Below are 144,179 nucleotides of genomic sequence, written 5' to 3'. Positions count from 1 at the left end.
TGTCTCGGGGCATTTTCTGTTCCCTGGGCTTGTTTATTACTGTACAATTATTTACTATCCTTTATTTCTATGAAATCATTTACTACCCTTGAAAATTGTCAGCCCTCCTCACCTCTCCCCTATGAAAAAAAGTATTTAAGCTTTAACCATTTGGTCCTTTCTTTGAATTACATTCATATTTTATATGACCAAGCCTGTTAATCTTTATCTGTCGTCAGTTAATTTTAGAACTATCAGTGTGAACCTTCAAATGTAGATTATAAATTTTTATACTGTTCCTTTACTTTTAAAATTTGTATATTAAAGGTACAGAGAAAAATAAGTTTTAGTAAATGTGTATTGAGCATGAATTTGACTTCCTTAAAGTAATACTTTCATTAGTTCACAAAGAACTTTATGGACAACTCTGATATTGTGATTTATAATAAGACATATACTTTGTCTCTTCATTTTCCTCTCCTTTTTCTGCCACACAGCTCCTAAATACCTTTGTATTTTCCAGTTTTGTAGTCTCCTCTTCTCTCCTCTCCTCTCCTCTCCTCTCCTCTCCTCTCCTCTCCTCTCCTCTCCTCTCCTCTCCTCTCCTCTCCTCTCCTCTCCTCTTCTCTCTTCTCTCTCTCTTTCTCTCTCTCTCTCTCTCTCTCTCTCTCTCTTTCTCTCTCTCTCTCTCTCTCTCTCTCTCTCTCTCTCTCTCTCTCTCTCTGTGTGTGTGTGTGTGTGTGTGTGTGTGTGTGTAGTGACTGAGGCTCCTGGGTATTCTAAGAAGAGAGGCTGATTGCAGGATAACCAACCATGTGATTAGAGGGCTGGAAGTTTTAACTCTATCTCCAACCCAATTTTCAGGGAAAGGTGAGAGAATGAAGCCTGATCACCAATACCAATTATTTAATCAATCATGCATATGTAGTAAAAACTCCATTAAAAAAATAAAAGAAAGTATTCGGTAAGTGTCTGTGTTGGAAGGTGGTTGGAGAAGGACAAGAGGGTATCCAAATCAAAGCTCCTTGTCCCTTCCCCATATCTTGCTCATAAATATATTCCATCTGGCTATTTATTTGTATTCTTTTATAATAAATAGATTTAAAAGTATTTTCCTGAGTTGCATGAGCAATTCTCACATATAATTGAACATTAAAGATGGGACTATGTGACTTCCAGTTGGTAAAAAACATAAGTAATTGACCTGGGACTTGCAGTTGACATCTGAAGTGAGAGGTTGCTTTGCAAGACTAAACCCTTGACCCTGTGTGGTTTAAGGAAACTCAAATTAGTGACTGATTTGAATTGAATCATATAGCAACTAGCTGGTATCTGAGAATTGGTCAGTATGAGAGAGAAGAGAAATAACAACCCACACACCTGGCCTCAGAAGTGCTCTCTATTAGGTGTCAAAATAGGAAGGCCATTTGATTTCTTCCTATCTTTTAACAGAAACTTCATGGTTTTACCAGTAGGTAATCATATTGTACACATGTAGTCATAGTTTTGAGTCTTCCTTCCTATTATTTATAGCTAATTCCTTTTCCCATCCTCTCACATTGCTTTCAACATCAAGTATACTTAGTAGTAGAGGGAGTAGCAGAAAAATTGACCCATTCCTATACTGAGCAAGTGTCATTTTCCAATAAATACTTATTAACTTTCTACTATGTGCCAGAAATTATTCATTAAATAAGCTCTTTCCCCCACTGGCTTTTTTTCTAATAGTATTAGTGTCACAAAATGTGTAAGATTCAAAATAAAGACACAAATTCCATGAAATATTAGAAAGTGAAAGTACTATAGCTGAAAATACAGCACAGAAAAATAAAACCAGGGAAATTGGGAGTGCCAGATAATAGGGAGGTGGTGGGGATGGTCCTCGTTGCAGAAGTGCTATCTGAACAGAGTCCAAGGGCAGTAGGAGAGCTGAACATGTGGGCACCTAGGGAAAAACTTCCAGGTGAAGGAAATGTCCAAGCAATGGCTGGAGGGTGCAATAAGCTGATAGTGTATCCACAGCAGAATGAAGAAGGGGAGAGGAGGAGGAGATGAGGTTAGAGAAGTCATGAGGTCAGATCACACAAAGCTAGGGAGAAACAGCCTTTGACTGTAGCTTGATGTGTAATGGAGAGCCATTACAGTGTTTGAAAATAAAGGTGACATGTTGTGATTTACATTTTAGAAAGATCAACCAGGCATGGTGGCACATACCTGTAATCCCAATACCTGAGAGGCTGAGATAAGAGAACTGCAGCTTTGAGGCCAGCCCCAGCAACTTAAGAAGGCCCTCAGTAACCTAGTGAGATCTGATTTCAAAATAAAAAATAAAATACAGCTGGGGGTATATCTCAGAGGTGGAATGCCTCTGGGTTTAACTCCCAATACCACAATAAATAAATAAATAAATAAATAAGCCATTCTGAATTTTATTTGAAACTTAGATGATAGGGACCAAAGATTTTGCAAAAGAAGGAAGACTGACTGGAGATGACTTCGGTAAAGCATGCATGAGAGGAAATGAGTACAGGTTAGAGTGGTGGTATTGGAAGCACTGAGAAAGGGTCAGGCATGGATACATCTTGAAGGTTAGAGTGAGCAAGATGTTCTAGTAGATTAGCAGTGAGAAGTGAACAGGGGCCTTCAAAGCTGACTCTCTTATGCCTTTCTCTTCTTACAACTGAACTAATGAGTGTCCATAAACTGAGATGTTACAAACCAGGAAGTGGATGACTGCGAATAGACAAACAGTCCTTTTGACAGTTAGACACATGGGTCTAGAGAATAGTGAGAGATACAGAATCAAGAGCTATCATCATAGCTAGTGTTCATAACTGTGAATATAGATCTTCAGTATGGGATGGCAACTTTAAGAATGTGTAAGTAGAAAAGAGAACTGGTTCTAGGAGTGAGTTATGGAGACTATTAATGACCAAAAGAGACCAAGAAGAAGTGACAGGGAGAATGGAAAAAATCAGCAGAGTATGCTAACCTGGAAGGCAAGTATAGAAAGTATATCAGTGAACAGGAGGATAAACTGCACCAGATACTTTTAATTTGAAATGTCCTGAAAATTTAAAATCACTCTTTCAAAAGAAACTTTTATTATTTTCTTTACAGAAACTTCTCATGGTATAGAACTTGCCAGCAGACAGATGAAGACACCTGTCCCTAACTGCATGTAGAGTCGTAAGCAGTGATTTTCTTACTTGGCAGTACTCCTGTGGGTTGACATTTCCAACACCACCTAGAGGACCAGGAAATTCAGTCAGGCTGGCAGCGCCGGAGGAGGGCCTGATCAAATCCCTCTTGGCAACTTCTTAGGCAGGAAATAAAGAAAATGGAAGGCCCTGGGCAGAAGTCCCAAGATACTATAGAGAAATTGTTGGAAGTAACTGCTGATCTTCAAATATATGAAGTTTTCAAGCTCTGATTTATTTGAATCTGAAAGTTATTTGGAAAAAAAAAACTTTGAAAATAAGAATAATGTCATTTCTTTGCTACTGTAACTATCCATACAGAGTGAAGATGAGACTTGAAGAAATTAGTCTCCATCCTTCAAAACTCTCTTTTCTAGAAACATAATCTTGTATTATGTAAGTACTGTAAGTGGAAGTTTTTGAGCCTAAATAATCAGATTCTAAAATGGATTCTAGTTTTTCTCATTTTCATGAGTAGGTTGCTTTCCTTGCTTTTTTTCTTTCTTGTTTTCTTTGTTTTCTTCTTTCTTTATTCTCATAACTTATTTTCTATAAGTAATTATTGGACACTTAGAATATATCTTATGCAGTTCCTTATGACACATCAATAACTTTTGCAGACATGGTTTCTTATAGCACATAGCTCAATGATTCCTGGAGTGTTACTCTCATCTGAGCATTTCAAGGTTTCTCATAAGGAAAAAGAGAAACGCTAGGGAAGGTAGACAATATTTCCCATTAGAGGTACAATCCAGAATTTTCTTTTATTATTTTAGTTCTTCTATTTGTTATTTTTGGAGATATACTAGGGATTAAACCCAGGGACATTCTACTTCCAATCTATATCACCAGCCCTTTTTTATTTTTTTTTAAACAGGGGCTCAGTAGGTTGCTCAGAGTCTCCCTTTATTGCTGAAGCTGTCTTCAAACTGGAATCTTCGTGTTTTGGCCTCCCACTTACTGGGATTATAGGCATGCACTCCCATGCCAATTTACCCTTTGTGGTTGTTGTTGTTGTAACACACCATCTCCTCCTCTTGGGATACTCTTGCTTTTCTCTTCCTATTCAGAGTTTGACTCTGAAGCATGTGCCAGAATTCAACAGAAAGAGAAAATCAAGAGTATCCCAAGAGGAGGAGATGGTGTGTTCCAGTTATCTGCCTCGATAGGGTTGTCTGGGGCCAATGTAACCAGTGCAGCATCTACCCGTAATCTACTGTCAGATGATGGAAGCCAGTGAGCTTTACTACTGAGCTAATCCCCTAGACCTCTGTAATTTCGTTTTATTTTTAAGACAGGGCCTAACTAAATTGTGGAGGATATTCTTGAACTTACCATCCTATAGCCTCAGCCCCCTGAGTAGCTAGGATTATAGATGTGTACCACTTCCAGCCCATTTCTGTTCTTAAAACAATACCTACATAGGCTTTTTCAATCATTTCCATGCAATGAGGAAATTTATTTGTTATTCTAGGCAGTAATATACACAGTGTAAAATCTGAGAAATATGAGAAAGTGGCAAAATCATATAATTGGGAAATACTAAAAATTGCCACCACAAGAAAAAGAATGCGACGTATACTGATAATCCAAATGATCTAAGAATGTATGATACAAGATTCCTGCCCTAAGCATGTCAGGGCCAAGCAGCCTGTAATAGAGGAAAGACAGGGATTGGGGAAAGAAAAGAGGCATTTAACTAATCTTGACTTGTGAATTCTCATAATGAAAAGAGAACAGCTGAGCTTGACTCTGAAGCATGTGCCAGGATTCAACAGGAAGAGAAAAGCAAGAGTATCCCAAGAGGAGGAGATGGTGTGTTCCAGTTATCTGCCTTGATGGGGCTGTCTGGGCCCAATGTAACCAGTGCTGCATCTACCTTTAATCTACTGTCAGATGATTTAAAGGAAAAGCTTTGTTATAAATCTTGGTCAAAGTAATCAGTATTATCCATCTTAATTTAAAAGTGAATTCTGTAAGTTTTTGAATCATAACCAGCACATTCCTGAAGGTTGAGATCCCACTTCATAGACCTAACAAAAACATAAAAGCCAAGATTCTTCTTAGAACCATTCATCTACAAAGTATGTAGCCATAAACATAACTTCCTTTTATATTTTAAAGAGTTATCTCCAAAGTAAGGCAAACAGTGAGGTAGGATCTGTAAGATAATCTATTGCAAGAACATCACAACTCGTAAAAATGGGATTAACTAAAGCCTGGTCTGATGAGAAAATAATAATCATAATTTTTCTTAGTATATCAATTATGGTTTTAAGAGTTTTACTGCATACACATTATCAGTTAAGTCTTAATATAAATCAATGATGTAAGAATGGCTGGTATTGTTACCACAATTTTAATGTTATGAAACCAAGAGTGAAAATACATTAAGAAATCACTCAACATCGGGTATGAAGAGTTTCAGAGATGAGAATCAAATCCAAGACATAACAAGGACATGAATTCACTGTTGTAAAAAATTAAATTTCCCATGTGCACATTTTTTTAGTAGAAAGAAAAAACTCAAAATAATACATAAGAGATTAAATGCTAATTAAATATATTCTCCACTAGCTCTGTACTAATCTTTCCATCAAAAAAGTCATCTAAACCTCCTTTTGTTCTTATGGACACAGATGGAAAAGTAAGTTAAGTAAAAATGATGTGCAGATGGTCCCTGCCTTATGACAGTCTGACTTGTAATTTTTTTTTTATTTAAGTGGTGTGAAGTAATACACTTTCAGTAGAAACCACACTTCAATTTTAACCTTTAGCCTCTTCCTAGGTTAGTGATATGCAGAAGGATGCTCTTTTGTGATCCTGGGCCTTGACAGTGAGCAGCAGCTGGCAGTCAACCACAGCAACCACAGGACCATTAAATAACCAATACTCTCCAGTATACTGTGTTGCTAAGCTATGAGGTTTAGAAGGTTGTCATATATATTAAATGCATTTTGAGCTCACAATGTATTTGTTGGGAAGTAACCCCATGGTAAATTGAGGAGGATCTCAGTTCATAAGAATTCTAGAAAGATTAGAACTCTCCAATTTTTCTTGAATCTGTATAAAAATGGAGTGCTAGAATACACTGATATGAGAGCTATTTCAAGGGAAATAGTCTAACAATCCATCAAATTTAGTCATGTTTTAAAATTTGTGTTGCTACAAAAGTCTATTGACAGAAATGTAGTGATAATTCATCAAACACTGTTTATACAGATTTATTGAGGATAGCTATTTTGGTCAATTAGTTAAAAGTCAGAATTTTATATATTTCAATAAAATATTGCTTTTTAATACATCAGTAAATAAACAATGTACAATCTAATTGCAAATTCTGCTGGATATACTGAACAAATGTTTTCAATGTGCACTGCATACATACAATGTCTAAAGGTTTATTAAATAAGTCTTCTACATTCTGATTTATTCTTTTTTATTTATTTATGTTTTTAGTGGTGGTAATGGGGTTCCTGGAAGCCCTTCTATCTCCGGCCTACACTCCCAGACCTATTTTATATTTTTTTAAATTTGGAAATAGGGTTTCTTAAGCCAGAGAGGCTGGCTCCAAACCAGCACGATCCTCCTGTCTCCGCCTCCCAAGCTCGGGGATTACAAGCATGCGCCACCACGCCTGGCGTTACATTTTTATTTAAAATAATAATAATAATAATAATAATAATAATAATAATAATAATAATAAATTTGCAGCCAGGCATAGTGGCACACGCTTGTAATCCCCACACTTGGAAGGTGGAGGCAGGAGGATCTTGCAGGTTCGAAGCCAGCTGCGCTGGCTTAAGAGACCCTGTTTCCAAATAAAAATATAAAAATAGGTGTGGGAGTGTAGCCTGGAGGTAGAAGGGTTTCCAGGAACCCCAGTGCCACCAAATTAATTAATTAATTAATTAAAATAACCATTTGCTTAAGAAATTCTTCTTTAGGTATGTACTCAATATAAAGACTGATTTGAATCAAAATTTTACGTTATCTGAATGAGTAAAGGTGTCATATACTGAAGTCAATATATAGCACAGTGCAACTGAAGTATGCATGATTACTTTCCAATAGTTATGGTTACTATTCATTGAGTAACTATATGTTTCACTGTGTGTGTGTATGTGTATGTATGCATACGTATATGCCAACTTCAAAGCTATTCTGAAAATTAGGTTTTATCATCTAATTTTATAGATGTGGATGCTAAGAATCAAAGAGATTAATGACTTGTCCGAAATCTTAGACTTTTAAGGGAAGAAAATGAGACTAGTTCTAGTTCTATGTGATTTTACAACCTAGGTTTTTACACTATGTCATGTTTATCTCCATGTATGTGGCTGTCTCTAAAGAGTTTTACCCTCACAAGAACATTTGTTTTAATAGCAGTATTCCATTCCTTGATTCAGATGCTAATTACAAAATTGTTTCCCTTATACCTATTATTTTGTATGGTTTGGCATTTGTGATAATATGATATATAATTTTATAACAAAATGGTAAAATAAATATTGCTTCTTCCAAAGCAAGGTCTTTGCTAGTAATTTCTAGCAAAATTGGTCAGGTTGGACAATAATTTACTCCTAAATAAATAGAAATGGGGCCTCAAGCCTACAGTGAATCATTGGTTACTGAAAGAAGACAGAATACTGTTGGAACTTCTCAATTCTGTGAATTTTGGAGATGTAGATCTGGGACACATGAAGTGGGGAGTGAAAGAGAAAGACATGGATTGATTGTTAGTGGTATGCATTTAAGTTAAACATCACTAATTTACTCCTCAAAATAACCATTAGTATTATCTATTATGATACCCACTTTGCAGATATGAATAAATTTAATATATTCTCATGATTAAGAGGCTAAACTCTGATTTACATATAGAATTGCGTACATCAAGCCATTGTGCAAGAATTCAGGAGTTAAGTGCAATCAAATAAATTGACCTACATTAGCCCCAAGGCAACCACATTAATTCTTCGAGAGAGAGTTTTCCTATCAGGGTTGTGAAATTCCTACTCTAGGAGTGATAATGTGGTGCTGGTGCTGAAATAATAAAAATGGAGCCTGGTATGATTGCTTAGGCCTGTAATCCCAGTAATTGGGAGGCTGAGACAGAATCACAGGTTCAAGACTAGCCTCAGCAACTCTCAGAAACCTGAGATCCTCTTTCAAAACAAACAAAAAAAAATTTCTAATGGCTAAGGGTATAGCTCAGAGGTAGAATGTGTCTGGGTTTAATCCCCACAACAACAACATAAACAACAACAAAATAGCAATGACAGAAAAGATGGTTATAAAATGATGCCGTGTATGTGGGCTACAGCTAGTATACAGTGCTTTTTTATTATTTTATTATTTTTTATTGCTGCTTTGCAGTCATGTATCTTAATGAAGTACAAGATGGTAGAGGCATGCATGCACACATCACTCATTTAGCCCTTCTAATCACCCCATTCCCTCCCTTCATCTTCCTTTTCATGTTTGTCTTAGTGATTGACTTTGATATGTTTGTGAATGTACATCATATACTTTAGTGAATTCACTTCTTCCTTCCTCACATCATCCCCAGTTAGGCCTTCTTATTTGTCATTTATGGTGTTTCTTTCTTCATTTAGAGTTCCTCCTATGACCCTTTTTCTCCCTAGCTTCCACATATTAGGGAGATCATCTGATTTCTTACTTTTAGCAAACTGTTCTAATGATCAGCTCAGTGTCTAAATCTCTATGTCTCTGGTCACATCAGTTAGTTTCTGTATTACTTAAAAACAATAGAGTGCTGGGCATGGTTGGACATGCCTATAATCTTAGCCCTTAGGAAGCTGAAACAGAAGGATTTACAGGTTTGAGGCAAACTTCAACAACCTATCAGGATCTGATCTCAAAAGAAAAAATTAAAATTAAAAAGTACTGGAGATATAGCTCAGAGGTATAACAGCCCTGGATTCAATCTCTAGTATTGGGGGGAAAAAGAATAGCTGAGGACTGCATGTGAACACACTTTGGACAACATAAAGACCTTTGCAGACACTAGACATTCTTATTTTAGGATTAAAATGGCCAGCTTACAATTGGACCAGCCATGTGAACAGTACCACTGCTTTGCTAATTGTTTTTTGACTGTCATTTCACTTGTGACTGTTGCTCAGTTACATAGAAAGTTAAAAGGAAATCTTCTAGAGATCTCTGAAACATATCAAAGTCAATCACTAAGCCAAGCAAGGGAAGGAGGAATGGGGAGGGAACGGGGTGGGAATTGGGTAGGGGTTAAATTGGTGATGTGTACATGTATGTACGCGCAAGTTTTTTACTCTAATATGATGTACGAATATAAGGCACCAATAAAAAAAAAGAACAGCAAAGAACAGGAAAAAAAAGAAAGTTAAAAGGAAAATAAAGTTTGATATATCTAAATTAACTTTGGAGCAATACTGCTAAAATGTACACACAAGCTAAAACAAAGAGTGCAAATAAAACGTTTGGAAGCTAAATTTCAGATTGTGCCTCTAGCCTCCAAGCACCTTTTGCAGTATGCCAATTTGATTTAGTTCAGGTAAATCAGTCTTCATTTGGGGAGAGAATGCCTGGATATGAGCTGAATGCAGTTGATCCTAGGATCTATACTTCTCTGACCTATTCTTGTTTCTTGTTTGTAAATATGGCTTTCTTTACCAGAATAGCATCATTTTTCATAATTTCTTTATATTCCAGCATGTTTTAGACAGTGAGTAAATAGACATCCAAGAAGACCAATTGGAGGGGAAAGAAATATGAGGTGACCATCTCGAGTATTTCTCTTGTCATTTGAAAACTCCAGCCTCCTGATTTTCAGTTTATCTACATTGCACCTGACACATTTATGTGTGGTGTATTTCTATTTTCATTTGATTCAAGGAAGTTTTCACTTTCCCTTTTGTTGTCTTCAACAGCCCATTGTTCCTTCAGTAGCATGTTGTTGGGTCTCCATAAAACTGTATAATTTCTGAAGTTTCTTCTGTTGTGTGTTTAAAGGAAAGCAGCTTCTATTGTTTGCCATTTCTTTTGACTCACCACCTACAGAGAATAACCTTGCAAAGTGACTAAGATGTCACTAAATAAACTTTAGAAAGTTTATTTGTTTAAAACGCCAACAACTGGACAGTAGGCTGTGAGCCATCAACACAGAGACCTGCAGAACAAATTTGCTTTTTGAGTCAGAAACCAGTGTCCAAATATACAGGGCCTTGGAAGCATCTAGAATATTGACACAGTCATCTGACTGTAGAGCCTCCTCTTTTCTCTCTTTATTAATTTAGTTACCCACTGGCAACTCTGTGAGCTCCAGCAGGGGTCAAGAGCCCCTAGAGCAACTGGTCCTAAAATTATAGAGACTCAAGATGAAAAGTTGTGCATTGGTGAGTTGAGCTGGTGCATCCCGAGGGGATTGGGAGTGCTGGGAACACACTGTTCACCGTGATGTACTTCCTGTTCTTCCTTGCAACCTGGGTTCATACACCTCCTGGGAGGATGGCTGAATCACTTTCTTGGAAAGAGGCATCATTTTGATAGACTTTTCTGCCAGGAAGCTTTATTTTAAACCGACATTTTATTTTCTTCACTTTCCGGTTAAATCTCCTTAGGTTATTGTTGTTGTTATTGTTATCATTACCATTATTATTATACCCAAAGAAAGAGGTTGACATTCTTTATGGGTGTTCCTTCTAGATAGATGTGAGTTCATATTTGATAACGTGTTGGCCCTTTCTATGCTCCAAAGTACTCACACACATTTTCTATCTGTAAGGATTTTCCTTTAGTGTGGGACATGAGTGGTGTTCTCTTGACAATAAATTTTATTAGTCTTGTTAATGAAATCCATGTTTTTCTTGAACTTGTTATTATAGAGGCTTTATGTGAATAGATATAGTATTCCTATTTTCTTAATTAAATGTCCTTGAAACAATAGACCCCATAACTTGCCCCCTTCTAGTTCATTCAATGTTCTCTTCTATCTCCTGGACATCTCTATTTGTCTTGTGCTTCATATTTCCTCTTCACTTAGAATTTTCTTTAAAAAAGAAGTAAGTTTAGAATAAAGAAGCAACCTATAGAGGGCTCCCACTATGCATCGATTTAGGGGAATTGGGGAAGAAATCACTTGTTCCCATATCATTTAATCCTCATGATAATTCAAGATACTTATTATTACCACTTGTCCCTCCATTTTAGAGCTGAGGAAACTGAGCCATATGTATAAGGTCATTCAGGCGCAGAGGCTAGATTGCATCTCAAAATCTTTTTGTTACTCTTAGGTTTTTGGCCGCTTTATTCTCCTTCTATGATTCATGCTTAATAATAAAAGTAACCCAAAAGTTTTCAGAAGATATCACACCTGGATGTAATATGTATATATTAAGGATAGACTATGACTTATATTCTTTGCTAGAATGATTCTGAATATCCACTTTTACTAGCTCAAAAGGAGATATGGAATAAACAGTGTGACATAACTCAACAAGCACTGGTCAGTGAACTAGAATCTCTGGTTCTATACCTCAAGTGTGTGACCAGAGAAAATACTTGCATCTCCCTCAATCTAGATAAGGGAGTTTGGTTAGGCTACTAATAACCACAGACCATTTCCCGAGTCCCTATGGCCCTTGACCTGTTTTCATAAGAAAGAAAGTACATCTCAAAAATTTTCTTTAAGTTAGTAGATGTGCCAAGTAAAAGAATAACAGAAATATTCTTAACACTGTACACAAATCGAGAGTATCTCCTTTTTAAAATTTTTCAGGTCCTTTGAAAACATGGCTCCTGGTCATGCTTCTTGAGGAAAGACTCCCAATCATCATGTTACTCTGGGATTGGTAACCAAGGAGGAAATGGAAGAGAAGGGTCTTGTTATTCCTCTTTTGTGTAGGGTAATAATAGCTTTTGAGATAAGAACACAGTTTTTTGTTGTTGTTGTTGTTTGTTTGTTTTTGCTACCTTTTTCAATTTTATCATTTTGGTCTTCAATCATTCTGTGGTTTTTTTTTTTTTTGTCATAAAAGGCTTTGGGGAGAGCTTTGTGGTTTTTGTAAAATCATGGAATTAGTTTTCATTTAAACTCAGTCCAAATATAATTTCTCATGATAGAGATGTTCCTCTGCCAACATATCTATTTATTGTCATCATGAGAAAAAAGGTAGATTAGACAAATTTGATCAAGTACTTATGATCCCAGGTAAACATTAAAGAAGGGCAAACTTTGCTTTCTAAATTGAGGATTTGAGTATTCTATCACATGAATTGGAAAAAATCAACCTGTGCTGACTTAAAGAGTGAGGGTCAGTGGGAACTGGTAAGTGAGTATAGGTCCCACTTTTAATCTAGTTTTATTGTTGTTGTTATCCTACATTATGAGGAAAAACTCGGAGGTGTTTTATTCATAAAAGTATCCAAAAATACAAATGTCTATGCATGTCTATCTCCATATATAGACTTGTATTTATTAGTCAAACAGTAAAAGAAAATTTATTCCAGTTATAAAGTGCTCAAGCCAAATTGGTCACAAAGCAGAGGGATTACTTTGTTTTTTTGAATCATCCCTGGATGACCTGTGTACAAATTACAAAACCCTAAAGAGTTAAAAGTGTTTGTTTCACAGGAAATTGGAAGAAATTTATGTGCGCAAGTGAAGCTGAAAGGTCGAATGTGTGACTCACATCTATTGACAGATGGAATGAGCATAACATAAGCAGACAGTGACTAGAAAACAAGCCGGTTGTGTGAAAGTATTTTTAGAGACTAATTTCTACCCAGCTGTGTCATCTATGAATGGAAGAAGTTTGAGAAAGTTACCTAGGGGTGCCTGAGCTCAGTCAGTGAAAGTTAATGATACTGACTTGGCTTCAATATTCACTTCAAACTTTGATGTGCAAATGGAGCTAGTATTCAAACTAATTTCCAGAGAAGTTGGATTGTTCCTTTATCAAAATTTCTTTGGTAAGATATCTCATGATACCCACATTTTCAACAATATAAATAATCATGGCTCATATTTATAAACTGCTTTACAATTTCAATATTTCCATAAGCCTCTGAAATTGGCAGGGTAAATATCATTGTCGTAGAGAATAAACCTGAAGTTGAAAGTCCCTAAGTCTCTGACAAAATTCACAATGCTACTAAATAGTGAGTGTAGTATAAAAATCAAAGTATACTGGCAACTAGAACAAAGCCTAGCAGGCCAAGTGCATGATTCCTTTAGTCAAATGTCCTGTGGTGAATTCCAGCTTAGCTACTTCATAAATACTTGATTGTGGACACTTCATTTAGCATTTTTATGACTCAATTTTCTGTCCTTATCTTTAAGTTGTGAATTAAAAACAGATATTTCTCGTGTGATTCCTTAAGAAGCCTCTCCTAAGTGTCATAAACTCTGCTAGTTCAAGGGATAAAAATCTGCTCTCATGAAGTTTGTGTTCTTCTTGAGGATGAGTAGATAGATAATAAATATGTACAAATATGGATATCTGGCAATGAGAGATTCTATGGAGAAAAATAAAGAAGGAAAGTGTTTTATTTATGGAAAGTGTTTGCCTAAGAAGCTGATACAATTTTAAATTAACTTTAGAAATTGATACATGCCAGACTAATAATAGCAAAGCACATGGACATTAATATTTACCTCTTTAGAAGACCTAGTCAGTTCGAGTAATTCACTTTTAGGCACAAATGATTAGTAAATGATGAAAACATATGGCTAAAATGCTCCAATTTCTGTGAATTCTAGTAGTCATGCTGTAGATACTAAGAAGATTCCAGGAAATCCAAATCTAGAATAACTTATGTCCGAAAATATCTGCCATGTTACCACCATGTGAAACTTGAAACTAAAACACACCACAGAGATGGTTCCTTTGACATATTTTGAGTCTCCAGCTCAAATCTTACCTTATCTACCTTTGGTCTTTTGGGTTATGTAAATCAATGGACTCTTTTGTTGAATACTTTGATTTGAGCTGTGTCTTCTGTCATTTTTCAACCAAAAGATTGCTAACAAGTTTAAACACCGTAAGGTGTGGGCAGGATTTACTGACAGATAGAAGATGCATTTAGATTTTGTCAGGAGGTAGCGAATATTGCTTGGGAAGAGATGGATTCATTTCCTCTAATAGGTGGCTCTACGGCATGTGAATCTTCTTCAGTTTTTTTTTTTTTCCCCCAAGATCTCCCTTGTTGTGTCAGTAGATATTTTAACTTGAAAATGACTCTAAAGTGAGGAAATATTTGAGCCATGTATAAACTAAAATTATTAGGTCTTGTTTAGAGGAAAAACCAAGGCTTATAAAATCAAAGAGATGTTTTTCCCAATCACAATTGCTTTCAGAAAAATAAACTGTCTAGGTCTTTTTTTCTCCAGTTACTATTCTTTCTAGTTTATGATGAATTCTGCCTCCATTTCCTCCATGCCCAGCTTCCTGTCATGGCAGGTATGATCTCTATTTCCTTGATTAATCTTTCCATAGAATCAGGAACTATGAAGAGATCACAGGATGACCAGTCATTGACATCACTACTACTATCTGCATGTTATCGTTTATGATATGGTTTATCAGCTGACTCTCCTGATAGTATACATCTTCATATAATGTCTTTATATAATAAGTAACAACCAATTAGACTTGTGTTGCTCTATTTATGCTACATTTCTGCAAGAGAAAAAAAACTTAAAAGTCTTATAATTTTCCTTCTTTGTCACTGATTTTGGTTTTGTAAATTCAAGCTGTTTTTAAACAGTTAAGATATTTAACTCTATCACAGATTGTGGGGCCAAAAACCATCAATCAGCTTCATCATTCCATCTATTTTTTGAATATGAAATGAAATGTTTGCTACAGAAGCCATATGAATTTCATTCTCCTGGTAACAGTTGCCTATCTTTGCATATGTTTCCAAAATCCTTTGAGATTTAGTTTCCTCATCTTTTGGACAGAAGTGATCATGTGTTCCACATCAACCACCTATGGTTGATGTTGAAGCCTAGAAAAGAGAGAGAGATGGTATAGAAGACAGTACTTCTACTGCTATCTAAACTCAGTGACTCACTATGAGTAATCACTGCAGAACTGTTAATTTCTTATTACTGTTTTGAGATGATGACTGGTAAGTGGGTCTTTGTGAACCTCTAAATAACATAGCGGGTACTTTAGTAAAATCTCTGAGCTTATGGTTTATTTTTATGAAGAAAGCACTTTAGCAATGGCCTTTTTAAAGATTTTTTAATCTGTGTTCCTCATAGCTCTCACAAGTCGAGATAGAAAGTGAGGGGATGTCCAACAAAACAGAGCTCCAGGTTTTACCTCCTCCCTTGCACCCAGTGAGCTCCCTGTTGATCCCCTTTTTCATTCTGTATTTCCTTTAAGATACAGAATTAAAAGACTATTTTCTAACGCACCTGCCCCACACATACACATTTCTAGAAGGAGTTTGATGATAAAGCTGAGGCCCAAAAGAGATCCAGGGTTGCCTAGCCCAGATTCCAGTTGCAAACTCAGAATTAAAATCTAGATTCTGACTTTTTTTTTTTTTTTGGCAGTCCTGGCAATAAATGCAGAGACTCATATATTACAGAGAAGTGTTCCAATGCTGAGCTACACAACCAGCCCTGGGTTCTTACTACTTTAACTTTACCATCTCATGATTCACCCTCATCCTGTGACTGGGAGGACCTTTCACTAGCTGGGCCATGGTGGTGCCCACCTGTAATTCGAGTGCCTGGGAGGGTGAGACAGGAAGACTGAAGGTCCAAAACCAGCTTTGGAAATTTAGCAAGATTCTCAGATACCCAGGAAGACTTTGTTTTAAAACAAAACAAAACAAAACAAAACAAAAACGGATTGGAGTGTCTTGGCTGAGTATCTAGTATCATAGATATAGATACAAATTGGTGTCATTTTTAATTTAATTTAATTTAATTTTGGGGGGACACAGTACATGAATTTAACTATATGATTGATTCACAAGGGACTACAACCCCAAAAGTTTGGCCTCAAGTCATTCTCCTTTCACCATGATTATTGCCCTAAAATATTGGTATGTAATTATTATACAGGTCAAGGCATGAATCTAGAAGTTTCTATTTAGGAAACATTTTTAAAGGCCAAATGCAATTTCTTTCTTTCTTTCTTTCTTTCTTTCTTTCTTTCTTTCTTTCTTTCTTTCTTCCTTTCTTTCTTTCTTTCTTTTACACAAAAGCAATTTTTTTCTTAACTTTCTCCATTCCTTGCTAGTAAGCTACACAATTAATTTATTGTCCAAATAAGGATAGTTGTGAGAACAAGAAGATACACATTTAATAATACTCTAGAAACATTGGGATTTGAGCTCTTCTAGTCAAGCTGGAAGTATAATCACCCTGTACATTAATCATCCTATGGATGCATGTGAGATACATGATAGAAAGGTATTATCAATTCAATGTCTTTAAATCACATGTATTTAAGAATTCGCCCCAAGCTTTTCTTTCTCCCCAGAAAAATATAGCAATAATAGAAATACAGTTTCAGAATCAAAGCACAAGAAGACTGTGTTCATCTGTATTTACACACACACACACACACACACACACACACACACACACACACACACACTCTCTCTCTCTCTCTGACTTTATTCCTAAAAGTTTCTCCTCCTTGTTTTAGATACAAACTCTAAAGACAGTTCATTAGTTCTCAAAAACAAGACTACTTTGTCGCTAAATAAACTTTTATTAAAGAATACTCTTGATAGTAATTATGGAATAATGGGAGGTTAATCACAGGTTCAAAGCCAGCCTCAGTAAATTAGCAAAACCCTGCTCCCAAGTATAAACGGAAACAGAGCTGTCAGTATAGCTGGAAGGTACAATGCCACCGGGTTCAATTGCCAATTACCAAGAAAGAAAGAAGAAAGAAAGAAAGAAAGAAAGAAAGAAAGAAAGAAAGAAAGAAAGAAAGAAAGAATAAGTTTAAACAAAGACTAAGAAACAGCTGATTATTCTCTCATACTTTCACTTTCCAAGGGTTAATGACAAAACAAAACAAGGCCAAAACATTGAGTGATAATAATAAATGATAGCTGATCTTAGTGAAGAAAATAAGCCCCTGAGATATTTCAATGTTTGCAAAGTTTTTTTTTTTTGGCATGTGTGTGTGTGTGTGTGTGTGTGTGTGTGTGTGCGCGCGTATGTAACTGGGGATTGGACCCAGTAGCATTCTATCTCTGAACTATACCCCCAGCCCTATATTATCTTTTGAAACAGGGTCTCATTAGGTTGCTGAGGGTCTCACCAGGTTGCTGAGGCTAGTCATAAACCTGCAATCATCCTGTCTTCACTTCCCAAGTACTAAAATTACAAGCCTGTGCCACCATGCCTTGATTCAATGTTTGCAGTTTTATAAGGGTGACATACAACCAATATTGGGCTAATATTTTTGCTAAACTTCTTGTCTATAGGATCATTGACTATTTTGCTGATACTGATGATTTCAATTAGACTACTCTATAATTTTAACAATGAAACAGCAACTTCTTAGTCTATCAGGATATACATGCTGTGTCACTCTTGGTGACTGCTTTGATATAAAATAGATGGAACAGTGATATTTATTTTATGTTTATGGCCCAATTTGAGCTATAGAGCATCCCCTACCAGGACTGGGGATATAATTCAGTCTAGCATTCACAGGGCCCAGTTTCCATTGCCAGTACAATTAAAATAAATCCCTTTTCAAGTTTTGTTGAATTTTCTCATTTGAATTACCCAGTTATCTTTTGGAGGATCTTCTAGATTTTTTTTTAATAAAAGAACCACAGGGACACTATGATATGCATAATGTGAAGGGAAAGAGCTTGTATGTAGCCAACATTACTGCTGGAAATGACACATGTTCATACTCTCGTGTCCCATCCGGGAAGAACAATCCGTTAATTCAGAACCAAGAAAGTGTGCTTACATGCACTTTGAAGGATAATCATTGTTAATTTAATAATAGCTTGGCTTTAATTGTATGAGGGTTTAGACTGCTTTTTATTCATAGCTTTATGGTTACCTAACATAATAAATATTTATCAAACAAATGAGAAAAATGCTGTCTGAAGCAACCCACAAATCACTTTGCTTCCCCAACACTGGCTTTTTCTGCAAGAAAGTATAATGAAAAGGAAATGCAATTGTGATGATAAAAATTAAAATTCCTAATCATTTTAGTACAAGTGATTCTAAGAAAGCAGAATATCTTTTTAAAAAGTGAGTAGTGTTCTTTATCTGTCCATGTACAAATAAGGACTTTAATTTTCATCTATTATTAGATTTACTTTACTTTTGTGTCACTTTTCTTAGACTTATCCTTCTTTGTATAGAATAATTTATCTACATCTACATGCCCTCAAGAAAATTGCTATAACTTAATCCTGTGGCCAGTATTTAAACACAAGATTGTTAATTTTACTTTTAAAAACATTATGCCCTTGATAGTGATTCTGTATATTGATTTATAAGTATAAACACCCATTTTTAGGTTATACATAAATCAGATTATCTTGTTTTATTCTTCCAGTATCTTTATAATTCCTAGTGTTTTCAAGTCTTAATTCCAATTATGTGAATACACTGTGCCTTTTCTTTATGTTAAAGAATATTTTTGAACATGATAGGAAATATGAAAACACAAGATGTTACACTACTGAAATACTCTATTTAAAGCATCTTTGTGGATTTGAAATACTGTACTAACTGTACAGTTCTCACGTTAAATATGCTGTTTATAGTGTCTGCACAAAGCTATTTTAATGATCAGGATTTTTTTCCCTCTCTACTGTAAGCGTTTAAGTTGCCTAGTACCCAGGGTCAAATGATATTTGAAAAGGGATGATGTCTCTGAAACCAAGATGTTTAGTGGCTATTTTAATGCATAATCTGGACCACAGAAAGGCAAAATGTCAACTTCAATACAGGTATGTTATACCAGCTTCAGCTGCTGATCCCTTTGGCTAGAGAGGGGAAGGGAGGGGAGGGGAGGCTAGGGGAGAGATAAATGAAAGCTTAAGTAGAACTCAGTCAACTAAATAATTGTTGTTCATTAAATAATTATTTTACATAGCTGGTATCTGATAGATTTGATTTGTGGCACATGGCTTAAATAAAATTTTAATCATTGCTTGTTGAATTCATACTGATCTCGTGCATGTTTATAGCTTGTACAGCTTGGTTCAATGGAATAAGTGACCTCAAATATTTTTCAGAATAGGGGTAGTAAGAAATAAAATTTAAAATTAGACAGTATGTAAATTATATATAGAACAGAGGAAGTTAATAACAAGTTTATGCTTCTAATGGCCAAGAAGGAGGAAAGGTAAAGGGGGCAGAGGGAAGAAGGCACTTTGAATGGGAGGCAGAAGCTTCCATCACAAAAAGGAAGTTTAATTGCTCCACAAATTAGTAGAAGATGAGGTAGCAGACACTGGTGGCATACACAGCACCCCAGACAAGAGAATAGGTGTGGATGTCGGGTCAGTAGAGGGGTTTCTATGAAAGTCATCTCAGCACCAGCTTAGAGAATCAGTTTTGTTTTGTTTTTCCTGGTCTGATTGAGGTATTGAATTTGCTATGAGGAAAAAATAGCCATGACATCTTTTGCAACTTGTGATTGATAGCAGTTTTCTGGAAGTATGATAAAGAGATAAATTAGTAAATATATAAATATCCTTAAACTTAGATAATAAAAATGCAATTTCTTATTAGTAGTAAAGATTCTTCAGAATATAAACATAAAAAATAACCCAGCTCATAAATTTAGCAACTTTTGCTCCTCTGAGTGCTAGACATACTTATTCAATTTGAGCTGTAACAAAGTACTTGTACATATTTATTTAGGTTTTATTTAAATAAGAGTGTAATAAATTCTATTTATATCCAACTTAATTATCTCAAGGAAACCTGCTTCTAGAATGTTATTGTCTGGGAATCTACCATAGTCACCAAGAAATCAGAATTCCAAAATCATATCAAATCTACAAAACTGTCAGGCGTGGTGGCGTACACTTGTAATACCAGTATGTGGGAGACTAAGACAGTAGTGCCACAGGTTTGCAGCCAACCTCAACAAGGTAGTGAGGCCCTCCACAACTTAGTGAGACCCTGTTTCAGGATTAAAAAAAAAAAGAAGGCTGGGAGTATAGCTCAAAGGCATAATGTCCCTGTATTCCATCCTTAGTACCACAAAAATAAATCTACAAAACTAAGATAATTTTGTGATTGATGTGTGCATCATATATCATTCAGTATGAATACGCTTTTCAAATTCTAGTTTAGAGAAACACTTAAAGACAGGAACTGTGTTTTATTCATGATTATATGCTTATTAGAATACTTTATATGAGTGAATAATACAAAATTATTTCACTTTAATAAAAAGTAAATTATTTTTTAATTTTCAAAATGTTAAATGCAAGGACCAATTTCATAATAATCAAAACTAATATTATTAGACATGAATCTTTATAGCCCTTCATTTCTTTACTGTGCAACATTTGACTTACTGAGGCTCCTTCATGCATCTAGAATGGGATTCCAGGTCAATCCCAAGTGCTCATGTGAAGCTCTACCATGCAGGTATTGTTTTTCTGGCCAATAAAATAATTTGATCAATGTCACCAACTTTTGCCTTTGACATCTATGCACTTATTTAAATGTTTTATTCATGATTTCCCCTTTTTGTGTTACTGGGGATTGAATCTAGGGGCATTTTACCTCTGAGCTACATCCCCAGCCAGATTTTTCATTCTTTATTTTGAAACAGAGTCTCACTAATTTCAGGAGGTCTCACTAAGTAGTAGCCAAGGCTGCCTGTGAACCACAATCCTCCTGTCTCAGCCTCCTAAATACTGGGATTACAAGTGTATACCACCACTCCCGGCTCATGTTTTGCCCTTAAATTAAAAAAATAATAAAGTTTGAGGTAAGCCAATAAGAGGGTAGGTTAAGTTAACTTAATGAAACAAAGACAAAGAAAATTTATTAGGTTTGCTGAAAAAGACTGATTTTTTTCCTCAATCAAAATCCTTGAGTTTATGCTGATGGATAGCATTTCATTTTGGAAATAAAAGAATGAAAGCACATGTATAAAAATTATTTCTAGAAACTGAAGCAAAGTAGAGATTCTATATTTTAACTCTGTGTACATAAAAATTCTCTAATAATGTTGTGACTCTATTGCCTATATGACCTTAAATACATGAGAATTTCAGAACTGACAGCTTCTCAATGTACATGTCTTAGCCTGATCCATATAGTAAAACATTCTGGACTTGGAAGTCAAAGAAAAATTTAGTTGCAAATTCTGACTCTTCTAATATATCATCGTGGCTATCTTTTTTTATTTTTTTATTTTTTTGCAGGTCTGGGAATGAAACCCAGTGGCATTCGATCTCTGAGCTACACCCCCTGCCCTATTTTTTATTCTTTATTTTGAAACAGGGTCTCACTAAGTTGCAGAGGGCCTCACTAAGTAGCTGCCGAGATCCTCTGGTCTAAGCCTCCTGAATGCTGGGATTATAAACATGTGCTATCATGCCCAGCTTCACCTTGGCCATCTTAAAGAATGTCTCAGTAACAAGTTTTCAAGTAGTTGTCTGGATTCAAATAATATTTCCAAGTAGCTTCTGTGTTTCTTTAATTGTGAATCAAAATCAGCATTCTCTTTCTACTTTGGCCTTACTTGTTTCCCCATGAAAGTAAAATATCTTCCTCCTTTCTACCTGTCTAAATATTACTCCTTTTAATGGGCTTCAGGATCACTCGTTTCCATTTTAAAACACATTTCAGATTGTACACACATATATACACATATTCTATATGTTTGCGTATGTTTACAAATTATACATGACTAAAATTTTCCGATCCTTTTGGTTCATAAGCATGATAACTGGGTCTTCATGCCTTTGTGTGAAAAGTGCCTCCTTCCTGAACCTTGTTACACTGTTGGCACTTTACCCGTCCGATGTGAAAAAGAAAGAAAAAAATTTTCTCCTTGACACTCCTATAATGTCTAATGTCTCTATACTCACAAAATCAGGATGAATTTTTATTTTATTGCTGAGTTATCTCTGAAGGTTACATGTTTGCATAATTTATCTTATCAAAAAATATGATTGACTTCCTGAGGACAGTGTCTATATTTTAGCAAAAGGACTTGTCTTACACACATTGGTGTACTGGTCTCATTATTAGAATCAGAGTCTGAAGAAAGTGCTTCGTGAACCTGAAGACTTGCTGCAGGAGGCCCAGGAAAGGCGTTCAATGTGCACAGATTGGATTTTCACCCCATGTGGTACTTGAGTGACAAAGCTGGTGGATAATCCCATATCTTCATTATTGGGGACCTCTTCCTGCTAACTGTCCTGTTGGGTAGGTCTATTCTCTCCAACTTAGATATCTACCAACCTAAAGCTCTGGGGAAAGAAATGGAGGGTTGAGGCTGATATGGCTCATTTGCGAATAATTACAGTTAAAATGTAAATTTCAATAATCCTGACTTGTCTAGATTATTTGTCCACACTGTGTTCATAGGAGGCACATCTCAGGGTCCCATCTTCCTGTCCCATCCATCTGGGGGAGCTGGACAAGGAGGCAGGGACGTGAGTTTACATCTCATTCTGAAATGACTCAGCCCCAACCTCAGCCTTGGCTTCTGCAGCAATGCTCGAGTGACTCATTTTTCTGGCACAGTCTTTGTTAACTCCTGGGATCAGAAGAAGTGTCCTGTTTACATAGCCTCACATATGGCTGCTCGCTCAATTTTTTGTTTTAAAGGGGCTGCCTGCTTCCATCCTGCAACTGTTCGGTGGTTTCACTGACAAGAAAAATTATTTGAGTATGCTCCCTTCCCACTGAAACACTCATTCCTCTTCTCTCTGACCAACTGACCTTTCCCTCCCCCTTCCTCCTAATCCTGCAGTATGAATACATTATATATATATATATATATATATATATATATATATATATATATATATAGTTTTTCCAAAGCCAATGTTGGAGGTCTGGATTGTTTATCAGCTTGTTATTAATAGGTAATCCTTTCTAAGATATAGGATTGGATTTTAACACAAATTCTAATTCTTGCAATCTGAACAGTCATTTTTTAAGAAATGATTCTTGGGCTTCAATTTGAATATTAAACAACTTTGGACATCTCTGAGAATGAGTATCGGGCTGGCAGCATGGGGGTCTCGAAGGGCAGCACCATCAAACAATCTAGTCAGAGAAAATAATTAGGATCCCTCCCCTCTCCTCCCCCCACAGCCTGCTCTTCCTGCAGCGTTCTGAGCTTGCAGCTCCTTGCCTCCACACACCCTAATGGAAGGAAAATGACAAGCTGGAGACTGTTTTGAGGCACACCCACCTATAGCCAACTACCTCTGTTCAAACCAGCACCAGACTCATCCCACAGGTCTTCAGGGACTCTCTCCCTACTGCAGTGGCATTATTTAAGCCCTCTGTTGCAGTGTTTCCAAGGTAAAGAATAGCTTTCTCCCTGACGCTTTGGACAAGCTGTCCTGATTCAGCAGGAGAAATCTGAAAATCGTGATGTTTGTGTACTTCCTAATCCATTATTCAAATCCATATACACTCCTAGCATTTAGAGAGGAGCCTCCACCCTTTACGCTCTGAAGAGAATCACTCATTCAAGCGACCAATGTGAAAATCAATCCCTTGACTCTTTTTAAAATACATCATTGATTCCCCTTTCTGGCTCCCTTCACCTGCTGATGGTTGCCAACTGCAATGGGTTAAAAGATAAGACTTAGGCAGCATGATGTGTTTCTGGGATATCCTGACATTCTAAATTCTCCCCTCCTCCACCACTCCTTCCCCACCTCCACCACAACCAATAGCCCTTTAATTAAAATGCAAACTGTTATGCTCTATCTGAGAAAGAGAGTGCAAGTGTTAATGACAGCCTGGTTTCAGCATTAAAATCTGAGGAATAAAGCTGCAAATGTGTGATCACACAGCAACTCTAAACAACCCCTTCATTGTACAAGGAAAAATAGATTATTTATAAAAAAACAGGCTTCTGCTTCATTAGTCTTCCTTTGAATATAGCTCAGGAATAATAGTTAATGGTCAAGCACCATGTCATTCTAAGAGTATTCACAGGCAGGTAACATCACACATTTGTGCACATGCGTGCACACACACACACACACACACACACACACACACAAGCACTGGCAGGCATATGTGCACATAGCTTTGGCAATTGCTAGGACAGAACTGGTGTTCTTTTAAAGAGTTAAAAGTAAAAAAATAATCCAAGGAAGAAAACTAGTCATGAAAAATATCTCCTGGAAATGAATGTGAAACAAGGGTGGGTCAAACTAGAGCAATTCATCTCTCTCTGTCTCTCTCCACCCCAGATCTTGCAATGGAGGGGACATTATAGAGTGGGCACAGGACTGAGACTGCAGGATCTCAAGTTCAAGGCCAGTGTCAACAATTTACCCTTAGAAACTTAATGAGACTCTGTTTCAAAATAAAACTATAATTGAACAGGGGGTGTGGCTTAGATGTAGAATGCTCCTGGGTTCCATCACCAGTATAATTCACACACAAACAGGAACCCAGCACTTTCTCTTGAACCCGGTCATCTTCACAGAGTTCAAGTCCTTTTCTCCTGGCCATTCATTTTTCTAGAAAATGTTTTCAAAATAAAAAATAGAGAGTCACATGACATTACCTTTTTGGGTCTTTCTTGCCTCCTACCTGATTAATTTATTTATATTTCATTAGGGTGACCAGGTCTTTCTGGAGAAGGACTGCCTTCTTGGCTAGTAATATTACCTTTATATCATTTACAGCTGCCATCTCCTGTTAAAATAATTAGATGCTATGCTTTTATTTCACTGACAAGCATTGCTGTAAGTTGACAGGGGAGAATAGATGTTTTCCCTAACTCAGGGCAACTCCCCAAGGGAGGAGCCTGTATGTAACTTGCGTTTCTAAAGTCCAAAGGATTCAGTGGTGTGCTCTTTATTTCATACACAAGGTTTTGTTTAAATGAAACAATCATATTTTCATGAGAGGAAAATAAAGACCTTGACCAGAAAGGAAGGCCGTAATTACACTCATGCCAGAAGAGGACTCCTTTTTCAAAAACCCAATGAAACCTGAAAGGGAAAAAGAAAGGAGGTCTCTCAGAATTAAAGTGGGCACGGTGAGGATATGTAAAGTGAGGGTACCTGGCTGTTCAGAGATTCAGCAGGCAGTCTTGGCTTCATACTGCTCTGTGTTCAATGGCCAGGCTTCTGTTGTCGTTATCAGCTGACTATCAATGTCAGCTCAAGGGGCCATACTTATGTACCTATGTGAATACACTGTTAGTTCTGGGACTCATTAGAAAAAAAAAAAACAGACAATTCCACTCATTAATTTTTCCCTTTCTTTAGGTTCTCCAATCTGAACATACTGCCGAATTTTCTAATTTTCTATCTTAATATCTTACCATAGCATTTTCTTTTGTATGAGATTATAAACCCAGTTCTTATCTAACAAAAAGCAACATATGCATATCAAAGTGATAATAATGAAAATGTACATATATATGCATACATGTGCACATGTACACAGCCACACGCATGATTCTATGATTTGGACACACCCTCTAACTAGCTAAGAAAATGACACCCATGGATATTGAAAAGTAAGTTGGTTGAATTCTTACATTTTTTTGTTGCTATATTCTTCCTAGAAATTTTGCAAGAGTACTTTTTTTGCCTGTCTTTTAAATGTATTGGGAGGTGAGAGGTGTTTTGTGTGAATCATATTTTCCATGTTGAAGATTCTTTTATTTAAAGAAAAGAAAATCAGAATGGAAGACAATTTAAACAATAATTTTTAGAAGCAGTTAAACAGCTAAATCTGGCAATGGGGCAGAAATGTGCTGTCTCAATCCTTGCTAATAAGAATAAAAATTGTTACAGTGATTTTCTGAAGAAAAGCATGGCAGTACATTATTAGTATACTGAATCTGCATAATTTTTGACTCAGCAATGTCTCCTCTAAGAATCAATCCTGAAAGGAGAAGTAGAGGTTTAGTATACAAAGATATGGCTAAGAAGATCTTATCGCAGCTGTCATTTTAGAAAAAAAGAAACAATAAAAAGAACTTTAGTCCCTTGTTATAGAAAATTATTTAGATTATCCCAGTTCCATATATACAAGGTAACAAAATTTTGAAAATTATTCCATGAAAAATATGTCATAGAAAGATAAACACAGTATACCTTAGTTAAAACCAGTTTACATTATAACATCTCTGTTTATAAATAATTGATAATCAGTTTTATAAATAGAAATGTTATATTTGTACAAATAAAAGAACAGAATGATATAAATAAAAACAAAATGTTAGTAATGACAATTTTTCAATTATATGCATATAAACAAATCTTTAAAATATTTTTCTTCTCTTCACATCTTCATGTTTTTAAGTTTTCACAGAAAAAATCTTATGTTAAAATTATAATGAGAAAATGAAATTTCTTAAGTAAAGAAAAACTGGTTAGGTAGTAAGAAGATCATAAATTTAGGTTTTAAATGCATATTGCTAGTATAGTATATTTGTCATTTTTGCTATAACTATACATATAATTATTTCAATTGCAATAATTATACACTGTGCCATCCAGCTTCAGAGTATATTAGAATGTACTTAAAAATTAAATAGCAAAACAATATGGGGATACAGAATTACTTATTAACACTCGACCTTAATTTATTGAACCTTACAGATACTCCACAAGTTTTACATATACTTATATATCTTTTTAAATTGGAAACAATACTTCTAAGTCTCTAAATTTTTTACATTAATAAACTGTTCATGTTTCTAATCCCCTAGATCTGCTTTCTTTTTTCTCATATGAGTACATTTGTAGACATTGGTCGCATTTTGCATCTCAGTGGCTTACTGGTTAGCTTCTCAAGGAATGAGAAAAATGATATGCAAGCCATGTAACACTGGAGCAAGCTCAGGTAGGAAATTGGTTCACATTTGGTTGTTTGGATTTAGGGTTGATGTAGGGATATGGTAAAGGAAGAATCTAGAGGATCTTAACTTAATTTACTCCATTACTTTCAAGATAAGAGCTAACTTTAGAAGGATCATGACTTATTAGTGGATATATCATGGAACTTTACATTCTGGATCTTATCATGAAAGTAATTGTTTTAAGCCTCAGTCATAAGATAATATTTATAGCCTAAGGATATCATTATATAGGTAGCAAGTAGAATCCTTTGATGACTGAAGTGAAGAAAACCTGTAAAATTATTGCTTTAGTCTATTTATTCTTCTATATAAAAGTACCATAATTTGGTGGCTATATACAATAGGAATTTATTTTTCCAAGATTTGGAGGCTAGGAATTCCAATACCAATGCTTCAGAAGTTCGGTGTCTGATGGGAAACTTCTGTCTCCACAGATGGTATCTTCTAGTTGTATCCTCACATGGTCAAAGGGGTGAGTTAACTCTTTGAGGGTGTTGCTTTTATAAGGGTACTAACCCAATCATGAGAAATTGTGGGCACAAATATTGATACCATAGCAGTCATTAAATAAATATAGCTTAGAAATGATGAGACTTATTTAAGGCAATATGGATTGAGATTGAGATTTAAGAGAAATTAAGAACTATAATGATATGATTTGCATACTACTCATTATGAAGTACTGAGTCAAAATCTAAATATGCTTGCTACCTTTCAGGCTTAGGCAAATATTTTAAGTAGATGAGAAATCTTTCTATAATCCTAAATTATGTTTGAAGTACAATCTTAAAAGATTTAGGGTATATGCCCTCTTGGCTTTCTAATGTGACTTTTACTAATACTAAGAAAACATAAATTTTAATATGTTCTCTATAAAGGAAGTAATAGAAGAAACTAGACTAACCAGTTGCACAATACTGCTTCATAAACTACCCAGGATATCAGTGGGTTTCAGTTAGCATTCTCATTGATATGACCTAAGAACCCTGATAGCAACAACTTAGAAGGAGATTTATTTTATTTGTTTACAGTTATAGAGATTTCAAGGGTTGAGTCAATATCAGGGCAGAAGAAGTCTGTAGCAGGGTGTGGCATAGTGAGCAGAGAAAGAAAGTACAAGTGCAAAGAATTTGCTCTCATATCAGGGAAATGAGAGATGGAGGTTCATGGACACAAGCACAGTCCCAAGGTCATATCTCCAGCACCTCTTATTAGAAACAAAGCCCCACTTCCAGTATGGCTACCTTGTCTCCATGAGGTCTATGGGAACATTATAAATTCAATTCATATTATAGTGCTTCTCCAAAAGCATCTGACTAGATGGGTGCAGTGCTGCACACCTGTAATATTAGTATTTAGGAAGCTGAGACAAGAGGATGACAGGTTCATTCTAGCCTCAGCAAATTAGCGAGGCCCTCTGCAACTTGGTGAGAACCCATTTTAAAATAAAAAAAATAAAATAGGGCTGGGGGTAGGGGGGATAGTTTGGGTATAGGATGCCCTTGGCTTCAATTCCTAGTTACACACACACACAAACACACAAACACACACACACACACACACACACACACACACACACACTTGACTCACCTCTCAGTGCCTCTTCATTCACCTATCCATGGTAGCTACTCCAACCTTTCTATACTTTAAGTTGCTAGCCTAAGATCTTCTAAAATGGTTTCCATGTAACATAAGTTTGACAGTATGCTTTATTTTCCTTTTTATTTTATTTGGGGGTACTGGTAATTAAATCCAGAGTCATTCTACTCTAAGACATCACCCATTTCTAATTTTATTCTATATTTTCAAACAGCATCTCACTAAGTTGCAGAGGGCCTCACTAAGTTGCTGAGGCTGGCTCCAAACCTTCTATCCCCCTGTTTCAGCCTCCCAAGTACTGGGATTACAAGAATTTGGCATGATGTCTGGCTCACAAAAAGGGTTCCATTATAACATAAGTGTGACAAACACAGTATTCACAAGCACTTTGAGTTACATGTGTGGCAATGTAGTCATGTTTGGAGACATTCTTATGTTACAGATATTGGCTTATCTCAATATTTCCAAACTTATTTAATGTCAATTCTTGTAAATATATATATGAATATATATAATATATAAACATATACATGTTTATAAATATGAATGTATATGTTCAAGTGTATATATCAGCCAGGGTTCTTTTGAGATATAGAATCAATAGTTCTTTTTCTTTCTCTCTCTTTCACACACACACACACACACACACACACACACACACACACACACACCTTATTGATGATAGGTAGGTAGACACAGAAATAAAGAGATAGAGATGTTTTTGTATGTGGTACTGGGGATTGAACACAAGGATGTACTTCCTCTAAGCTATATCCTCAAAACTTTTGGTTTTGAAACAGGATTTCCCTAGGTTGCTGAGAGTCTGGTTACATTGCTGAGGCTGGCCTTGAATCAGTGATCCTCCTGCCTCAACTTCTCAAGTACTGGGATTATAGGAATGTGCTACCATGTCTAGTAATTGTCAGGGCTAAAAAGACTGATATCTGGGTTTTTTAGATTTTAGAGTAGGCCAATAGGCAGGAAAATCATATAGGATTTCTAAATTATAGTCTTGAGGCAGAATGCCTCTGAGTTTAATCCCTAGCACCAAAATACACATATACACACATATTCATACAACAACTTAGTGACATAAAATAACCATTCATTATATTCTTGCACTCTCTACTCTCTAATAATCAGACTAAGCACAGCAGAGAAATTTGTCTTTGATGCACAATGTTTCAGACATAAGTCATAAATTCTAAGAGCCCAGGTAACTAAAATGATAATGAGTTGAAATATCTAGTGCTGGAGGACAGAAGCCATGTCAGAGTTGGCTTCTTCACTCCCATGTATGCCTCCCTGCTGGGATCATCCAAAGCTGCCCTTAGCTGGACAATCTGCTAAGAAGAGCAGCCACACATTATCTCTTCCTATGGCTTAGACCTCTGACAACATAAATGTTACATACTAAGATGGTGGAACATCTTGAGAGGGAGTATCCAGAAATAGACTTTCCAAAAGACCAAGGTAGAAGCCGCATGCATCCTTTGACTTAGTCTCAAGAGTTATCTAGTATTATCTATGCCAAAGTTTTTACAATCTCGGTGTCACAGGCCCACTTAAATGGAAAAAAAAGGAAACAGACCCCAAACTTGAAAAAAAAAAGTCTTTAGACTCATGATGTAAAGCTTCCACATAAATTTTTATTGGCTTTAAATTTGAGTTGAGTATATAAGTCAATCAAGATAGAAAATATTCTGGAGAAGAAGTGTGTTGGAAAATTATGAAAAGTGTGAGAATCCTGAATGCTTCTGAAATGAGATTAGAAGCTGAGCATGGTGGCACATGCCTGTAATCCCAGTACTTGGAAGCCTGAGGTAGGACCCAGTTTGGAGCCAGTCTCATATATTTGTTGAGGTTTCTCCACAACTTAGTGAAACCATTTTTCAAAATAAAAAATAAAATAGGAATGGGGATATAGATCAAAGGCTCAATGTTCAGTACAAAAAAAGGACAAATAAAGAAAAATAAGATTAGAGAGATCCTGGGGTATCATTTCTACCTTCTGCCTATAAATGACTTGGGCATTGAATCTTTAGATATTATAAGTGGAAAAATTATTTATTTTTGTATTTATTCCAAATACACTGAAAACCCTAAGCAAGTTCCCCAAGTACTATTTTTTAATCAGTAGGAATTCAGAATTAAATGCAATATCTAAAATAACTATAAAATTATTTAATGTTAAATGAACTCATCTGTCTATGTGGTACCTTATAGGTATGTACAGTACCAGATGTGAACTAAGTTTTATTCCTCTAACTTTGCAAGGATCTTCAGGAATCAATTAATGCCTGTATAAACAATGAAATAATAATAAACATATTAAATACATACATTGAAACTGGCTGATTAATACTTCCTGATCTGAAAGTACCTGAGACCCATGAAGAGTAGAGACAAAGGAAACGCTGGTAAAGATGATAGCAGTAATGCATACATGTTAAACAGAGGAGTGGAAGACGACCTCCACTGGGAAAGCAAACCCTGGGCTCTGACTACAAAATGCTCACTGTCCTTTTGATAGAACTTGAGAGCAATAGAAGTATCTTTTCTACGGTGACCATGTGAATAAATTAGAACCAATTTTCATCTCAGCTAGCAGTCAATAAAACCATTTGTCAATCTTGATAGTGAGTTTTTTTAAACTTTTAATTGGTGCTTTAAAGTCATACATCTTAACGAGGTACAAGATGCTAGAGACATACATGTACATCTCACTCATTTAGCCTTTTCCCAGTTCCCATCCCATGTCCTCCTCCTTCTCTCCTTCTCATGTTTGGCATAGTGATTGATTTTGATATGTTTATAAATGTATGTCATGTACATTAGAGAATTTCCCTCTTCCCCTTCTCATCCCTCTCAGCTAGGTTGCCTTAATGGCTCACCAATGGTTTCTCCTCCTGTGACCAAAATATTGAGGTATATCAACATTAAATTAAAAATGGTTTTCCACAAATGAGGCTTAGGAAATCAATTTAACATATTTGAATTTGAGGGCAAGATAATGTTCTTCATTAATAAAATAAAACTAGCAAGGACTTTCTCTTGAGGATCCCTTGGAATATATATGAGACTTTGATATGATATATATTCATAAAATATTTATTACTTAAGAAAATCATTTCTCTTTCCAGACTTTAGGTTTTTAATTTTTTAATCAGTAAAAGGAGAATGTGATCTATGTCATTTGTTCTAGATCCAGAATCCAGGGAAATAGAACAATAAGGTCAGTCTAGACAAGTTGTTCTCAACAGAGACATTTTTCTGCCTAAGGAGGCATAAAGTAATGTCTGGGACATTTTTTGATTGTCAAGAAAGAGATGTGGTGCTACTGACATCTGGTAGATAGAGAACAGGATGCTGGAGACAATATACAGATTCCAGGAGAGTTTTCACAAAAATGATCCAATCCTAAATGCCAATAGTGTTGTAGGTTAAAAAGCCCTTATGCAGAGGTTTCTTGATAAGGAATCTAGAGGATGTCTAAGGTACACTCAATTTTTACAAATCTTTTATTTGTTCCTATTGGCATAAGTTCCTGATCCAAAAAGATGAATTAAGCTCGGTTTGGGTCTCAGGTCTGCTTGCTTCTAGGCTTTCTCTTTTAATAACAAAGGCTTAATACCTGCCACCAAAAGGCTGATTGGAGGTATGCAAAGAGGCATTGACTGAGATTCATTTATTGTCTTGTTAATTTGTGAGTGAAGTAGATTGAAACCAACAAGGCAGAAAATGATTGTAAATGTAAACGCCAATGTGCTTAATGATCCGATGAAACAAGTTCAATTGGAGCTTGTCAGATGAAAATTATTCTGTTAGTTGACCTGTCTGTCCATAAACTCAAAGAGACTGGGGGACTGTAGAAGGCTGAATAAAGACTCACAATAGCTAAAGATGATTTCATTGAATATATATATGAAAATCCTGCATAACAAATCCCTGAAGTGATAAAAATTATCTGCTCATGTGCTTATCTAAGAAGCAACCATGGTGATGGAGGGGGTCTAGGAGAAGGTGGTGGTAGTGGTGTGAGGGGGATATAATTAATGAAGAAAGCACTTTCCTCGACATTAAACATGTATGTGAAATTACCAAGGCCAATCTCCATACCAGGTATGGAGAAGGGGATGCAATGGGGAGAGAGACAGGGGGAAGCTCACCAAGTGCTGTGTGCATATATGTCCCTATGACTCTAAACTGTATTATGATGTGAGACTGCAATGCATCAATATATGTGTCAGGCATGATGGTACACACAGTACTTGGGAGAATAAAACTGGAGGATCACAGGTTCAAAGCGAGCCTTGGCAACTTAGTGAGTCTCTCAGCAACCTAATTAGACTCTGTCTCCAAATAAGAAATAAAATCAGGCTGGGGTGATTTTATTTCCAACCATGGATTTACCTGAGTAGAACTTACTTGAATAAACTACTGGCTCTACATTTATGTTCCATTTCTGTGGTAAAAAGCATAGAATTAAGGACAAAATACCTGGCTGCAAATTCTTGCCTCACCACTGACCATCTACAGTTTCTTACCTAGTAAAATGAGGTGAATATTAGTTTGTTGTACCACAACGGGTCATTGCATGTATGAAAGAAAAATTAAATGGATGATGCTTAGAAGCTCTCCTGTTCCTGGCTTATTAATAAAAGTTAAGTAAATTATATCCTTTCCCACATGTCAGGTGCTTAATGAATGTTAATTATACCCCTCTCAGAAAGCCTGTCCTCTCAAGTCCCAAGTTATTAAATTAAGATCTTCAGCTCTGACTGGAGCCTTCTAAATAATGCTGGTATAACTTATGTGTTGAAATATTATAATTCAATAGTTTTATATTTTGTCTACTGAGCCCTATACACATTTTGTTCACATACTATGTATTGAAAGTATCCTGAAAAGGACCTTAAAACTTAATGTTTTTCAAATTCAGATCTATATAAGCTCAGGAACATGATCTTACAGTACTGTGTTGTCATAGTGGAAAAACCAAAGATTTTGAAATTTCAGAGGTGAATTTTAAGTCCAACTCCACATTTAATTAGTTCTGGTGGTAAAACAAATGCCACAAGTTTTCCCATGTTTCATTTATAAGATGTAGAATTTATAATTGAGTACAATTAAACTACATTGCAAAGAGTGGACTTGTGAATATTGTATAATAAGCCAAGTATTTAGAGAGCTTAATAATGCAAAACACAAAAGAGATACTAAATGAGAATTCTTATAAATGATTTTCATTGATTATTATGGCAAACAAAGTTATATACTACACATGTAACATGTCTAAAATAACACCTGCTATCAATTAAGGATGTAACAGCTACTGATTCCTTTTTTTTTTCTTTTCATCTGAGTGTTATTTAAAGATACTCCAACTTCTTTATTTTGCAAGTTATCTATAAGAGAGAAATCAGTCAGTGGTTGGGTGTATACTACGCCAGTTGTCTAGGTCAGCATTCTTACTGCTTTCATAGAAAAGACCTGACTGTGCAACTTAGAGTAAGGAAGATTTATTTGCACAGTTTTTTGGATATTTTGGGGTTCAGTCTATGTGAGGCCAGGGTCTGGTGGTGGGAAAGACATGGTGTTGGGAAGTGGAAAGGAAGGGAAGAGAGAACACAGTTTTGATTTCACATTTTGGAAGCCAGAAACAGAGGAGTAAGTGAGGGGACTAAGAATCATATATATAATCCCCAAGGCTACACCTCCAGGGAACCACCTTCTCCAGCCATGAGTTATTTATGCTCCTATGCCTAAGTTAAAACCCAGTAAATTCATTACAGTGGATTTGTTTACTGGTAAGACTACAACCAAGCTCTGCTTCCAACACTGCTACCTTATTCCGTAAGGGCTAGAGGGAGATTCTAAATCCAAATCTTTATACCAGGGTTAGCAAACCATGGATTTGTTGAATTTAGACACCAAACAAAAACACAATGTCTTTTTAAAAAGGCCCATGAGCCAGACATAATGGCCCACACCTGTAATTTTAGTACTTGGGAGACTGAGACAGGAGAAGTAAAGGTTTGAGACTAGCCTCAGCAACTTAGCAAACCCCTCAGCAACTTATTGACATCCTGTTTCAAAATAAAAAATTAAGCCGGGCGTGGTGGCGCACACTTGTAATCCCCGCGCTTGGGAGGCAGAGACAGGAGGATCACGCAGGTTCGAAGCCAGCTGCGCGCCCTGGCTTAGGAGACCCTGTTTCCAAATAAAAATATAAAAATAGCTCTGGGAGTGTAGCCCGGAGGTAGAAGGGCTTCCAGGAACCCCGGTACCACCAATAAATAAATAAATAAATAAATAAATAAATAAAATTAAAAGGGGATCATTGATTCAACTTTTCATATTATAGCCAGGTGTTTTAACATGGCCTAGCTGAACACACCCAGTTTTCTTTAAAATTAGTTTTTCTTTTTTTTCTGAACTTTTAAATGTTTTTTATTGGTACATTGTAATCATACATCTCGATGGGATAAAAGATGGTGGAGACATACTTAGAAACCTTACAACATTGAGATGATTTCAATTTCTTTTCATTTTACTTGTAAAAACAAACCTGAGGATAAAAATGCAAGGAAAAAGTAAGTAAATATGAGAAGCCACATGATATAAATCAGGGGGCATCCACAGAAAGAGAGGGAAGAAGTCAAAATGCCTCACAGATGTGGAAGCGAGAATATAGAAAAAAACCTTCAGTTTTCATATTGCATTGTCTGAGCGCCTGAGAAAGTCCAGCTCACCCAAAGACTAATATTTGCATCTTCTATTAGAACAATAACTCAGCTGAAGAAGACAGAAAATAAAATGTTAAGATGCATAATATAACCTCAAAGTAAATGCACCTGGGTTGCTAATTTCTTAACTCCTATACACGTAGATGACCACAATTATCCTCGTCTAAAGCATGGGATTGCTTTAGACAATTGCAAGCAAACATTAAAATATTGAGCTTCTAAAACTTAGGACAGCTGATAAAGAGCCGATTGTCATACGTTGAGCAGACAGGAGAGTTTACAGATGGAGCATTTGTAAAGTACTTTTAGGGGAAATAGTTATTATCTGTGTCAGAGGAGACCTAAAATGATCCACGTCTGAATGAACCTGATTTGTTCTCTTTCATTTTCCTTTTCTCCCTTCCCCCTCTCTTTCTAGACTGAGGCTGGAGAGAAGGTACACAATCTGTCCCTGCATCTGTCACTCTGCTTCTCTTTGTTCAATGTTTTTCTGTTTTCTCTTAGCCTCGTAAAGTGCAGAGCAGTCTTTACAACCATTTTCAGTCCTAGAAATAACCTTGTTTATTAACTCACCTCATTTATGTTAAAGGACAGAACCTCAGCAAGATGTCTTTCTTTCTCACCTTTGCCCTCTTATTAAGAGACAGTGGAAATGAGACAGAGGAAGGATGGCTCACAATCACCAAATAGAATCACATGAGTTTAGAAATAAACAGAGCTGCCTGGAAATTCTGCTTCATCACTTATTAGCCATGGAACTTAAGCAACTTTTTTAACCCATCTGGGATTCAGTTTCCTTCTTGGTAATTGACTGGAAATTGTACTTATTTTTCAGTTTTATAAAGATGAATGGGAAAGTGGGTTGGGAGTGTGGTTCAGTGGTAGAGCATTTGCCTGGTGTGCAAGAGTCCCTGGGTTTGATTCTCAGGACCACAAAAGACAAAGCAAAACAAAAATGAATGCAAACAGTCGTAGTCTTATCTTCTACTAATGACTGAGATATGTTAAATTAAAAATGTTTTTTTTATCCAAGAATAGTTAACACATTTTATCTTTAAATGCATCAAAACTATTTATATCCCAATAGTAGAAAGCTGGTTAATAAGGAGTTTATAAAAGGATGGTAGTGGTCTTCTATGTGTAGAGGAGTTAAGAAATTAGCAACCCAGGTGCATTTACTTTGAGGTTATATTATGTATCTTAACATTTTATTTTCTGTCTTCTTCAGTTGAGTTATTGTTCTAATAGAAGATGCAAATATTAGTATTTCAATGCCTACACTTTCAAATATTTTAGGGAGAAATTTCTTGGCATGTATAATATATATATAATCAACTGACATATTACATGTAGAGAGAGAAAGGACTGCTTAAATGATCTTAGATGTGTAGTTAAGATTATTCTGCCATGATATTAAAGACTAAGTTTCAGTTGGGTATGGTGGCACATGTTTATAATCTCAGTATTTGGGAGGCTGAGTTAGAAGGATCTCAGGTTTGAGGTCAGCCTCAACAATTTAGTAAGGCCCTTCACAACTTAGTGAGAGCCCATTTCAAAATAAAAGAATAAAATAGAGTTGGGGGTTTATCTCAGAGGTACAGTGCCCCTGAGTTCCATCCCCGGTACCACATAAAAAAAAAATAGTCTGAGTTTCAATAGTGTATTTAAAGTATCTCACATATGAAATACACATAAAACTCAGAGAGGAAAAAGTAAGAGAGCAAAAGAGATGGGAGAGGGCACTGTTGAAAAGCAAACAAACAAACAAAGAAACTCAGGGAAGTGATTTTGCAAAGCAAGAAAATTCTTAGAGTAGACTGATAGAAAAAGGGGCTTTTGTTTTAAAACAAATGAAATGTTTACATTTATATTATTTTAACATGAAAATATCCCTTTAACCATTCCAAAACCTCAAGGAATTTTCCACGAAACCTGTACCTTTTGTCAGATACTTATAAGTAGATTGCAAAGGGGTCAATTTCCACATCAGAGCTGGCGCTAACCGGAAAAGAAAGACTTACCTCCTAGAAGTGAGAAAATACGGCAGGTCTAGCAAGTTAAGGTCAGAAAACATCTTAAAAAATCATGGAGAGGGTCGAAGACTTCTCAGATGGAGTGAAATAGAGGAATTTAGCCAGAGGCTGGAGAGAAAATGGGATGGAAAAGGGATTCCAGACAAAGGAGGAGAAACCTTAGCTGAGTGAAGAGGCCAGCTAACTGAGGGAGCTGGGAGGGGGAGAGGGAGGCAGCTCTGTGGTCGGTCGTGATGCGCATGGTGAACATATGCAAACTTACCAGAGTCGATCACTGTGCTGAGCAGAGGAAAAAGGGCCGAGGAGGGAATAGGGCGGGGCCTGTGTGGGCCAGGTGGGTGCCGTGTGCATGAATGCCTCTATTACCCTGAACTGCATCAAGATTACGATAACAGTGCACCGATAAAAATAAAAAATTTGAAAAGACAACAGAAGCATTAGCTGGCATTCAGAATACAGACACATTTTGGGGGAAGGTGGTAACCCATGAGAAGCAGAATACCCACCCGATAGTCAGACATGGACATGAACAGTAAAACCACATGAATCCAAAGTCTCTTGATTTGGAAGGGGGACACTATAACCCATTCTTGAATGAGAATGATTAGAGTGTATAGCTCTAGGACCCTATATAAGATATTTGCATAAAATGTTTACTCTAATACTTGAAACAAAGTAAAAGTCCAGTAAATTTCCACTGAAGTAAGGATTATTTTAATTTTAACAAAGTATGCCCATAGTCATCTTTAGAAGTGCCTGCCCATATTTATGGAAAAATTTGATAAATTCTTTGAATGGAAATTGAGATCTTTAGGGCAGAAGAATTTCATATATCAAAAATAATTAGAAGCTATGGTGGTGGTTTCATTCAGCAGCCCTATACCGTCATTGGAAATTCAGAGATTTTTTTTTTTTGTCATAGCAAATCTTATTGTTTGCCATATGTTTAGGATTGCAGAATACTTATAGACTTTTACTAAGTACTAAAATGACCTCTAACTTCTCTATATCTTGACCAAAAGATCTGCATGGGTTGTGCTTTATTTTAAGCAATATTTTATTTAAATTAGAATAGACACATGATGAATGTGCAATAATCGTGAAGTTCATTTGGTTTATCAAAATGATTGCTCTTGGTACCATTTATCCTAATTTTAAAAAATCAAGTTTAAAAAGGTTTTCTGTTTCTAGGAAACCTAAAAATCAAAAAATGTGATATTTGCTTCTACAAAGATGGCGGTCAAAATCAAGGGACAATATGTCCTTAATACTCAGGAAATTACTAAGTTTGGTTATAACCGATTTCAGACAGATTTTAATTCAGCGTCTTCTAAAGAAGAAAAAAAAGAAACAAACACACAAAACAGAAAGCAACGTGAGAACGCATTGCTATTCTCAGTAATAAGGCCAAAGGAACACCATAGGAAACACCCCTGCAGCTCAATCAATGAGCAGCCTTTGCACATAAGTCAAAGGTGCACTCAATTGCTCCAAATTAGGAACAGCTGACGTCAAAAGCCAACTTGATTTCTTACTGGTTTCACACCCTGTTGACTGCATTGACTAAGTAATAACAAATTTGGTTTCTCCCAAGGCACAAATTTTATTTTGTGTTATTTTTTTCCTACTTGTATGCTTCCCTAACTTATGCCAAAGGCAAGCAGATACTTCCAGAGAGGTTTTAATGGTAGGGTTGATCTCTATGTTATTATTAACTAGAGATGGCAGTAATATTGTAATTAATATTCCATCATTCAGTTTCTGATCTCACGTACAACTTGGTGTACATGGTGTTGTATATAATAATACATAAGAATGATTGATGTTGCATATACAAATGATTCAAATAGTTTATATTCTTAAGTCTTATTTTTCTGTGTGTGTGTGTTATCTCTGAGCTACACCTCAGCCCTATTTTATTTTTATTTTGGAACAGTGTCTTTGCTAACTTGTTGGGGGCCTCACTAAGTTGCTAAAGTGAGCTTGAACTTGTAATCCTCCTGTCCCAACCTCCAAAGTTCAGGCATGTAACCCAACACCTAACTAAATTCTTTTCTTTTTTTACCTTCAAATTTTTTTGTAATGGCCCTGCCTAGATTTGTTTCTAGAATATGAACATTAGGAACAACCCTTATATTGCAACAAATGATGGGAGTTAAGTAGAAAGGTACTGGGTGAGATCCATTAATTTTGTCTAAGAAGAAAAGAATTATAGGTTTCTCCCTAAGTATTTATCAAAGATTGAACATAAAAATGGATGCCTTCCTTTCTTCTCATTTTTATTTTAGTACTTGGAATTGAACCAAGGGGTATTTTATCTTTGAGCTGTACCCTCAGCCCTATTTTTTATTTATTTTTATTTGATTTTGCAGTACTGGGGATGGAACCCAGGGGCATTCTACATCTGAGCTATACCCCTAGTCCTATTTTTTTTTTATTCTTTATTTTGAAACAGAGTCTTACTGGGTTGCAGAGGGTCTCACTAAGTAGGTGAGGCTGTCCACGAACCGCGATGCCCCTGACTCAGCCTCCCAAATGCTGGGATTACAAGTATGCGCAACGATGCTATTTTTCCAAGTTTTGAAACAGGGTCTCACTAAGTTCTGAGGGCCTTGCTACACTGCTGATGTAGACCTTCAACCTGCGGGCCCCTTGTCTAAGTCTCCCAAGTACTAAGGTTATATGTGTGTGTCACCACGCCTGACCCTTTCTTCTATTTCTAGTACATGAATAAGAAATTAAGCCACTAATTCAATACCAAAAAAGAAATAAAATAAAACTCATAAGTAGCCAAATAAATTGTATGTTAGGAAAGAGGATGAATAATTCTTTACTCATTTTAATAACTCTTTAATATTTTCTTAAGATGCTGAACAGTGTTGACAAGAGCAGAGAAACACATTATGTCCCTTGTTCTTTGAGTTAGCAGGGAGGAATGCCTTAGGAAAGGAGTTGTTGATGAGAATTGAGTGGGAATAGACCATTGCTCATAAACCATCCAGAGTGCCTCTTCTCACTTCCTACCTATGAAACTTAATTCACAAGTCTAGGAAATTTAGGATGGGATCATTTATCTTTGGAAGACAGATCCTGTTTCATAGTTTTTTGAAAGAAGTGTCTTAGCAGAAAGCATGTTGGAAATAGCTGGGTGTTGTGGCACACACTTGTAATCCCAGTACCTGGGAGGCTGAGACAGGAGGATCCAGGTTCAGGGCCAGCCTCAGCAACCTAGTGAGGCCCTTCACAACTTGGTGAGATTAAGGATAAAATTTTTAAAAATGGCTGAGGGTGTAGCTCAGAGGTGGAATTCCCCTGGGTTAAATCTCTAGCATCACACACACACACACATACCATTTTGGAACAAGGCAAAAGTTAGCACAGAATCTGGCTTGAGAGTTTGATACATCCTTTCTGAGAAATTGACAAGGATCAAATGTTGATATTCTGGAACAAAACTTCTAGAATAACTACCACTTGAAAAAAGCTCTCATTCTTCATGTTTTCAGTAGGTTGAACACTGATAGTCTTAAGCTATTAAATGATTCCTAGATGTCAAACTGATATTCACTGTCATTATCTGGGGCTTGTCCAGAGGTCAGGGCTATCTCATTCATTTTTATTTGTCCCACATGATTATAATTGCATAGAAAATATAATTAAGTAATACATATTTGTCGAATGGATAAATCTAATTAAGAGGGAATGTTTGGTAATAGTGAGTAGAACTTTCATGTTCAGTGTAGCTGATGTATTTCTCTTCTTTGGAAGGTGGAGAAGCCTTATGCAAGGTATGTGGTAACTTAGTCAGAATGTTGAATAACCAGAATGCTCCGCCACCTTGCCAGATAACACAGTTAGACAGATTTTACAAACTGGTGACCCACATGCTACATTCGGCCTACAGACATGTTTTGTTTGGGCTAGAGAGGTTTTTAAAAAATTTTTCTAAAGTAGTTGCCAACATGTGAAAATTGGTAGTTTGCACATTTTGAAAATCCAGATTTCCTACTTCTCATGAAAAAAAATCAGAATAACTGGCAGTGTTGGGCTATGTTTCAGCTTAGCAATAATTGCCTGGAGTTCCATGGCTGTCACATACTTAAGAAAGGTCATGAAACTCCGGGAAGTTCACCTGTCCTCTGGCCTCATTCTCATTAGCACTTAGTTTTTATCTAGGCATACCTGCCCATTCTGTGTAGGTATCTCAGTCTCCAACCCCTCAGGTAAAGGATAAGTATCTTTCACAAAAAGAAAAAGTGGTAGTGGGAAAAGAAACGCAGAATGTGAGGTTATTTTTGATTTTGCATTATCAATTAAAAAATCCCAATATAACACTTATTCAAACTGTTTTATTTAGAAAAAATTTTTAATTTGTGGCAATGAAGATTTAACCCAGAGACATGCTACCTCTGAGCTACATCCCCACCCCTTTTTTTTGTTTATTTTGAAACAGAGTTTCACTAGGTTGCTGAGTCTCATTATGTTGCTGAGGATGTCCTCAAAGCTGGAATTTTCTTCCTGGCTCAGCCTCCCTACTATTGGAATTCCAGGCTTGTATCACTACACCTGATTAGCATTTTAAAATTATGTATTTATATATGTGTTTGTGTATGTATGTGTGTATGTATGTATGTATGTATGTATATACATTTATTTTTTATTTAATTTTTTGTGGTACCTGGGACTGAACCCAGGGGAATTCAACCTCCAAGCTACATCCCCAGCCCTATTTTTCTTCTTTTTCTTTTATTTTTATGTGTATTATATTGAAAATGGCATACATTCACATAGGGCTTGGTGCCCTCCTCCCCGCTTCCCTTTCCCTCCCCCCCAACAATGAGCGTCCAGGTTGACCATGCTACATTCAAACTTATACACGTATTCGAATGTAGCTCTTCCAGTTAATCAACTTCAGCCTTCTTCCTCTCCTATTCTTCCTTTCTAGTTTTTCTGAGGTTTCCCCTCCATTATCTGTGATAGGTCAGGTACCTCCCTTCTCCCACAGGACCCTGCAGCAGAGAGAGGAGGTAGAAACCAGAAACGGAGATGTCATGAGACTCCAGATTAAAGAGTACTTTAATAACTTGGCTGGTGTTTTTGCCACCTTCCCGACCCTCAACTCAATTCCAACGTTACATCTGGAGTCCCTCTGGTATCCCTAATACTCCCTAGTTTGGGCATACTAGAGAAACCATATGCCCCTTCTCTTTCTGTGCTTGGCTAATCTCACTTAACATAATGTTCTCCAGGTCTTTCCATCTTTGGGATCTCACTATTTTGTAGAGGGCCTCATAAAGTAACTGAGGTTGGCTCCTAACCTGTGGTCCCCTGCCTCAGCCTCTCAAGTACTGGGATTACAAACCTGCGCCACCACACTTGGATCAAGTAATGTTTTAAGTGCTGCACATATATTAAATTATTTAGTGCTCACAAATTCTGTGTGAGATTGGTACTATTGTTGTCCTTATCTTAAAGAAGAGAATATCGAAACACAAAAAGCATAATTTCCTTGTCTACAAGTCAGAAGTAGAGGCAATCTGACTTCAGATTCTGTACTCTTTACCACAAGAACATTCAAAAGATGCCATGTGCCAGGCATGGTGGTGCACACTTGTAATTCCAATTCTTGGAAGGCTGAAACAAGAGGATCCAGGTTTGCCACTAGCCTCAGCTACTTAGGCCCTTTGCAACTCAGTAAGACCCTGTTTCAAAATAAAGGAAAAAAAATATGGCTGGGATTTTCAGAAGTAGAATGCCCTTGGGTTCAATTCCCAGCATCTCACACACACACACACACACACACACACACACACACACACACACACACACACCATGTGTGCCAGGTACCACTGCTAGAAATATTGTAATGATTGTATAATGTGATTCACTTCAGAGAATCCTGTATTTGCACAAACATTCATAACCTTAAGCGGTTAAATTAGTCTTCACAGCTATGAAAGAGACAAAACTACTCACTTCTTGAGAAGACCTTTCTTGTTTAAAAAAACAAAACAAAACAAAACAAAAATTAAAATACGGGTGGGGTGTAGCTCACAGGTGGAACGCCCTGGATTCAAACCCCAGAAGCAAACAACGAACAAATAAAGCAAACTAACTGAAGGGGTGCCAGGGGGAGTGGAAAATTTCCTAATGTACGTGATGCACATTCACAAACGTCAGATCAATCACTAAGCCAAACATGCGAAGAAGGGAGAAGAGAGAGAATGGGGTGGGAATTGGGGAGGGGCTAAGTGAGTGCTGTGTGCATTTCTATCTCTACCATCTTGTACCTCATTAAGATGTATGACTACAATGCACCAATAAAAGAAGTTAAAAAATAAATGAAAGTGCAAGAAATAAAAAAGAAAGAAAAGATACATGTTACCATGTTCTGTCTGAAATTAATACAGCTGCTTATGCTTTCCTTTCTTTAGTGCTACCACAGTATATTTTCCTCATCCACTTCTTTAAGTCTATATAGTTATATTTAAAGTGGGTTCATTGCAGAAACACATAACTGGGATTATTTATTTATTTATTTATTTATGGTGATAGTGGTAGCATTAAGATTAAACTCAGGGGCATTCTACGTCTGGACCATTTATTTATTTACTGTTTGTTTGTTTGTTTATACTTTGTTTTGAAACAGGGTCTTGCTGGATTGCTGACAATCTTACTAATTTGCTGAGGCTGATCTCCAACTTGCAATTCTTCTGTCTCAAGCTCCCAAGTACTGGGATTACAAACCTGAGTCCCCACTCCCAGGTGGGTATTCAGCTTTGATTAACTCTGAAAAGCTCTGCATTTTAATTGGTGCATTTCAGCCCCGGGCCTGGTGGCACACACTTGTAATCCCCGCGCTTGGGAGGCGGAGACAGGAGGATCGCGCAGGTTCAAAGCCAGCCGCGCAGGTTCAAAGCCAGCCGCGCTGGCTTAAGAGACCCTGTATCCAAATAAAGTGTAAAATAGGTCTGGGAGTGTAGCCCGGAGGTAGAAGGAATTCCAGGAATGCCAGTACCACCAAATAAATAAATAAATAAATAAATAAATAAATAAATAAAATTGGTGCATTTCAAAGCACTGATTTTCAAAGTGGTTAATGAAATATATGGATCAATATTCACCATATTTGTTGTTTTCTACTTGTCCTTGTTCTTGCTCCTATTTATCTTCCAGTGATTTTCAGTCATTTTTGGTCAAAATTAAAAACTTTATATGATTTCATATTTTCTTCTTTCTTAACGTGTAAGTTATGCTATTATTTAAAAAAAAAACGATTTCAGTGGTTAACCTAGACTTTTCAACATATATTTATAATGAATCCAAATACAATTTCAAGTAACACAGTACTACTTCACTGGTAAAGGGGATACCTTACAAAACTAAATTAACCTGACTCATCTTTTTCATTTCTTGTACTTCGGCTGACATTCATGTGATTTGTACATGAGTACATATAAGCACATAACATATAAATATGAGATTGAATATATTATTTATATTATCTCAGAAAACTGTCAAATATTAGATTATTGGAAAATAAATATAAAATATTTTACATTTGTTACTTCTATTATTGTCTTATTTTCTTTATGTAGGCCTAAAATTTAAATCTATATCATTTTATTTTTCCCTAAATAACTTCTTTTTACCATGTCTGGCTGGAGATATAGCTTAATGGTAAGTGCTTGCTTAACATTTTTCCGGTCCTAGGTCTGATCCCCAGTACTTAAAAAAAATCATGGCAATAACAGTAACATTTTTGCCAGTTTATTAGCCACAAGTTTAATCAAATTTTTGTCTGATAAAGTTTATTTCTTTCTCACTTCTGAAAGGCAGTTTTGCAAGTTACAAAATTCCAGGTTGGTATTTTTTTATTTCAATATTTTAAACAATTCACTCCATTTTCTTCTTGCTTTCATGGCTTCTGAAGAGAATTCAGATGTGCTTATCTTGGTTCTTATGTAGCTAAGATTCTTTCCCCCTCTTTTGATTGCTTTCATTTTTCTAATCTTTGATTTTCCTTAGCTTGAAGATGATATGGCTTGGCATAATTTCTATGGTATGTATTCTGTTTTGTGTTCTTTGAATTCCCTGGTTCTGTAGTCATGTGTTGGACATTAATTTTGGTGTGCACACTGTATCGTGTATTTTCTTTCTCTCTCTATTTTTCTCCCTGTTTCATGTATTTAAAGGTAATTTCTTTTTTCCTCATCTTGCTGAAATCAAGAATGTATTACTCTTCAATGTTCACCATCAAAAGCTGATTAAACACCTGGAAGTAAAACTTTAAATATGCTACAACTCTTGTAGTTGCCCCTAAACTCTTAATCTGATCTTTTGATTTTCTTTCTCTCCCTTTTATTCTTGGAGGTTTCTACGAGATATCCTCGGTTTCAGAGATTTTTCTCTTCAGCTATGTTCACTCTTATTAGTATTCCTGTCAAAGGTATTCTTCATTTCTGCTACAATGACTTTAATATTTAGCTTTTTTTGCTATCTTCTTAGAATTTCCATCACTCTGCTTACATTGCATACTGTTCCTACATGAGCCCACTTTCCTTACTAAAACCTTTAGCATATTAGTCATAAGTTAAAATTTTCTGGTATGAAATTTTAGCATACCTCTTATATCTAAGTCTCATATATATGCTCGTCTTATTTCTTCAGATTGTGTTTTATTTATTTTTTTCTGGCTAAATGCCATTATTTCTAAGTAACTTTAATGGTCTAATTTAACATTAAAATATCAACATAAATATTTAATGATTCAAAATAACTGAAACAATAAAAGATAATCTCATTACAATTACTCGTTCTAACAACATAAACACTCTATGTCCATCCACAATAATGGAAGACCAAGCTACTTTAAGATAGAAAAGATACTATACTCATTCATGATAAGCTAACACTAGGCAGAATAAACTTTTTATTACACTATTTAGATCACATTGGAGAGTCTATGTGAATACTTTGAAGCATAAAGAACCATCAGTACAAATCCAACATTATGACATTCCCATATAGAGCAACAGAACAATATTCCAGCAAATGGTGAGGGAAAAGGACATATCCAAATAGAATGATAAAAAAAAAAATCTATGTGAAAAAATGGCAACTGAGAGAAGCAGCACAACCTAATTGTGATTCAGATTGTGTTTTATTTAGGTTTAATATGTCCTATAATTTTTATTGCTAGCTGGAAATGATACACGGTATAAAAATTACTTTGATGAGTAGACTTTTAGTAATATAGTAAGTGTGGGGCATGTGCAGCATTCTATAGTCCTGTGATTAGTTCTCAGGGATTTGGTCAGTCTGTATCTCAAAACAGTGAATGTCAAACATGCTTCTCACCTATCCTTGCCCTCTTTAAGTGAAATTTGATGGCTAGAGGAAGCTGGAGTTGTGTATTTATCTTCCTCCAAATCAGTTATGCTTTGATAAAACTCCAGCAGATTAGGTTCAGGTTAAGTGGTGTCTTCCAAGGGCAGAACATGTTGGAGAATAATACAATGCTCTGGTATATTTCAAAATGATTCCTTCTGCCAAAAGCAGGGGGAGTGTTTCCTTTGATACTGTCAGAATCTGGCCAAACTCCTAGAGGTAAAACCAAATGCAGTGAGCCCCCACCCGTTACATGGTCTCCCTGTAATTTTTAAGTTTCACAGTTTTCCATACTGCACCTCCAACAGTCCATCATGATCTCTGTTTCTAGCTTTTGCTCAGGTAAGTAGTGATTCACTGCACCGGCTTGTAGGTCTCTCCAATTTTGAGGGTAATGGTTTGCCCAGAAACCTCACTTCTCTGACAGATCTGAGTTGCTGAGTCCTCAGTTTGTACATCTTTTTATTTGGTGTTAGGGTAGGGTAATCATTTTTAAGCTCCCTAGATGTCAGCCTGGAAACCTAAGCAGATTTTTATAAAGGAAAATGGCTCCATTTCCTTACCAGTCTAGAAACCCAGTATATCAACTTACTCATTTGATATTGAATAGAGCATGGCTTTCTTGCTGGCCAAGAAAAATGTAACACATTCTGTAATATATCTTAGGGGAAATTAGTTCCAAGGGAAAGATCTGTCTTCTATGCATAAGGAAGGTCTGGACAGCATTTGGGCTCTATGTAAAATGTGTTCATATATCTTTAGCTAGGACAAAGTCTACACAAAATGTTAATAGCAAACTGCAAAGTCATGAGAACTTTAGGACTTGCACATAAATATGCAAAATGTTCCTGAAAGACAGAGCATTTGGGTGGGTTCAGTTTCTTGAAAACAAGATAGAAAAATGTAAATATCTTTATACTTTTGCAGAGGTAGCGAATCTTAGTAATTTGCTTTCTGTTGTTAAATTAAAGGGCAGTGATAGGATTAGAATTTTCCTTCTTGATTGTTTGTGTAATTAAATTCCTCAAAAGAATTCTCCATGAGGCTTTAGAACTTCTTTTGAGTTGCTGGGGTCTCTTTAGGAAAATATACACGAGAATTATGTTAAGCAATTTAGTTTAGGATAAGAAAGAATTATGAGCTCTACTGTATAAATATATATATATATATATATATATATATATATATATATACATATAGAGAGAGAAATAAAGTTGTTAGACTTTCTATTTTGGAAGGATTGTAGGGACTGTGGATTTAATGTTTCTAAAGTGGAAGATAAACAGATGGGCTTTTCTCATAAGCAAAGTAAGAAGAGAAGGGAATGAACTCTTAGTTGATTGCCTTAGCTGGGATCTAAGATGCCAAATTATGATGTTCTGAGATGCCAAATTATAGTTATCTCATTTGCACTTGTAAACAATCATATGGGGTAGGTAGTATTGATAATAACAGCAATAGTCATAAAAATAAAAAAAGAATGAAATAATTTGCCCAGGATACATATCTAGTGACTGACTAAACCAGTAGTTTATTGAGTTTACTTTCTTTATAAATGCCTTCCTTTGACAACCCCACCCTCCATCAAGGGCAGAACAGGCTAATCTTCCTGAGGAAAACACTGAGGAATACCTATTTGGTCTTCCAAAATTTCATTGGGAAACACGGTGTCTTAGGTTGTTTTGGGCTTCCAAAAGACCACCAGAGATAAGGTAGATGTAATTTATGATAAAACAATATTTATTGATTTATACTTTTTGAAGATGGGAAGCCCAATGCAAAAGTGCTGGCTTTTGACTAAGATCTTGTTGCTGCCTCATTCCATGGGAGAAAGCAGAAGGATAAAAACCAAAGGCAAAATAGTGGGTAAATGAACTCACCCTTTTATAGGCACCAATCTCTCTCTTTTAGGTTGTAATGGGGATTGAGCATAGGGGTATTATACCTTCGAGCTAATCCCCAGGTTTTTTTATTCCTTAGTTTAAAATAGAGTCCAAGTTCCTGAGGGTGGCATAGAACCTGCAATCTTCCTGTTTCAGCCTCACAAGTACTGGAATTAACAGTACTGTGTCGCCTCAGTATATTCAGAAATACAATTAAATTTTAACATAGATTTGGAGGGAACAAACATATCTATATGTAGCAAACATATCTATACTTACCATATTATTATATTAGTTATTCTACTATAACTTATAATAACAAAAATATACATATGTATAGCATGTGCATATGTATAATAACTTGTTTTATATACATACATTGTTCAAGTTCTCAATTATTTTCAAAAACTATCATTTGCATCCTTTTTATGATTTTGACGAAGAAAGCTGGTTGACAGGGGAAAAAGAACGTCAACTTTAAAGAGCAGTGATTGAGAAGAGAGCCAGTGGCCATTACTAATGGCCCTGAGGTGACCCAGCTGCCTTTCCTGTGAAGAAAATGTCCTGAGGGCTTAGCTGTGAGGGCTCTGTTAAGAGGTTTTTGGCTGTAAGCAACAGAAGGGCCAAAACAAACTTGCTCAAAAAATAAGAAATATTTTGGCTAATTTAATGAAAAGTTGAAGTAGACCTGGTGTTATAATTGATACATACCAATGATCATCTTAATATCTTATATGAGGACCAGGGTGGGGGTTTTGGAAAAGAATTGGGGAGAAATCTCACCAAGTGCTGTGTGCATGTATGTCACTAGCACTACGATCTACATTTTGATGTGAGACTATAATGCACCATTAAACATATATAAAAATATTTAAATAGCTCTCGTTTTATTTCCTATGAAATTACTGGTTCTGCCCTCTTCAGTGTTCTAACTTCATCCTGAGAAGGAGAAATGCCTTCACAGTACATCTCCTCTTTTTACAAAGTCAGAGGAAAGGCCTTTTTTTTTTTTTTTTTTGAATGTGTTGTACTTGGGATTGAATACAGGGGTACTCTACCTCAGAGTTATGCCCACAGCCCTATTTTATTTTCAGTAAAATCCTACATATCTGATGTTAAGTCTGAAATCCTCTTGTCTCAGTCTTCCAAGTACTGGGATTTTCAGGCATGCACTATTACATTCTGTGGTAAAGCTCTTGGTTTCTGTGTCTTTTAAAAAAAATTTATTGGTGCATTGTAGTCATACATCTTTTTATGTTTTTATTTTTTGGTGGTACTGGGGGTAGAACCCAGAGGCTTTCTACCTCTGGGCTATATTCCCAGACCTATTTTATATTTTATTTAGAAACAGGGTCTCAGTAAGTTGCTGAGAGCCTCACTAAGTAGCTGAGGCTGGCTTCGAACCTGTGGGATCCTCCTGTCTCAGCCTCCCATGCGTGGGGATTACAAGTGTGCGCCACCATGCCTGGTGTAGTCATACATCTAAATGCAGTATAAAATGGTAGAGGCACACATGCACACATCACTCATTTAGTCCTTACCCAAATCCCTCCCATCCTTCCTTCCCATGTTTGGCTTAGTGATTAACTTTGATATGCTTGTTAATGTACACCATGTACATTAGAGAATTTTTCTCCCCTCACCTCCATCAGTTTGGTCACCTTATTAGCTCATCTACAGTTTCTCCTTCTTTGTCTAGAGTTCCTCCATTTTCTCCCTTGCTTCCATATAATAGGAAGAACATCTGATTTCTTTTTGTGACTAATTAATCTCACTTAGCATAATGTTTTCCAGTTCCATACATTTCCCTGTAAATGACATAATTTTGTTCTCCTTTATGGCTGAATAAAATTCCATTGTGTACATATCCTATAGTTTGTAATCCACTCATCTGTTGATGGACATCTTGGCTGGTTCCATAATTTGGCAATGATGAATTGTGCAGCTATGAACATAGATACTCATGCATTAGTTTGATAGTTTGGTTTTCATTCTTTTGAGTAGATACTCAAAGGTGGTATTTCTGGATCATAAGGTTAGTTCGTATTCATTCTTCTAAGGATCCTCCATATGGTTTTCTAAAGTGGTTGCACTAATTTGCAGTCCCGCCAACAGTGTATTAGAGTTTCTACTTTTCCACATCTGATCAATTACAATTTCTTTCTGCCTTAGAAGTCTTTATTTTCAGCACTGATTCCTACTTACTGTAATCCTGAAAGCCAGAAGGTGAGTAACTTTGACTAGATAATCCACTCACAACCATTTTTTTTTTAATAGAGGCTACTTGGATCTGGGAATCTGCTGAGAGAAGAGGGGAAGCAGTGGCAGCTTCAATTGCTTTCTGATCGCACAGTTGCAGGGACCTGCTGGCCCTTTGCTGTGGAGCAGGCCTCAGTCCCAGTCTCACTGTGGAGCAGGCCCTGTCCCAGACTCTCTGTGGAGTGGGCCCTGGTTCTTGACACTGTGAGCAGGATGTCTACTGAGGTTCCCATATCTTTCAATAGTTTTAATAGAAGAAAACAGTACATATCTTTTGCAGAAGTTGGGAGCCCAAGAACTTAGCAGGAATAGACTTTATCTCCCAACGGAGAGCAGAGGCCCACAGCTTCACCATGGAGAGCAGGATCTGCAGCTCAAGCACACCATGGTCCCCAGCGCGGCCTAGAGGAGTGAGGCGGCCAGGAGCACTGAGGCCCCCCAGGACACGTGATGCTGCAGTCCTGGCCCAGCCATGCTGGGCTCCCTCCAACAGCCCTGAACATTTTTCTTACAGAGTATGTTGTCAAGAATTCCTGAGTATGTGCAGCAGGAGCAGTCTACTTTCTGATGACTTCTGGGATGTTCTCCAAAAAATCACTTTTCTTGCTGCCATCTTGCCACTAATTCCGCCATTTTATCTTCTGTGTCCTTCTTAAGAATGTTTTTCCCCAAAATTTCCAGAAAACTCTAATTCTGGTAAATTCCAGATAAGTTTACTCATTTTTTTAATGTATGGATGGCTATTACCAGATGAATTAGTATGTTTTGTGTTGCTCTCATAGAATACCTAGGGCTGATTTTTTTTTTTTTAAGAAAACAAACATTTCTATAACCCTGAAAGGTGAGAAGTTCAAGGTTGAGAAGACCACATTTTGTGGGGGCCTTTTTACTGCATTATCTCATGGTAGAATGCAGAGGAGCAAAAGAGCACATGTGCACAAGAGAGAAGGAAAGGAATCAAACTCATCCTCCTCATCAGGAACTTACTCCTGCAATGACTAGCCCATTCCCATGACAAAGATACGTATTCATTCATAATGTCAGAGCCCCCATGACCTACAGTGGTCTCACCTCTCAACATTGTTGCATTGGAATTAAGGTTACAGATTTAGAAACACATTCCACTTATAAAGCACAATGGAAAGAAAATGTAAGCACTATGAGAAGAAAATGTAAGGTGCATAAGTCAAACTGAACCGCCAACTGGAACAAAAACAGGATACTTTGATGAAGGAGGAAAAAATCAGTTTATCATCATTTATTTTTTTAAATATATTTTTTGGTGCATTGTAGTCAAACATCACAATGAAATACAAGACTTGTTAGGATATCCAAGTACACATCATCCAATCAACCTTTATCCAGTCTCCATCCCTCTCCCTCCCCCTCCCTCAATCCCATGCTTGATTTAGTGTTTAACATTTATATATTTATTTACATACATCATTTACTTTAAAGAGATTCCATCTTCCACCATCCCATCTCCTTTGTTTGGTCACCTTAATTGCTCCTCCATAGGGTCCCTTCTTCCATTAGATTACCTCCTATTACCCATTTCTTCCTAGTTTTGCATATTAGGGAGAGCATCCGATTTTTATTTTTCTGTGATGTTTCTTTGTGTATGCTGCTTTTCAAGTTACAGTCCCACTCTTGAAGGCCCCAGCACTGGCCTGGCCACCCAGTAGACTCTATTCCTGGCCTTGCTGGCTCCACTATCAGCCTTGTCTCCTGGCAGGCTCCAATCCCAGCCTCGGGGGCCCCAGCACCAGCCTTGTCTTTAAGCTAGCTCTTATCTCGGCCTTGCTGGCTCCAGCTACAGCCTCACCAAATGACAGACACCGATCCCGGCCTTTCTGAGCCCAGCACCAGCCTCCTCCCTTGGCAGGCACCGATCTCAGCCTCCGAGGCCCTGACACTGGCCTTGCCTCATGGCAGACTCCGATTCTGGCCTCACTGGCCCCGGCACCAACCCCACCCCTCAGCAGGCTCTGATCTCTGCCTCCAAGGCCCCAGCAATGGTCTTGCCTCATGGCAGGCTCTGATCCCAGCCTCCCTGGCTCTGACACTGACCTCACCCCTCTGCAGGCTCCGATCTCTGCCTCCAAGGCCCCAGCAACGGTCCTGCCTCACCACAGGCTCTGTTCCCGGCCTTGCTGGCCCTGATACTGGCCTCACCCCTTGGCAGGCTCCAATCCCAGCCTCAAAGGCCACAGCACTGGCCTTGCCTCACAATAGGCCCCAATCTGATTCTGGCCTTGCTGGCCCCGGCAGGCTCTGATCCTGGCCATGGAGGCCTCAGCACCAGCCTTGCCTAACAACAGGCTCCAAACCCAGCCTCGCTGACCCCGGCACCAGCCTCACCCCTGGGCAGGTTCCTTCTGGCCTCCGAGGCCCCAGCACCGATCTTGCCTCATGGCAGGCTTCGATCCTGGCTTCACTGGCCCAGGCACCAGCCTTGCTTCATGGCAGGCTCCGATCCCAGCCTCGCTGGTTCCAACACTAGCCTCAACCCTCGGCAGGCTCCAATCCCAGCCTCGGAGGCCCCAGCACCGGTCTTGCCTCACGGCAGGCACTGATCCCAGCCTCACTGGCCCCGGCACCGGCCTCACCCCTTGGCAGGCTCCAATCCCAGCCTCCAAGGCCCCAGCACTGGCCTTGCCTCTCGGCAGGCTCTGATCCTGGTCTCACTGGCCCCAGCACTTGCCTAGACGCCCGGCAGGTTCCTATCCTGGCCTCCGCAGCCCCACCTCTGGCCTTGCTGTCTTTCTGTGCATCGAGCTCTGGTCTCTGCCACTATGAGCAGGTCATCTATAGATGTCCCTTTACCCCTCCTTTTTTTTTTTTTTGGTGGGATTGGGGTTCCTGGAAACCCTTCCACCTCCAGGCTTTACTCCCAGGGACCCATTTTTTTAATATATATATTTTTTAATTTGGAAACTGGGTCTCTCAAGCTAGCAAGGTTGGCCTCGAGCCTGCACGATCCTCCTGTCTCCGTCGCCCAAGCACGGGGATTACAAGCGTGTGCCACCACACCCGGCATTCTTCGATTTTTTTTTTTTAACATGAGGGAGCAATACATGTCTTTTGTGGACCCCAGATACAGTGACAATAAAATTTTGTCTTCCCTCCAAAGTCAGAGGTCCATAGCTTCACTCTGGAAAGCAAGCTCTGCTGCTCCATAAATACCCTGGCCTCTCACTCTGCATAGAGGAATGTGGTGGCCATGATGGCTGATGACTCCCAGAACACGCAGTGTGGCGGCCCACCCCAACCATGTGGGGCTCCCTCTGAAATTCCCCCAAACCCTTTTACCACTTAGCATGTTGTCCAGAAATCCCAATCATGTATGGGAGGAGCACTCTACTTTTGGGGAGATTTCCTCAGAAATTCATGGTGGACTGGACTGGATCTGATTGCCCCTCCAAACTCTGGTCACACCACCACCGCTGCCACCTTGGTTCTCTCCCGAACACCCTTCCCAAACAGTTTGTTTTCCAGAATTCCCAAGCATGTGCGGCAGTAGCAGTATACCTTTGAGGATATTTCTTTCAAATTATGATGTGGATTGGATTGAATCTCTGCCTCTACCAAATGCTAACCACTGCTGCCGCTGTCACAGCCATCTCAGTTCTCTTCTGAGCACCCTCTTCACACAGCATGTTGTCCCAAGTTCCCGAGCATGCGTGGTGGTAGCATTCTACCTCTGGGGCTATTTCTTCAAAAGATCCAGGTGTGTTGCATCAGATCTCTGCCTCTCCTTAATACTGGCTGCTACCATTGCTGCTACCTCCACCATCTCAATTCTTTCCCAAACTCTTTTCCCACACTGCATGTTGTCCAGTATTCCTGAGCATGTGCGATGGTAGCCTTCCATATTTGGGGCAATTTCTTCAGAAGATCAGGGTGGGTTGGATCAGATCTCTGCCTCTCCCAAATACTAGCCTCCACTGCCACCTCAGCCGCCGCTACCACCACTGCCTTTCTCCTAGTTCTCCGCTGAGCTCCCTCCTTACAGATGATGTCCAGAATTCTTAAGTGTGTAAGGAAGAAGCAGTCCCCCTTCGCAGGGATTTTTCCAAAAGTTCCAGGTCAGTTGGATATGTTTTGTCTGTATCTCCAGAATCCTGGCTGCCATCATGGCCATCTTAAACCCTCTCCAATATTTATTATTTTTCCCTTTTCTTTTCTTTTTTTTTAATAAAAGAAGACAGTATGTGTGGTTTGAAGAGGTTGCGGGATCAGGCACTCAGCAGCAATGAATTTTTTCTCCTTTCCAAGAGCGGAGTCCCACAGCCTCACTGCACAGAGCAGGATCTGCTGTTCTAAGCTCACCATGGCCCTGGCGCAGAACAGTGGCACTGAGTTCCTCGGGGACACGTGGCTTGGCCTCCTGCTTGGTACTGGGTCTCCTGGGATGCAGGCTGGGTCACCTGCCCCCCGCTCAGCACCGGGACTACCTGGGCCTGGGCTGGGCCACCTGCCACCTGCCCAGCACCAGGCCTTCCTGGGTGCGGGCTGGGCCACCCATTACCCTCCCCTGTCATTATTTCTTCATTGCTAGCCTAGCACTCAGAACACTTCATGTATCCTGGAAGAGTTTGGACAAATAACTTAAATTCAATGATTTTAGATATACCTTCTGGTCAAAGTCTATGTGTAAAATTAGCACTAGAAATTGAAATGAAGAGAGCTATTTGAAGATGTAATTTATAAACTCAAAAGTGAGACCTTTATTACAGGATCAATCATAACCTAGAAATCAAAATTCACATTCCTGAAAAAAATTTTTGGTGGTATTAGGGTTCCTAGAAACCCTTTTACCTCCAGGCTACACTCCCAGACCTATTTATACTTTTTATTTGGAAACAGGGTCGCTTAAGCCAGCGCGGCTGGCTTCGAACCTGTGTGATCCTCCTGTCTCCACCTCCCAAGTGTGGGGATTACAAGTGTGTGCCTCCATGCCCGGCCTGAAATGTTTTTAATTTATTTTTTTTAATTTATTTTTATTGGTGCATTGTAATCATACATCACATTGGAATATAAGACTTGAGAGGATATACAAGCACACATCATCCAATTAGCCCTCATCCAGCCCCCATCCCATTCCCTCCCCCTCCCTCGATCCCATGCTTATTTGGTGATTAACTTTGACACATTTGTTTATGTACCTCCTGCTTTTTAAAGAGGCTCCATCCCCCCCTATTCCATACCCTCTGATTGGTCATCTTAATTGCTTCACTATAGGGCCCTTTCTATAGCTCGACCACTTCCTGCTGCCCCTTTCCTCCTAGTTGTTGCTGATTAGGGGAAGCATCTGGTTTTAATTTTCTGCAATATTTCTCTGTGCATGCCTCGATGCAAATATTGATCCCACTCTTGACGGCCCCAGTTGTGGCCTGGCTACCCGGTGGACTGATCAGACCTCGCTGGCTCAAGCAGCAGCCTTGCCTCATGGGAGGCCCCAATTCTGGCCTCGCTGGCCCCGGCACTGGCCTAACCCCTCAGCTGGCTCTGATCCCGGCCTCGGAGGCCCCAGCACTGGCCTTGCCTCATGGCAGGCTCCTATGTTAGCTGATGGCCCCGGCATCGGCCTAACCCCTCGGCAGGCTCCGATCCAGGCCTCGGAGACCTCAGTAGCGGCCTTGCCTCATGGACCTCCGAGGCCGGGATCGGAGACTGCCGAGGGGTTAGGCCGGTGCTGGAGCCAGCAAGGCTGGGATCGGATCCTGCCGCAAGGCGAGGCTGATGCTGGGGCCTCCGAGGCCGGGATCAGAGCCTGCTGAGGGGTTAGGCCGGCGCCGGGGCCACTGGCCGACATTGGAGCCTTCCGTGAGGCAAAGCCGTTATTGAGGCCTCTGAGGCCAGGATGAGAGCCTGCCGAGGGGTTAGGCTGGTGCTGGGGCCAGCGAGGCCGGGATCGGAGCCTGCCGAGGTGTTAGGCTGGTGCTGGGGCCAGCGAGGCCGGGATCGGAGCCTGCCGCAAGGAAGGCTGATGCTGGGGCCTCCAAGGCCAGGATCAGAGCCTGCTGAGGGGTTAGGCCAGTGCCGGGACCACTGGCTGGCATCGGAGCCTTCCGTGAAATGTTTTTAAAATATAAGAAGAGTGACTTGTTAGAATTCTTTTTCTAAAATATAATAATCAAGCTGGGTAAAATTTGTTGCTAATATTTTAATTTATTTTTTAAAAAATTCTAATGTCTTCATAGACATTTTAAATTTTAGTAAAGTTCTACAATGTAGAAAGAAAAGTTAAAATTACACATACACACAAAGATAAGCATTGGTAATATTTTAAGTCTATCCTAACTACTTTTAAATGTATTTTATCCCCATAAATAATTTTAAACATAGTTTATATTTTATTATCTGTTTTTGAACTTAGTGATTATGATTACTTTTTCTAAACATAAAATGTTTGAAAATATATTTTAATTATTGTAGCATTTTCTAGAGTTTTTTGTTTTTATTTTCATAAAGCTGTGGATAGATTGTCAATATCACAGAAATTGCTCTGAAGTGATAAAACCATTTTCAAAGCAATTCCTAATGACCATGTGCTATTGCCACTTACAATATGATAAGATATAATAATATTATACTGTTAAATGTTAGATTGTTTCCCCTCTATTCACTAGAGTGAAATATTAGCACTATCATCTTAGGAACACAACTCCTCTAAAGTATACAAACAGTGAAAGATAAACAATAACTTTTATGTTCATAATATCCTTGAAATATCATATAATTTAGTACCCAAAAAATAGTTTCTGAGTAAAAATATGGTACTATAAACACATTGTGAAATCAGGGCCAACAGATATGTTTTTTATAATTGTTTCCTATCTAAGAGCTTTTTTCTACTAGGTAGTTATTTGCTACACCAAGCTCATTTGAGACATTTCCATCTAAGATGGAGCAGCCATTCTCAAGACAATGCATGAGACATTCTCAAGACAATGCTCTTTCCCTGGGTCACTCTTGTAATTTTTTACTTCTTTTCAACGCTCAGTCTCTGATTTTTGCAGGTAAGGTTCTCAGGCTGATTCTAATTGTGAACCATAAAAACTGCATTTAAACATAGTTAAAATGTATATGTCCATGTACAGTGTATATATTCAATTATGTCCCTGAATTCTCATGACACTTTAGAAATTTCCTTACATTTAATCTTCTTTACTTGACTATAAATGAATATAAATGAATAAAAATTTTTTTCTTCTTTAGTACTGGGGATAGAACCCAGGGGTATTCTACCTCTGAGCTACACCCCCCAGCCCATTTTTTATTCTTTATTTTTGACACAGGGTCTCATTAAGTTGTGGAAGGCATGGTGGAACATGCTTGTAATCTCAGCATTTGGGGGGAGGTTGAGACAGGAGAATCCTGGTTTGTGGACAGCCTCAGCTACTTAGTGAGGCTGCAACTTAGTGAGACCCTATTTCAAAATAAAGAATAAAAAGTAGGGCTGAGGGTTTAGCTTGGCGGTAGAATGCACATGGCTTCCATCCCACTACCACAAAAAATTATATATATGTATGTATATACTTATATGCATATATATATATATATATATATATATGATCATGTATGCTTTGAATTTTTTCCACAATGATTTTATATTAATATTTTTCACATATTACATACCAACCCTGGATAAAAGCAAATACATAATTTCATTTCATTCCATTACAACTAAATCTTCAATTCTCCCTTCCTTAAAGAATTATAATAGCTTTGGGTTCTATAAGCTGTTGAGTTTTCTGAGAGTAAGTTTCATTTCACAAAAAGATCACTAGAACATAGTTTTTCAGAATCCACCTTGGGTGGAGATGTAATATAAGCACTGGGAGTATGATGCCATTTCCTGTGCAGTGGGACAGAGTGGTCAACTATTAGAGGAAGCTCTGGGGTTTTCATCCCCAGCTGACTTCTCTTACTCATCTTGTAAATAGCAGGAACTTACAAAGAAAAATCCTAACATGCATCTTCACCCTCATTCCTATACTTTATCAAAACAGGCTGCTTCCAAGAGCAATCACACCTTTGTTTTGCCTGCCTGGGTAAAAATTGTGAACTTAGAGTCCCTGAATAAGGCTCACAGAAATCATTCTCATAATTTCCAAGGCAAAATGGAAAAGTTTTTGCTACACTTAGAAAATTGCTTTCACCTATGACCCAGATCTCATTAGTAGCACTACATAGACATCCCCTAATGGCCATTTCTTCTGCCTCGTTCTAACCAGACAATATCTGTATTGACAAGACAAAACACATAAAAATGAGGCCCACAATCTAACCCTGACTTTCCTCTTCAAATTCCACTAGTTGCTCTTCACTTTTTCCCATTGCTTCATGTAAATAAAATTCACAAAACAAAAACTTTCGCCCTTGGGAAGAAATTTTACCTGCATTCTTTCTTTAACTTCTTGCTGGTCTTCCTTTTGTTTTCAGTCAGCATTCCTGGAAAGTCACAGGTTGCATGTAGATCTGAATTGCTGAATAAATGATTCCCACATCTGGCAAATATATATTGACTTTTTATGCTTGAGGTTGCATATTCAAAGCAAATAAGACCTAGTTGAAATCCCTGAAAATCTCGTTTTATTCTAACAGATATAAACAGAAATAAATAATTATGAGACCATGTTGCTGTTCTCTAATAGACACTTTTAATAACAGAATGCTAATACACAAAAAGCTATTGGAGCAGAACAGCTAATCTGATTCACAGTTGCTTGAGGGACCTGGAGGTTTTATAGAGGTCTAGAAGCATGAGGTGGCAGGATGGGATGGCTCTCCAAGCAGAAGAAAGAACTCACATGCAAATAAATTAGAGAGACACCAAGCATATTTGGGTAATGATGAAAGCTTGTGTGGCTAGAACTCAGCATGCATATGCTCGTTCATTTATTTTACTTGTATTTATTGAGCAATTCCTGTACATTACACATCATTGTGGATATTAGTTCACTTGCCAAAATTGATAAAAATTCCTTCTCTGTGGAGCTTAAACTATGATTGGGTTTGACAACAAAAATAACAACAGGCCCTGGGTCGGACTGCGCGTAGCACGCCAGACCCCTGAAGAAACCAGGCGCAGTAAGACCCTGGGTCCCAGGCAGGGGTCGCGTGAGGCACGCCAGTCAGGGCCCAGGGTCGCGGGACTCTGGGCCCCGGGCGGAGTAATGAGGAGCACACCGGACCCATGGGAAACCGGGCCAGGTCACAGTGCTACTGAGTGCCGTATCCCACTACCTCCTCAAACCACACATACTGTCTTCTATTATTGAAAAAATAAAAGAAAAAGAAAAAAGAAAAATATCGGAGAGGGGTTAAGAAGGCTGTGTCGGCTGCCAGGATACTGGAAATGCAGACAAAACTTACCCAAATGCACTGGAACTTATGGAAAAATTCCCCGTGAAGGAGAACTTCTGTTTCTCTATATTGTTAAGAATCTTGGACATCACCTGTAAGGAGAGAGTTTAGCAGAGACCAAGGAGAAAGGCAGTGTTGAAAGTGGTCTCCGCGATGGAGGTGGAAACTTGTATTCAGGAGAAGCAGAAATCGGATCCTACCAACCTTATTTTTTTGGAAAAATTTACACCAAATGTCGAATGCTACCGTCATGCATGCTTAGGAACACTGGACAACATTCAGAGTGGAAAAAAAACTTGGGAAAGACTTGAAATGATGGAGGCAGTGGCAATGGCAGTGGCCAGTACTCAGGGGAGGCAGAGATCTGATGCATTACACCTGGAACCTTTGAAATAATATCCGCAGAGGCAAAATGCTACCACCACGCACCCTTGAGAACGTGGGACAATTGGTTGGGCAAGGAGGGTGCTCGGATTGGAGCCTGCTGAGGGGTGAGGCCGGCAATGGACACAGCAAAGGTGGGATTGGAGCCTGCCTTGAGGCAAGGCCGGTGCTGGAGCCTCCAAGGCCAGGATCAGAGCCTGCTGAGGGGTTAGGCCAGTGCTGGGGCCAGCAAGGCTGGATCGGAGCCTGCCGTGAGGCAAGGCTGGTGCTGGGGCCTTCGAGGCAGCAACCGGAGCCTGCTGAGGGGTTACGCCAGTGCCGGGGCCAATGGCCGACATCGGAGCCTGCCGTGAGGCAAGGCCACTACTGGGGCCTCCGAAGTCGAGATCGGAGCCTGCTGAGAGGTTAGGCCGATGCTGGGGCCAATGAGGCCGGGATCGGAGTCTGCCATGAGGCAAGGTCGGTGCTGGGGCCTTCAAAGCTGGGATTGGAGCCTGCCGAGGGGTTAGGCTGGTGCCGGGGTCAGCAAGGCCGGGATCGGAGCTCACTGTGAGGCAAGGCTGGTGCTGGGGCCTCTGAGGCCAGGATAAGAGCCTGCCGAGGGCTTAGGCCGGTGCCGGGGCCAATGGCCAGCATCGGAGCCTGCCATGAGGCAAGGCCAGTGCTGGGGCCTCTGAGGCTGGGATCGGAGACTGCAGAGGGGTTAGGCCGGTGCTGGGGCCACCAGTTGCTATCGAAGCCTTCCGTGAGGCAAGGCTGCTACTGAGGTCTCCGAGGCCAGGATCGAAGCCTGCCGAGGGGTTAGACCGGTGCTGGGGCCAGCGAGGCCGGCATTGGAGCCTGCTGTGAGGCAAGCGGGGTGCTGGGGCCTCCCATGCCGGGATCAGAGCTTGCCAAGGGGTTAGGCCGGTGCCAGGGCCAGCGACCGACATCGGAGCCTTCCGTGAGGCAAGGCCGCTACTGAGGCCTCCGAGGCCGGGATCGAAGCCTGCCAAAGGGTTAGGCTGGTGCTGGGGTTAGTCTGGTGCTGAGGCCAGCGAGGCCAGGATCCGAGCCTGCTGTGAGGCTAGGCCGGTGTTGGGGCTTCTGAGGCTGGGATCAGAACCTGCCCAGGGTTTAGGCCGGTGCCAGGGCCAATGGCCAGCATTGGAGCCTGACGTGAGGCAAGGCTGGTGCTGGGGTCTCTGAGGCAGGGATCGGAGCCAGCTGAGAGTTAAGCTGGTATCAGGGCCAGCAAGACCAGAATCAGGGCCTCCCATGAGGAAAGGCCACTGCTTGAACCAGCGAGGTCTGGATCAGTCCACCGGGTAACCAGGCCACTACTGGGGTCGTCAAGAGTGAGATCGGTACTTGCAATGTGGAATGCACAGAGAAATATCGCAGAAAATAAAAATCAGATGCTTCCCCTAATCAGCAAAAACTAGGAGGAAAGAGGCAACAGGAAGAGGTCGAGTTATAAAAAGCCCCTATAGCGAAGCAATTAAGGTGACCAATCAGAGGGTATGAAATAGGGGAGGATGGAACCTCTTTAAAACACAGGAGGTACATAAACAAATGTGTCAAAGTTAATCACCAAATAAGCATGGGATCGAGGGAGGGGGAGGGAATGGGATGGGGGCTGGATAAGGGCTAATTGGATGATGTGTGCTTGTATATTCTCTCAAGTCTTGTATTCCAATGTGATATATGATTACAATGCACCAATAAAAAATAAAAATAAAAAAATATATCAACAACAAAGATGTCAGATGGTAGAAGGCTCTGAAGGTAAAATAAAAACACAGACGGTATATAGCCAGGAATGTTGAGCTTAGTGATTAGGATGGCAATGAAGACCAAATTGATGAAATGACACTATATAAGAAGAGAACCAGGTATATATCTGAGCTAAAACATGCCAAGCAAATGATATGGTTCAAAAGTCTTGTGTGTATAAACATGTTTATTGCATTAGGAAAAACTATAAATGTGAGGAGTCAGTATTGATGGAACTGAATGAAAGGAGAATGGGAGAGTGGTAATGCAGACCAGATAATGAGGACCATTTCTTTGCAGTACTGGGTATGAAAACTAGGGGAATTCTGCCTTCGAGCTACACCCTCAGCCCTATTTTTTATTCTTTATTTTGAAACAGGGTTTCACTGAGTTGCACATGACCTCACTAAGTAGCTGAGGCTGGCAACGAGCTGTGATCCTCTTTTCTCAGCCTCCAGAATGCTGGGATTACAAGCCTGACCACCATGCCCAGCTAATGAGGACATCTGATGCAATCTAAAGTACTTTTTTTTTTTACTCTGAATCACAAAGGGTATTATTGCAGTGTTTAGACAGTGGTATTTACTGACTGACTGGGTAGAAATCTTGGAGTCCTGTGGATAATAGATTATAGGGGAATGGAGATTTTGATAGGAATGAACAATAGTGGACAGGGTGGGGGATATTGGAGATGACAAGTAATCATTGGATTTAAAAATTTTAATGGTAAAGTGATAAGATTTTATGGTGAATTGCAAGAAAGTACTCAAGGATGACTCTGAAATTTTAGACCTAAACAACTGGAAGGATGGAATTACCATCCTTTAATTTGAGGGAGATTTTGCAGAGAAACATTTGGAGCAGGGTGATTGATCAGGAATTCAGCTTTGAGCAGATAAGTTTTCAATGATAATTAAAGACTGAGTAGAGGACGACCTTCATGGAAGGAGACACCTTGCCACACCTTATTGGGGGAGGTACCTTACAGGGTTAAGGGGAGGTACCTTACAGGGCCATTCACTATGTTTACTACATCAGAATTACGTAAACAAGATGGAGGTCATGGGTATAAAAAGTCCAGTCCACGTGTAATCCCTTTGGTGTACTCATTCGAGTCATCCCCTCATGCCATTTTGGCATGGGGCTGTATTTCTATTTTCTGTATTTCTATCTTTCCAATAAACTTCTTTAAATCCTCAGCAACATTCCAAGCTATGCATATTTATTCTTATCTTAGGACAAGAATCCATGTTTTTTTCTTCTGTTTGGGGTCGTTTTGGCTTTTGTTATGGGTTGGGGGAAAGTGTGTCCGGGACCCTTTCAGGGGTTCCCGGGGAACAGTTTCCACCACCATATTCTCTCAATCGGTAACAATTTCATTTCCCATTGTGCTTTTATGCTTAACACAGACTACATATAGCCCTTCAGAGAAACCACTTGGAACCGAAATCTTAATATGTTTCAACCTTCAGGCAAATTATTTTGAATGATGTAAGGTAAAATAAAATCTCAATTCTCCTGTACCATGCAGTCAGCCAGAGCTTTGACAGCTATACTGGTGGGTTTCAAATATGGCTGCATGCTAGAATCACCAGGACAGAAAATGTTACAGATTGGGGAGAGTATGGTTGTGGGGAAACTGTTCCCCGGGAACCTCTGTGAGGGTCCTGGACACACTTTCCCCCAACCCATAACAAAACCCAAAATGACCAAAAACAGAAAAACTGTGGGTTGTTGTCCTAAGCTAAGAATAAATATGCATAGCTTGGACAGTTGCTGAAGATTTAAAGAAGTTTATTAGAAAGGTAGAAATACAGAAAATAGTTATAGCCCCATGCCAAAATGGCATGAAAGGGGAGGGTGGCCCAGGCCAACTCACCACTCCCCAGATACAGCATGGGGGCCAAAATTTTTATACCCATGACCTCCATCTTGTTCATGTAATACAGACTTAGTAACTGTCCCTGTAAGGTACCTCCCCTAACCAGGTGTGGCAAGGCAGCTCCTTTCCTGAAGGGCAAGGTCAAACCCTGTCCCATTCTCCCTAGATCATCAGGTAGATCTGTCTTTAGAAAGAGGAAGCCCTAGCTCTCCTCTGTTGACTTGTTAATTATTTTGAGCTAGGTTAATTTACATTGCAATAGCTGCCTGTTTTAAGCAGAGATCAAGTCCTTTCTTTACCCATGTCTGTCACCATTTTGACACAACTATTTTTGAAATATATCAGTTATTTTCTTTTGAAATATATTAATAATCAGAGCTTTCCCAAATCTTCCTAGGCCGTTCCCAATATTGGTACAGAAAAGACACAAAAAATAAAACCTGTGCCTGGGCCCAACTCCAGACTTACGAAGAGAGCAAAACTCTCCGGGTGCTGCTGCTCCCCACCCGGGTTTGATAGCAACTGCCCACTGAAGCAGTACCTAAAGTGCCTTAATCAGTGTGCTGAGAATTTGGCTCCTTTGGTCGAAGCTGCTCTTCACTGATGGTGACAAAGAAAAGGATTCACCTAGTTTGATCAGGGGGTCAGGAAGTAGAGAGATGCACAGAAGTGTACCAGCATTGGGAATGGCCTAGGAAGATTTGGGAAAGCTATGATTATTAATATATTTCAAAAATTGGGTGAGGGGCAAATCTGTGTAAGGACTTGGTTTCTTCCTAAAAGCAGGCAACTATTCCAATGTAAATTAACCTAGTTAAAAGCAATTAACAAGTCAATAGGAGAGGAGAACTAGGCCTTTCTTTATCTAAAGACAGATCTTCATGATTGGATAAGCTAGCTAAAATGGTAGGAGGAGTCCACCTTCATGAAAGGGAACACTTTGCCACACTTGGCTGGGGGAGGTACCTTACAGGGTTAAGGGGAGGTACCTGACAGGGACAGTCACTAGGTCAGAATTATGTAAACAAGATGGAGGCCATGGGTATAATAATTCTGGTCCACGTGTAATCCCTTTGGTGTATTCCTTTCGAGTCATCCCTCCATGCCAGTCTGTATTTCTATTTTCTGTATTTCTATCTTTCTAATAAACTTTTTAAAATCTTCAGCAACTGTCCAAGCTATGCATATTTATTCTTAGCTTAGGACAAGAACCTGCGGTTTATTTCTGTTTTTGGTTGTTTTGGGTTTAGTTATAGGTTGGGGAAAAGTGTGTCTGGGACCCTCACAGAGGTTCCCAGGGAACAGTTTTCCCACAACCATATTCTCCTCAATCTGTAACAGAAGGACCATCATGCCAGCCTCCAAACCCTTCCATAAGTCTCCTTCATGATCAGAAACCCAAACGCCCAAATGCCAACCCCGTCATTACTTCGACAGTTTGGGCCTGGAGTATGCTGGTGTTTTATGTGCACAGATGTGGCATGGAACAGGCAGACAGAACAGATTCAGACAGAAGGGATGTCTCATAGCCTTCTGAGACCTGTGTTTTCATCTGCAAGGTTAAAAGCAATTTCAGTCAGTTGGCCAACTTCCCACAGGTCCAGATGACAGCTGATGCCCACTAACTCATCACACGGAGCAGGTCCTTTGATGTTTATAGAAAGGATGTGAGTGAAACAAAGTGGTTTAAAAAATTATGCTATTAGTAATATGTCTCCTTGGGCAATTTTGTGCCACAGGAAGAGAAATATCTTATTTTAAAATGATCTGGCAACCACCACCTCTGTGATTTCATTTCCTTCCAGACTTCGCTTTATACTCCATGCACTCAGCATGTACATGGTGTTCCTTCTGCCACCCTGTTCAAGAGGAATGCAGACTTTGCCTCCAGGTGGAAAATTTGCCCAACCAACATTGCAAGTCTATACACAATATATGCATATATATACATACACACACATGGGCCTCCTTATAAAAATATGTAAGACCATTTAACATATTTTATACTGTACTAGTATTGGGAATAGCCTAGGAAGATTGGAGAAAGCTCTGATTATTAATATATTTCAAAAATTGGGTGATGGGTAAATCTGTGCAAGGACTTGGTTTCTGCCTAAAAGCAGGCAACTATTCCAATGTAAATTAATCTAGCTTAAGGTGATTAACAAGTCCATAGGAGAGGAGAACTAGGCCTTTATCTAAAGACAGATCAACATGATGATCTAGGGAGGATGGAGCAGGGTTTGACCTTGTCCTTCATGAAAGAAGACACCTTGCAACACCTTTCTGGGAGAGGTACCTTACAGGGTTAAGGGGAGGTACCTGACAGGGACTTCACTGCGTCAGAATTACGTAAACAAGATGGAGGTCATGGGTATAAAAGTCCAGTCCATGTGCGATCCCTTTGGTGTATGGTGTATTCATTTCGAGTCACCCCTCCATGCCAGTCTGGTATGGAGCTGTATTTCTATTTTCTGTATTTCTATCTTTCTAATAAACTTCTTTAAATCTTCAGCAACTGTCAAAACTATGCATATTTATTCTTAGCTTAGGACAAGAACCGGTGGTAATTTTCCGTTTTTGGTTGATTTGGGGTTTTGTTATGGGGAAAAGTGTGATTGTTGGGGGAAAGTGTGTCCGGGATCCTAGCAGGGGTCCCCAGGGAACAGTTTCACCACAACCATACTCTCACAATCTGTAACATATACATAAGATCCCTTACCCAGATCTCTACTTAGAAGAGCCTCTTCCTTCTGCCTTTATTCTCAAGGTTCCTTCCCTTCCTCAAAAGTTACTTTATTGGAGATGATTTTCCTAGACCATCCTATATAAAATAGTAATAATCCAATTTTCATTGTTTCCTTTTCCCATTACAATTCTGTATTTCTACAATATCATCTGACATGAAGATATTTTTTTCTCTTCTCTTCACTAGAATATAAGCCCTACATAGGCAAGATTGTGTGTGTGTGTGTGTGTGTGTGTGTGTGTGTGTGTGTGTGTGTGTTACTATTGAATTCCTAGTACAGGTACATAGTAGAAAAATCAACTGGTTGATGAACATTTTGTTCATATTGTTTGGAAATTATAACCTGTGACTGGGGCAAATTGTCTTTTTTAAAAACTGCCACAACAGCATCTCTCACCTCACTCTTTTTCTTTATTTTGGTGTGGTGCTAGGGATTGAACCCAGAGGCATTCTACATCTCAGCTATACCCTCATTCTTATTTTATTTTTTAATTGGAAACATGGTCTCACTAAGTTCCTGAGGCTGGCTCTGAACCTGCAATCCTTCTGTCTCAACCTCCCAAGAATTAGGATTACAGGCATATACCACCATAATTGCTCTCTCTCTCTTTCTCTCTGTCTCTCTGTCTCTCTGTCTCTCTCTCTCACACACACACACACACACACACACACACACACACATGCACACGCACATGCACACACATACCACACATTTGTACATATATGTATAGTATATATATTGAATAACATGGCTTGGACAACTCAGAGGTAGTGTCTGCATTCTGTTTCCTGAATCTGACTGGCGAAAGTGACACTATGCAATTTCCAGAGTTGGATCATACATATCAATGAAGCCTCTAAGAGATTATGGTGAGGTGCTTGTGTTTAGAACTGATGCCATATGATAAGGAGTCCGGTCAGCTCACAGAGGGCCATGGCCCTCATGGAGTTCTCGGGCAATGGACAGCACCAAGTGAGCAGCCATGGGAGAACCATGCTGAGAAGTAGAGTCTCCATTTCCAATCAGGCCATCCTAGGTTAGAATATTCAGAACAGGGAAAATCTTCCCCTGCCAAGCACTGGAAAACTTCAGGTATATGAGCAAACTAATTTATTATTTTTAGTTATTATGCTTGGGTTATTTTGTATAGCAAAATGTCATGATATGAAATTTTATTTTTAACATGGCAACAACACAGAATATAAATTATCACTATTATACAAACATACTTGCATACATACTCTGTACACTTCATGGTATGGACTCAGAAATCTAGTTTTTGTGATGCACACATATATACATTTCATAATATAGCCAGTGTTTTATATTCACATTTATATTACATTAATTTATATTATATTAATTCTATTTTTTTCTTTTTTTTTTGCGGGATGGAACCCAGGGGCATTTGACCTCTGAGCTACATCCTCTGCCCTATTTTTTTATTCTTTACTTTTGAAGCAGGGTCTCACTAAGTTGCAGAGGGCCTCACTAAGTAGCTGAGGTTGTCCGCAAACCATGATCCTCTGGTCTCAGCCTCCCGAATGCTGGGATTACAAGCGTGCGCCACCACACCCGGCTTTATACACATAATTCTATAAATGAATATATAAATGCATAGTTGTATATTACACAGTAAATACATGCATAGATAAAGATCCTTCTTACAAATATTACAGCTAGTGTGAAAAACAGTATAATTCCTCAGAAACTTAAAATTAGAATTATGATATGATCCATTAATTATATTTATGGATATATACCTTCTAAAATGAAAAGTAATGACATAAGGGACATAAGTAGTTTGTGCACACACACATTCACAGCAAAATTATTAGCAATAGCTAAAGGTGATGTCCAAAAGGAGGGAGCAGTGCAAGCATTCATGCGTATAGAAATGTAGAAGCAAAATATGTTACGCGCACACACACACACACAATGGAATATTATTCAGCTGTAGAAAGGACATGCTTACAATGTGTTTAACATTATGTTAAATGAAATAAGATAGCTGCAAAAGGACAAATATTGAATGAATTCAGTAAGTTACTTAGAGTAGTCAAACTCATACAGATTTTAAATGAAAAGGTAGATTCAATGGGCTGAGAGGAGGAGAAATGAAAAGTTAATTATTTGTTTGTGGTACTTAGGATTGAAGCCAGAGATATCCTATCTCTGAGATACACCCCCATCTTTCTTTTTTAAGATTTTATTTTGAAAGAAGGTCTCTCTAGGTTTCTGAGAATATTGCTAATTTTCTGGGACTGGCCTCAAAGTTTAATCCTCCTGCTTCAGCCTCCCAAGTAGTAGGATTACAGGCATGTTCCACAATCCTCAGCTGAGTTATTTTTTATTTGGTATGCTTCCTCAGTTCCTCAAGACTAAAACATTCTGGAGCTGGATGATGGTGATGTTTACATAACAATTTAAGTCTACCTCATGCCACTGAACCAAACACTTAAAAACAGTCAAAACTGGGCTAGAAATATAGCTCAGTGAGTTCTTGGCTAGCATGTGTGAGGCCCTTGTGATCTCTAGCACTACAAAAAATCAAAGTTAAAACATGGTTAAAATTATACATTTTACATCATGCAAGTTTTATGTCATTAAATATATTACACATAAAAACAGATTGTGTACTTCCTGTGTGGCAAATATTTATCCATGAATTTCTAATATGAATATGACTCTACATCACACATATATTTAGTGCTGTTTATAACACACATTTTCAATACTGAATGTAAATTCACATCAATAATATTTACACGATTAAGCTGGGAGTGGTGGCTCACTCTTGTAATCACAGCATTTGGGAGTTTGAAACCGGAGGATTGCAGTTTGTGAACAGCCTCAGCTACTTAGTGAGGCCCTTTGCAACTCAGGAAGACACTGTTTGAAAATAAAGAACAAAATGTAGGGCTGGGAGTGTATCTCAAAGGTAAAATGCCCTTGGGTTCCATCCCCAGTACCACAAATAATTAATAATAATAATAATAATAATAATAATGACAGGATTAACATATGAGACTTACACATAGATCTCAAATATTTTACACATAAATCTGTATACTATAGCTTATATTCACACATCTTAATATATTTTATATAACCTACTTTTGTTGTATCCCTATATTATATATTTTTTAACTTTTTTATTGGTGTATTGTTGTCATACGTCTTAATGGAATAAAAGATTTGTGGAGATATGCATGCACACATCACGCAATTAGCCCATACCCAATCCCCACCCCATTTTCTCCCCATCCCTCCTTCTCATGCCTGGCTTAGTGATTGACTTTGAAATGTTTGTTTAAGTACATCATGTGCTTTAGAGAGTTTCCCTCTTCCCCCCTCCCATCCCCTCAGCTAGGTCCCCTTATATTATATATAGCATAATGAAACACATGTAGATATATCCACAGTAGTTTTCTATATAGAGTTTTTGAGTGCTGTGAAAATATATACATGAATTACAGGATGACAATATAATAATATATGTTGACAATTATTCTGTGTTTGTACACCTAATATGTGAAATAGTAGAAAAATGTAAGTATGTATACATACATGTCTGCATACATTTGCAGTGTTGTAAATGAACATATCCCCAGTGAGCTATACACGCATACACACACACACACACACACACACACACACAAACACACACACACACACTGTCAAACACAAAAAATATTTTTGTAAAAACATATAGCTACATTTTCAGTTAAATATACAAAGGCAATTCCAATGTATCTTTTTTAAAGTTAGATGTATCTTTTTTCAATGATATAATTATATATATATATATATATATACACACACACACACACACACCCAATGGAACATTATTCCATTTCCAGAGTTATCAAACATACATAAATGCATATTTGTACACACACTCAGCTGTGCATGATATTTCCTATATATCTATACAGTTTTAGAAATGTAGATGTAGATGCATCTCTCCCACTATACATAGACTCAATCTATGCTTATTATGATATACAGAGGAATTTCCAGGTGTCTCTCTCTCTCTCTCTCTCTCTCTCTCTCTCTCTCTCTCTCTCTCTCTCTCTCTGACACACACACACACACACACACACACACACACACACGACTAATCTCATATACACAGAGATTTGTGTCATGAAACCTTTTTCCTCTTATAATTTGTGATAGCAACCTCATTACTTTATCATCTTAACTTGTGTACACATATTCTTTTACCCTGTGGCAAAGGGTTTTTAATTGAATAGAAATCCTTGGATATTAAATAATTAAACCTGTCACCATCCACAGTTTTCACTGCTAATTAGTCATGGTGAGGTGCCATTGTCATAGGATGCAGGGTCCCTAAATTTAGCAGTGGAATATTACATTGATCACACACAGAAACAGCCTGGGGTCTCTGGGGATCAACTGTACGTCAGCGAGTGCGTAGTGGGTGAGTCCACCTCTCACCTAATAAAAGGGGTGCTCCTGAAATTGTCAGAACAATCTGCTCCTTCTCTGGCTGCACATAGTAACAACAGAAACAAAAAATTCTGCCATCCTTAACCCTTTGAAGGTCTCAAACTAGCAACTCAGGGAAGAGAACTCAGCAGCCCTGGGCTGCCGGCTTGTGCATCTTGAGAAACTGCAGAGCAGCCTATTCCTCTGCCCAGAGGCACAGCCTTTCTCCCTACACCCTCTCTACAGGTTGGAGAAAGGGAAAACAGCAAGCAGGCTTCTTCCTCATTGTGCCATATTAGGAGTTTCTGTTCTCCTTAAAGAAAGAATAAGCACATGCATAACATGGGACTTTCTCATCTCCATTCTTGCCTATGCTTCTGTATTCCTGGATCTGCATATTCTGGGCTTGACGATGGCCTGCTGAACATCAATATTAATCAGCACAGTCACAGGATTTCTCCTAATGCTCTTTCTTCATTTGGGCTCCTCCTAAAAGTAGATTCCTCTCTTACCTGAAAAAGGGAGGGGGTTTGGAGACAAGGAGACACAGGATTAGAAGCCAGCCCTGCTTCTTCACCAGAATTGTGATCTCTTATTTTTTCCTTCTAGCTAAAATTGGTTTCATTTGCAAAACAGGGTAGTGTGAGGATGAAGGAGGTTTCCGCTGATATCTAGTCTGCTCCATTTCCAAATACAGTGAGAAACAGAACTGTTCTTCTTTATTATTCCCCTATTTCTCCTTTTTTTTTGCTGAAGATTTAAAGAAGTTTATTAAAAAAAAAAGAAATACAGAAGATAGTTACAGTCCCATGCTATTGAGGCATGGGGGGGGGGTTCGAATTAGTTCACCCAGATACAACATGTGGACCAGACTTTTTTACACCCATAAGCTCCATCTTGTTCACCTAATTCTGAGGTAGTAAAGACCCTGTAAGGTTCCTCCCCCACCAAGGTGTCTCCTTTCATGAAGATCTAAGGTCTTCTCCCATCCTATTTAGATTATTATGTAGATCTGTCTTTAGAAAGAGGAATCCCTAGCTCCCCTCTCCTATTGACTTGTTAATTACTTTTATCTAAGTCAATTTAAGTTTCAATAGCTGTTTGCTTCCTGACTGAAACTAAAACCAAGTCTTTCTCTCTCCAGGTCTGCCATTTTGACACAATTATTTTTGAAATGTATCTATTAATAATCAAAGCTTTCTCAAATCTTCCTAAACCATTCCCAATACTGGTACATTCCCCCCTCTGTCTAGTAACTTCCTGACACCTAAGCCAAAGGTAAATATAGAAAATACATTTTGACTTTTACAATTTTACAAACATTTAACATGAACTCAATTTCCATTAATTTTTCCCTCATTTATATCACATGAATGTACCCCTTAGCAAAGGAATAAGGACATTGAGTCAGTCATAAACTGCTTCTAGCTGAAAAGGGATGAAGTTGGGGGCCCCAGCTTTAGGGTAACATTCATGCATATAGTTGGCATGGGGGAATCTGATGGGTCCATGCCATGTGCATCTATGACCATCCAAAGGGCTTTAATAGATGTCCCTCTTGTGTGCTCATACCACCATCTGACATCTGAAAGCTTCAACCCTAGGAGACGACAATCACAATACAGGTTAACCATGAAAACCTAAACATAGCACTCAAATGAGAAATTAAAACCTGTTTTGCTGACTTAGGCTGAAACACACAAAAATAGGATGTATTTAGTTTATTTTGTGCCATGTGAATCCAGAAATTAGTACTGTGGAGGCCTGAAATAGGTTTTGAGGTAATTTGAATAAAGATTTTAGATGATTTCTTATATGTTATATCATAAGGGTACTGTTTTTGAATTTTAATACATCTATAGATGCCAGTATCTAATAGAGTGGCTTGAGGCTGAATGACAGAAAAATTGGTATTAAAAGGCTTTGACTGATTTGTTAAATTTTTAAATCTCTATTGTTGAGCTATGAGAAATTTTTTTTTGTATTTTTTTAACCCATATTATTGGTCCTATGGGAGAACTATGATTTGCCCAGCACTGTAATATTAAGGAATTTTCTATTGCCACTGTTTCATTGCTGTAGCTAGAGGCTGTAAGATAGCATCCTTTAGCAATTGAACATGTAACAATTGGAAAAAGACTAAAAATGAACTGCCTTACTGTTTAATCCAGAAAAGTGAGTAAAATTAAGAAAAGTGAAAAGACACAAATTTGAGTGCCTGTATAATCCTGGAACTTAATTGTCTTAACTCTGTGGAAGGCAAACTTAGCCACATAATTTAGAAACTATGGGCCAAACTTAAGTTTAAATAAAATGGCTTACAGAGGTCTAAATAGAGGTAGACTTACTAGAAACCTACTTCCTTTTAATAATCCATCTTCATCACGTATGCAAACAAACATTCTACAAACACTTTACAATTTTCTATAACCCTAATTTTTCTATCCTGTTCTTTTTTTTTTTTTTTGTTCCCATTTGGGACAATCTTAGAATAAACCTTACAACATGCTTTCTTAGTCTCACAAAATTTTCCTTTTTTTACTTACCAAAATATAGAAATACATCTTTAGACTCTCTATATCTGTCTTTTGTTGTTTCATACACGCAAACCAAATATATATATAATATATTTATATTTAATAATGTTGTTCATTTAATAATTTAATAATGTTGTTCATATACCAGCAATTAAAAAACACATTTAAAAGACTTAAGTGTTACTTTAAACCTTATGAAGTTAAGAGCATTTTAAAGCATTGCATTTTTTATTTCCCCAATTTAATAGGTGAAGACATTAGGTAAATATTACTAGCACTTTAAAACCTTAATTTTGAAGAAGGATAACTGTCTCAATAATTACCACAGAAATACATGACATTAAATAAACTTTACTAGTATCCTAAAACATTAATTCTGTCAAAGAAAAAATAACTATTTAATCACATCTAACAGGGGTCTAATTGCACAGCTTTTTCGGAGTTTACATTTTAGCTAAGACTAGTTGAAATAAAAACAAATCTTTGAGCAATAACTTTAGTGACACTAGCAAAAAGAAAAAAAGAAGTTGGTTTCCTGAGAGGAGCTAAAATCTCTAGTTTAACTGAGAATGGGAGAATTGGAGGTCATCCTGGAGGTCGCAGGCTGCAGGCTGAGTATAGGATTAAAAAAATAGTTTGTGGGCTGGTTTTATCTGTCTCTCATCCTACCTTAGCTTTTGAACCTTGGGCTGGGAAAGGAGGGTAATGCCTTACATCTGGCCTTCTAATATCTCACTGTGATCACCTAAGGCTCTTTAGTCTTAACTCAGGTGGTGGGAGTTGGGAGGAATCACTGGGAACCTAGGTCTGGGGAACCCCAGTTCCCTCCAGAACTGGGGGCACTCAGCCATTTAATGGTCCCCCTTGTCCTGTGAGCTGGGCCTCGGAAGGCCCTTTCTGGCCTCGTGGTTGAGGGCATTTACACCTGAGATGCCCTTGTTCTCCACCCCTTAAAACAGACTTGAGCTTAGGCTTCTGTGCTCAGCCAGACTTTTTTTCATGGCTTTTGCCCATCTGTCTTTCCCTTTTCAAGTCCCTGTTAAACCGAATTGGCAGCCTGCAGTAGTAGTCTTTGTCTGAGGATGGTCTCCCATTCTACCAGAATTAACTAAGAATGTCAGCACTTAATGTTTGAGTTGGTGATACAGCTTTAAGCTCTGCATATGGACAGATAGAACTCTAAACTCTCCTCTCCAGGTAGTATAAGGAGGCCCATAGGCAGAACCAATAGGAGGCCAATCTGGCGGCACTAAGACCCTGTGGATCCCAGGCCACTGAAGCTGTGCCTGGGATGGTCCAGCTTTACTGTGGCTGGGCTTGAGTGCTGAAGAACCTTTGCATTTTGGAATTAAACTTTTCCTTAGTGTTTTGCTGTAAATTTTTTTTCCAATCTTGGAGGACCCATGCTAGTGGAGATCCGGATTCCACTTTGGATTTCTGGGACCCCATCTGAGAGAGAAAGGGTAGGGTTTTAGTGGCCTGTCTGAGCAAGGTTGCCCCCCACTTCCCAGAGCTTCCCAATCTAAAACCAATTACCCTAGCATTTAGGATTTTGCTGTAATCTCATCTTAAGACAGAGAGAGGTATTTTGTGCTCAGAAGGTCATCCTCCTGTCCTTGCACCCTGTGTGTGTGTGTGGGCCTTGAGGGTGGCCTCATTTCCCACCAGTTTGCTGCCCACCGGGAGGGTATTAAATGGGAAGGGGCTTTGCCACCCTTTTCCCTTTATCCATTTGCCCTGTCCTATTGACCTGTGTGGCCCTTTTCTGTCCAGATGAATTTTCCTGCATTCCCTAAAGCTAGTAGCCCAACTTAGGGAGTCCAGCTGGGATGCCTGTGTGCATGGAGCTGCGAGAGTGGCCTCAGAGTCCACTAGAAGGGCAATGCAGGCTTGAACTTTTAGCCACCCTCCATTCTGTCCTGCATTGCCCCCCCCCTACCTGTTCTTCTTCTCAATGAGGTTTTCTAGCTGAAAATATTGCCATTTTTAAAAAATAACCTTATTAATTTGCTTCCCTGAAAATATTCTGTAATTTTTGGTGTGTCTAAGATCCTGAGCTGCCATGTGGTCAGGCGTGGCCTCCTCCTGAGGGCTTTCTTATGCAAATGAAGCTGTAACTGCCTGCTGAATGCTGGACAATGCCTCCTGGGTTTGGCCATTCACCTAGCAAGCCTGCCTGGCAGTTATCTGACTAAAACTGTAGACTCAGGCTTTTTCTTGAGCTCTTGGAGAAGCTAATCCATTCAGGCTTCCAATAGCTTCTGGGGACTAGGAACTGCCATAGTTCATAGACCAACAGGGTGCACGTGGCCGCAGTTGCTAATGGCCACACTTCCTAGACGATGTTGCCCAAAGCAAGCTAGTTTATCTCTCTAGAACATGTTTCCAACTACTGAAAAAAAATCTCACTACCATTTTAGAAATGGGTGCTGGCTGGCATCTCCTGTTTGGTACTGGCTGGTGTTTCCTGTTTGGGGAGCTTTCTGAAGGTGGGCCATGGGCATTAAATTTTTAGATTTAACTTTTATAGGGCCTTTAAAAGAGTGTCCCATCTTTGATGTGGGCAGAATAGATGGGCACTCATTGGGCCTATCAAGCCTACGCAATTTAAAGGGTTTACTTCCTGGAGGGGATTCGACCGCAGGCTAGTTCCTTGGCCGGGGGTCCCCATGAACCAAAAATGCCTCCTAGATGCCAGAAGATCAACAGTCATTCTAGGGGAACTCCTTATTGCTCCAGGGAGTTACATACCTTTTAGGGTACAGTGGTACCAGGACCACTGGCAAGATGCCCTGGAATTCACTTTTAGAGATGCAGTGATACAAAGGCTGCTCAATAGTTGTTTTAAAGCTCAACAGCTCTACAGCTGGAGCTAAAGCTGCTGCTGCTGCCGACCCACTAGCCAAAAAGTCCCATAAAAAGTATAGAGCCACGTGTCCCACGTTGCCCCAAGACTTTGTGCGCCAAATATGTTACAGTTTAGGGGCTGACGGTTACCGTTTGGGGGAAACTGTCCCCAGGGATCTTTGTTAGACTCCTGAAAATAACTTTCCACTAAAACCACAAAAAACACAAAAAGAGAAAAACAGAAAAACCGAAAAACCATGGGTTCTTGTCCTGAGCTAAGGTTAAATACACATTAGCCTGTACTTTTGCTGAAGATTTAAAGAAGTTTATTAAAAAGAAAGAAATAGAGAAGATAGTTACAGCCCTATGCCACTAAGGCATGGGGGGGTTTGAATGAATTCACCCCTATTTCTTCTTCTTTAAAATGGAGAGATTTGATTCTATTCTCCAATTGCTATGAGTATGGGTACAGCAGTCAAAGGGCTCCTGGGTGCCAGAGTTGCTGAGACTGAAGAGGAAAAACCCCTGATCCAGTAGTCATCACTTAGATTTTAAAGTTAAGGTTTAAAGGTGTCTTGATTTGTGTCATTGGTAATAAATTGCTGCCAAAATTATTTTAAAAACTAAATATTTCTAGTTACTAACCGAATATGAACATGGAAGAGAAAATGTGGGTTTTCTCATTTTTTTCATTTCTAATATTTCCTTTTCTTCCTTAACATCACACACATTATGGGAGCAATGGTGTAAAATGCTGAGAGATGACTGGGAAGAAGGGAGGGGTAAAGGGTGAGAGTGGCTGGGGAAGTAAAAGCGGGCTTCATGGGTCCTGAGTTTACTCTTCCCAGGTACTCTGAACACATGCCTCCATTCAGGAGTCTGCTGTTGTTGCACACTTCCTGGATACACAAAGCTCCACGATGCTTATCTTTCCCTGTGGCTTTGAGGACTTATGTGGACTTTTTCCATCCCTCCTCCAGAAGCTGCCAGTGAGCTGCTCTCTTATCTTCTGATAAAATGCACAATGCTTTTCATATGAGTGTTTATACTCACTGGACAATGAATACCCTGTGCAGGTACTTTTTCAGGCATGGGATTATAAGCAGGGAGCAAGATAATATAAGGTTCTTGACTGCAGACCTTTCATTCATGTTAGAGGAATGCAGAACAGAAACAAGTTATTCTGAAATGTTGTAAATTGATGTTAAGAAACAAAATAATAGAATGACTAGGTGAGACTGAGAGACAGTAAGAGAAAAGATCATATAAAATTTATGGTTTTATAGGTCATAGCAAAAATATGTATTTTATTATGCATGACATAGTTTTATTATGTAACATACAAGTAGAATAGCTATGATATATAATTATATGTTAAAAGATCACTTGAGTCAGGCCTGGAACATGACTGTTATCCTGGTACTTGGGAAGATGAGACAGGAAGATCGCAAGTTCTAGGCCAGCACATGGTAATTTAGTGTGATGTTGTTTCAAAATTTATTTATTTATTTATTATTTATTTTGTATTGGTGCATTGTAATCATATATCGTAAAGACATACAAGATGGTAGGCATACATGCACACCTCACTCATTTAGCTCTTACCCAATTCCTACCCATTTCTTTGCCCCTCCCTCCTGCTCATGCTTGGTTTAGTGATTTTGATATGTTTGTGAAATTACATCATGTGCTTTAGGGAAACTCCCTCTTCTCCCTCAGTTAGGTTGCCATATTTGCTCATCTAAGGTTTCTCCTTCCTTGTCTAGTGTTTTTCCCATGACCCATTTTTTTCCATAGTTTGTACATATTAAGGGGAGCATCTTATTTTTTACTTTTTGTGACTGATTAATCACACTTAGAATAATGTTTCCCATTTCTATTTCCAAGCAAATGACATAATTTTGGTTTTCTTTATGGCTGAGTAAATTTTTCATTGTGTACAAATCCCATAGGTTTGAAATCAATTCATCTGTTGATGGACATCTTGTCTGGTTTCATAGTTTGGCAATTGTGAACTGTGTGGCTGTAAACATAGATATGCATACATTAGTTGGTAGTTTGGTTTTCATTCTTTTGGATAGATACTCAAAAGTGGTATTGCTGGGTCATATGATAGATTCATTCCATTCTTCTGAGGATCCTCCATACTGATTTTCAAAGTGGTTGCTCTAATTTGCAATCTCATCAACAATGTATTAGAGTTCTCACTTTTCCACACCTTTGCCAGCATTGATTGTTGTTTGTGTTTATATTGATTGCTATTCTAATTGGAGTTAGGTAAAATCTCAGGGTAGGTTTTTGTTTTTGTTGTTTGTTTGTTTGTTTGTTTGTTTTTGCAGTACTGGGGATGGAACCCAAGAGCATTGCACCTTCGAGTTATATCCCCAGTCCTATTTTGTAGTCTTTTATTTTGAAACAGGTTCTCACTAAGTCGCAAAGGGCTTCACTAACTAGCTGAAGCGGTCTGTGAACCATGATCCTCCTGTCTCAGCCTCCCAAATGCTGGGATTACAAGAGTGCACTACCATGCCTGGCTTTCCTCCTGTCTCAGCCTCCCAAATGCTGGGATTACAAGAGTCCGGCTTCAGGGTGATTTTTGATTCACATCTCTCTGATTGATAATGATGTTGAAAAATTGTTCATATATTTATTGGCCTGATTAATTTTCTGTTTTATGAAGTCTCTATTTAGTTCACTTGCCCATTTTTTTAAATTGGGTTATTTGTTTTCTTAGTAGTGATTTGCTTGAGTTCTTTGTATATTCTAGATATTAGTACTCTATTGGAGGAGTAGTTGGCAAAAATTACTCCCACTCTTATTTTTAACAAAGAGGCCAAGAACATACACTGGGAAAATGATAGCCTCTTCAACAAATAGAGTTGGAAAAACTGGTTAAATAATGCAGAAAAAATGGAAATAAATCTCATTTTCTGACTCTGTATAAGAGTCAATTCAAGATGGATCAAAGGCTTGGAAATCAGACCAGAGACTTTGCAGCTCCTTGAAGAGGGCGTAGGTTCAACTCTTCAACACATAGAGGTCAAAACTTTCTCAACAAGACCCTAAAGGCATAGAAATTAAAAGGAGGATCAATATGTGGGATTACATTAAACTAAAGAGCTTCTGTGCAGCAAACTATCAAAAGCCTGATTCAAAACAACAACAACAACAACAAAACATAATAAAATAAAAAGGGCTAGCCTGGCATGGTGGTGCATGCTTGTAATCCCCACGCTTGGGAGGCTGAAACAAGAGGATTGCACAGGTTTGATGCCAGCCTCAGCTACTGAGTGAGGCTCTCAGTAACTTAGTGAGACCCTGTTTCCAAATAAAATACACAAAAAGAGGTCTGGGATTATAGCCTGGAGGTAGAAAAGCCTCTGGGTTCCACCCCCAGTACCACCAAAAAATATATTTTTTTAAATTTTTGCCACCTACACCTCTGATAAAGAACTAATATCTAGAATATACAGAGAACTCAAGAAATTCAACACTAAGAAAACAAAGCATCCAATAACAAAATGGGCAAACGAACTAAATAGACACTTCACAAAAGAAGAAATTCAAATGGCCAATAAATGCATGAAAAAATGCTCAACATCATTGGCAATTAGAGAGATGCAAATAAAAACTACCCTGAGATTTCACCTAACTCCAACTAGAATGGCAATCATTCAAAACACAAACAACAACAGATGCTGGCGAGGAGGTAGAGAAGTGGGAACTCTAAAACATTGTTGGTGGGATTACAAATTAGTGCAACCACTTTGGAAAACAGTATGGAGAATCCTCAGAAGAATGGGAACAAATCTACTATTTGATCCAGAAATACCACTTCTGGGGATCTACCCAAAAGAAAGAAAACCAAACTACCAAACTAATGCATGTGTATCTATGTTCAAAGCTGAATAATTCACCATAGCCAAACTATTGAACCAGCCAAGATGCCCATCAACAGATGAATGGATTACAAAACTGTGGGATATATACACAATGAAATTTTACTCAGCCATTTAAAAAAATTTGATTACACCATTTTCAGGGAAATGGATGGAACTGGAGGACATTATGCTAAGTGAGATTAGTCAGTCACAAAAATTAAGAACTCAGATGCTTTCCCTAATATGTGAAAGCTAAGAAGAAATGGGTCATAGGAGGAACTCTAGATGAAAAAGGAAATCCTATAGAGGAGCAAACAAGACAACCTAAAGGAGGAGAAAGGAGGGGGGAAGAAGGAAAATCTCTAAAACACACAATGTACTTAAACATATCAAAGTCAACCACTAAACCAAGCAAGGGAAGAAGGGATGGGGAGGGAATGTGGTGGGAATTGGGTAGGGGTTAAATCAGTGATGTGTACATGTATGTACACACACGTTTTGTACCCCAATATGATGTATGAACATAATGCACCAATAAAATTTTTTAAAAAAAAATAAAATTAAAAAAATAAAAAGGGCTGAGAGTTTAGCTCAGAGGTAGAATACTCTTGGATCCTATCCTTCATACCCCCCATACACAAAAATAATTCACTCAAATAAAGAGTATATAGAGTACTGGGAGTAAAGGGGTAGCATCATATCTAGATGTTTAAGAGGAAAAAGAAGCCAGATGTAGTGGTTCATGCCTGTAATTCTAGCATTTGGGAGGCTGAGACAGAAGGATCACAGGTTTTCGACCATTCTCAGCAATTTAGTGAGCTTCAGCAATCTACTGAGACCCTGTGACAAATAAAATATTAAAAAGGGCTGGGAGTATATCTTAGAGTTAGAATTCCTCTGGGTTCAATCCTCAGCACCACATGTGGGTATGCATATGTGTGTGTGCATGCATACATACACATACACACACAGGATAAGGACAGTTCAATAAAGAAAACATACATATACTAGCTGAAGAATAGATTTCTAATGGTGAGATATTTGACAGAGTAAGATGTCTATAGAATAGATTTTTTAAAAACAAGAAGGCCATTTTATGACCACAGGGATTATGAATGATAGTCAACTCTACTGACCTCATTTATTGAAGAGATCCTGTACAAGGAAGGCAGAGACCTGTCTCCTCCTGACTCTGGTGAAGCAGCAGTCTTCTCTTCTTCTTTAGGGATGCATCACCCCTGTCCTATATGAGTGTGTCCATCCATGATATGGAGAAGAAAGCAGAAAATTTGGTCTATTCTCTTGAAAATTGGGTTTTCTTTCTTCTACTAACAGTAAACTTGTCCTATTTGTGTGTTTAAAGAGAAAACAAAGACAGAGACTAGATGACTATTCAAATAAAGGGGCATATTTAATTCTAACAAGTTTAGTTTAAATCTTGGAAGGTGGTAGTAAATAATTCTAGGGAGTTTTGGAGAGCTATTAAAATACAGGTCTCACTCCTTTTTATACTCATTGAATTTTGTTCAATCTGAAGTCATATACTATGGTCTTCCTCTGGGTGCAACATGCAGAGATAATGGAGATTCAGAAATTAACATGGGCTGTCTTTGCTCTATGGAGATCACACATTAGTGGGAAAAATGTAGGTATGAAACTTTCTGAAAAAAAGGCTTAGGGCTTCAGTCTTGGGAGTTAACCTCTAAGCCCTTGGAATAGTTTGCCTAGTAAGATTGTTCCTGTTTCACTGGAGACGATGGGGCATGCCAGATGGACTATGCTAACAATGGGATTTACTGTGGAGAACTTGGACCATGCTTCATAAGCTCCACCTCTGCAGGAGCTAAAAAACAATGTGCACCATTGGGAAGGTCATCTATGTCTCCATATCTGACCTCAATAAATTTCTGGACACCAAGGCTCAGGTAAGCTTTTCTTTGTGGCAATATTTCACACTGGGAGAAGTAACTACGATCTGTGGTATTGCCCTGGGAAAGGACAATTGGAAATTTGTGCCTGTAATTCTTCTCTACATCTACCTATGTGCCTTTTCCTGATGCTGATTTTAATCTGTATTCCTTCTTTATAATAATTTGTTACTTGAGTATAATAGATTTTCTGAATTCTACGGGTCTTTATAGCAAGACAAAGTACCTTAGAGTGATCATATTAGTCTTGAAAATCTACCTAACCCTCAAAAAATGCACATAAGAGGATAATTATGAGGCAGTTAAACAACAACAGACACTTTCTGGTGGTGTGAGGACCAGAAGAAGGGCATAAAACCTAATCTAGATTATCTTAATTAGAAGAAGCCAAGTAAAAAGTTAATCTTAACCATGAACAAAGGAGGCAAAACAAAAATAAGTGTGGAGGAGGAGACATGAAAAGTTAGAAAATTGCAAATATTTCTTTTTTTTTTTTTCAATACTGAGGATGAAACCCAGGGGCATTCTACTACCAAGCTACACTCCATCCCTATTTTTTATTTTGTATTTTTCTGTGTGTGGTACTGGGGTTCCTGGAAGCCCTTCTACCTCTGGGCTACACTCACAGACCTATTTTTTATATTTTTATTTGGAAACATGGTCTCTTAAGCTAGCATGGCTGGCTTCGAACCTGCGTGATCCTCCTGTCTCTGCCTTCCAAGCACAGGGATTACAACCGTGCACCACAATGCCCGGCTTTATTCTGTATTTTGAAACAAGGTCTCACTAAGATGTAAAGGGCCTCACTAAGTAGCTGAAGCTGTCCACAAACTCATGATCTGCCTGTCTCAGCCTCCCAAGTACTGGAATTACAAGCATGTGCCACTATGCCCGGCTTCTTTTTAATTTTCTTTAAATGTATATATTTTTATTGTTGCATTATAGCCTCATATAATAGTGTAGTTCTGAGTGATAATGACATACATGCATATAGCACTTGGTGAGCTTCCCCTTGGCTTCATACCCACTCTCTCCCTTTCCCCAAACATGATAATGAAATTGGCATTGTGTTCTCACACATGTGCATAACATCAATGGAAGTGCCTCCACTATTAATTCTTCCTCCTCCCCCACCCCACCACCCATCCCTTGATCACCTCCCTCACTCAACTGGGGCTTTTTCTTCATTAACTAAGGTCTCTCTGGTATCCCAATTACTCTCTGGCTTCCACATATGGAAGAAAACATATGAACTTTGACTTTCTGTGATTGGCTAATCTCACTTAACATAATGCACTCCAGGTCTATCCATTTTCCTGCAAGTGACAATATTTTTTTCTCTATTGCTGAGTAGAATTATATTGTGTGTATATCTGATAATTTTGCAATCTGTTCATAAATTGATAGACATCTGGGTTGGTTCTATAATTTGTCTATTGTAAATTGTGCTGCTATAAAATGGATATCCATGTATCAATATAATATACCAATTTCAGTTCATTTGCAAAGATACCTAGGAGTAGAAGGTATAGCTGGATCATATGGTAGATCCATTCCTAGTTTTCTTAAGAATCTCCACACTGATCTCCATAGCAGCTACACTAATTTGTAAAACTGCAAATAATTCTAAATAAGTAGATAGGTTGACATGGAAAGTAGCAAGAGATAAATTAAGAATGAGAGAAAGTGATAGTAGAAATCTTTGACATCTCTTGCTCCAGAGACATTATATGATGTTAAGAATAGAAATGGGACAGTAAGATTGCATTTCAGTTAGACCCTTCCTAGCAGAAGTGCAGAGTAAAGATCTGAGACAAAGAAATCACTCACGAAGATGTTACAGTATTTTATGTAAGAATGATAAAAGCTTAAATAAAGGTTATGGTGATGGGAAAAGAAAGGAGCTCATGGATTTAAGAAGAGGGAGCAACATATTCCTATCTAAATTTGGAAATAAAAAATTCTGGGTCTAGATGCAATATAGATATTAGGCTTAGGTCATTAGGTAGAGATAAACTATGTCGTAGAAAATAATAATGTTTAAAAGAAAAGAGAAGTTTTGCTTTAAAAGGGCTGAGTTTCAAGTACCTGTGGGATTTCAAGTGGACATGTGTCATGACACTTGAACAAAAGGTTGAGGAACCAAGGCAAACATGATCTGACCTCTAGAGCATGCACCCGGAAGCTGCCCTCAAGAACATAAATTGTATTAAATGTCTCAAAGAATAATTAATCAGCAGGTTTTCAGCAATAGAAACCAAACATCCCTGTTACAAATGGCTATAAAGTAAGAGGAAAGCACTTAGTATATGAAATGTTTGGTGTATTATAATCATTAGTGATAGGGCACATATCTGACCTATACTCACAAATATACTTAAAGAAATTCTATTCACAATTGTACCATGTGACAGATTGGCATGGTAAGACAGGACTGCATGCCTGTAATTCCAATACTTGGGAGGCTGAGATATGAGGATCATAGACTGAAATCAGCTTATCAAACTTAAAGAGACCCTGTTTCAAAGTAAAAAATAAAATAGGACTGGGGAAATAGCTTAGTATTAGAATGTCCCTGGGTTCAAATCACACACACACACACATACACACACACACACACTCCTGACATGCACACATGAACACACACATGAACACAAAATGACTGAATGGAGATCACTCAGGAAATATTTATCCACATAGTGAGCCAAGCAAAATGCATGTCACAGTTCCTGCTGGAATAAGTCCATCATCTCATGACTTTGAACTGTCTCCCTGAAAACTGATGACATTTTTTCCCATGAGATCATAATAAGTTGCCATTTAGTGAGAGTATGGTATAGTGAAAAGAGAGCTCGTCTGGAGTTGGAAGATCTAGGTATCGATATTAGCCATCAGCAGTTATTACTCAATGAGCTGTAAGGTCTTTATAAGTACCAGAGATTTATATCTTAGAGGAACTGAGCTTTGGAAAATCAAGTAAGAACTCCTACTTGATCATTTCATTCAGAAAGCTTAGAATTTATGGGCTTCCCATGACACTGGTTATAATTGTTTAATCTATGATTGGACCACGGAAATAGATGTTCTTTCTTATCCTACTCCATTTTGCATATTTGGTAATCTTAACTTACTATATGACTCCATTTGAATCTTGGGGAACAATGTCCAAATTCCACCTTCTTATTCCCTGTTTTATAACTTTTACCCAACTATGTCAAACCATAGAAGCATCTTTCTTATGTATTGTAGTCAGTATTGGCTCTGACTCTCTCTTCCTAGGTGATCTAGAGTAATTTAAACATATTTCTCATCTGAAGGAGACTGAGACAAGAACATTATTGATGTATCTTCCAGTTCTGTAATTCTATGGATCCATATATCAGTCAATAATATCTTGTGTGTGTGTGTGTGTGTGTGTGTGTGTGTGTGTGTGTGTGTGGTATTGGGGTTTCTGGAAATTCTTCTACCTCCAGGCTACACTCCCAGACCTATTTTTTATATTTTTGTTTGGAAACAGGGTCTCTTAAGCCAGCCTTGCTGGCTTCGAACCTGCGCTATCCTCCTGTCTCCGCCTCCCAAGCACGGGGATTACAAGCATGTGCCACCATGCTCGGCATCAATAATATTTCAAGAAAAGATTTTATTCAAATCATTTTGAATGAAGAAGCATAAAATTGATGTCATAAAATAGTAATATTTATTTATTTATTTTAATTTTTTATTTTTTGGTAGTACTGGGAATGAAACCCTTCTATCTCTGGGCTACAATCCCAGACCTATTTTTTACATTTTTATTTGGAAACAGGGTCTCTTAAGTCAGAGATGCTGGCTTCAAACCTGCTCGATCTTCTTGTTTCCGCCTCCCTAGCACGGGAATTACAAGCATGTGCCACCATACCCGGCAAAATAGTAATATTTAAATAAGATGTATATGAAAGTCAGTGGATTAGATGGTTGAACCTAGATAAAAGATTAATGTGAGATTAATGGAGACACAAGGGACTTGGGGCATATTGGAATCTGGAACCACCAACTCACCAATGTTTCAGAGAAGAACCAAAATTACCATACCAATTCATGGTAAAAATTCACATGATCAAGGTCAGAAGTGGCACTAAAGAGAGCCCGCTAAGATATTTTGTACTTAATGAATATAGCATGGTTAACCTGGACACTCATTGTTGGGAGCAGGGAAAGAGAAACTAGGGAGATGGGGAGAGGGTACCAAGCACAATCTAAATGTATACCACTTTCAATATGTTCCACATATAAATAAAATAAAAAATATCTTAAAAAGATATTTCATACTTAATGAAGAGTTTGGTGATCAAATAAACCTCAAAAATAGGAACTCATTCTCTTCCTTTACATTAATATTTTAAAGCCATACAGAATTTATGCAGTAAAAAGGCGTATCACCAGTGTTTAGCTCAGCATTTACCAAACTATTGAGCCTTGATTCATTCTCTCTCTCTCTCTGTTTCTCTCTCTCTGTTTCTCTCTGTTTCTCTCTCTGTTTCTCTCTCTCTCTCTCTCTCTCTCTCTCTCTCTCTCTCTCTCTCTCTCTCTCTCTTCTCATCTCTCTGCATTCTCCCAATTAAAACAGTAGGCCATATGCTATTTATACTTTATGAATATGGTACATAAAAGGTACATCAGAAATGTTGAGAAATAAAATCAGGTCTCAGTTGTTAAGGCAGAGGAAGGTCATTCATTGTCTAGCTGTTCTGTGCTTTCTCTTAAAGGCAAACCCTTAAATATGGGGACTTACCTAATCGGATTTCTTTCCCAAAAGAACATTTTAGATTCTATAGTCTCATTTCTTCTATCATTCAGGTTAAGGATACAAGGGCAGTTCATGGGCCTATAGACAAATAGATGGTGACATCAACTGTTTAAATAACAGTCTTATTGAGTATAAGAGGCAGATGGAATCCAGATAAACAAATCTAAAGCCACCTTTGGCAGATCAAGAAGGGAAGCTTTTTTTTTTTTCTCAAAGTTTTAAAGTTTACTGGCCTTTCTTTGCGAGATGCAATAACATAACAAGTTTGACTCACCAGGAGATGACGCATTCAGCACAGGGAGTTTGAAAAGACACTGCTTAACCTTGCTAAGAAATGCTGGTTTTAAGAACAGCTGGAATATTGCTTTCTGATCCTCAGCCATCAGCCTAGCAAGGACAAGAGATGTTTTGATGAAGAACAACAACAACACAAATTTAAAAATATACATATACTCCATTGGGCGAATAAACCTAGTGAATATTGACAATGTTGGGAAAACAACTTAAAATAATCCTTTTGTATATAAGTAAATGTGGCACCAGAGCCATAAGATTCTGGAGATAGATGCATATTGTATGAAGAGACCATTTCAAAGTGTCTTTTTCTTTCCATTGACATTTAAAAAATATTTTTAATCTGCTCTTGTAAAAATTCAGTGTTCATGCTTTATCACCAACAACTGAAACAACAGCTTGATGTTGAACCTTATCAATCTGGCGACTCAAACATGCACAAAGGCCTCTTCCTTGTTACATGAGTACTTGAAGTAAGAAACAAACAGAAAACAGTGATTTTTATGGACAAGCAGTAAACTAATTATTGGGGTCAAGGGGAATGTAGATTATGAAAAAATAAACACAAAGCTGCAGATTTAATGATTCCCTTTTGTGCAGAGCACCTGAAGAGAACTAATGAAAATAAAATACTATTTTTGTCAAAGCTAACTTCTAAAAAAAAAAAAAATCCTCTTGAGCTGGTTCAAACCAAGAATGTTCATTGACTGAAACCCAGAAGAATCTCATATAAACCAAGGGCAGAAAATAAAGCATAGATCAGTTTTGTGGGAACTGGAGAATTATTGAGAACAAAATAAACACTTCTTTATGTGGCCAGGATTTCTCAATGTGAGCCAACTCTATAGTCTTTGCCCTCCTTTAAAACTAGGTAGCTAATGCCTTTCCCTTGTAATAGGGTTGATTTCAGCCTTGGTTTTACTGATGCAAGTTTAAAGGCAACTCATAGACTGTTTTTCTCTTCGGAGAAAAATTTACAGTTGCTGTACAGGACATGGACTGAAGGATTTTAGTTCAGGTGTCCATCTCTATCCAGAGAGCAAGGACTGAGATACAAGGGTATCTGCTTTAATTTGTGATGTGTCTCCTAGTCTCTCTTAGGACTAAGAAAAGGACTAGGTTTTCAGAAAGAGATATGTATGGGACAGAACACTGAGCATGCTTATTGCATCTACTCTTGAGAAGCTAATATTTACATGGGAAAAGAAATCAAAAGACAGCAAAGGAATAGTAACTTCAAGATTTTAAAGATGATGACATCTTGTTCAGAAGATAGCTATACTTCAAGTGAGATCTGACTTTGGATTTGGAGGAGATATGGAGTCAAACAGAAATTGAAAGTGAAAGGGAGGTGTTTGTGATAGAAGAAATGATGTTAGACACACAGATACTAACGTGGGCAGAGTCTTAAAGGAAGGGGCTGGCTCTCTAAAAAAATAGTTTTTAAGAATTTTCTCTCTTCTGGACAATGCAATATATGCTATGGATGTTAAATTAGTTCAAAATGTTTATTGATCATATACTTTATTCCAGACACCAGTCTGGGACCTAATCTCTTCACCATAGTAAACTTTCATTTGAGTATTATAAATAAAATTTATCATTTTTTATTGTTAAGTGATGTACTGCAGTTAAACAAATAATTAATATAAACTAAGATTTATTTTTAAAACCAGCTTCCACCATAAAAGGGGAATCTTTTTTTTTTTTTTTTTTTTTTTTTGCGGGTCTGGGGATGGGACCCAGGGGCATTTGACCTCCGAGCTACACCCCCTGCCCTATTTTTATATTCTTTATTTTGAAACAGGGTCTCACTAAGTTCCGGAGGGCCTAAGTAGCTGAAGCTGTCCGCGAACCATGATCCTCCAGTCTCAGCCTCCCAAATGCTGGGATTACAAGCTTGAGCCACCATGCCCAGCTGGGGAATCTTGATTATATCTAGAACTCTGGGTTTATGCCCTCAGATTTTCAGAAGCTAGAGAGCATACTTTTTCTTGTTTGTGTGGTACTGGGAGTGGAATCCAAGGGCATTCTACCTTCAAGCTATACCACCAGTCCTATGTTTTGATATTTTTATTTCTTGAAACAGGGTCTCACTGATTTGAGAAAAGCCTTGCTAAGTAGTTGAGGCTATCCACGAACCTTGATATGCTGGTCTCTGCCTCCAAAATGCTGGGATTACAAGCATGCAGCACCCCTGACCTAGCATAATATTTTCTGAAAATTCTAGTTAGAAAAAATTTTAATAATCTTGCTATAATCATGTATATTCATCTCCTCTCTCTTTAACCAAACCCTCTATTTAAGAGGATTTTATGACGTGTGTGTGTGTGTGTGTGTGTGTGTGTGTGTGTGTGTGTGTGTGTTACTGGAAATGGAAATGGAACTCAAGGTCATTCTACCTCTGAGCTATATCCCCAGCCATATTTTATTATTTAGTTTTTAAACAGGATCTCACTAAGTTGCTGAGGCTGGTTACAAACCTCCAATCCTCCTGTCTCAGCATGTCAAATACTGGGATTACATGAGTGGGCCATCATGCCTAGACTTGTGTTTTATGACTGTGCATACTGGCTTCAGTCTTGTGAAATTGCTGCGTGTCCATCTGATGTTTTATGACTGTGTAGTGGCTTCAGTCTTCTGGATATCTTCCAGCTATTTGCTATATAGACTTGGAAGTCTTCCTGGCTCTTCCTCTTTTACTAGACTCTCCACATAATGGACTACTTCTTGGTTCAGTCCTGAAACACCATCTTATCTTCAGCTACATTCTCTTCATATGTAATTCCATTTTCTCTAAGCATATAAAAAATTCTAATATGTCTGACTCCTATTTTTTTAATCAATCCTTATATTCTAGGATCATATAAAGGGATTGGTATACAATTTAACTTTTCTGAAAATTTATGGATATCTTAAACACAAGTCCAAAATTGTACACTAGAGATAGCTCCCATATCTGTTTCATCTTTTGTCTTCCCCATATAAATAAATGGTCACACTTTCTACCCAAATAGCCAGGGAAAATGAAGGCTATATCCTTGAATAGCAAATCTTCTTCACTGTTCCTTGAAAATGTATACTGAACCCATCTGTTTCTACCCATCGCTAATGTCTTATCCTAGTCAAAGCACAGTCACCTATCACTTAGAATACTGTTACAATCCAATGTTGTTCCCTTTATTTCTACCCTCACTTGTCTCTAATCCATTTTCCTCACCAGAGTTAGGGTAAGCATCAGGCCATATATATAATTTCTCTGTCTCAACATGCTATGGTCTCCCTATGATACATACTCAGAATGAAATTCCAATATTTTCTGCTGATTTCCAAAACCCAACAGCATTTCACTTGGAGACACTGTCCAGAAGAGAACATTATTGTTTTGGAAAAAGAAAACACCTTAACATAAATTCATATATATCAAGCCAATGATATAAGTAGACTCATGGGAAAAAGGACCCATCTCCCAAAGTATTATAAAAATAATAAGAAATCTATAGAATATTTGTATTTTTTTCAGGCCACAGGAGAAGAGAGTGACCGGATAAATCTGAGTTATCTGCAAAGGTGGGACTGCTCCTGCTCTGAGACTTGTTGCCTTGGCGATGAAGCACCTGCATAATGATACTTATGTAAGAAGTAGAAAAGTCATCGTTCAGGGTGCCTCAAAGCATGGTCTATATGGCTACATTTGGGGAGAAGGCATGTAAAAAAGTTTATAGAAGCTCTGTAGCAGAAAAATAACATGAGGAGGGAAAGAATGTAATTTATAGGTGATCTGGGGTTTTAACAGCACTCCCACTGACTTTAGTCATAGGCACTCCAAATAAACCAAAATTTTCAAGCATCTGTGTTGCAATTCTACTCTTCTCCAATTTATTGCCGAATGAGATTAAACCTGGGAGGGAGTAGGATAGGGAGTCAACAATTTTCTCTGTGAGCTTATATACCTTTCAAGTTTTATTCCATATCCATTTGAAGGTGTCTATGTGATTTACTGTCCATACAAAGCCACTACTGAAATAAAAAGTAGTATGAAATTATATTATAATAGGTCTAAATGAGACTCTCCTGGGGAAAGGAGGATGGATGCATGCTCCCAGGTTATTCTTCCCTTGGGTTACTCTGTTTCAAACATATTTGCTGTCTTCTGATTTCTAAAATATATCACATTCTTTCCTGTCTTGGGTCATTGTAGCAACTGTTTCATTTACTTAGAATACTCTTGGACTAGACTATTTCATAGAAAGTAGCTTTGGTATTGGGACATTTATGACTTAAGCCACCTTAAATCAGCATTTAAAAATGGTCTTCACTGGCAGCCCAATCTGAAGCATAGTCCTTATCACAAGAATGTTTCCATTATCTGCTTTTTAAATCTGATTTCTATACTTCTTTGTTTGTGGAAGCCATCTCCAGTCTATAAAATGAATTCCTTAAGGGAAGAATCCCACCTAAAAGCAGAATAGGTACTTAATTACTAGTAGAATAAGTGATTGCATAAGTGAAATCAAGGAACTATCATGTTGCGATCATACTTAAGGCAATAATTTATATACCAAGTTTCATGATTTCTAGATTTAATGCTGGCACTTCTCTCTTTATACAAGTATCCATTATCTTTCTGAGATTTTTCTTATATCTTTTTGCCTGACATTTATCTTAAACTTTGTTTATAAGGAGAAACATGTTTGTCATTATTCTTAGTACTTATATGGCATTTGAGCTTTTAATTTTCTTCTCACATTAAAATTTAGGTCAATATAGAAACTCTGTAGAGGAGGTTCTACTGTCTTTTGGAGTTTAAATTTAGGGACAAAGACTTTATTCTTCATCAAACTCATTTTTTCCCCATAATACTCTGTGTCAGAATGTAATGCAATCCTCCTACTTTTTCCCCATCCTTGGCCTATCTGGTTGAAGGTGAATTTGTTTATTCTTGACCTTCAAAATATTCTTCTTCAAGATATTCCTACGGATAATTTATTTACATTAATTTCTAAAATACATATTTGTGATATACAGATAGTCTTTTTCAGTTCAAAAATATCAACATTGTATTGTATTAATTATTTTATTCAATTTTTGTAAACATTTTCTATTACTTTGTCTCTTATAATTTTTATTTTTTTGAATTATTATTGGTGTATTGTAGCCCTACATCTCAATAAGACACAAGATGGTAGATACATATATGCACACATCACCCATTTAGCCCTTACCCTATTCCCATCCCATTCCCTTTCCCTCCCTCCTTTTCATGTTTTGCTTAGTAATTGACTTTGATATGTTTGTTAATGTACATCATGGACATTAGAGAATTTCCCTGTTCCCCCTTCCAATCCCCTCAGGTTGCCTTATTTGCTTATCTGTAGAATTTTTTTTCCCTCTAGAATTCTTTCTATGACCCATTTCTCCCTAGCTTTCACGTTATTTTTTGTTTTTATTTTTCGTATGTGGATTGAATTCATTGAACTTACTATCTCCAAGTTACACATCCAGCCCTATTTTTTTTTTTTTTTGAAACAGGGTCTTGACAAGTTGCTAAGGGTCTACCAAAATTGTTGAGGCTGGCCTGGAACCTGTGATCCTCCTGTCTCTGCCTCCCAAGTACTGGGATTTCAGGTGTGTACCACCATGCTGAGTCCACCAATTACCCTCCTTAGAATAACAAATTTTTTACCAATTGGAATTCTGCTTTCTGTTTTCCCATTAACACCTCTGTTATTTTAGTATATTTTCCTGTTTCTTTTGTAATTCTTACCTTATGTATTTTTACACTTTATTTTTCATAGATTTCATTCTTTGTATCATTTTTTTTTGCAGTATTTTCTGGAGCTTATTTCTTTGAACACTCCTTACAATCCTGAAGGTGCATTTTTTAGCTTCATTTCTTTAAAGAAGTCTCTCCTGTCTTGTGACTTCCCGTGTCTAAGCTAGCTCCTTGCATTTCAATCATGTCATAATCAATTCTTCATCTTTGTTTCAAATTTTAATTTATCTATAACATTCAGTGGGGAATAAAATGGTATTTATTTTCTATAGTATTTTTTCAAACTATAGATGATAGATGATAGATAGATAGATAGATAGATAGATAGTAGATAAATTTGGTGGTACTGGGGTTCCTGGAAGCCCTTCTACCTCTGGGCTACACTCTTAGACAATTTTATATTTTGAAACAGGGTCTCTTGAGCCAGCGTGGCTAGCTTTGAACCTGTGCGATCCTCCTGTCTCCGCCTCCCAAGTGTGGGGATTACAAGCGTGCACCACCACGCCCGGCTCAAACTACATATTTTTTAATCTTAAGTATTAACATCATTTCTTTCAATGCAGCATGTTCAGATCTGATATATCAACATCATGGGCTGAAAAAGAGTAACAGACACTGAAGTGCAGATACAAAGAAACTAAAGTAGGGGTGGAGAAAGAAGAAAGACAAGTGACCTGGAAATCTCTGAATAGACAGATTAACTTTGAAGAGTTCTGGGGGCAGTGTGGAATTTCCAAAATCGACCTTCAAGGAAGTTTCTCTATTTGTTTAAGTATGAGTAAAACTAGTGAAATGAAAGAAGTACAATGGAACAGAAGCTCAAAGTTTCTAAAATGTGGGGAGTCATACAAGTTAGAGATTCTTCCAAGATTTTTATAAGTTTAAGTTTCTAGATTCAGAGTAGAGGTCTTTGTTCCCAGTGGCCTTGCATTAAAAGAAGACATTAAAAGCAGACAATGAGGTCATATTGAAAAGATGGGTTGTGAATTGATCTCTGGAGATACAAAGGATTTCCTTTGGGCTGCTGCTTCCAAAGAGTTCAGAAAAGAAAACACTTCAATTTTCATTTTAATGTCACATTCATTAATTGACAATAGATGGACTTTGCCCTGAAGTACTTTCTTCTTCAGCCAGGGGCTTTACAACATACATTATACCTTAATGTGTATGGAAAAGATTTAAGAGTCTTTTATATATGTCACTACTAGCTGTAGGGTTAAAAATATACTGCTTTAGTTGTGATAATGGTTAGCAGTCACAAGTTAGACATTTGTTGGGTTTGTTCAATAATTCAAGCAAACTAAGCTCATTCAACTAATAACACAATGAGTGCTTACTAGCTGAGAGTTCCTATGTGAGATGCTTTGGAGATGCAGACAGAAATATCTGCCCTCCAGCAGAACACAGCCTATTGTGAAAGGTGAAGGTACAGCCTAATAACAGTACAAGGAAGTCTGTGATTTTTAATTGCAAGCAACATGTCTTATGAAAAGAACTGCATTCATCTGCATATTCCATATACGAATTTGTGCAGTACCTGGAATATAATTAGGGATCTTTGTATAGTGACAGAATTTTATATATTTGTTTTTGTCTACATTTAACCTTTAAGAAAATATTGGCAGCTCTTTGAAGCTATAGGAATTATTTTGTACTAAAACCTTTATTATTTTTCAATTAACAAAGAATTGGCCACATGAGAATTGCTTACTAGATATCAGTTTAATAATTTTTTCAGAAAATAATACCTAACTTAGGAGACAATTTCTATATCATTTAAGCATGCCTACAAGCATGATCTAAAAAGACTATTGAAATGAATGATTAGATAGTTACACTGTTCTTTTCAAATGTTCAGCTTATAATGAAGTTTGTATTTGGTGGCTAAAACTTAAAATGTATTGTTCTGTCAATTTTCAAGTGAATAGAAGCCATTTTCATTAAATATAACATTTTTATTAAATACAGCATGGTGATCTACAATAGATCTTTTAAATTATTCCTCCTACATAAAATTTTGTGTGCTTTGATCATGATCTTCTCTCCCTCCCCATTTACCACATCCTCAGGCTCTGGTAACCTTGATTCTACTCTTCCGTTATGTGGGATTAAGTAAGCGTATATATATTTGTCCTCCTGTGTCTGATTTTATTACATTTAGCATAATTTATTTAAGTTTCATTCATGTTGTTGCATATTGCCTTCTTGCTTTTTTTTTGGAATTGGGGATAGAACCCAGAGGCATTTTACCTCTAAGCTACACTCTCAGACCCATTTTATATCTTATTTGGAAAAAGGCTCTTACTAGGTTGCTGAGACTTACTAGGTTGTCAAGACTGGCTTTGAAACTGTGAACCTTCTGTCTTGGCCTCCCAAGTACTGGTTTTGCAAGTGTGTGCCACCAAGCCTTGCTGCCTTCTATTTAAAGGTTGAATGATGTGTGTGTGTGTGTGTGTGTGTGTGTGTGTGTGTGTGTGTGTGTATGCATGTGTGACATTTTCTTATATTTACTTTTATTTTGTTAACATTAATTGTAGATAGTAATAGGGTTCGGGGGATATAATTCAACACATACATAGAGTGTACACTGATAAAAGCAGGTAATTAGCATGTCTCTATCATTTCCTTAAATTTTAATATTTCTCTGCATCTTCTTTTCTAGATCTTCATAAAATGCATAGGAGGTTATTGTGAAGTATAATCATCGGTTTGTGCTGTGGGACACGAGAACTCACTTCCTCTACCTAGGTTGTGGTAACTGTTAACAAACTTCTCATTTTTCACCTTCCCTTCCTAACCTCAAGCATTCACTATTCTGAATCCAAGTGAAATATTTTTGACTTATGCATATGGAAGAGAACATTCATATACCACATTTTCTTTATCCATTCATCTGTTGATGGATTCATAAACTGATCTAATGTTTTGGCTATTATTCATTTAACATAGAAGACAGATATTCTTTCTACACATTAATTCCATATATTTTAGATATATACTCAAGAGTGGGTTGTTGGATTATATGATAGTTCTTTTTTTAAAAACTCTTTGAAGTACCTCCATGCTCTTTCCATAATGGCTGTCCTAATTAACATCAGTGTTTTAATCATTCAAAAGCTTTTGTGAGAAACTAGAAAATCTATTAAACAATTACCTTAGATATCTGAGATATAGACAGCACGTTTTGATAAAAATGATGCTTCTGCTGTCATTGACTATGGAGATGACCATTGAGATGGTGCGATGGTGATGATGATGAAGCAGGAGATGGCAAGGATGGTGACTGTGATGTTCGTATGGTGCTGTTGTTAGGTAGCTGGCTAGACATCAGCAGATGGAGTACCCTGGGGATGACTGAAAGTTCACCTGCAGAGATTCACTTTACCCGCTTTCACTGTGGAGAGGTGACAGAGAATCAATTCAGGGTCATGAAGGTGCTAAGTGCAATGGCAGTCAATCACTTAAAATGTAATACATATAAAGAAGGTGTCCATGCTTGGTGTGGTGGTGCAAGCCTGTGATCCCAGTACTCAAGAGGCTGAGACAGGAAGATCTCAGGTTTGAGAACAGCCTCATGAACCTAGCAAGATCCTCTACAACTTTGTGATACCCTCTTTCAAAAATGAAAAATATGAAATAGCGCACACGCACACCCATAAAAGGTGTCCACTTTGCATACTTAGACTACTCTAGAAACTGTCTCAGGAATGTAACCCCATGGACCCAAACTGCCCTTCCATTTCAGGAAAATAGCCCTTTTCAGATTACTATCCTCTTGTACATAATAACTATTCCTTTTATCATGGCCTTTTCTGTACGGTAACTTTACTTCTTTAAGTAAATCTGTATTCTCCATGTATGCTTTTTGTTTGAATGTTTTCCACATAGATAAGCCAAGACTGAGGTTGTGAGGCATAATTTTAAAATCTCCCAGTGGGTAATGCCAGTGCTAAAATTAACAGTGGAAATGGTGTAGTGCTCAGGTAGTGATGCTGGGCTGTAGATCAGTGGTAGTGATGCTATGGTAAGAAGGTTCCTGACGACAGTTTTACCAGGAACATGGTTATATAACGATACGGATGATGCACAAGTGATGTCCATGGCAGATGAGCGTGAGGATTGTGATCAATATCACAGACTACAAAGTCCAGGACTCAGAGGGACAAGTGCATTAGCTATCATATGTCTAGTTTATAACCAGAAGGAACTAAGAAATAATGAGTAGAGAAATATCATCAGTGTCTAGGTGTTGAGTGAATTCTTTAGATTTTTGCAAGTCTTAGAAACCCAAATCAAGATTGAATTACCTCCTAAACAGTAGTTTGTCAACTACTAGTTACATTGCAGTACAAAAGAAAAATATACCATTTATTGCATGCTTGCGATTTAGAATGATTCTCCACCCATAAAATTTCAGAAATTGGCAAAAACTCTAGAATTTGTTTGTATAAATCTCACAATTTTAACTGGATTGAGAAACTAAAAGAGAGTGACATAGTGTTAGGTCTATTTCTGTTTAAAATTAAATCATTCCACACGTATCCATCATCATAAGTCATTATTCAAGCCAGATGCAATGACACAAACCTGTAATATCAGTACTTGGGAGGCAGAGACAGGAAGATTGCTGGTTTGAGGCCAACATGTGGTAACTTAGCAAGATCCTGTTTCAAAATAAATAAATTAATGAATAAAATATGCACATATACATATATATTTACATAAAAGCATATATATTTACTATATATATTTATAGCTCAAAGATAGAGCCTCCATTGGTTTCAATCACCAATTAAACTCATGAACAAAAGAACCCACTAGTCTAGGAATTGAATCCAAAAATCAATAAATGTATTGTAGGTAGTATTATAAATATAATAGGCTGAGCATGGTGGCACACATTTGTAATCCCCATGCTTGGGAGGCGAAGACAGGAATATTGTGCAGGTTCGAAGCCAGCCGTGCTGGCTTAAGAGACCCTGTTTCCAAATAAAACAGTATAAAAATAGGTCTGGTAGTGTAGCCTGAAGGTAGAAAGGTCTCCAGGAACCCTAGTACCACAAAATGAATGAATGAATGAATGAATGAATGAATAAATAAATAAATAAAATAGAAATATGCACAAAATACAAATATGATAAAATAAATATAATAGAAATACACTCCAACAGAAGTATACAAATTTACTCTAAAGAGGTTCATAGGTTGAGCAAGAAAGAAGAAAGTTATCAGAAATCAGAGTGATAGAAAATATAAATGCTTGTAGTAGGTTGGCATATTCAAAAAGCTACACATATTTTAGAGTTTCTGAAATATAAGAAGCAATAATAAATTTATATAGAAAAGCAGGATCAAATTATAAAACGCTTTTTTCTGAAAACTTAATCTATAATGAGGTAGAACCATATGATAGGTTTAAAGTCTGAGAAAGGTGTGATATTTGCATTTTAGAAATATCAGAGTTAAGGCATAATGGAATGTCTTGAATAGGGTAGGATCATAGATGGGAATATGAGTGTTAAAATATACCAGGAAAGAAGATAAAAGTCATAGCTCTTGATAAAGGAGGCTAAACTAGAGCCAGTTTTGGAAGGACACAAATAAGAAAGAGCAATACATCTCTGCTCAGCTGGCCTCTCTACAGATCCTTGTTTGCATTTAGGATTAAATAAATTATAATCTGTCCCATTTATCTTTTGTATTTTTAAACTGCGGGTGAAAAAAAGAAAGACATGTCTTCTGTGATTTTTCTTTCTTTCTTTTTTTTTTTTTTGTGGTACTGGGGTTCCTGGAAGCCCTTCTACCTCGGGGCTACACTCCCAGACCTATTTTATATTTTTGAAACAGGTTTTTAAATATAAAAACCTATTTTATATTTAACGCCAGCGCGGCTGGCTTCGAACCTGCACGATCCTCCTGTCTCCGCCTCCCAAGCGTGGGGATTACAAGTGTGCGCCACCATGTCTGGCTTCCTGTGATTTTTCAAAGAGGGAAAAAGCTGAGCTTGGAAACCAAACCACGCTAGAAGAAACTTCAAGGACTAGGAATGGAAGAATCAAACTCTTGCAGTTCAAAAACCATGCTGAATCCAGGCCTGGAAGCACACACCTGTAATCCCAGTACTTGGGAGGATGAGACAGGAGGATCTCAGGGGTTGGAGGACAGCCGTGGGGAGTAGCAAGACTTTCAGCATACTAGCGAGACTGTGTTTCACACACACACACACACACACACACACACACACACACACACACACACACAAAAGTAAAGTTGACATAATATTAAAACAAAAATTAAATAAATAAATAAATAGGGCTGGGATGTAGCTTAGAAGAATGCTCCTCAGTATTAGGGGGAAAAAAAAAAACCACATCAGGATAATCTGGTCTGTGACTTGTTCATCCACATTTGGGATCTTTAAATGAGGAGCTTTCCATAGCATATGATTCCAAAAGATGCCCAAAATAATATCTTTATACAAATTTAGGGTGTGTGTATGTGTATTTGTGTGTGTCACACTTGGAAATAAACCCCCAGATCTTTTTCTTTTCTTTACTTTTCTTTCTTTCTTTCTTTCTTTTTGGTGGTACTGGGGTTCCTGGAAGCCCTTCTACCTCCAGGCTACACTTCCAGACCTATTTCATACTTTTTTATATTTGGAAACAGGGTCTCTTAAGCCAGCGTGGCTGGCTTCGAACCTGTGCGATCCTTCTGTCTCCACCTCCCAAGAGGGGGGATTACTAGTACGCACTACCACACCCAGCTTTTTTTTTTTTTTTTTGAAACAGTCTCACTAAATTTTTGAGAGTTTTGCTAAGTTGCTGAGCCTGGCTTCTAACCTACAATTCTCTTCTGTATCAGCCACACAAGTACTGAGATTCTTGCATAGGTTATTTTTTTATTTTCTATTTTGAAACAGGGTCTCACTGAGTTGCAAAGGGCCTAAGTACCTGAGGCTGTCTGCAAACTGGGATCCTCCTGTCTCAGCCTCCCAAATGCTGGATTATAAGCGTGTACCACCATGCCTAGCTAACTTTGATTTCTTAAACACCGATACCTCCTGCTTCTCTCTGTCCTGATTTAGATCTCAAGGTAGTTAACTCTACTCCATTTCTTGCCTTGTCTTTAGAATTTATCGCTATTGACTAGACATCCATGTTCCTCTATTCGTTGTGCAGTTACCACGAGTTGATCTCTTCCCAGGCATACTACATTTCCAGACCTTTTTTCTCAGCCAGTCCTGAACTTCCTTAGAATCATTACATTACATGGTGACTAATATATCAAATTATTATAGAGTTAGCTAATATGACAAAAATAATTACAGTGGTATTTTATAATATTTTGATGATATCATGTTTTGGGTTAGCAACATAGAGAAAGAAGGGCACAGTGTTTAGATTCAGGCTCACCTGGGGTGCAGCGGAGTCTACTTCTCACATGTAGGAGAACAGGATCTCCCATCTCAAGGGAATCATATGAAGGGAACTAAGGAATTTCACATAGTACCTAGCGCACTTTTGTTATTCAAATAGTCTTTTTACCTGAAACCTTCCTCCAGAAGGGGTGCTAAAAAGTATCCAGAGCCTTATGTTAAATGCCATGAACAGAAAACATCTGGATTATTACAGTGGTTAAGATTTGCTGAATTTTACTCCATATTTGAATAATTCACTCCCAGGAATTCCACAATTAAAATAATAAGCAAAAACTCTATTCCATGAACTCTCTCTTATTTGCTTTCATTTTTTTCAAGGCTCTGCAAACATTTATATTTTTAGGAATGGAGGATTTGGGCTGCTAACAGGTGGTATCACTGACTTTAGGAGTCTACCTTTCGCACTTTCAGGATAGCAAATACTTGTTAGGGAGGTGAAATCATTAAACTAGGTTTCCAAGATGGGATTTTGAAAATATTTACCTTTTCCCCCAACTTCACAGATACCTGGGGAAATATAAGCACATCTATTGTTCACAGAGAAAAAATTCTTGACTCTGCTATGAGATTTGCAACAAGCAATAAGGAAATATTGTAGATTTTAACTGAAAGTGCCCCCAGGAGACAGCAAGAAAGGTAAACCTGAGAGGGAAATGCAAGCAAAAGGCTTGCCAGTCAGCTGCAAGCCTTTCTAAACCATTTCAGGGACATGACACGTTTCTCTCTTCAAATTGAGACGTTTTGGAAACGTTAGGGGTCTCTCTCTTCTTTGAGCTCGTCTTAAACTCTCCGCTTTGATATCAAGTCTGTTTTGACTTCCTGTTATGGGAAACTGGGAATTGAGAAGCAATGTATGGAAAATTCTGGCTATCAAAAAGAGAAGCTACAAATGGCCCCAGAGCCTATAATGCTCGGGATGAGCATAAACAGGAAAGCGGCTGGGATGACAGCCACTGACTCACCGGGTGCGCCTGGGACTTGTTTTGCAGTTCACCTGGCAGGTGCAATTATGTCGGCAAAGATCGGGATGAAGAAATGACCTTTGAAGGCAGCTCTGGGGTGTGGGAGTTATGTGTGGAAACCTTATTAGACATCGGAAGCAGAGTTTCTGAAATAATAATCCAAGTGTAAAATAGCACCTCTGGATAATTGTAGCATAATACAATAGTTTTGGCAGGAAATTTTGAAAAGAAATACCGGATAAAATGTGAATTGAGACTCTACATTCTTACAGGAAGTTCATTTAATTTCCTGAGACTTTTCCTATTTGAAAATCCAAGAAGCTTGGTCATATTTTAATTAGCTGTATTGTGTGAAGTTTCTTTGCCTTTATATTGGTAAAGCCAAATATTGGTAAAGCTGACCTAGTCAAATGATATGTGTTGTCTGTGTGCTACACAAAATACACTAGATTAGGTAGAATAGTGTTGTACGGCAGATTATTTACTTAAGTTACTTATTTATAAATTTTACTGTATCTACTTCTAAAATATATTTTCCAGTGAGATTTATATATATATATATATATATATATATATATATATATATATAATTTCCTTAATAAAATAGAAGTGTATTAACTAAATTTTACTGAAAGAGAAATCAGTGGTACCAAATATTCTAGCAAGTTTAATTATTGTTTTTGTTTTTTTGTTATAGCACTGTATATTAAACTCAGGGGCATTCTACCTCAGAGATATATCCTTTACCATTTTTACTTTTTGTTTGTTGGTTTTGAAACAGGTCTCTCTAGATTGCTGAAAGTCTCCTTATAAGCCTGAGGCTGGTCGTGAAGCTCCATCTGATCATCTTGTCTTGATTTCCTAAGTACTAGGATTACAGGTGTAAGCCACCATGCCCGGTTTAATTATTGTTTTTGAATATCACCTTTCACCTGATATTTTAGCATATCTAAGGTAAAGAGTGATATGTAAATGATAATATCAGTCCTGGTCTGGTGGCACATGCCTAGAAACCCAATACTAAGGAGGCTGAGAAAGAAGAATTGATCACAAGTTCAAGGCCTCCTCAGGAACTTAGGAAGACTCTGTTTCAAAATAAAAAATAAAATGGGCTGGGAGGTATAGTTTGGAAGTAGGAAGTTGAATGCCCCTGAGTCTAATCCATAGATATATATATATATATATATATATATATATATATATATATATATATATAATGGATTATGCAATATATAGATTGCATGATTATTGCATAATCCATATATAATATATTGCATTATATAGGTTTCTTGATCTAGTTAAAGAAAGCATACACATCTTTTAGTAGATTCAGTTTTTCAGTTTTTCTCTGATAATTATAAAATATTTTTTACTGTATATAGCCTACTATATAAGAAAAGGAAAAATTACCTTCAAGGTAGATAAAATTTAATAGCTGAATTGCATAGTATTCAAGCGTACAAGGTCTACTCTAACCACTCTATCAGACTCAAAGTCCTGCACTACAGCTAGAAATTAAAGAACTTATGGGAAATAAATGTCTTTAAACATTAACTTTCTAATCTAAAAATGAAATAATAATAGTTGTTAGTTTAGAGTGCTTATGATGTGTTAGTTCTCTTTCAAATCTTTTTATGTATTATAACATTTAATCCTCACAATGACCTATATGATTAAAATATTTATTATCTTCATGTTAGGAAGAAAATTGAACTGTACTCCAATTAACTGACACATATAACATAGCTAGCAAGAGTTGGAGCCAGTATTTTAGTAGCTACTTCATGGAGTCATTGCTTTTTGTTTTTGTTTTTGTATTAGGGGTTGAATTCAAGGGTATTCTACTTCCAAGCTGCAATCCCCCCCAGCTTTTTTTTTTTAATTGAAACAGGGTCTCTCTAAGTTTCTGAGAGCTTTGTTAAGTTGCTGAGGCTAGACTTGAACCTGTGATCTTCCAGTCCCAGCCTCCCAAGTACTGGGATTATAAGGTATGTCTCCACACCAAGCTTCATTGTGAAATTTAAATGTGAAAGTGCTTAAAAAATGTTTAATATGAAGCAAACACTCAATAAATGTTAACAATAATTTGCACTATTACTAAAGAGACAAATTAAAATAAATCAAGTTATAATACAATTCGATAACACTAATGCATTATATATTCTTGTTCCAAGTATACTGACACTAATTGAGAGAGAGATTACACTGCTTATAATAGTACACAAGACAGTGATAAAACATAGTCTTTGTAAATTGTGTTAAAGTTTGGAAAGCAATGCAAAGAGGTTCCTATATACCAAGGTTCAGGGATAGAAAATCACAACCAGGGATAGAAAAATCACAGTTCAGGGATAGAAAATCACAGGTTTGTAATCCCAGTACTTGGAAGGCAGGGACAGGAGGATTGGGGTTTGCAGACAGCCTCATCTATTTAGTGAGTCCCTCTGCAGCTTAATGAGAACCTGTTTCAAAATAAAGAATAAAAAACATAGGGCTGGGGTTATAGCTAGGAGGGAGAAAGCCCCTGAATTCAATCCCCAGTACCAAAAGAAAAAGAAAAAAATAAATTCACGATAGTTTCTCTAATAAAAGCATGGCATAAAACATACAATTATGAAAATATCCAAGAAAACACATACACTCATATACTCTGAAATACCAAGTTAAGAGATTTAGAAAATTCTGAATCAATAGGGAGCCACTGAAGTTGGAACTGGAGTGACAAAATACAGGGATAATATAAGATGCTTAACTCAGTACGGAACATAATGTCTATGGGCAGGGATTTGATCGCTGAACATGCACACAGAAAGAGAATAACTCAGACACACTGAAGGATATGAATTTACCAAGGCTTAGCTTGGTACCCTGTGGTGTGGCTTCATGGAGGTTTTCTTTTGATATGATTTTTTTTTTATTTGTAGTACCTATTTATTTTCTCACTTGTATTAGGGTGCTATGGTATATAGATGGCATGATGAAATTGAGGATAATTTAAGAAAAGACTATTTATGAAATTGGGGGCAAGGTTAAAGTAAATCAACAAAGAATGGTGCAGTAAGCCTGTTTAGTTACAACAGAAAGCATTTATTTATGCCTAAGGCATTGAGGGGAACAAAGAATTGCCAGAATTATCCAAATAGTTGTGGCTAAGGAGAGGCCTACTGTGGAGACAATGGAAGGTCCTCAACAAAGGAAGTTTTTAACCTAAAGTCACTTGGATGAGAGAACATGGGAGAACATAGATCCCAACCTCAATCCCTTTTCCTCATTAATCTCTTGCTTGTGATTTGTACTGACTGATCAAATCCACCACATAACCAGACACCAAGGTTTCTATGTCTGCAGTCCCCAAAGATGAGCCTCTTGAGACGCAGTAGAGTCAGAAAAAATGAAGAAGGACCCTGGAGAGGGAAAGAGAAGTTATCTGGCCATCAAATTCAAATTGCTTTTCACCTTTGAACATGGAGATGACAACCAAAACCAAAGCAATTGTAACGCTGAAATAGATACAAATACTTATCCAGTTTATCATTTTCTACTGTTACTCACATTTGAGAAAAAAGGAAGTAAAAAACCCAGGTCCTCTTGACAGTTAACTAGCCTGCCTGTCATAGTGCATTATAGGAAGCAGAAAGGACTTTAGACATTTCTCTTAAAGAGAGATTTTGCATACATTATTGGGAGTACAGGGTTGTTGGAATGCTGGAGCAGTGGGGTTCAGCTGCTGCTCTACTGAATTCAAACACGCAAGTCTACAACCCCTGGAAGAGTTACCATCACCAACACCACCACCAGAAGTGATGAACAAACTACGATCCCAGCTGCTAAGACTGCCGCTTGACACTCAAGTTCCTCTTGATTTTGCTTCCAGAATTGTCACTGAAGAAAAATGGTCTCTGTTTTACCACCACTTCTCAAATTTCAGGTAAAAATACCCAATGAGTAATAATACAATATCTATTCAGAACCATAAATCCTAGAGAAGCTTAGAAAGGTAGCTTTTGCTTTACCAAACTTGGAAAAAAAATCACCTAAAAAAAGAATAGATGCCGAGTACTAGTCTATTGAACCAAGCAATCATGGCTTATATTAACTGGGGCTGAACTACCTGTGATATCTCCACAAATGGAATCCCCAAATTTCAAAGAAAACTAACGAACACAAACAATAATAAATGATATTTCAGAGGGTTTTTTTTTGTTGTTGTAGTTGCACTGGGGATGGAATCCAGGGGCATTCTACCTCCAAACTACACCCCTTGCCCTATTTTTAATTCTTTATTTTGAAACAGGGTCTCACTGAATTGCAAAGGGCCTCACTAAGTAGCTGAGGCTGTCTGTGAACTGTGATCCTCCTGTCTCAGCCTCCCAAATGCTGGAATTGCAAGTGTGTGCCCCATAAAAGAGCTTTTCTTTTAAGAAGATTTTAATTTATTATTATGGTGCGAATTTAGAATGCTGTCTAGATCTCATAGGGACAAGTTAGCCCTGTTGGAAGTGAGCTTAGTTGATGAGAAGGGCTCCTTGTGGTTGTGACACTGGGTATTAAAAACCTCTCTCTCTCTCTCTCTCTCTCTCTCTCTCTCTCTCTCTCTCTGTGTGTGTGTGTGTGTGTGTGTGTGTGTGTGTGTGTTTTGTGATATGAGAGCAGAGAACATAACATTTTCTTTGCCTCACACTGCCATGACCTGAATTCTGCAGACTTCACCTGCCCTAAAATGGACTAAACCATTGAAATCTCCAGAACTGTGAGCAAATAAATCTTCCTTCTTCTAAATTGTTGTCATAAGGTTTTTTGGTCACAGCAGTGAGAATGCCAACTGAAACGTATTAATAAAATACTAATTCTTTTATTGAATCGTGAGAAACAAATGTCACAGGGGAATCTAGATACTACATTATCATGTGACACAGAATTTCAGTTTCTGTCAGAAAACCCAATGCAAGGACAAATGAATCACTAAGTGCATAAAGTCTGCAACTATGGTTAAGATATTCAAGCCAACATTTTAAGATAGTGCTACGTGCTTATGTTATATACTTTGGTTCTTGCAAAAATTCAATGAAGTTTTCATTATCTTCACTTTGTCTTCTAAGAGCATGAAGTTCATAGAAATTAAGCACTTCACCTAAACTTTCACAGCTAGTAGGAAGGAGGATTAGGGGATTAAGCCTAGTTTTATCTGATCCTATACATAGCACTGTCTTATTTTTTCTTGTTCCCACAAAATTTTGTTTTCTAGTCAGCATACTACTGACCTTCAAGGCACTGGAAAATCAGTATTCCTATGATAAGTGTTACATCAAAGATGCTTTGAGAATCTGACCAGTGGTGATATCAATAAGCCACTTCTCTTTTCAAGCTGATTTTCAGTGTAAGCTTATCTGAATCCTTGCCACCTCCTAAGAATCTTTCCTTTTTATCGAGAGATGGGATTCTTCTTTGATTTGTTTGATTTGGTTTCAATATTTTAATGATAAAATTGCAAAATTGTCCACATGCTTTACTTTTAACTATTGTTAGGGATTGGGGAATTGGAAAGTGATAGCAAAGGTGTTGATAAACACATTCATGAGTGCTCCAAAAAGTCAGCCTTTCCCCTTCTGGGCAGAGTAGCAGGTGGGTGAGGGTGTTGGTGGAATAGGTAAAATTAAATTCAGTAAAATTTTTTCACATTATAGAATTCAATCTCCATTGCCAAGACAAGCCACCCACACTATTTAATATTTTCCATCTGTTCAGTTTTACAACTTTGAAAACAGTGACAACTGATGTATTAAAAAGTGCTTAATATATTAATAGGAGTTACAAATAATCTAGCAGTCAAGGGGAATTTTAAGGTAATGTCAATCCTACGTGGTAGTGAAATAATTTTACTCCTCCTAGTAATAAGAACCATTGCTTCTCCCTCCAAACACTGTATTTCTCTTTTATGTCCTTTCTGCACAGTGTTGATATTTTGTTTTTTTATTTTTACACTTTTATTGTTTATTTTATTGTATATTTTTTCAAATTGTTTTGAAAAATGTTTAAAATTGTGAATTATTTATAATACATTTTAATGTAGATTTTTGTAAACAAAATTTGGAATAACAAATGCAGGGCTGTGGTTAGAGAAAAAGTAACCTCATAAATTGTAAATAAAAGTGCTAATCATGTACTATCTTTTAACTTAGGAAGAGTGTTGATATGATATCTTATATTTATGGAAACTGAACATAACATTTTAATATATTTACTTTTCAAAATAAAAAATTCAAAGATAAGTGAGACAAGATGGCACACACTTGTAATCCCAGTACTTGGGAGGCCGAGTGAGGAGGATCGCAGGTTATAGGTCAATCTCAGCAATTTAGCAAAGCTCTCCACAAATTAGTGAGATCCTATTCAAAATAAAAAGTAAAATAGGGTTCAGGGGGAAGTTCCAAGGTAGAGCAGAATACCCCTGAACTCAATCTCCAGTACAAAACAACAAAACGAAATTAAAAGATTTTTATATATCAATCTACACAACAATTTCTTTTCTTATTAACATTTAACATTAGCTTGGAAGATTTGTTACACTTAATTCATTTTGATTTTCACTGTTTTAAGTAATATTATTTATTCTGTTCTAGAAAGATATTCAAAATACAATATTAAATTTTTAATTGCCATTTCTTTTTAGGCTCCTCTTGTCTATGATAGTACCCTTAATTTTTAACCATGGAAAAATGATCAGTTTCCTTTGAAGCTACATGAGAATCAAATAGCAAAGGGAGATGAAAAAAGATGTATGCAAAAATAATATCTATCTTTGTTACCTTTAAGTTTTCCAGTGATTTTCTTTGCAGATTAAATTAAGGTAAACTTGACTCAACCTGTGTGAACTCCTTTTTATTTCCTGTTGGATGTTAAGGCACTGGTTAACCATGTATTTACATTAGAATTACCTGTGTAGCTTTGAAAAATAATGACATCTAAGCTTCATTCCAGCCAAATTAACTGAGAATCTTTCCATGAGAAACCCAGAAATTAAATCAGTAGTGTGCAGCATCCCAGGTGTTACCATTATGCAGCCAGAATTGAGAACTACTTTGTTAGGGCTTGGTCCTTCTCTCTTCAAGCTTTAAACTTATTTCAAAATTGTTATGCATCAAATTGGCAGCTACTGGTTTGATTTCATGGCATTGGATCTAAGCTATGTCAAAACTGGAAACCAATTTCTCTGGCATGTGTTAAGGAAGACAACTTGTGTAATTTGAAAGGCAAGAATCTAAGAGTTGGAAGATGTGATCTGATTTACTTTTGGTTGACTTGGACTGTGTATACCATAACTTCTCATGGTTATAGCTAACCATGAAAGATTTGGGCAAAACGATGACTAAGGATAGCATGTGTTCATAATAAGTACAAACATTCTAGTTTCATCATATTACAGATATTATTATTCCTGAAGGTGACAAGAGTGAAGAGTTCTGACAAACAAAATATGTGGGAAAGAAGACAAATACAAGTATTCCTAATTTACTCTTTTTCTTAGGTCAAAGAAAGTTTCCATTTATGCCAACTGCAATACCAATGAGAAGTTCTGTCTGCTTAGACAAATATTTGAATTTATAGCAATGGAAGTCTCTATGTAATTTAATCCAAAAGAGGTTAGTTTGTAATCATTTCTTGTTAGAGCATCCTTTTAGTTGATGGAGTCTGATAGTTAGTTATAAACACTCCAAATTTAGTTCTTGCTATTTGATATGTGTGTGTTTGAAATATATTTGTGGTAGAAAGAAGGAATATTTATATTTACAATGGTTTGTCACAGAGAGATGAGTTTTTAAATATTTATGTCATATATATATATATATATATATCTTAGATTTTTAGTATATTATATTTTTAAATTTGTTTATTGGTGCATTGTAGTCATACATTGTATTGTAATGGGACACAAGATGGGGGAGACATATTAAATGAGGTATTCTGAAATATTTGTCACTTAGGCCCCTTGACCAATTTGATTCAGTATAAAACATACCTTTACTGAATACCATTTATACAATGTGTTACTCTAATTATTTTAAATGGTGAAACTAGAGCTCATGTTCTAATTAATATATTAATCATGAGAAATTCAGACCATTGTCTAAAACCTGAGTTTTGAAATATACTTCAAACATTACAGAATCATATTATTCTCATGGTTTAATAAAAATTATCTCTTATTTGTTAGGTTTATCATCAATAGAATATAATTACGACTTCACAGATTATGTGTATGTGTATGTGTATATTGTATATCCTAACACATACTCAACCACATTTATTCATCTACTGGGATAAGCACTTTTTATAATTTCTCCCCCCCTTTTTTATAAAAAAAAGAATCTATGAGATAATTATGGTTATTTTACAGATGAAAAAATTAATCCAAAAGAAGTAAAATAAACTTGTCTAAATTGGCAGATGTTGTTTGTAATAGCCAGGTCTTATGTCAATATCCACTTGACTCCAAGGTCCAGACACTTTGTCATTATATATAAAAATTTATTAATTTTTTAGGGAAGGATAAACAATGTTAATTATTTTAGCCTTTTATTTAAAGAACTCTAAGATTAAGAATGGAAAATGGCTAAAACTGATGGCCAAAGATATTCTATTAAAAGATAGAAAATGATTATAATACCAGGTAAATACAGCTAATGGATACTGGGTCTATATTTTTATTTAAAAATTATCTATGTGAAAAATAAATGTAAATTAATATTGATATTTTAAAAATTGAGTGGCTAGGATATGAATATAATTACATTTTCTTTACATACTTCTCAGCAAAAGTTATTTCAAATTTACAATTTTCAAAAATAGTCAACTTTCAAAAATATACTTTAATTATGATTATTAGTAATTAACCCTTTTCAAAGTTTCATTCTTACTATTGAGAAAGGCAAGAAAGGCCCAGAGAGTTCAACTGACTTGTATAAATATATTTACTTTGTCTCATGACTAAGTAATAAAATACAATCAGTTATCTACAAATAGAAATAATGAAATATCTCAATAACTATGACCTGGATAACTTGAAGTTGTGCCCAATTTTCCAAATAACCATTATTTTGGCCTATTACCTTTTTTTGTTTGTTTGGTGGTACTGGGGGTGGAACCCAGGGGCTTTTCTACCTCTGAGCTATATTTCCAGACCTATTTTATACTTTTTTGGAAACAGGGTCTCACTAATTTGCTAAGAGCCTCACTAAGCAGCTGAGGCTGGCTTCGAACCTGTGTGATCCTCCTGTTTCAGCCTCCCAAGTGCTGGGATTACAAGCTTGTTCCATCACTCCCACCTTGGCCTATTACCTTAACAGAATCTGAGTTTTTGAAACAGATAAATGAGGGCAGGTGAAATTCAAATTGAGGAAAAACAGAAGATTTCATCTGATTGTGTGTTCTGGAGGCAGTATAAGGGGGAAAGATCCTTAGGAACTTTTGCTTCAATAATTTATTTTTGCACAAAAAATTAATGTGTTTAAGGAAAGGGGACTTTATGGCATCTAGTGTTTTTTCTTTCTATCTCATGGATGCAGGGTTGGAGGGTACAGAGGGCAGCTCACGTGTGTTCTTTGGCACTGGTTTCTAAAATGTGCCATGTGCATATTATTATCGCTCTGAACTTCATTATGACGTATAGTTTCAATGTACCAATAAAAGTATATTTAAAAGTGAATAAAATATATATTCTAAGTATATGCTAAAATGTGCTTTCTAGAAATACTGTCAGTTGTGTATTCCACATGTACTATACAGTCTGTATTATAGATGTATAACCTGGTTACATTCTCATCTGCCCTCTTTGAGGCAATAGAAAGCGACTGCTCAATAAGGGGCAGAGGGGAATGACTGGGATTTGGAAATTTAGAGGCTTTGCTTTAGAATGGGTAGGGAATAGTGGTGGCTTAGGAATTCAAAGGGGAAATAAACATAAAATTGTGAAAGTATAGTCCCGCTCTTATTGAGGAGGGCAAGGAAGTTCTCCTTCTACCTAAGCCTGAAGCAATATCCAGTAGAGATCAGAAAATAGGAGTTTGCTTAGTCAGTGGCCTTTCATCCTATAATTAGGTTAAGAAACCAGGAATGCTGGTGTGGAGTAAAATGTCCCAATCAGCACTCCCTTATTCTATCAAGACTCTGAAAGAAACATGGCAGACAACAGCTGCATGCTAAGCCTCAAAGCCCATGCCAGGGCAGCTCATGTTAGGCACAGCTGCTCTGGCTCTTTATCTGCACTACTTTACTTTTCTCTTAGTCACTGATCAGCTATAGCTATGCTTAGAGGAAAAAAAAAAAATATATATATATATATATATATATATATATATACACATACATACACACACACATACATACATTCATAAAGAAAAGCTAAAATCAATTATCTAGACAACCATCTCAAAAACTTAGAAAAATGATTACAAATTAAATCCAAAAGAGTAGAACAAGGATATAACATGACAAAAGCCAAAATTATTAGAACATAAATGCACAATTAAAAACCCTGAAAGCCCATACCTGCTTGTTTATTAAACACATTCGTATTGAAAACCTCTCTTTATTTGGACAAAGAAGCTGTTTCTGAGTTGGAGGCAGCACAGGGGGGATTTGCAAGTTTCAAAATCACTTTTATTAACATCAAATGCATTGCAATCTTAGCAATTCTACATAGTATCTTAATACAGCATTAAGCAAAATATCGTCTTGCTACCATTTTGTTGAGTTCTGTTTCTGGCATCTCAGTTTCCCTTTCCCTTCGCCTCTGTTTTCATTGTCAAATCAGTTTGAGACATAACGGAATCTTAGCCTAATGAGGCCACTGACTCTTGGAAGTCTACTCTTTACCTTACATGGACAAGGTAGTGCAGAAATGTTAGACTCAAATGAACATGTTACTTCATTGGAAAACAATGGCATCTGGGCAGAATGTATACCTGTTTTATAAAGACTCAATTCTCCCTCATGGCTGTGGTATTTGAGTTGTTATTATTCCACTGCAAACAGAGGGAAGTGTTTAGGTTCTTAAATGAAACCCAGAGTGATAATGTCATTAACAAAAGGGTGGGAGTTTAGAGAATAGGAGAAGAAAATGGTCTTGATGGAAGCTTTGGAGTTAGCCTCCGGTAGAAACACACTAGAAGAAACAAGAGAATGGATTTTGCTCTTAAAGAGCAAGGCCAGTTAATGTCAGCTTCATTATTGCCTTTGAAAAAATACCCCTGACTCATAGGGCTTTATTAAATTCCTGATGCAGTTGAAGATTAACCATTCTTTTGAAGAATTCCTTGTTTGCACATAATGAATGCATTTTTAGAGACAGCTCTTCTTGCCCTGTTAGGGTCAGCTAGCTGTCCAGATATCTAATTTTCTTGGGCCTCTTCGAGGTAAGAAGGTGGCATGATAACAACAGAGCTAAAATTCCAGTTATAAAGGGAGATTATCAACAGTGTGACCTGAGTTGGAACAAGGAAAGGCTACACGGAACTTGAGGCGGGATCTTGCCTTAATCATCTCTGTATCATATTGTAGAAGCCACATGATTTGTTTTTCTTTGAACCGAATTGAATTGAATTAAATTGGACTGAACAGAGAGAGGTGCTGGATCATGAGAGACAACCCCAAAGAAAAAGTCAGATCTTTGAAAATACACCAGCTGTGAAATGAACCAGGGGAAAAAGTGGCACTTAGGAGGTTGGTGACACAAACTGGCCAGTGACCAAACCACCTCACTCCAAAGGCATCAAATTCAGTGGGCAAATAGATGAGATGAAAGAGGAAGATTTCACACACTGAGATCACATAAGCAGAAATAAATAATATGCCAACTCTCCTGCTTTCTGGCCACACTGGTCCTCTATAAAGTTAAGTAAAACAATACTAGCTGTTTGCTTTTCCTATTATTTCCAAATAATTAGTAAAATAATTAGTTAAAATAAATAATGGTTGTATGATGGGCCAGAATATACTCTTGGCTTACATGCTCGATCTCAATTAAATTTCACAAAAACTTACAAGGTATTTAATTTTAGTACCTCTATATGACAAGTAAAGAGGGTAATCTTAGATGAATTTTCCAAAGTAGTACCTATGCTTGATGTTTGCTGAAAGTAGGAAAGAATGAACAATCAGCAAATGCATGCACACATAGGTTCATCCTCCAGTTACCCCAAGAGCTGGTGATTGTACATGTAGCTTTTATAAAAGGTAAAAGAAATTTAAATACCCCACTGTAAGTCTTGGGTTCTTATTAAGGCATCAACAACCTGTCATTTTTTTTAGCTCATGTCTTCTTTAAGAAAAACACGCACATGCACATGTTTGTATGCCTGTATGCGCGTGCGCGTGCGCACACACACACACACACACACACACACACACACACACACACACACACCTTCTTTCAGCTCTCATTAGATTAGTTCCTTTTTCTTGCAGTACTAGGAATGGAACCTAGGGGCACTCTACCTCAGTCCTGTTTTTCTTTAGTCTTTTTTTTTTTGAAACAGGGTCTCACTGAGTTGCAAAGGGCCTTGCTAAGTAGCTGAAGCTGTCCACGAACCGCGATCCTCCTGTCTCAGCCTCCTGAATGCTGGAATTACAAGCATCGCCACTATGCCTAGTTCTCATCAGTTGTTTGTCCATTAGCTAACTACATTGATTAGCACAAACATATTAGTAGCATTAATCTAGTACTGAGGAATATGCCAGCCTAACAAGAGTATTCACTACTTTGTATGCCTTTGGAGCCATACTACTTTAATTTGATTATTAACTAAACACTTCATACCTTTGTGAATTTGGGCAACTTCTTAATCTTCTCCATGCTTCAGTTTACTTACTGATAAAATGAATATAAATTTATGTTGACTTGGGATTCTTTTTGTGACTGTTGGGTGAATTATTATAAGGATACGATGTAGATAAGTACATTAGGATTGCACTACATAGCATTCTCTATTATTTTTTACAATTTTATTGTCCCATAGAGTAACAGTTTACCAAGTTTAAAACTCTTGGAAAATGTATCTTTGAAGAGAAGAAGGGGAAAGGAAGAGGAAAAACTAGAATATGAGACCAACAACAGAGGTTAAGTTCTTCCAGTTCAGTAACAGACTGGACATATAACCCATCAGCCTTCAGCTGAGAAAGTCTTGGCACTGGAATTAGATTTCCCAGGGAAGTAAATGTCCAATTCTCACTCTGAAAGTAGAGTCCTCAAGTATGGGACTGGAGTTGGGAGGAAGCATTAAGAAACTAAAGCAGCATCGGTCCATTCCCCTTGGCACCAGCGAAAGGCAGCAGCATCTTTGGGGAGAATAGAAATTCATTAAGATCCATGACTCGACATAACATTACGCTTTCTCTCTCTTTTTTTTTTTGGGGGGGTGGGGGGTGAAGATGGAAGGCATAGCAACTCCACGATCCAAGGCAGCTTGCTTGCCCCATAATGTGATCCAAAGTGGTAATAGTCAGGAGTCTTGAGGAATGAGTCAGAAGGAAATAGTGCTCTTGTTGTTCCAAGTTGCGGAAGCTCTGCTTGCATCTACTGCCTTCAAAGCGTCTCTGTCCTAGACAGAGGTGAGACTCAGGGGTATGGGGGAGGACACAGAACACAGCATGGTGTTGGGACTAATCTGATCAATTAATTTGGTAAAGGGTGCCATCTGACCGCAGAGCTGTCCAGCAGGAAATGTGTAAGAGCTCCACAGTGAAAACATGACTTTTGTTAATCACCTGCCTGCATCATGCAGTCCCTGGAGGCAGCCGAGCTGGCATATGAAAGGGCCTGTCGCTGGCTAAACTGCTACCTCATGTGCTCATGAGAGATCAAGGCCTCAGGTTTACCTAAAGTATGAAATATTATTAAATGTCTATTCTGTCATTAATCTAGTGTGTGGCTGGGTGCCAGGATTTTTGGTTTTTCCCCCGTATGTTGTCAGTCAGTCCTTGGCTACTCGACATATGTATCTGTCAATCTCTTGTTTTAATAATGGCCATATTTGAAAAACAGAAAAAAGACTGTTATGACCTTGGGTGTGGGCCACATTCCTCTTCATTATTTGCTCAAATTGAAAAAAAAATGCAAACACGAATTATTCTTCATAAACTTGGTTTAATTCTTGCGAGCGAGTTTGTGAGTCATTTTATGAATGGCTCCCGCTTCAAATTAGGGCTCCTGTTTCCGCTTCCAATGAGCCTCTAGTATTACATCTAATATTGTTTCCTCTCAGCAATTGAAATGTACATCCCTGCTGGGTTGGTAAGAATAGAATTTCTTTCCGGAATTCTTTCTTCTTTCTGAATTGCTTCATTTTACTTCCCCCCAAACTAAAATAAAGTCATTTGTACCTAAAACCAGACAAAATTAACCTCGTGCCTTGCTCTCTTTCCAGTTTGCAGCCTGGCTGCTTGCAAAGAGGCAGCTCCTACTCAGGGCCCCATTTTCTCATCTCTCCTCAACTCCTTAGGCAGGAAGAAAATGGCTTCTATGGCTGATAATAGGGCTTAGGCAAGACACTGCCCACTGGGCTTTTGAGCTCACCACGGAGGTGGATGCAAAGAAAGGGTCTGGGATCAGGGCTAAGCTCTCTGTCCCACACTTACTACTCTATGAGTTTGTCTCTGGCAAGTGTTCATTGTCTACACTGTCTGATCTGTCTTCACAGATCAATAGCTATGTAAAGTAGGCTCATAATTTCTCTAAAGTACTGAATTTTTGTGTTCTTAAGTATTTAAGCCATATCTATAAAGGTTTTGCCCTATTTGTGTTGAAGGAAATGGTACCATCACAATCATAAACATTTGTTGTAGATCTCTCTTGTGTGCAGGAAAGACAGTATAATGAAGACAGAGACAGTATTGTTCTTTTCTGAGTCCTGTTGTGAAAACAGCCTCAACATAGTTTTTGGAACAATTGTAGCAACCATTAAGCATTACCATGCATAAAAAAACAACAACCAAAACATTTACCCTGCTCTAGCTTTAGACTTGTGGTCTCCGTGCCCTCGAACATTGTAATTTAGGTGATAGATAAGAAACAGAAAACATAGAAATTCCATACAGTAAACTGTACCATTTATGAGGAACCCTTTGGATCTACCTCTATTAAGCGATTCGAGAGGATGATGGAGAAGAAAGAACAAACACTAGGCCCATAAAACATGACACTCAATTATTATTATCATGTATTAAAATAAAAAAAAAATTAAATACTTCCCATGTCAGTACATTCACAGACATTCCAGATCACTAAGCCAAACATGAGATGGAAGACGGAAGAGAGAATGAGGTAGGAATTGAGGAAGGGCTAAATAAGTGATGTGTGCATGCATGCCTTTAATCATCTTGTACTCCATTAAGATGCATGACTATAATGCACCAATAGTAAATAAATAAATAAATAAATATTTATGTTGACATTAATTTTACTGTTAATCACATATACATTACAAGAAAAAAGAATACAATAAGGAGAGGCTAAAATTGGAAGAGCAAAACCTTCCCAGAATTATCTAATATCTGTTCTTCCACTTATATATTTCGTGTATAGAACTGTGTCACATGACTACCCATAACTACTAGGGTAGCTAAAAAAATTAATTGCTTTTTTAAAGCTATCACATTGGTGCCCCAAACAAAATGATGTTTATTTTTTAGGGAAGAGGATACAGGGGATTGACTTCAGGGGCATTCAGTCTTTGGGAAATACACTCCCAGTTCTTTTTATTTTGAAACAGGTTATCACTAAGTTGCTGAGGCTGGCCTTAAACCTGCAATCCTCCTGTCTCAGCCTCCCCAGAACTAGAATTACAGTTGTAAACCACTGTGCTTTATGCAAAATGAAACAGAAAGATCACAAGTTTGAGGCCAGTCTTAAAAACTTAGGGAGGACTTGTCTCAAAATATAAAAACAAAAAGTGCTGGGGATATAGCTAGGAGGTAGAATGACCATTTGCACCAATAAATAAATAAATAATGAATAACAATATATTTTAAATCAATAAATGCAAATAAAATATCATTTTTGATGGCAATTATTAATAGGATTGACTTTGTTGTATGTTTATTATCTATTTATATTCTTCAAATGGCTTGCTGATTAATATCTGAAAAGGTAATGTCCCATGTGAAAGACTATCTTTACCTAGTTGAGCTAAATGATAGAAGGGATGTGCTTTCTCATCTTTCTAGGCCTCTAAATATGTGTTTATTTTTATTTTTTTATTTTTATTTATATATTTATTTTTAGCAGGTCTGGGGATGGAACCCAGGGGCATTCGACCTCTGAGCTACAGCCCATGCCCTATATTTTATTCCTTATTTTGAAACCGGGTCTCACTGAGTTGCAGAGGGCCTCACTAAGTAGCTGAGGCTGTCCGCGAACCGCGATTCTCAGGTCTCAGCCTCCAGAATGCTGGGATGGCAAGTATGCGCCACCACGCCCGGATTGTGTTTATTTTTTAGAAAACTGCATTTTGGAATGTAAGCAATCATTGTTTTAGCCTATCAGTCTTTCTTTAATGCATATCTCTCCACTTTTGCTCCTCTAGAAATTCATTTAAACCAATTAATGTGTTGGAGAATAGAAAGAAGAAAAAAGATGATGGTTTTCTAGAGAAGCCATTTTTTTCTGTCAACTGGGAATACAATCTTAAATGTTTCAAGGAACATAGCAAAAGTAGGTGAAAGGGCACCCCAAAAAAGAGATAGGAGAGAAGAGAATGGAAGTCCATTAAGTAGGGGTTCCGGTTGCACTGAGGGTAGAGGTTGGGTAGACACTTGTGACTTCAATGCTTCTCCTATTTGACTTCAATGATGACATTTCATAGAGTAAAAGGGAGGAAAGCAAAATTATACTTTTAATTTCAGATATAATTTCTGAATGGTTAATGAATCTGTAATATGAGAAAGTATCTTTCCTTTATATCTAATTAAATAAATAAGGCCTAACACAATCTTCTCTTCTTTATAAGGTACTGAAAAAATTCTTGCAACAAACTTTGCCTCACTACTGCAGATGAGCAACCCCCCAGGAACTGTAACCTCTGCATTTAGGCATTGGTGCACAGGAAAAGCGTGAGTAGAGAGCCCTTACCAAGTTATCTGCAGACTGAGAGGTGATACTGCTAAGCAACATTGAACATGACTGCTTCCTTACTTTGCCCAGAAATGCAGTAGAGAAGATGCCCAAATTTTACTCTTCTGCAATCATACCCAGACTCCTTTCAGGACAGAAGGTGATATGCAATACAGACTTTCTCCCTAACTATTTTGAGCAAGATAACAACTTTGGAGAAAAGAATCGGCGATAGGGAAGTAGAAAGTTGGAGAGGAAAGATGGGTGGCATCCAAGGCTCTTAAGGATGGAGACCTTAGAGTCCAAGGCACCAGAGAATTCTTGATCACTCATCTCAGAGAAGAGGTACAAAACAAAACTGTGAAGGCTAAGCCTCCAAGTCATCAACACATCCTCCAGTGCCCTATCAAATTTTGCTTACAAAATATAAATTCAAAAATTAAATTATTAAGAAGTTGAAGATGCCAATTACAAAGAGTTAAATCTCCGTGCAGAGATGTTTGAGTCTGACATTCTGCGCACGACTTACCTGATTAGTTTAATGACTATAAAGGTGACCCTGGTTTTCATTTTCTGAATTTGCTCAGGGGAGAAGTCAGAAGAGTAGTTTGTATATTGATCTTGTATAGTTCTGTTGCTTTTGTGGCAATATGGAATAATGCGTAGATATCTAAATTTAGATTTATAGAGACATGAGTTTAAATTCAATCTTTTAATTCCTGATGCTTTGATCAAACATTTTAGTCTCTCCCAATTTTGTGTCTTATGTTATAAAAATGTGTCAAAGCAGGTTTAAAACTTCTGAACATGTTAAAAACATAATTTATATAAAATACTCAATATGAGCCTGGCATATACTATTGTAGTTAAAATGATCTTAATTATTATCATTACTATTTGTTATATGTTTGAATTTGGACATGTAAGTGAAGTTTATTAAATAAAACTCCTGGCTTCCTGGCCAATACATACACAATCTTGAGAAATCTAATTACTACACTAAAAGGATACATTGAGCAATAATTATGTACCAGGTACCCCTGAAGTATGTTATATTTATTTTTATTCTGCTGCTATAACAACTTTTAAGTACTTTAAGAAATAAACTGAAACTGAAGGTTAGACAAATACCCATGATTTGATAACCAATGAGAGAACTAGGATCCGAATCCCAGTCTGTCTTTACTGCAAAGTCTACGTTCCTAACTCTTGTGTCAGATTGTCTAGATTAATAATTCTTGACCCTGGGCACAGAATTTAAAACTTTTAAGAAAACCACTTATGCTAGGAACCCAACCTAGATTATTTTAATCATGATATTGAAGAGTGAGGGCTAGAGGTTAAAAACAATTTTTTAAATGTAACTCAGGTGATTCTCTTGTGGAGCCATGATTAAGAACCAGTTGATGTAGGTATTACAGTGCACCTAGAAAGCCCTTGCTTTTAAGATGTAACATGTTAGGTCATATTTGCAGGTCATTTTGTTTTGTAAATGGCAAAGAATCCCCAATCTATTTATTTTTGTACCTAAAGAGTATTTTCAAACAAACACCAAGGAACATCTATTGTAAGAAAGCAAAGTTATTCTTTTTGCTCAGAAGAAAGAGTTGTTATTGTCATGACCTTGAATAATCTTTTATAGATGGGTGTGGGAGTATGATGTATTTTCTCAAACTCAGAGAAGTAAAAGCATCTGTGTACTGACCTGAAAGAATGTGTGGAAAACATAGGATGAGGAGAAGAATTACTACACAGTGTAGATCAGAAAATGTCAGAGTGGGCGGATGTGGGATGATGGAAAAGGAGTGTGTCATGAATACTTCATCAGCAGGCCCCCTTCTTCACATTTGTAAGTGCCATTTATAATGAGATGAATAATAGCTTTAAGATGTGAGCTCCGTGATATGTCTGTCCCTTTCTCCAAACAAATACAAGGCAGTCCAGATAAAGCAATTAGTCAAGCTCAGCTAGAGATATGATATGATATGATATGATAGAGATATGGTGTTTTACATTCTAGTCCCAAATGGAAGTTAATTTATCCAGATAAATTCTCAGTTTCCCCATCCCCATTTTATTCATAAGAGGGGATTTTATTTATTTATTTATTTATTTATTTATTTATTTATTTATTTTGCGGGTCTGGGGATGGAACCCAGGGGCATTTGACCTCCGAGCTACACCCCCTATCCTATTTTTTATTCTTTATTTTGAAACCGGGTCTCACTGAGTTGCAGAGGGCCTCACTAAGTAGCTGAGGCTGTCCGCGAACCACGATCCTCCAGGTCTCAGCCTCCTGAATGCTGGGATTACAAGCGTGCGCTACCATGCCTGGCTAGAAGAGGGGATTTATAAGCAAGGCCATGGCTCTTTCTAATGTTCTAGCCATTAATTTTAGTTTTCAGGAAAGCTTTCTAGGATGGCATGAAATCAAAGAACTTTATTTTGTGTAAAGGGAGTAGGGATATAGCTGAAGAGAGATGCTTCAATCAATTTAAAACAAGTTGAAATCCTGACCATATCATATCAAAGACTATCAAACCCAACAAACCCTTATACCAAACTGCCATCGTTATGTAATCCGTATGTCATCAAGTTAAGAAAAATCTCAAGTGATGAGTATGTTAGAGAACTAAGGCCAACATTAGTAATAAATATTAAATAAGGACAAAAACTGAGGAAGGAAGTCATTCACAAGAATTGGGGGATGACGTAGAGTTTTAAAGTGAGGCAACATCCCATGTTTCTTATTTGGGTAGATTATTTGCTTGAGATACTACAAAAATAATTGTTACATATTTCCTGTTGCTACTACTGTTCAGGCATTTTATCTCTCTCCCTAACAAGTCCAGAAAAAAAGAGTTGGCATCTCCACTTGACAGGTGAAACAATTATAACTCCAAAAGGACAAGTAAACTCCCTAAGGCCAAATAAGCCATGAGTTCAAAGTCTGTTATTTATTTAACTTCGTAAAAACTCCTCTCACTTTTTTATTCATTCTGAACATACTGATATTTCCATAAACTTGCAAGATAGTGTCGGACACCCTGTAATGCACGACACTCGAGACGATCTTCTTCAAGCTCTTTATTGCCCCAAGCTGTTACATCTTCTTCCCCCCCAAGCCCTTCGCGCCCCGCTTATATGCATCCATCAGCCAATCATGACGGCGATCACGCGGACATCGCCTGATTCTCTAACCACCCATTGGCCGGATGCCGATGGCATGACCTGTTCCCGTGCACACCACGCTCTAGTCGTTGGACTGCGCATGACTTGTTTACAACTTTGGTGCCTCTCCGTACTTCCGTTCAGCGCCATCTTAGAAAAGTCCGCCAGCAAACAAGGGTGGGGCTCGCCACAAGATAGGCCATTAAAAAAGCCATTATACATATACACAATATATACACAATATATACACTATATACTACATATATATGTTATTTTAAAAGTATGTTTCTTTAATGGATTCTTTTGGTACTAAGAAAAAATTAAGATACAAATAATTGACTAGGAATGAAACCACCACTAAACCAAGATACATAGGAACTGTACTTCATTTCAGGGGAGAATATCCAAACAATTCCTACTGTATTAGTTTAACCATCAATGTTTATTCTTCTAATACATAGAGAAAATAAATTGAGTATCAGCAATATAATAAGCAGGAAATATAACAGCTCAATTTTTATACCTCTCTGATTTACAGCTTAAAAATTGCTATTACTAGTGTGTTTGATTTAATTAGACCTTAGAAAACAGGACTTTTTTTGCATGATGAGAGAATTGTATGTAACCAGTGATATGACAGTTCCTGAATGTACAGACAGAACATTTTTTAATTAACCTGGTTTAGGGTAATTATGATAATGTATACTATGAAAATCTGATATTTGAATCCAGGCTTACCTGGCTCAAGCCAAATAGACTGAACCAAGGCACATTGTGTTACCTATAAAAAAGAAAAAAAAAAAAGGAAAAAAACAGAAACTAAAACACTAAAACACAAAAAATCACACTAAAAAACAAAAAAGTCCTGATTCAACTTAGATTGGTGTTGACCACAGGTGATGAGTTGGAACCTGCTTCAGATGACTGAAGCAGAAAAGTTGTTTAATAAATGGTAACAGTAAATTCCCTTAGCCAGACATGGTTGAGCACACTTATAATCCTAGTATTTGGAAGGCTGAGAGAGGATGGAGGATCACCATTCAAGGACAGCCTCAGCTACTTAGTGAGTCCCTTTGCAACTCAGTGAGACTCTGTTTAAAAATAAAGAATAAAAAAATAGGGGATGAGGGTGTAGCTCAGAGATAGAATACTGCAACAAAAGTGTAATTCTCTTTATATATTTTGTAGCCATACTTTCACACCATGGGAATATTTACATACTGTATGTAATATTTTCTTGTTTGTCTTTTTGTGTTCAGATCTATGATTCTTATCCTACCTGAGATGTTCTTGGATATATCATAATAAAGTAAAATTACGGTGATTTAATTGTGAACTATCATTAATAAACCTACTCTGAATAGCTTTCTAAAGACTTAAATATGCTTGAAAAAAACATTTATATTTCTTTTTTTTTTTTTTTTTTTTTTGCAGTCTACTCTGTTTATTCAGAACTTAAAACAATTTTTATACTTTCTTTCATGCAGGACAGAAAAAACCATATTCATGTAAGCAGGAAAGTTCAAAGAGAAAAAAGATTCTTTAACAGACCTCAGGGCAAGGTGCCAGACATTTAATGAATCATAGAAAGTAAGCTTTGTCTTATATCACAAGGTCAGCTTGAACCTAATCTTTTTTTTTTTTTCTTTTTTTTTTTTAATTGGTGCACTGTATTCATACATCATAGTAGGATACATACTTTTGTAGACATACTTGCACACTTTTCCCAGTCAGCCCCCACCCAATCCCCCCCCCCATTCTCTCCCTATCCCTCCCTCCCATGCTTGGCTTAGTAGTTGACATCTAGTATTATGGCAATTTATCTAAAAATTAAAAATGGTAATCTCACATAACAGTTTCATTTGTCTGATACCAAGCTTTTGATGACTTAAAGATGACATTTCAATATTTCTTTTTACTTTCTTTCTTACCAGAGAATATTTTTTTTCTATTTTTTAGGTGAAACTATCATTTATTTATATATTTATTTTTCAGAAAAAAATCTATCCTAATATGGAATATGGACTCTAGGTACCCAAAACGATCTTGAAAAAGAACAAAGCTAGAAGATATATATTTTCTGATTTCAAACCATATAAAGCTACAATAATTGAAACAGTGTAGTACTATTCTAAAGGCAGATATATAAACCATTGGAGTTAAATACAAGCCTAGAGCTAAATTCTTCCCTATATTGTCAAGTTATTTTTGACAAGGTTTCCTCGAACATTTGGTGGTGGGAATATTAATCTTTTAACTAAATATTGTTAAAAAATAATAATTACATGGAAAAGAATAAAATTGGACCCTTACCTAATCCCATATACAAATATTAACTCAAAATAGATAAAAGACCTAAATATAAATCTTAAGACTATAAACTTTTAGGAGAAAATCTGGGTCATTAAACCTCACAACATTGAAATTGGCAGTGATTTCTTGGTTATGATTTCAATGGCACAGGCAACAGAAGCGTATACAAACTCCCTAAAAAATAAAAAAAATATTGTATATCCAAAGACAATGTAAACAGAGTTAACAGTTACTAATAGAATGGGATAAAATATTTCCAATTGCTATATCTGAAGGTATATTAATATTCCAGCTAGAAATCCTAAAAATTAACAACAATAAAGGCAAACAATACCCTTTAGAGATAGGTAAAAGACTAACATAAATAATGAATCTCCACAGATAACCAATCTTAGTTGTCTGTTGGATGGAAACTCTTGTTTCTCTGGTTCTGGTGTATGTTACCTATTTCTTCTTTGTAGTTAATCTCTTTGAGTATTTTCTCTAGCGCTGGTTTTGAAGACATAAATTCCTTCAGTTTCTGTTTGTCATGGAAGCTTCTTATTTCTCCATCTAATTTGATAGAAAGTTTTGCTGGGTAGGAAATTTTTGGCTGGAAGTTGTTTTCTTTCAGAATTGGGAATATGTTACTCCAAGCCCTTCTTGCTCTCATGACTTGGTTTGGGAAGTCTGGAGTGATTCTAATTGGTTTGCCTCTGAATGTCACTTGGCCCTTTGCTTTTGTTGCCTTTAAGATTCTCTGCTTGGCTTCCACATTGGTCATTTTGACAATTATGTGGCGTGGGGATCCTCTTCTCCAATCCTGTCTAAAGGGAGTTCTATAAGTTTCCTGGACCTGTGTATCGGCCTCTTGCTCTATGTCTGGAAAATTTTCTGCTATTACTTCCTTGAAGAGATTGTTGATCCCTTTGGTTTCACTTTCTTTTCCCTCCTCTATTCCAATGATTCTTAGGTTATCTCTCTTAAAATGGGCCCATATTTCTTCAATATCAGATTCCTGCTGTTGGATATTTTTTTCTAGATTAGAAACTATGCGTTCATTTTTGGATTGCTCATCTTCTAAGAGTGAGATTCTGTTCTCCATGTGTTCTAATCAGTTGTTTGTGCTTTGAATTGAGGCCTTTACTTCATTGATTGCATTCTTTATCTCTTTTTGGCTCTCTCTGAGTTCTTTTCGAAGCACCTCTATTATTTCTATAGTTATTTTCCTGATTTGATCTTCTAGAAATCTCTGATTTTCTGTTTTATCGGGTTCTGATGTTGTGGGGTTGTGTGCATTCATTGCTCCAGTATTATTCCTCTTTCCCATGATTTCGGATATTTGTGCCTTCTCTGGGTTCTTCCCTTGGGTCACTATGACTTCACTTAAGGTGTTCTGGATCTCGAGTCAGTAGTATCTCGGACCCCACTACTCCTTTACTGGGTTTTATCACAGAGTCTCCGACCCAGAGAGTCGATAGAGGCTGCTTTAGACTGTGGGGGGTGCCAGGTTGCACGTTCTCCTATGGTGTGATATCTCGGCCATCGCCCCTCCCCCACTGGGTCAAGTCCCAGGGAGTACAGTACTGGGATTTCTCCTCTGTGGCCCGCAATTTGACTCACTGTTCTTGAGTTCGCAGATGTAGCTGTACTGGCCTCGCTGAATTTGCTGCTGCTGCCGCCGGTGGCAATATGGCGCCGCTGCTACACCCTCGGCTATGGGGCTGGTGTTTTCTTCTTGGTTTTGATTTCGACTCTGAATCCCTGCAGCGTGTGCTGAGCTCAGCCACTGGGAGCTTTAGACGCTCTCTGCGCGGAGAAATCCCGCCTGGCTGTTCCGCAGTGGCTCACCTCGGCTTGCTGTAGCCGTCTGGTGAACTCCCTGCTGCCGCCGGCAGTATGGCGCTGCTGCCGCGTCTGCCGCGTCCTCGGGCGCGAGGCCGGTTATCTCCTCTGTGGCTCTGTTCTCAGTCTGCTTTCTCTCTGGAGCCTGGTGATTTTTTGTTTCACTGGTGATGGTGTTTTCTGGCTATGAAAGGCGCTGATTTTGTGGTAATGGTGATTTGTTGTTAGCGGGGCTCTTAAGCCCCGCTTTTCTCGGTCGCCATCTTCCCGGAAGGACAAACATTTATATTTCAATCTCAAGAAAATACTTAAAAGATGGAGAATCTACTTCAACATAGAAACTTAAAAGCAAAAAAATAAAGAATATACTTTATGTGGTACTTCACACTGAACCTGTAATTTTACTGAAGAACTGAGTTGTTTTTATTTCTTTTAGGAAAATATGTGTTTGTTATTTGAAAAAATATTAAAGATAGCTTTTCTGTAAGATACCCAGCAATCACAGGTAGATGATTTATAAGGAGTGAATTTTCCCCATTTTGGGTACTGTAGAGAGATAAATTGGTGAAGACCTCTTGAAATCACTGAGACCATCACACACAGAAGCACACTAAATGCTATGTTTGTCCTTGTAGCTTTCAAATTTAACAAGGCTAAAATCTGAAGAGCAAGAATATTTTCATGACAAAAATGAAAAGATGTTGGAATGAAACCTAGGTCCATTGCGTGCCTAAGATCCCAAGACCCAAACAAAATTTTTCTTTCATAAGGTCACATGGAGTGAAAATGAGTATATGTTCATTAGGATCTTTGTTTAAAAGACATCAAAGGGATGCTGACAATCTCACCGCTTCACTCCTGCTGTCATCTGTATAGACATAATATACTTAACTTTCAGGAAGCTTGTAGCATCTTATAAATTGTTGGTACTCCTCAAGGAATGTGGATTGTGTAGTTTCTTGGCCCTGAATGTATAAACTATGAATTAAGTGTCACTTGAATGGAAAATTATTTGAAGAAAGTACATAGTGATTCATTTCTAATGAATGCTTTCATAAGCCTCTGTAAATGTATTTATCCAAAGAAGTTCTCACAGAAGCAGGCCAAGATGCTATTCTTTTCTTTGATATTTTATCTAACAATTTTAGAGCCAATTAATTCACTAACATTAAGAAATTCCCTTTTATTATCAAATAGCACACACAAAAATTCCCTGTCCTAGGTTACAAAATTACTACTCAAATATTTTTGAACCCACAAAAGCATACATCCCAGAAATCACAATGAGACCACTTGATTAAGATATAAAAACATGACATTAATGCTCTTCTTTTCTTTTTTTTTATGGTACTGGAGATGGAACTCATGTACCTTCTATCTCTGGGCTGGGCTACATGCATGGACCTATTTTATATTTTATTTAGAAACAGAGTCTAACTAAGATGCTGAGAGCCTCACTAAGTAGCAGGGGCTGGCTTTGAACCTGCGTGATCCTCCTGTCTCAGCCTGGCAAGTACTGGGATTACAAGCATATGCCACCACACCAGGCTTTAATCTTAATGTTTTTCTATTTAACCTAATATCAAGCAATTTGTGTGGGCCTCATCTCCTTCGAGATCATGAATGCCATCAAACAGTTACTTATTAACTTTCACATTCTTATTTCTTCATTTGAGGTTCAAAATTATAGAATTTTTTGATAAAAAGTTCTGTGTATCATATACATATATACATATAGATAGATGCTGAAAACCAATCAAATAAAAATTATCTGTATGTCCTTGTTTCCTAATATGTTGTACTTAACTCAATTTTCTCAGGTAATGGCTATATAAATTATAAAAGACAAATTTTTGTGCTATGCAAGATTAATTTAATTTAGTTGAGTGTGATAGCAAATGCCTGTAATCCCAGCACTTGGGAAGCTGAGACAGGAGGATTTTCAGGTTGAGTCCAGGCTCAACAATGTAGCCAAGGCTCTATGAAACCCAGGAAGTCCAGTTTCAAAAAAAACAAAAAAAAAACAACAACAAAAAAAAAAAAAAACTGGAGGTATATCATGGAGGTGGAACTCCCCTGGGCTTAACCTCCAGTACCACAAATAATAATGATAATAATCATTATTTTATTTGTTTTTTATGACCTGGGAATTGAACCCAAGGATGTTCTTCCTCTAAGCTACATTCCTTATCATTTTTATTCTTTAATTTTTAGGCCAGGTTTCACTAAATTAACCAGGCTGGCCATGAATTTGCACTCCTTCCACCTCAGGCTCTCCAGTACTAAGATTGTAGGTGTGTGCCACAATCCCAGGCTGCTATGCCAGATACCATAGGACCTTCACACCTAATAAGAGAAACAACGTCTATCCTAAACAAAGATCCAGCAGAAAATATTTTGTGAAGGATGATACTATCAGCTTTGTTTGGGGAAACAAAAATTTGTGACAGTTTAGAAAATGTAACTGCATCCAGATATTTTGGGTGTAATCACAGTTTTTCAGATGATAAGGGAATGAATTTAACATAGCAGCAGTTGAGATAGATGTGGCAAATTGAATCTAGAAAACTCTAGATATAATGAATGTTTTCTGTATTGCATACTGATTAAATAGGATGAAATTATAGAAGGGTGAGGCATCAAGAATTACATTAAAGTCCCTAGCTTGAGAGAGAGATTTTACAAGTTTTAGGGGACCAAAGAATTTAGAGAATTATTAGAAGATGAGAAATGCTTTCCCATTTTTCTGAGGATCCTCCATACTCTTTTCCAAAGTGGTTGCACTAATTTGCAATCCTACCAACAATGTTTTAGAGTTCCCACTTCTCTACCTCCTCACCAGCATTTATTGTTGTTTGTGTTTTGAATGATTGCCTTCTAGATGGAATTAGGTAAAATCTCAAGGTAGTTTTGATTTGCATCTCTGACTGCCAATGATGTTGAACATTTTTCATACATTTATTGGCCATTGAATTTCTTCTTTCATGAAGTATCTATTTAATTCACTTGCCTAATTTTTATTTGATCCAACAATACCACTTCTGGGTATCTACTCAAAAGAAAGTAACCAAACTACCAAACTAATGCATGTGTATCTATGTTCATAGCTGTATAATTCACCATTGCCAAACTATGGAACCATCCAAGATGTCCATCAACAGATGAATGGATTACAAAACTGTGGGATACATACACAATGAAACTCTACTCAGCCATAAAGGAAAACACAATTACATCATTTACAGGGAAATGGATGGAATGGAGGACATTATGCTAAGTGAGATTAGTCAGTCACAAAAAAGAAAAAATTGGATGTTTCCCTTAATGTGCAAAAGCTAGGGAGAAATGGGTAACAGGCAGAACTCTAGATGAAGGATATTTTATAGAGGAGCAAAAGAGGATGGGAGAGGGGAAAAGGAAAATTCTCTAAAGCACATGATGTACTTAAACTATCAGAGTCAATTACTATGCCAAGCATGAGAAGGAGGAAGGAGATGGAATGGGGTAGGTATTGGGTAAGGGCTAATTGGGTGATGTGTGCATGTGTGTCTGCACAAATCTTTTATCCCTTTAAGATGTATGACTACAATGCACCAAAAAATAAGAAAAGATGAGAAATGCTATTTCAGAAGGACCCAACTTCAGATGCCTGTAATTAAACATAATTACATCAAGAAGACAATTGAATTCTGTTATGGAGTGGATTTAGAAGGTCTCCCAGACCTCATGTCATAATAGATAAGGCAGACATGTTGGAGATGGGGCTTACTATTTCTCCTTCCAGCCTCAAGATATGAAAGCAGAGAGTCTCTCTCTCTCTCTCTCTCTCTCTCTCTCTCTCTCTCTCTCTCTCTCTCTCTCTCTCTCTCTCTCTCTCTCTCTCTCTCTCCTTCTTGCCACCATGTCCTGAGTTCTGCAGATATGCCCTAGGCTGAAACCTCTGAAACCTTCAGAATGATGAGAAAGTAATCTGTCTTCTACATTGTGGCCATCAGGTATTTGGGGTCATAGCCATGAGAATGCTGATGAAACTCTGAATTATTTGGAATCAAGTCTGGGTTATAATAAGAAGCATGGTTTCTCCTTTCTTTTCCCTTCTTTCTCTTTCAAAAAGTTAAGTTTTTAACCCAATATTATGTATTAATATAATGCACCAATAAAAATTAAAAAGAAAAGAAAATCTAACAATAACAACAAAAAGTCAATAAAATAATTCCAGGGGATGAATCCAATATCCCTAAAAAAGTACACTGATGGCTGTAGTTGCTCTGTAGGTGACCATTGTCTCTATTATTGTTTTAATTAGACTAGTTCAGTATCTGAGATTGAGGTTTATCTTTCCTCACCCTTCCTCTGGATTTATTTTTATTTATTTATTTATTTTTTTGTGTGTGGGTTTGGGGATGGAACCCAGGGGCATTTGTCCTCCGAGCTACACCCCCCTGCCCTGTTTTTTATTCTTTTTTTTTTTTTTGAAACAGGGTCTCACTAAGTTGCAGAGGGCCTCACTAAGTAGCTGATGCTGTCCACAAACCATGATCCTCCAGTCTCAGCCTCCCGAATGCTGGAATTATAAGCATATGCCACTACCTTGGCTTCTTCTTCTGATTTATAAAGGTTGAAAAAACCTCAGATCATATTTCTTCCACCAATATTACAATAGGGGCATTTCTCAACAGAAAAGACCATTGATATTTTTTTTAAATTTGTATTATCTTAAAAATAAAAACCCAGCTGAGTGTATACCTGTAATCTCAATCTTGGGAGACAACGTAAAAAGGCTCACAAATTCATGAAAAACCTTAGCAACTTAGTGAGACTCTCAGAAACATAGTAAAACCCTGCTTCATAATAACAAAATAAGGCTGAGGGTATCTCAGAGGTAGAGATTCTGGGCCCAGTCCTCAGTACCTATGCAAACAAATAAAAAAATGAAATAAAACCCCAGTCACTCACCTTTATAGCATTATCTTGCTTGATATATTAAATGTTTTAGTTCCAGTTGTGTGGAAAGAGGACTGAATTAATGCTGAACTATTTTTGTTCTCAGAAATTTTACTAATGAAGTATGTTATTAAAATTTTGCTGTATCATTTCCATTTCACACCTTAGAATGAACTTGCACTGGTAGGAACACAGCATTATTTCTCTGATTTAATCTTCACAATCGCATTGGCATTTGGTAACTTTTTCAAAGTCATGTTTCACAGGTGGTAAAAATAAACCTAAAAGTATTAAGAACTTGGTAACTTCTGCGGTGAAATGGCTAGTCAAGGATGGGGTTTTAACCCAGTGAATTATTTGTGCTTCTCTTTGCTTAACTGTAGAAGATTGGGGAGCTTTTACTAACACCAGATTAAACCTAAGGTACCTTCTAGGTCAAGCATCCTGCATAGATAACCTATTTATCAGTAGAAAAATTAAATTCATAAGAAATATACAAACACGATGTTGACTTTTTCATCAAAGAAAATGTCTATGTTTGTGACTTGTGGAATGAAAAAAAGTGGGACATACTCATCCCTCTTCATCCTTGGAAAAAAGATTATATTTAAGTTTCCTTCCGAAACTTAATCTTCCATTCAAGGGAAGATTATTAAAATCTTTGAAAAATAAAGAAGTGATATCATGAAACTAAAGGTCATTCCAAGTGTGAAAAATGACACTGGTGAGGACGTGAAGTGAGAATCGGGGAGGAGGTGAGAGGACATAGGTGGGCTGGATTCTTTACTTCTCCACACCTTGTAGGTGAAAATTCAGAATGGCAGAAGAGTAGGGGACTGGAAAGGAAGGCATGTCACAACATAAGCAATCTAAGGACACCCTTGAAATTGATCCTTTGGGACTGGACAGAGAAGCTAAATGTCCATGGTCTTCACTACAATCAAGAAAATCTTTGATTCTAAAAGCAGACTTTGGTTGAGGATTCAGAAAGAAGGAAAGGTTATGAGGGGTGTATGAAGTCCAAGCATTGGGTCATATTCACAGACAAACATTAAGAAAACATCAACTAGGCTGCTGTCCCTTATAGAACTGGATAAACCTTAAAGATTAAAGGATTCAGCCAAAATTGTCTGCTATAAAGCTGCTGTTTATAACCAACTTATGAAATGTTTTCTATTGAGGGAAAGAACTCAGTTGAGGAAAGCAACATTCTTTAATAGTGAGATATAATTAGTTAAATGTATTTTATAGGCAGGCATGGTGGAACATGCCTGTAATCTGAGTACTTGGGAGGCCAAGAAAGGAGGGAGGAGTTCAGGTTGGAAGACACCTCAGCAACTTAATAGGACAAAGAAAGAAAGAAAGAAAGAAAGAAAGAAAGAAAGAAAGAAAGAGAGAGAGAGAGAGAGAGAGAGAGAAAGAAAGAAAGAAAGAAAGAAAGAAGGAAAGAAAGGGAGGAGGAGGAGGAGGAGGAGGAGGAGGAGAAGTAGTAGTAGTAGTAGTAGTAGTAGTAGTAGTAGTAGTAGTAGGTTGTGTAGCTTGAAATAGAATGCCCCTGAATTCAATCCTCAGTACCAAAGGCGGGGGGGGGGGGGGCATTTTATAAGTAGGCTATCAGCAGCAGTTTTACAGTGGACAATTTTGTCAGAATCTTTTAATCCATAAAACCAAGTTCTCCAAAGTTGGATGCTTGTTAGAAATACAGAATCTTTGGCACTGCTCCTGATGTATTCATGTGAATTTTCTTCGAGAAACACTTCCCTAAAACTTTCTTATTTTTAGTGAAATTACCTCATCTGTGAGACAGGTAAAATGTTTAATTGTTATTGACAGAATCAAATAAAATAATATCCTAAAGTGCCTAGTATGGTGCTTGGGAGAGTAGACACAAAATAACTGGAAATCAATGTACAAATAATAGTAAGAGCAGTACTGCATAATTATTTCTTTAATAAAGAAGTGTTGTAAAGTCTAGCCAAATCTGACGAGTCTTGGGCATTTTATTTTTTGTTTCATACACATAATTTGACCATGTAGGCCACTGATTGTTTGCAATTAGATCTATGTTTAGTAGGAAATGATGAGGTAGATGAATTTATTTTGAATGGCTCTTCTATTGGCTCACTTTTGCAGAGAGACTGTTATTACATGAGAATTCTGAGTCATTTTCAGTATCAGTGACTAAGAAAGGGAATTATGAGCAGAAAAACCAATTGTCAGATTAGCACAGTTCTAATATGTAATGCAAATATTATGCTAATGAAATAAAAGTACAGACCTGCCCTTAATTACTCAAACCATCTCTCCCTGGGATATGAAAGGGTTTGTTTTGTCACTTAGCTTTAATTTATTCTAACTATTCTTAATCAGGTTTGCAAATGGGTTGAAAAAGACCTTTAGGCCTAAAAACATTTTAATCAACCCTAAAATCTTCTTTCTTCTTAGGGAAATATTTTATAAATTGTGCTCTGTACCACTAGTCCACCTTAATTTTTTTTCTTAAATACCTAAATAGAGAAAATCAGTATTGAAATCACAACCTCTGTATAGGTTATATCTCCAAAGAGGCCTTTGCTTCTGGTGCCCTTACAATAGTGATGATGATGATGACAATAATGAAAACTACAGTAATAATGACATCCAACAGTTATAGTGTATTTAATTACATCTTCTAATTTGGAATACCATAAATTTTTATCTATAGTGGAAAGCCTTGCCTCCGAATTTAAGACATATATGTATTACCTATACAATATCTCTAAGTCTGGATGTCTATGAGGCATCTCAAGCCTAACTCATACAAAGAATTGGACTGCTATAATATACTGTCCCTCCTATAGTCACTTCATCTTCATAAGTAACACTTCCAGTCTATAGCAATTTGAAGTTTGCTTTTTTTTCATACCTGATTCCACTTCTCAGCAAATCCTGCCATCTGTCAGTCAGATGGTACCAACCATAATCTTTCCCACTGTGCAATTCTATTTCATGTGAGAAATGATTACTGATCTTTCAGGTCATTGACAAATAAAACTAGTTTCCTAGCTTTTTGAATTTTTTATTGGTGCATTTAGTTATAAAATTTAAAGTGATGCATCCATCTATGCACATGAGATCTCTTGGTATATTTTCCTCTACCCCAGCTTCTCCTTCCTCCCCATGCATGTTAATCGCATTATCAGTGACATATTCATATATAATTTTTTTCCCTCAAGCCTCTTTTTACCTAGACTTTTCTAATCCCTGTACACTATTCTATTGGTCTCTCTTCTCATTTTCATGAAGTCCTTTTTTCTTTTCTATTTTCTCTCTAGCTTCCATATATGAAATAAGACACGTGGCCTTTGCTTTTCTGAGTATGAGTGATCTCACTTAGCATGATATTCTCTAGTTCCATCACATGTTTATAGCATCACAATTTACTATTTATATTTATCATGTCATGGAACTAACCTAGGTATCCATCAACAGATGAATGGATAAAGACACTATATTATATACACATGATGAAGTTTTACTGAGCCATAAAGAAGAATAGAATTATGTCATTTGTAGGAAAATGGATAGGACTAGAGTTTTTTTTTTTTTAATTTTGAGTTGCATGGAAATCACTGAAAAATGGAGGTGTCTCTACTAGGCACAATTTAAAAAATGGAAAGTGTAATATAGAATGTGTGCACAAAGGGTTAGCAATTAATAATAGTTCAAAAAGATTAAATGTACAGTAATTTAGCTTCTAGAATTCCCTTTCCACTCAGAATGGTTTGTGTGTGTATGACAGTAGATAAAAGTACAGAAAGTATATAGTAATTCAAGAAGAGTTTCCAATAACAAGCATCTATCAAATAGTTAATATGTATCTGGTACAATGTACAAAGATGAAAAAGAAAAAGGCTACATCCTCAAGGAATTTGTATGCTGATAGGAGAATAAAGAGAGTAAACTTACTTAATTGGCCAGAGTTATTATAACTGTAGTGGTTCAGAGCCCTGTTCACTGGATGTGAGCATTTTTAGTATTTAACCATTACAATTTTTATTGATACATTGTAATTGTACATGATAGTGAGATTCATAGTGATACCTTAATATATGCATATTTGCTGTTCCCTCCGCTAATTCTTTTTTCTTCCTATCTTCCTTTGTCTAATACCCTTTACTACTTTAATGGTCAATAAATATTTTCCCATGCAACATTTATTTTCATTAACAAAATATTTATGAAAGACCTACTATGTGCTAGGCTCTCTGAAGGAATACATACATGAAAATTTGGGGACCCAGTTTTCCAAAAGTGAATAGAATAATGAAAAATATACTGTCAAACAAAAGGTTATAGAAATAAATAAATCTTTATATAAGTTTTCAAAACTGTCCCTACAATCAAGGGCAAAATCACAGGAACTGTGATTTACCAAACCTCACAACTATTAATTTAAGAAAACCAAGGGTACAGATTTGGAAATGACTGAGGAATTATCTTTTAAAATCTCCACTTACCTGACATGGCAAAGCTGTGCTACAAAATGCTGCCTCATGGCAGAAGGTTTTCTAGAACTGATTTTAGATAAGAGTCTCTATTAGGTTTATTTCCCAAGGGAGCCTGTATATTTGGGTTATCCATCCTTAAAAGACATCTACAATACATTGCGTTATTCCAGTAAATCAAGTGAGAACTGAGTGATATAATACAGAGAGCACTGGACTCCTTGTGGGTCCAATTCAAGAATGACAGAGAAAAGATGGAGTGCCAGAACTCAAGCCAAGCTTGGAAAGCTTCTCTTACATCCTTGGTTGTGTTTTAAAACAAATTTATTATCACTGACAAGAAAATGCTTCTACTAAAATGTGATCATCATGGAAACTAAACACAGGCATAACTGAAAGCCACTGTTTAGGTTAAATAACCATTTATCCATTTTTTATATTTGCCTGATTTTTAAACTTTAAGTTAGTCCCTTAATTTTCATTTGGATAGAATTTTACTTGATACTTTAACATATTTAAAAGTATATCTCACAGAAATATCCCCTTATAATGTAAAGCTATAATTTTTAAAAATTCATTTGAAAACTGAATTAATCCTCACAATTACTCATTTTTCTTTTTAATAATTTTTGGTGCATTGTAATTGCACATTAATAATGAGATTCATCGTTATACATTTACATATGTACACACCATATGGGTTCTGCTTCCTTCTCTCTATTTCCTTTTCCTGCTCCAATCATCTTCTATTAGTCTACTGGACAATAAAATTTTTTCATGAAACATTTATTTTTTTATTCATGAAATATTTATCAAAGACCTACTATGTGCTAGATTGTCTGAAAGTATACATAAATAAGAAAGTTTGGACTCAGTCCTCTAAATATGATAGATGAGTGAAAATATGATCTCAAACTAAAACACACAAAAATAATAGGAGAGATGTAGAAAAAAATGTCGATACATTAAAACTGAACTTGAAAACTAAAAAAAGCCAGTTAATCTGGAAAGTAAGTGATAGAGAAGGCGATAGAGAAAAAGAAAGCAGTATATTTAAAGGCATAGAGCATTGGAAAATTGCTGAGAGTGCAAATCTGTTTTCTAACATCTGGTGTTCCTTTCTCACTGTTGCTTAATTATGAAATTTAGCAGAAATTTTTGCCATTAGGAAGTCAGAATGATTTGTCATGGTAGACATAAAGGAATGGGTTATTAGTCCTTGACTATGAAAATGAGACTACAAGTTCAGTATTAAGTTCTATTTTTTAACTAAGATATTAAAAGAGGCAATATTTCTTCAAAATATGATATTGGTTATTTTTGCTAATTGCTGAATGTAAAGGATATAAAAAACAGTGATTCAAATCAAGTGTCTTAATAATTTATGTACAATTTATTAGTTGATTTTTTAGTAATTTATTCATACCACAAACATAATTTGAGGCATTGACAGACATTAATTAGTATGGCAGACTCTAGAAATACAGAGATAAATAACATCTATCCTCAAGTCCCAAGGCTGAGCTAATGGGATTTTCAGATACATTTAAGTAAATATTTATGAGTATGAACAATGCAAGGGTAGAAATAAATGGGTACCAAAATACAAACAGAGGTGACAGAACAACAAAAGTGGAAAAATATGTGGGGAACTAGTGAAATTTGGCCTGGTTTTTGAACAGTAAGAAAAGAGTTTGGAATTTTATTTGAGGCTAAGAAAGGGTTTACACAAAGATGGAAGGTGTAAAATATTAGGGTGTCTTGGAAAGTTGTGTAGACAATTTATTGTGCTAGAGTACTATGAAGATCAGTATGATGCTGGATATAGGTAATGAGTTAGTATTTATTTACACTTTTGATGTGTGTTTTATTAGCATCTCCACTAACAGCCTGCTTGCAGTTGAGTAGCATGATAACATTTCAGGCTATTTTATATGGGCCTGGGATCCTTACGATTCAACAAAGTAGCCACAGTTTTTGGAATAGTTAACACAGCTGCAGCTGAAAACAAGATCAACAAATGAGTCAAAATGTGCTGCTGTGGGTTTGTTAATACATTATATCAGTGTTAATTAAGGTATTATTAAAAGGCTGACTGTTGCCTCTCGTATTCCTAGAATTTACACACACACTTCATTAATCTCTGCCCTCCCTGTGGGCTAAACCACTGCACCTGTTCATCTTCATGAGAGAAAGTATTGCTTGCCAGATAGCTGGTGTGCAGCACAAGACAGGCATGGATGACATGTGGCAGATCAAAGCAAAAACACTGTGGCCTTTGATAGAGATTTTACTTTCTCTTTATTTTGGTGACCTGCTCGGGCCTTTGTTGTTGTTACTTATCAAAATACAGTTGCAAGACATACTCATTAAATTTCTTCCTGCTATGATGCCCTCATCAATATCAAACACCCATTTTGTGTCCCTGGCATACTCCTTGAGATTTAGAGTCTAAAATATGTGAAGAGATTACAAGTGTAAGAAGAATGCACTGATTTTTTTTTACACCATTGAGAATGTGACTTATCAGAGAACAGATGAAATGGAAAAGTAAAACATTGACTATACAGGCAAGAACAGCATCATAACCAGAGCAATATTTGTAGACATGGGAAATAGAATCTATCTAGAAATTCCTGGAGGTAAGATTTCAGAGCTTAGGTAAATAAAATAACAACTACCTTTTAGGGAAAGCTTTTTCCATCAGGTACTATCGTCATGACCTTTGGATGTATTATGCCTTTTAATCCCTACTGGCATTTATTTGAGGTCAAAATTATCCCTGATTTATAGTTGAAATGCTATACTCCCTTGGTAAACTCATTTGCCACTGTTCTATAGCTACTCAGAGGAAGAACTGGATTCAAGAGTTGGTTTTCCTCAGTGTACTGTGCCCTAAGTCATTATCTTGAATTGTTCATATATTTGCTAGCAATTGGCCACCAGAAGAATTCCTATCATGACTCTCAGTCGAGACCAATCAAGGATGGTAAACAACAATCATATGATCATTATATTATGCTTCTCCAGTTATTGGCTTGTTAGAAAGTTGTCCTTAGAAATAGATTGCGCCTGTGTTTAATCCAGTACCAAAACAATGGCAACAACAACAAAAAATACCTGACAAAACTATTTGCTTCTTTTTCCCAAGATGACTATTTCCATTTATAGGTATAATTTTTTTAGTTTTTATCTTCTCTGTACTATTTGTTGTTTTCAAGTTTTTACACGAGTGAGGAAATATCATTTGGAAAGTTTTTTTCCATATAATATGATATACATTTTAATGTTGATACTTATCAGTCAATCTCATATAGTTTTAACATTTATCTAGAATGCCATTGTATAGATGTGTTATACTTAGTTATATATATATATATATATATATATATATATATATATATTTTTTTTTTTTTTTTTTTTTTTTTTTTTTTTTTTTTTTGCTGTACTGGGGATGGAACCCAGGGGCATTCTACCTACTTCCCAGCTAAACTCGTAACCCTGTTTTTTATTCTTTATTTTGAAACAGAGTTTCACTGAGTTGCAAAGGGCCTCATTAAGTAGCTGAGGCTGTCCTAGAACTGTGATCCTCCCATCTCAGCCTCCCAAATGCTGGGATTATAAATGCCCACCACCACCCCTAGCTTAGTTTTACTACTTCTTAACTGATATACATTTAGCATAATTTCAAAGATAAACAATGTCCATTCTTGCAAGCCATTCCTGTGTACTTTTGCAGAATTTACATGACTTCTAACAATGGCATTGCTTAACCAAAGAAATTCCTGCATAAAAGATGATACATTATTTTCAGTTTCTTTGGAAAATGTTACAGGTTAAAGATTCACTAATAAGAGTAAATATTATCTTTATATTGAAATTAAATACTTCCATAAAGTGAAGATCTCAATAACTAGTGAAACTAGCCTTCATTTTCTTCTGAACTTAATACTTATTAATGGTATTACTCAAAGAAATAAGATAATTTTATATGACAAGATAAGAGTACATATTTTCCGATACCAGAGTAGATTTTTTTCACTGTATTTTTTTTTATTGGTTCATTGTATTCATTCATCTTAATGGGGCAAAAAGATGGTAAAGGCATATATGCACACATAACTCATTTAGCCTTTCCCCAAGTCCTACTGCATCCCTTCCCCTCCCTCCTAATGTTTGGCTTAGTGATTGACTTTGGTATGTTTATGAATGTACTGCATATGCATTAGGAAATTTCCCTCTTCCTCACTCCCATCCTCCTCAGTTAGGTTGCCTTAAAGGTATATGTGTTCAGAGCTTTTTATATAGCAATTGAAAAAATTTGATAAAATCATCTTTCGACAACAGAATATTTAAGATTAGAGTCTATTATTTCATGGAACCTTGAGTTTTATGATTAAAAAAGATTTTCATGAATTAAGGATGATCTAAAATTGTGGAGATAAAGACTGTGAATATTAAAATAATGGAAATCTTACACTTGGATGATTTTAGGCCCAGGTTTCTAAAATATTCAGTTTTCTGTAACCCTCTCCAATTCTGTTGCCTCTCATTATGAAAATGACAACAATCAAAACAAGTTAAAAAAGAAAGTTTTAGAAATATTTTCCAGGCTTTCAACATATTTATATCCTTTAATTCTTGAATTGAGAAGCCTTGCCTAAATTGCCATGATACACAAATAATAGCAATGTATGCAAAAGTGAATCAAGAAATATTTCAAATACAAAAGAAAATGTAAGGCCAGACTTGGTGGCATGTACCTATAATCCCAATATTGAGACAGGAGGATTGCAAGTTCAAAGCCAGCCTCAAAATTTATTGAGGCTATCAGCAATTTAGCAAGACCTTGTTTCAAAATAAAAAATAAAATAGGTCTATAGGTATAGTGCAGAGATAGAATGTCTCTGGGTTCAATCCCTACAACCATATATATATATATATATATATATATATATATATATATATACAGAAAAAGAAAAAGAAAATATAAAACATGCATGCTGTGTGTGTGTGTGTGTGTGTGTGTGTGTGTGTTACCAGAGACTGAACCTAGAGGTTCTATCGATATACCTCCAGCCCTTTTTTTATTATTATTTTGAAACAAGGTCTTGCTAAATTACCACACACCAATCTAGATCTCGAAATCCTCATCTCAGTCTCCCAAGTACTAGGGTTGGAGGCGCGCACCATGAGGCCCAGCAACCTGCCATGTTGTTCCCAGAATTCATGTGTTGGCATTAGTTGTGGCAGAGTCTGGAGATGGGGCCTGTAGTAGGTATTTGGGTGATGGGGCCCTAATAGATTGATTAATATCTTGCACAATGGGATGAACTCTCATTCTTGTGGTACTGGATTAGTTTCTCTGAGAAGAGGTTGTTACTGAGCAAAGCCGCCCCTCGTGTTGTTCCTTTCTCCCGCAGGCTTTATCCTCTTCTATGTTCATCTGTAAATGGAAGAAGCATGTGGCCCTCACTAGATGCAATTCCCAAATCTTGAACATCCCAGCCTCCAGAACTATAAACCAAAACAAACCTCTTGTCCTTAAAAATTATATAGTCTGAAGGGTTCTATTATTGCAACAGAAAAATGCAGTAAGACATCCAGAATTTTACTCACATGATAAAGTGGTGCTGTGTTGAGAAGTCAAAATGTTAAGATGATAAAATGCACAAGAAGCATCCTCTAGTAAAAATCTACAGAATCTCTACTCCCTGTCCATCTAACTAATCTCTTTGATTATAGTCAACTTTCAATATGGGAAGATAGGATGGTCATTGATGTGAAATGATACAAAACAATTTACACAGGGAATCTTAAGATTCTAATGCACTGAACTTCCTTACTATTGCAGGGAGATATCCTTAGTCCGATCTAGGCTTCTTGTGCTTCAGACCTATTTTCTCTTGTCAATCCTGAGTGGAAATAAAGCACAGCTGGTCACCTCTTTGTTCTATAGCCATGACAACCCTTCAGACTTTCTAAGTCTCTGATTGTCTCCACATATGACATAAAAACATTAAAAAGAATATTTCTAATACTTGGGGAAAATGGCAGTATTATCAGGCCAGAGCTTCTTATAGAAGCCTTAATAAAATTTGGGTTTGACAGCTATTTGTTTGTAGATGCGGTAGTATGTTTAGCAATATTCTCAATACTACTTAAAAATAGAGAAATATTACCTCTCTACTGACAACCAAAAATGTCCCCAGACATGGTAAAAATGTTTTTTGGAATGCTAAAAATCTTCAGTCTTCATTTATAACCACCATATTGTTTTAACGAAGACTATAGTCACAATTGGAAAGAAACATAGGTTTACACACTGTAAGATGCCTTCAATTTATCAGTTTAAATATATCCAATATAAAATTTCATTTATCAAGATGCCAGAAACACCTTTATGTTTATTATTAGGCTGCTTTCATGGTTGAACTATAGTGTTTTCTCTGAGAAACTCTTTTTGGAGGCATGGAGAGTGGTGGTAGGAGTGTGTACTGAGAATTGAACCTAGAGGAATTCTACCTCCAACATACACCTCCAATTATTTTTTTTTAATTTTAAAACAGGATTACATTAAGTTTTTGAGGGCCTTGGCAAGTTGCTGAGGCTAGCCTCAAACCTGTGAACCTCCTATCTCAACATCCTCCCGAGTACTGGGATCAAAGGCATGTACCATCACACTGGACTTGTTCTGAAAATCTTTTTATTGAGATGCTATGGAGAATATATGGAGATTGAAATGCTGACCATCTCCCCATATATCTTTTTTTTTTTTTTTTTTTTTTTTTTTTTTTTGGTGGTACTGGGGTTTCTGGAAGCCCTTCTACCTCCGGGCTACACTCCCAGACCTATTTTTACATTTTTATTTGGAAACAGGGTCTCTTAAGCCAGCGCGCGGCTGGCTTCGAACCTGCGCGATCCTCCTGTTTCTGCCTCCCAAGCGCGGGGATTACAAGCGTGCGCCACCACGCCCGGCCCCCCCATATATCTTTTTTTTTTTTTTTTTTTTTTTTTGTACTGGGATTCCTGGAAGCCCTTCTATCTCCGGGCTACACTCCCAGACCTATTTTATACTTTTTATTTGGAAACAGGGTCTTTTAAGCCAGCGAGGCTGGCTTCGAACCAGCATGATCCTCCTATCTCCACCTCCCAAGTGCAGGGATTACAAGCATGCACCACTACGCCCAACTCCCCCTATATCTTGACATGTGGGCCAAGATTCACTTGTTAGCTTCCTGAGAAAATTAATGACAAATAATCTCATGAGATTCAGGCAATCAACTTCTAGTCCATCTATAGAATTGTACATGTATTCATAGAGACATAAAAATATATCCCTAAATATGTTCTTAGCAAAGAAAGGGTATTTTCCAATCGATTCATCATCCTCTTTGATTAAAGAATGTTCTGTTAGTCCAAAGATATAAAAGCCTCATATTTCCATATTAGTGAAGAAAGTAAAGAAGACTAATATTTATTGAGCCCCTACTGTTTCACAAATTTTAAATATATTAGTTTATTTAATCTTCATACCAATACTGTTAATCACTGCTAATTCATTTTCATTAAAAGATGAAGAAATTGTGATTTCATAGGTTTAAATGAACTGGCCAAGATGCAATCGTACAAAATGTCTAAGTATGAATACAAGTTGGGTCTAACTCCAGCCAACACTCTCTACATTCTTCTGGGGGTATGTTTTTTTTTTTTTTCTCAAAGAATCAACAAAATGCCTAATTATTTTTGAAAAATCTCATTTGTGAAAGAAAATATGCCATGCGACAAAAATCTAGATCACTTTGCTTATAGAAAGTAGTTCTTAAAAATATAAAAGGAATATTTACAGGTCTGAATGATATGAAAATGAGCACGAATTTAAGAATTGAAGTTTAGAACCATTTAAAATAGAAAATAAATTCTTAGCCAAAATATGTGCTCCTGGAAAATAAAAAAAGAAACATAACCAAAAGGCATTGAAACTAAATCACTTCCTGAGCCATAATGAGCTTAGGTTTTTAATCAGACTAATGAGAAAAGATCTGTAATTCAGCACGGCTCATGAGTCATACCATAAAGTTTCTCCCTACAGTTTCATGGCAGGCCTTGATGTATCATTCATTAGGTACTGG

The sequence above is a fragment of the Muscardinus avellanarius genome (assembly GCF_963383645.1).
Source record: "Muscardinus avellanarius genome assembly, chromosome: 1".
Lineage (NCBI taxonomy): Eukaryota > Metazoa > Chordata > Mammalia > Rodentia > Gliridae > Muscardinus > Muscardinus avellanarius.
The sequence above is the reverse complement of the archived record's forward strand: the minus strand, read 5'-3'. Positions refer to the sequence as shown.